The 144,179-nt window shown below is 36.8% G+C and overlaps 1 protein-coding gene across 1 annotated transcript; it reads left to right on the top strand.

Annotated features, from left to right (window-relative positions):
• The first annotated feature begins 38,207 nt into the window (after positions 1-38,207).
• On the top strand, positions 38,208-115,632 carry LOC131073551 (ubiquitin carboxyl-terminal hydrolase 5). The gene is made up of 13 exons (XM_058009998.2): positions 38,208-38,584; positions 42,906-43,160; positions 47,871-48,015; positions 48,563-48,622; positions 48,725-48,820; positions 67,220-67,633; positions 67,847-67,987; positions 68,203-68,373; positions 69,987-70,244; positions 70,370-70,518; positions 112,950-113,570; positions 113,743-114,016; positions 114,373-115,632. Exons 1-13 carry the CDS (start codon positions 38,436-38,438, stop codon positions 114,553-114,555), a joined length of 2,916 nt encoding a protein of 971 aa, XP_057865981.1. The 5' UTR covers positions 38,208-38,435; the 3' UTR covers positions 114,556-115,632.
• The last annotated feature ends 28,547 nt before the right edge of the window (positions 115,633-144,179 follow it).

Below are 144,179 nucleotides of genomic sequence, written 5' to 3' on the forward strand. Positions count from 1 at the left end.
TTTCAAGTTATTTTTGTGTCTTTGTATGAGATTCTTTACATCAACTTGCATATTTACATTAATTCTTTAGATCACTTTGCATCATTGATTTAGAGCATTTGCTTTGTCAATTACAAGCATTTAGGGTTTACTCTTTAGGGTTGCTCTAGATTGTTTGCATTCATTTTAGGATCTTGCATTCACACAAGGTTCTAGCATACACATTTTTAGTACATTATCGGCTATTTGTGGAGATGAAAATCACCAGCACGGGGGTTTGACTGAGGAAAAACCCTATATAGCCACCCAAACCTTTCCTTTTCAGTTGCAGGTGCATAAACATGTACCCGGAAGGATTTTCAGCCCAGGAAAAAGCATCAGAACCACCCAGAATCATCAGATTTGCCCTAATCTGCCTAGGACAGGGGTGTGGTGCCCTGGTCCTACCCAAGACAGTGGCATGGTGCCACGGTCCCTCCACTTTGCGGTGAAATTTGACAGGTTGCAACTTCAGGTCATCAGCTTTGTAGTCTCTCTGTTGCAGCCTCCTATCTACAGAAACATGACAATGGTGTGGCACCCTGGTCCCAGTCAGTTTGGCTTAGTTTGCAGCATAAAGTACACATCTAAAATCCTCCCCCTTTCATGCTTTCAATATCACAGTTTTAGATCTACAAGTTTGTGCAATTTCAAGTTCATTTATGCTTCATCTCCTAGTCTAGTTGATCAATCAAATCCTAGTTTTTCTCATCATTTGCAAAAAGAGGAATAGAAACCCTAAGAGATAATCCTTGGCTCTCTCATTCTCATAAGAAGTAGCTAAAGTGAGTTATCTCCCTATTCTCTTTTGTATTCCCAATGTGTTGGCAAAAGTGGGATTAGGTCCTAGTCACCCGATCTCGTTTTTCACCCCCTACACGAGGATACTGGGGGAAGGCATTAATGCACAGTGTCATTGGAGGGGATTTTCATCAGCCTCCACATTTGATTATAGTGGGTTGGTAAACTTGGCTAAAATTCATTCCCCTCTCACTGGCCTTATGGGCTTCTCGGGAGGGCATGCCTGCTAAAGGTTTTATCTTACTTGCATGAATTAAAAGAAAAATTGAAATAGTGAGTTTGGCTTTTTGGGCACCCAATTAAGGGGAGATCATATATCTATCACTTTAAAGACAAAGCAATCAATGGTTCATTTTAATCCTTCATAGCAATGGTTCTCTAACTTTTATTTGGAGATGTTGCTCCAACAAGCATGATGTTCATTCTAGTCCCCCATAGCAATTTGTTTTTGACTTGAAAATAAACCTGGTCAACAAAAGAAATCGCGAAAATGATAACAACGATTTATCTTGAAAGTGAAACTCCTAACTTTGTTGTGGATTGTTCTTTGTTACCTTTGCAAAAATTTAAAGATGGCTTGTTCTTTTTATGCTTTGGAAACAAAGAAAATTGTTTTGTTCTTTTTATGAGCACCATAATAAGTGTGATCTACTTTGCAAAAGAGAAGGAAAGATTTTGTTTATTGTTCTTTTTACCTTTTGCAAAAATGGAAATGAAGTTCTTTTTAAAGCACCAAATGATCAATGAATTTCTCTTTAGGGAGCATCAAAGAAAATTGATGTTTTTTTTAAGAATTTGCAAGAAATGAAGTGTGAGTTCCTTTTAAACCTTTGTAAAAAAAAACTTGAAACAAAAGTAAAATAAAAACTAATCTTAGAACTCCTTGGAAATTTGCAAGAAAAGTTAGAACCTACAAAACCCTCAAAATGTTAATCCAATATTGTGGGCTCACAAGCCTAAAATTTTCATTTGTGTTACAAAATTGGGCTCTTTATTTGTGTGGATAAATCTACATAAAAAATAGTGTAAAAAACCTGTGGAAAAACCAACATGAAAAACTTGCAAAAAAACTTGCGTGAAAAACCTACATAAAAACTTGCATGAAAAACCTGCATGAAAAAACTGCGGAAAAACCAACGTGAAAAACCAGCATGAAAAACCTACAGAAAACCTTGTGGAAAAACCTGTGGCTAAACCTATGAAAAAACCTACAAAAAAACTTGTGAAAAAAACCTGCAGAAAAACTTGTGAAAAAACCCTAAAGAAAAACCTGTGAAAAAACGTGCGGCTAAACCTGTGAAAATGTTAAAATTGTGGGAAGAGCCCCACGGTGAGCGCCAAAAATGTATACCTGAAATGAGGGATTAGCCAATAAACAACATAGACAAGCAAGTGTACCAATGAAACGTAACAAAATAAAGATCTAAATGACAAAGAAAGCTAAATCATCCATCTCTTAAGATTGTTCCATTATTCTCTATCTCTAAGGATCCTTCAAATCAAGGTGGTTCTCAGCTTGGATGAGCACTTGATCTCTGGGATGACTACCGAAAGAATGAGGGGTGTGTGATCAAAGATCTAAATGCAAAGCAACTAAGATCTTAGCATGATATTGATATAAAATTAGCTATGATATGGTGCAAGATGATGAGATTAGTATGATATTTAAGCTAGCATGGAAATGAAACTAACATGATATATTACTAACATGATATGCAAAACATGATAAATCTAGGCTATGATGCTACTAAAATGATCTACTTCCTATAATCAAAGAGAAGCTAAAATGTTTGATGAAATGAGACTATAAATTAGATGCATGAAGACTTGGACTTTTGATAATGAAGGAAATGAAGCCTATTTATAGAAGAAATGGGCAATTGGAGGGTTAAGATTGAGTAATCTTAACAAGTGTTAGGATTGAATGATCTTAAATCCTTGTGATATTTTCAACCCAATCCTAGGTTGGCAAGTGTCACCCTGAGGAGGCTTGAAAGGAGATGTAAGAGACATTAAATGCCTGAGAAGACATGGTGGTTACCTTAGGAGGTAAGGTTAGTGTTGAGTTATTGGATAATCCTTTTGCCCAAAGGATAAATTCTTGTGCAAGGGTTAATGGGATAACCATGGTCAAATCAATGAGTGCTTGAAGAGACACATGGGTTAGATAAGGGTTAAGTTAGAGAGAAAATCTCTAACCAAGGGTTGAAGTTGAGTTAACCATTAATGGTTATTGAAGACTTTGGAGGTTAACTTGTTGGAGACATAAAGGCTTTAATGCATTTCAAAGACTTTTGGGGATTTTCGAGAAGTGACATTCTCTTAAGGATTGTGCAAATGATTGTGAGGGGGATTAGGCTTAATTAGAATGGTTTAGAAGAATCTAGAAGGGGGATTAATCATGCAAGTGGATATGTTAGGAGAATGCAAGTGGGGAGATATTTTTGGATTTTAATTAAAATAAAATGTTTTATTTCAACTAAAAATGGATGCAACTTGCATTTGTAGGAAAATGCAAGTGGGGGTGGGTTTATAAATAAATATTGATTTATTTATATGCAATAAAGGATTTTAATTAAATATAAAGTTAATTAAATGTAGAAAGAGGATTTAATCAAATAAATCAAATTTATTCAATTAATAGAAGAAAGAGGAATTAATCAAATGTTGAATTTGATTAATGGTTGGATAAAGGAAAGGGGATATTAATTAAACCTTAATTTAATTAATAGGTGGATAAATGATAATTAAACAAATAAAATTCATTTAATTAAGTGGACAGAAATAGATGTCTACAGAAGGTATTTTTATCCATTTACTTATTTTTTGAATATCTCGAAATTTATTTTCCGTATCCACTATGGTGGTTGCACATGACTTCAATTTGTAGGTTTAGTTATTACAATTTTTTGTCTAGTTTTATTGTTGTTATTTAAAAATTAAGAAAAATAAGTCACGACTATGACAAAAAATTTAAGGATTCTTGAAACATGAATTTTATTGGAAAAGAATGATGTTGTTCATATTTGGATCAAAAGGGTATTATTTAATTTTATGAAATCTTCTTAATTAAAAAAGTGGTAAATTTTTAGGTTCATCAATGGTGGACTTAATTTTCTTGTTTTGCATTGATTTTTTTTTATAAAATTTCAAACTGGGAATGAATACGAATAGATTGGAATGGAAGAAGATATAGATTAATATTTTTTCATTTATAATTTTTTTTTAAAAGGGGGTAATAAATCATTTAGCTCAAAGGAAGACTACATAGCAATAAGAGCAATAGGCCCACCAAATAACAACTTACAAATAGCTGAAATAATCCCAAAGAGAAAACCCAAAGAAGAAACTAGCTACACATACATCCTCCATAAATAAATCTTTCAAAGCTTGAGAACACTTAGAAGACAAGAGTTCCCAATCACCAACATTCCACCTCTCAATAAGCTCAGTCACTCATTTAGCCTAGTAGTCTACCACTCTATTCCACTCTCTAGGAATATGATAAAAGGAAATAGAATCCAAGGAGCAACTTGGACTCAGAATATATTGAACCACCAAAGCCAATTACAAATTAACTCCATCCAACTTTTGTTCATTCAACATATCCATCACAACCTATGAATCAGATTCACAAATCACCTTTTTCCATCCAAGGGCACAACTTCTTTCCACTGCATAAGGAATAGTTAACACATCCATGAGGTTATAATATGTTGTCCTTTATAGATAAAAAAGGAAAAACTTAACATCTCTAGAACTATCTTTGTCGATGCCACCTATCTTGCATGCCCAAGATGCCCCTTGGAAGAACCATCAATATTTACCTTTAAAACTCCTTAAGGAGGATCCCCCTCTTGGCCTGGCAAGATCTCCTTCCCACTGAAGAGCTGATACTAGTGTAAAAAATAATCAGATTCCTTGTAATAGCTAAATTACTAGGGTCCATTGTAACAAAAGGATCACATTTTGCAAAAACACTCTCCTGAAGCTTGTTGATAATCTTCTACCACAATTGGCCCACTGCCATTTTTGTATCCTAGAAGAGATCACAATTATTTTCTAACCAAAGATGCCAAATAATAAAAGTAGGTCCAATAGCCCAAGCCACCTATAGAAAATAATTCTTACCTACCCAGACTTTCTCAGAGCTCGACCAAAGATGTGTCATGAATATAAGCATGATTCCATGCTCCCCACCAGAGGTTCTAAATCTCCCTAGAGTAAGGACACTTAAAGAAAACATGAGGAAAATATTCTTCACCATTCTTGCAAAGAACACATATAAAAAGACCCTAGAATCCTCTCTTTCATAGATTCTCCCGAGTATGGCACCTATTTTGCACCACCAACCATAAAAAAAATAAAAAAAATAATTACATTTGGGACAAGAAAATTTGTTCCATACTTGTTTCCACCAGGGCACACCGACCCTCCCATACATTGCCAATCCAACTTCAAGTAACCCGAGGCAACTGAGAATTTATCATTTAGATCGGGACCTTAAGCCAAAGTATTTTTCTCTTTTAGGGAATTACACATTCTTCTATAAATAATCTCAGCTAGCTCTTTTGTTGAGCCTCCTTTGTACTTCTAAGTCACCACTCTTGAGGATTCTTCTATCGAAGCACCTCCACTTGACCCAAATTCTAAGCAATTTAAATTTCTTCGACATTGCTCCAACCAACTTCAAAAAAAATTGTAGAGGGGTTGTAAATTTAGGAACATTGATATGCCAAGAGAATAATCGTCCCAAGAATCATACCAAAAAAGAGCTTCAAATCCCTTATTACTAATCCAAAAGATGTCATATTTTATAGTATTAGGTCCTCTTTTAAGAGTTGTGAATTGTAACCCTTTACAATTTTACACTACTTTTTGTGTCCTTGCCTTAGTGTGTTTTCTCTTAGCTCTTTCTCAAGTGTATTTCTAGGATTTATGCCACAAAATTGATGTCATATATTTACTTGGTGATTTGAACCTTTGTCTTGGAACTGATTGCACCAAATTCACGGGTGATTCACCCTATTATGGGTGAACAAGGGCTTTTGGATTTCCCTTGTCTTAGATAGGGGCATTTTGGGTGCCCTTGTCCATCTAGTTTAGGCCCAATTTGAATATGTTAATGCTTGGTTCCTCGCAGTTGATTCCCAATCTTGTGTCTCAATATGACCGTTGGAGTTTGGCCTAACTTACGAAATACCTTGAGAACCCTATATAAGAGCATTATTTCATTCATTTTCATCATCCACTATCACGATCATTCTATCATACCACGTCCACCTAGAAGTATTCAAGGCGACATTTCATCCCAACATATCCTTCAAGCATTCCTTAGATCTAAGTATTATGGAGCAACAAGTTGCAGCAATCTTCATACAATCATGTTTTCATAATTGATTCCTTTATGTCTTGTCATGCAATGTTATTGAATCAACACTTGTGATTACATTCAAAGAGAATTGCATCATCAACCATCATTAGTTACAACAATTTTGAGGTATAATATTCAACATTCTACTTCAAAGTTTTTCTTTCAAATTCAATTCAATATAGGGTTAATTCCAAACTCGAGGTTTTACCTAAGAAAACCCCTATCAATAACACCATTTTCCTCTTTTGTATGTGCAGGTGACAAGATCTAGAGACAACAAATATAGATTCAAAAAGAGTAGACTAAGACACATAGAATTAGCTTAGTTACAAAGGCAAAAGAGAAAGGACGACGTCACTTGAAAAACCATTGTCTAACACTTTTCTGACAAAACTTCAAGTAAATACTTAGAACAACATCATGATCCCAAAAGTATCTTTGTTCTTCACATTCGAGGTCATGGAAAAAGTTCACCCCAAGCACCATTGTCTGACATTTCTAAGCCCATATTTCAAACACGGGTTCCTATCTACTTCATATTTCTAGATCTGTACTTTATGTCTGCATGTCTGATTTGAGACTATTTGTGCATGTTGAGTATTGTCAATTTCACAGATTTAGCCCTAGATCTCACATTCAATTTACATTTCCGTAGTTTATTTTCAACTCAAGCAAAGAAGAAATAAAATTTAATCAACATTTAACCCTTTTCATAGAATTGAGGTTGAATGCATTGATTTCTTTCTTCTTTAATGTAATACATGGGAAGTGAGTTAATTCCTTGTTTACATAGCTAAACTAGTGAATACCTCATTTTCCCACCATTACATTTTGGTGAACCCGACACTTTTAACATTTTGAATATTTTTTATTGCATGTTTTTAGATCTGATTTTTCATAATGGAATTTACAAATTTTGATTACATTACTTATTAGCTATATTTACCGAAATCATGTGTTGGATAATAGCTCCTTTCACTTCATGTTGCTTGTGTTCATTCATACAACTTTAATGTATTGCACTATGAGGGTTTCAAATATTTTTCCTACACATAATTCATTTCTCAAAGCTTTCATACATATTCAATGTCGCTATATGATATATTTTTAAAGAAGTTAATGTAATGCTTGGATCTTGTAAAAGCTTTGGTAGATGTTTCGAATGATACCCTTGTCAATCTCAGTGTTGATATTAAAATGAATCATATGTTTACCTATCCTAGAGTATCTTTTATTTATGAGGAAAGAATTGATGCTCCTATTAATAATCTCTCCAATGGAGATGCAAAATTGAAGAGTAATGATGAATCCTCTTCTCACAAAGGTACTTTGGTGCAAGATGGATAAGGTAAGGATGTTAATTTTATTTCATCTATCACTCTAGATCCTCTTTATTCTCAAAGAGATTATCTTAATAATCAACATGTTTTGAGACAAGATGATGTTATCCATTTAATTCATGATTTATCTCCTAACATAACATTGAGTAAAGATGAAACTTTAGATGATGATAATACTTCTTCCCAACCTAACAAAATGGGCATGACTAATGATGATAGGAATAATAATCTCCCTACAAAGGATCTTCCTTCTTCATCTATTCATCCCTTTAGACCTTCAACATTCACTTACATGACAAATTTCAATGAAGTCCATAATGAAAGTCCTTCTCTTTCATAACTAAAAACCCATTATGAAGTTGGCTATGATATGATTTCTAAACAAAGCTACAGTGGACAAGGTCTTGGAAATTAAGAATAAGGAATCAAGGTACCTCTAGGTCCTCCTTCACAATTCACTAGAGAAGGTGTAGGACTTCCTCCCCCTTCGTTATCAACCCTTTTACCAAAACCTAGTCCTCCTATCCTTCAAGAGAGAAGACCTATCCATGTTGACAATCATGAAAAGCTAGCAACAATAATCCTTTAATGACTCAAATATGATAAAAACATTTACTTTCCTTTTGTAAGCTATATCAATAATTATAAAAACAAAGATGACCTAATGTGTTTTACCTCTTTTATCACAACCATTCTCATTTAATTGATGATTGCAGAGCTTTTAAATAATTTGTTCAAGATTAATGTGATGGAGCTCATATTCATATCACACCTGATCTCATGCTTTTTCTTGATACAAATTTGAAAGTATTGCATTAGCACTTCCCTTTGCCTATTATGTTGATCCTCACTGTGTGACATTAGTAGCTCACCTAGGTTTGGGGGCTCTTTGTTTTTCATGGTGGTACAATTTCATGTGCAGTCATACTTGGCTACCAACATAATATCCCTAGTATTCTTGGCTCCATGCTCGAAAGGCAAGCATAGGGTTTCAATCTTCTCTCTTTTCAAGGATTCACTTTTCCTTTAGTGAGTTACATATTTTATAAAGATCCCCTTTCTTCCATATAATTGTTTGTCCTTTATATGGACTTTACCCTTTCTTAGGGTTGTGTATCCTTGGCTAATACCTCTTCCTTGCTTGAAAGTATCTTTATAAATAATCTCTCCCAAGTATCGAAAGTGCATCTTTCTCTCTCTTTCCCCTCTCATTGATCAAACATGTTATTTTTTTCAAAGATCTCATCTTAGAGGTAGATGTATTTGAGCAAATATCCCTTCCTCCTTTCATCATGCATCCCTCAAAAGGATCCCTTTACACTTGTTGCAAGATATGTCTTTTACAACTATCTCTTCCTTGCTTCAAAAGAGTTATGCCCTCTTGTTAGCTTGGAATGTATGTACATTGTTGCCTAAAGGATACCTAATTGGCAATGCAGATGTTTATCCTCATGTCTTCTTTCTACATCATGACATCAACATAAGGTTATATTCAAATCTTAAGGCGAGGCATATGTGTGGCCTCCTTTTTCCTTGAATTTTAATTTTATTTTATGGATCTCCTTACAAACAATGCTTTGTTTGGATTATCCTAGTGTGGTTTCCCAATAACACCTTTCAATTTTATGGATTTCCTTACATAGAATCCTTTTTTTGGATTATCCTATTGCACTGTCCTGGTAACAATTTTCAATTTTCTGGATTTCCTTATATACAATGCTTTGTTTGGATTATCCATGTTGTCGTGTCCTAGTATCACCTTTCGATTCTTTTCAAATTTTCTTGTAGACAATACTTTGTTTGGTTATCCTTCTTGAGGTGTCCAGTAACACCTTTTCCATGGTTCTTTACCTTGTAAAAAGAAAGCTTTGCTTAGAAAAAACCTTCCTTGAATTGCAAGATGAGTTGAATAACATAACACAACTTGCTAGATCTTTTGACTCTTCCTTTATTTTTTTCACATGGATCACACAACATAACGTAACTTGTTGTCCCATAGAATTCATGCTTTCATGGACCGCCTAGCATAGAATAGCTTGTTAGCCCATGGAATCCATGTTCCTTCCCACTCTCTTTTCATAGATCACCTAGCATAACACAACTTGCTAGCACATGGAATCCATGCTTTCTTTCTCCTTCTCCCATGAACCCATAGCATTATATACCCTTCTAGTCATTGGATCATGGTTTCTTGTCTCATCACTTGATGATGCTCTTGATTTTTTCATGTGACCACTCGTGCTCTTGAAATAACATTCAAAGAATGATATTAGTAGTTGATACATTTTGATTATCGAGGTCTCTTCAACTAGTTAACTTGGAGTCTTTTTTTTAAGTACTAACCCATTTTTGTATCTTTTGTATTTTTTGTCTTTTTACCTGTATTGTTGTTTTGGCTTTATTTTGTGTGTCCTTGTATGTGATTGTGTGAGTTAAGATCCTAAGCTTGGGGATTGTTCCCTTGAATTTAGTGATGTCCTCTCTCTCTCTCTCTCTCTCTCTCTCTCTCTCTCTCTCTCTCTCTCTCTCTCTCTCTCTCTCTCTTTACCATGAGTATACATGTAGACTCATACTCCCCTAAAGTGGGGGATAAATTTAACATTGTAAATTATAACCCTTTACAATTCTACACCACTTTTTATGTCCTTACCTTAGTGTGTTTTCTTCTATCTATTTCTAAAGTGTGTTTTTGGGATTTATATTGCCAAATTGATGTCATATGTTTACATGATGATATGAACCTCTATCCTGGGACTAAATGCACCTAATTCATACTTGATACATCTTGTTTTGGGTTGAAAAGGGTATTTGGGGTGTTCTTGTCCCGGATAAGGGCATTTTTGGGCACCCTTGTCCCTCCAATTTGGGCTCAATTTTGAATATGTTGATGCCCAATTCCCACCAGTTGGTTCCTAATCTCGATGTCTCAATATGATTATTAAAGGTTGGGCTAATTTATGAAATACCTTAAGAACACTATATAAGAGAATTCTTTCATTTATTTTCATCATCCACCATCACAAGTATTCTAACATACCAAATCCATCTACAAGTATCAAGGTGACATTTCATCCCATCATATCCTTCAAGCATTCTCCAATTCTGAGCATTATGGGGCAACAAGTTGCAACAATCTTCATGCAAACATGTTTTCATAATTGATTCATTTATGTCTTTTCATGTCATGTTATTGCATCAACACTTGTGATCACATTCAAAGAGCATTGCATAATCAACCATCATCAATTACAACAATCTCGAGGTATAATATTCAACATTTTACTATAAAAAATTTCTTTCAAATTCAATCCAATTATAGGGTTAATTACAAACCCAATGTTGAACTAGGAAAACCCCTATCAACAACACCATTTTCCTCCTTTGTATGTATCAGTGACAGGATCTAGAGGCAACAAATATAGATTTGAAAAAAGAAGATTGAGACACACAAAATCAACTTTCGCAAAGACAAAAAAGTGAGGAAAAGGTTGCCCCAAGCACCATTTTTCGGCACTTTTTCAATGAAAATTTAGGGAAATACTCAGAACAACATCCTAGTCTTGAAATCATCTGAGTTGTCCACATTTCAGGTCATAGACAAGGTTGACCCAAGCACCATTGTTTAACATTTTCAAGTCTAGATTTCAAACACAGGTTCCCCTTTGCTTCCTATTTCTAGATCTATACTTTATGTTTGCATGTCTAATCTAAGATTGTTTGTACATATTGATTATTGTTGAATTCATATATTTAGCCCTAGATATTGCATTCAATTTAAATTTCCATAGTTAATTAATAAATCAAACAAAGAAGGAATAGAATTCAATTAGCATTGAACCTTTTTCATAGAATTGAGGGTGAATCTAATGAATTAATTCTTCTTTAATGTAATACATGGGAAATCAATTAATTTCTTGTTTACGTAACTAAACTAGTGAACATCTCATTTTCCCATCATTACAATAGTATTCCATATCATAAAACCCTTCCCCACATACTGCACCAAGGCACATAAGAATTTTTCACCTCCACAAATATTAATGGGTAAAGCCCAATATTGATCATGGCTTGTACACCATCACAAAAATAATTTGGCAGCTAAACTTGACTACTCAAACCCACAACCCTGAGAGCAAGGCCTCCCTCCTACTTCGACTTGCAAACATACTCCCACTTAACTAGGCTTCACTTAGATGAAAGAAAATTTCCCGCCCATAATAATTGACAAGAGAGGACATCAAACTCCTTAAAAAAGATTGAAGGAGCCACCTGTACAAATCACATTTAGATAAGGAGAGTTTGAACCACTAACTTCAGAAGAGTCACTCTCCTAGTAAACAAGACCCATTTGTAGGTCCAATGGTTAACTATCTTGGAAAATTTATCCAAAAAATCCTACCAAAACTCTCTAAGCTAAGTGCCCACAACAATAGGAAACCCAAGATAAACAAGATGAACATAACCATTCTAAAATTTAAGGATTTAGGTAATCTTGCTCTAAATAAGCCAAGGAGTATTAAAGAAGAAAAAAAGGACTTGCACTCATTAATATTTTATTCAAAAGAAACTAAGTATCCAAATTCCTCTTTAATTAATTCCTTCACTGATCTAGTGGCACCCATTAGGGTTGTATCATCAACAAATTGAAAGCTATTGCTCCAACTCCATCCCTAAATCAAACCTTCTTTAACACGAGACTTGAAAAATATTCCCCGAACTTCAACCATAATAATGCAAATAAGGAGAAAGAGGATCCCCTTGACAAAGACCCTAAGAAGCTTCAAGTAACTCAAGTGACTCATCATTGATTAAAATAGAGGAGGTATAATTGACACGACTCGTGATCCGATTAACCCATTCATTGCCAAATTTAAGAGTTGAAAGAACTTTTTGTAAAAATGCTCATTTGAATTGATCATAATCCTTTTTCATTCCCAGTGTAATGAGAATAGCCTTTTCCTTACAAGTTTCCATAGAATGAATAACCTAAGTAGCAATCACAATCACATCTTCTTCTTTTTTACCAATAACAAATCCACCCTATTGCTTAGAAATCAAAGTGTTGAGCTAAGGTTGAAGCCTTTTTGCAACCAACTTAGTAATAATTTTATAAATAACATTATAGAGAGAAATGGGCCTAAAATGGTCCAAACATGTAGCTCCCCTTTTGGGAATAGGAATAAGAAACACATAGTTCATGGTTCTTAGCATCTATTTATTTCTTTGTGACTCCTACACAACCTCAAAAACATCTAATTTGATAATCTCCCAGAATTCTTGGAAGAATTCTATCAAAAAAACATCTAAACCAAGGGCCTTTCTCATGTTTCCTCTGAAACACAACCTCAAAAACATCTAATTTGATAATCTCCCAGAATTCTTGGAAGAATTCTATCAAAAAAACATCTAAACCAAGGGCCTTTCTCATGTTTCCTCTGAAACACAACCTCTTCAAATTCTTTCAAAGACATAGGCCAAAAAAGAGCTTCATTCATCTCATTAGAAATGAGAGAAGGAATACGGTTCAAAATAGAACATTCTTCATTTCTATCAAGGGGAGAATCCTTGGTAAACAAAGTTAAGAACACATGAGAAGCCTCCTGAGAAATCTCCCTCAAGGAGGAAAATTGTGTCCCATTTGTGGACACAAGAGAAGTAATGAGATTTTCATTCCTTCTAGCTATAGCTGAGTTGTAAAAAAGTAGCGTTTTTATCTCCTTTCAGAAGCTAATCCATATGTGACTTTTGCTTCCATTAAAATCTCCTCTTACAACTCGTATTCCTCCAAATCATTTATAGTTTTCATCTCCATTATACTTAACTCCTCAATAAGACCCTAATCTCAAATTTGGTAGGCGATAGAATCCAATCAAGATTGAACTATCATTTTATTAAAACAGAGGTTGCCAAAGAACTGTCTATTCCACTTTTTAATCTTCCATTTCACAAACTACAATCTTTTAGAAAAGAAATACATTTTCATGCCATAAGAAAGCCTATTTTTCGCATCACCACTCAAGCATCAAGTCCTAACAAGAAGGGTCATGAAGTCACATTAGTTGAAACTTTAAAGAGGGTTTTCTTGAAGTTCTGAAAGAAACCACCAAAAATTTGATTGGTCGGTGATCAAATGCTCTCCAATCTAAAATCTCAAAACTTGTAGTCCATCTATCTCCAAACCAAAAGCATGATACAAGAAATATATCAAGTCTCTTATATATAACATTTTCCCCACTTCCTCTATTGTTCTAAGTGAAGATGTCATTATTCAGCTTCACATTAATCAAATTAAAAAAATCGATGTTATCATGGAGAAGGTTTACAGAAGGCTCAATTCCAACAATGCCTCCTCTATTTTCCTCCAAATTGGAAATGGCATTAAAGTATCTTGCAATAGTCCAAGGAAGAAGAGGGGGAAGGAGACTAGACATACCTAACATTGGACCACAATAGGGTTTTCCCAATAAGATTAATAGAAGCATAAAAAATATTGAAAAAAAGAGTTTCAGTAGAATCCAAACTCATGTAGCCATAGAAACAGAACAACTTGGGGTCCACAAAAGTGGACTTACCTTTCTTGGGACCTAGATGTAGGCCACACCCCCTAAACTAGCATGAGCCCAACACATTAGCATTGTCCATGTGTCCAAATTATAGGAGCTCTATTCAACATACCATCCATTGACAATTCAGTTTCCTAAATAAAGACAATATCTAGATAATGAGTGCCAATCAACTCTCAAATAACCTTTTGTCTAATGATGTTATTCACACCCCTTACATTCCATGATATAATAATCATTTTTTAGATTAGGAGAAATGGAGTTAATTATTTTCATTGACCTATATTCCACTAACATCTCACCAATTAATTTAACTTTCTTGATTCTTCTTGTGACTGACTTTAGAGGATCTCTCTAGAAGAGCCTCTTTAAGGGGCTTATGCGACAAACCTAAATCAAGTGTAACCCCACTACCTTTTCCAAGATTAGAGACCTCTTTTCCCTAAGGAGGAACTTGGACAAACAAGGCTAAATCTTGACTCAAAACTTTAGCCCCGCTTGGCTCTGATACATCAAATACTCAAAGGGGTATGTTTATATCCATTGGAGCTTCCTATAAATCAACCAAAGACAAATTTTGATTACCAAGGATCCAACACTGAAAATGCCACCTCTAAGGATCCAACAGCGAAAGGAATACTTGAAGGTTTTACCATTTGGAGATATAAGAAATATTCCAGCACTAGATCCATCCTCAGAGCACGCCCCATCAAAATACATACTCGATAATCCTTGTTGATCATTTTGCAACTCAATACCAATAGAATCTATATTTTTTAAGAATACCTGTGGTTGATCAACTTTGAAATTATCAATATCAACATCACAATAGCATATGAGTTCATTGGGAAGCACTCCTATAACCATTGAAGATCTAGGTTCCCTGAAAATTTTGACATCCTTACCATTTATAGGTATTGTAGAAAATGAAAGATCCAATTGCATGTGTCCACCTATGACTACACCCCATTGTCTTGATAACAACATGCCATACTGAGGATGAATGTTAGCCACTGTAACATCCATCCTATAAATTCCCTTAGGGTATGTTGCAAATCTTAATTCTAGATCTTTTATAACCCCCAAAACTGGTATTGCTCTATTATCCATAGCATAACACTTTCCATAAGCAGTATCAACCCATAATCCTAGTTATTTCATTATTCCTAGGGGTATGATATTAATAGTAGCTCCTGAATCCAACATGCAGTTTTTTACCACTTTATTATTAATCACGGGTACTATATAAAAAGGGTCTACTTAAGAAGGCCAACTATTAGTAGTTGTCCCTAATTAAACCTCAAGGGTTTTCATATTTCCAACTTGGGTCCCATGTGTTTGACTTATCCTTTGTATAGATATGTGCCCCTCACTATCTGTATCAACCATATTTGATGACCACAAAGTATTGGTGATCGCAGACAAGGAAACATTTCTATGATCTTGTATCTTCATTAATTCAAGAAAAGGCACTAAAATCTTTACCTAATTCAATGCTTGGGCCATATTAAAACTTGGCAAATTGGTCAAACTAGAGGATGGAGAAAACTTGCATATCTTTGATTTTGATGTCTTTTCCCTTTCTTTAGAGAATGGTGGTGTTATAATATCTAGAACTAGATTAGCTTTATGCACTCTTTCATCTTTTTGAGCATCATTTGGAAGGTCGAATTGAACCTTCCTCTAGTTTTAGCTATCAGTCTTTTTAGTAGTCCTAGAAATTCTGCCCAGGTTGATGTGTTGACTTTACAAATAAGCTTCCTGGCTTCTCTTGATATGCACTTGTCATTATATTACTCAAATTATAAATACTTTTGGATTGTTGAATTGCAACAACAATAAGAGATCCAGTCTCATCATTAGAAGGCCTTCTTAATTAACATCTCTATCTACATGGGGAGGGAAACATCCTGATAACTTGTCTTTGTTGAACCTTCATCATGAGAAAAAACTTGTTGGTGATAAGCATTACTCCTATACCTTTGTATGTTCATATCAACTCTATCTCCCTCTTCCTCAGAGGATTTATCACTACCTTTGCCAAAATGCATAGAGGCAACCATTTTTATGGTATGTACATCTTGAGAAAATCCATTAGTTATATCCTCCTCCGTCATATCCGATTCTTGAAAGGATTTGGCTATTGCACATCCATTTGAGGAATGAGGCAATTTACAAACAAGGCACCAAGGAGTATCTTTGGTGAAGTACACATTTGAAAATTTTAATGGATCAAGAGTTTCCTTATTTATTGACTCCCTTGGGATATTAGGTAAGGGATTACCATCCTTCCAATTAGTATTATATGGAATACTATGGAGAGTAGGTCTTTCATGTCTATGATAATTAGTCCTATCTTGTGCAATTCCATTTTCATTCCTTGCAATCTTGTAATCAATGTCCTTTTATTTATTCATTACCTTGTCAAGCCTGTCATCATATTTTTGTTGTCTCACTTGAGGGTGTTTAGGATTTTGTAAGATTTTAACTTCATCTCTTTTCCCAGCTATACCCAAAGCTTTTCTATTATTCTCTATATTCGGGCTTGTCTTAAAAGCTTCTATCGATTCAAAAGGGTTTTTATTCCATAACTCATATCAAGTTTTAGGATCATATTCATTTATATACAAGGTTAAACATATAGGATCAGATGGATTTAAATTATGTGGAATCCTATTAAATATCTTGAGAAACCTTGTGTTGAAGCATGCAATTGATTCATTACCACCCTTATGAATACTTGTGAATTAATTTAAAGCAAACTTGGGGTCAAAGTGATCTCCATATTAATCTTTAAACATGTGTTTGAATTCCCTCCATGAGTCAATAGAATCATTAGGCAATCTTTTATACCAATCCCTAGCATCATCTACAAGGGACTGCATAAATAACTTCATTATAACATCATTTTCTATCTCATAATTATCAACAAAATTCTCAAATATTCTCAAATGATCTTCTCCTAATAATGCATTGTTTGCTGAAAACTTGGAAACTTGAAGTCTAACCTCATTACTAATTTGATTAGGTAATCCTAGAATTTCATTGAAGTTCACTCGCCTATATCTATCTACGTGTATGGGAGCTCTTACAAATGGATTTATCCTTTGTTGACCATGGTGAGGGCCCTAAATTTGTGAATTTTTCTACTGACCTTTTTGTTGTTGAAATTGTTGACCTACTCAAGCTTGGGGTATTTGTTGTTGCATTTGAGGCTATGAGACATGAATTTGTTGCCAATTTTGGTAATGTAAATTATGTTGATCAACAAACAAATTATAGCCTACATTTTGATGATCTAAAGTAGACATACCCACACTTTGGGATGTTTGGGCCAGAAGAAGAGTTATAGAATGAAAAGGCACATAAAAGGCTTAAGTATGAAATGATGCAACACTAACAGTACTCTAGGTAGCTCCAAAATCTTGTGTGGATGTGGAACCTTGGTTTGAGTATGTAAAATTATTGAATATTGGTCATTTTTTAGCAGTACTACTAATAAGAGTAGATGCAATTGATGAAGCAAGAACTAATGCGGTAGAAGGTTTAGCATGTGTGGTTCCCACAAAAGCCACGTTTTGAGTCAAAGGACTAGTTTTATTGGTAAAGGACTGCATATTAGTTCCAAGACTTACTCGAGAATTTAAAACAAGCAACTATTGGGATAAATCTTCCCTTTCTTTTTCCAACTTAACTCTTTCTACTTGAGCTTTCAATTATTAAATCTACGTTCTAAGTTCATCATCTATTAGCTTAGGGGCTGAAGTAGAGCAAGTATTAGCATAAGTGTATTGTGGGACAATGGGAGAAGTGGCTAATAGAATTTGATTCCCAACCATGCTTTGAACTTGGAGTAATTACTAGTTTAGAACATTTGGATCTAGTTGGGAAAATACTTGTTGGGAGATCCTATATTCATATTGCCTTTGAGCTATATAAAGAGGGTCCTTAGATTGTTGCAACCATCTGGTCAACTCAAAAAACTTTGTGATGTTAGGAATAATACTATCAGAGGTCATGGGGTGAATACTCATACCTTCTCATGGACCAGAATTAACATCAATGCCTTCTACAATTGTTCCCATGGGAGACTTTTGTAACATCTTGTCATACATGTTGCCAATTGGTCTCTTCTCTATACTGGGAGTAGAAATTTGTTCTTGACTTGAAGGACTTAGAGTATTTGAAGGGGTGGACATATTTGGCTACCTTGGCACCCAAGCTTGTCTTGGCTTTTCCTGATTCACTCTTTTCTTATTGTATTTGGAATCTATTTATCCCATTCCCTAATGAGGAGAAAATACAATTCTTAAGGACCTTGAACTGGGTAGTTCAGAGATATAATGAGTCGCCACCCTTAAGGCCAAGGATGAGGGTAAAATGAGATTCTTTTGGGCTAATAAAAAGTCTATAACCCTTGAAATTTTTTTTATCAACTCCTTGTTTTGGAACTTCAGGAAACTATGTTCTTATGAAATTCTGTTGAATATTAACCCAACAATATGTTGAGGGTGAAGCATCCTTTGAATAGAAAAAATAAGTTATTGTGCTTGTTGTTCTTCATCAACTATGACTACATTAACTCTAATGTAATCTGTAAGATTTCTTCTATTATCCCAGGCTATAGTACTAAGATGAGAAACCAAATCTATGAGCTCAACCTGCCTCCAATCATCTACTGGTTAGACTATTGGGAAATCATTGTTATATGGTAGTATCATTGCCCCGATTCTTCATGAAACCAATGTATGTTTTCTAAAGTCCCTAGCAAAGTCACCATTTCATTGGTGTTTAGAAATTATGTACCCAACTATCCTTTATGAATAGCCAACTTCAATTTTTAAGGGCTTGGATCAAAGGCCAACTAACAAGATAGTGACTAGGGGTAAGGGGCTAGTCATTATCCTTTGCACTTTAGGCTCTGATAAACCAAGATGGGTAAACCTTTCAACAATACTTTATAATCCTAATTCATTTTCCTAAGTACTACAATAAATGTGTTCTCAATATTTAGGATTATCTAAGAAATATTTAACTCAAGTAGATATGGCTTTATCCTTGATTAAGACACTATGAAATACCTCGAGAATAGCTATCTTTAATACTGAAACTTGAAAACTTTAAATGAAAACATAGAAAAAGGACAATTTCTTTGATTTTGAAAACATATCGAGGTTAATAACACAAAAAACTCGATCAATGACTGTCCATTGGGCTAGATGAACTATTATTATAATATAACATGTGGAGTGATTGCCACATCCCTAATTAGAGACACATTCCATTGTATCATCAATTCCTAATATTAACCACAATATAAAATGAATCAACAAGCTATGCCTTTAATCCAATAATATCTCTATAGAACCTTTGTGATTGATTCAATCATTTTAATCTTCTACTTTAGAAGAAGCAAAAATCATGCACATATTAGCAATACGACACAAAGACAAAATAAAAAAGATCCTTGATCATTGGTTTTATAATATTTTGGAGCATACATATTGGAGACAACCTGAGAATCATTGAGCTTGATTCTAAGATGTTTCTGAAATTGCATAGACTTCACATGTCAATTGTATTCATAAGGAAAATTGAAAAAGGATATGAAAATTGAACAAGTACTGAATTACATACCTATGAACATGGTATGCAAATTCACCTGGGTAAAATGCTTTCTAAACTTACAAGACTCAAAAATCTCTAAAAGCATACAATCTAGAGAGTCAAAATAAGGCCTCAATTATCCTTCTATGTGAATAAGGATGCAGCAAGCTTCGAGCCTTTTACAATTTTTTAGAAGGTAGTAGTGTTAGGACCCGGAGGCAACTGAGGGGGGGGGGGGGGGGGGGGGGGGTGAATCAATTGTCTATTAATTTCAACCCAACTATAACATAATCAAACTTAATGCATAATACCGGTAAACCAAACTTAATGTCAGTTGATAGTTTAATAGTTAATAATAGTGCTAGTAAAGTTTAATGCATGAAACATAAAGACAAATAACATCCACAACACATAACGCATATATTTGTACGTGGAAACCCTATAAGGGGAAAAACCATACTGGGAAACCTTACCCACAATCAGATGATACTACTGCAGATAGTATGTGTGTACAAATGGGGTCTGCACATGCAGAAAGCCAACTGCCTAGAGCTCATTGCTCAATCACAAGATAGGAGTCACACTGACTACAATTGGATGGTTAAATCCAATGATAATGTACTACTCAAAATAGCATCTTCATATGTTGTATTCAGTACCGGTTAAGCTCGGATTGTCTTCTTCATACCTTCCTTGAATCTTCAAACAATGTCTGCGTGTATAGCTCTGCTTATATTTGCATATACCGAATATCACAACCTTGTAATACCTTATTACCTTCCCTATATCAATCTCACAAATGAGATCTTACATGTATACCAAAACCTAAGACCAAATGTGTAGGTCTGCTTACTAAGAATATTACAATTAAATCAATTACAAATGAATCAATATGCGATGCATCATGTCGACTCAATGCATTTACAATAATAACCAATAAACAAATCATCTCCATAACGTGTCGTGCTGATTTGGAATAGATAACGCTTGCCGGTCCATAACCTAGACCAATTTGTTGGTAACAACAAATATGCAAACTTGATTAGACCAATAACCAAATCACCAAAACCAAGTGTCCAAACCATGTCTTCGACGTAACCAAGTAATCTCTAGATGATAACAGATCATCCTCAGTGTCGGTGAACAATATAACTTGTCGGTGAACCAAATACCAATGATTGTGCATAAGTCATTGAACATGTCGGTGAATATAACCAAAGATCTCTAGTGTTGACAAGTGTTGACATCAATGACAAAACCAATGCAACACATCCATAATACCAACAAGTAGATGACCACTTGACATAGAAAAGGACAAAAAACTTTTTGGATATCCTGGAAAAGACAAGCATTCTCTTCTTCTCCCCTCAAGTGGTAGTTGTTGTAGATGATTTGGAATCCTCCTTTTTTCGCACAAGCTCACTAATCAAGCTGGAAGATTTGATAACCATGCAGACCTATTAAATCCACCATGACAGAGAGAAGCAAAATGCATCTTTTAAAATATTTACATCAAATAAACAAATCTCTAAACCAAAATTCTCTCTACATGATCATCAACTAACCATCTAACAAGATCAAATCCCTTTTTACATCTAAATCTGCCGAAAGGGAAAGAAAATAATAAAGAATAAAAAAGTGCAAGAAACAACAGTTAGTTCTTGATTCAAAAATTCAAAAACTGAGAAGAGAGAAAAGGAGAATTAAAAAACCCCTAGTCCATTTTATTTGATTTGTTGGATCACCCTGATGTGTTTCTATTAGTCTTCATCATCAATGATTGTCCTTGCAACTTCTATCCTTGTCATTCCATTATCAAGCTTTGATAAGCATCGAAGTAGATTCCCAACTTCTTCATGGTTTGTGTCTCATCAACAAATATGTCTATCAACATTGGCTCCAAAATTGTCTTAATTTATGAGTTCCATTCTGACTTTAGCCTCAAGACTTTCTTTCCTTTTGAATCCCTCCTCTCTCCATCAAACAAAACAGACATATGGCAAGTCACCAAACACTAAAAACCAAACAACTCTGACTTAATCCTTTGTGTGTACATCTAATGTGTGATGAAGATCTAAATTAACACATTTAACATTGACCTCATGTCAAATATCAACTCATATAGATACAATGGTAGAGGTCCATCAAAAGTGACCTCAAGTGCAATAACCTTCTTTTGCAAGAATGAGATAGAACAAGAAATTTCTACCACTTGAGATGATTTTGGTGAAACCCCAATCACTCCCTATGCTCATCCCAAGAAGCATCAATATGGTCCATTATAGCATCAAATTTGGATTCCAATAAGGATTTTGTCATCTCAGTGACAACCCTCTTTTCTATCCTCGTTGTACCCAACCTCAATTGATCCATTTTATTTCTCATTCTTGAAATTTCAATTCTAGCCTGAGCTAGATCATTTCACAATCTCATGCTCTCTTCAAAAGAATATTGTTGTAGGGTTGGAGGCTTATTGGTTGGTCTTGAGTATAGTTGACCCTCAAGTTGTTTCACTTTACCCCTTAATAACTTGAGCTCCTAATCTGTCCTCAATGCCACCTTGTTAGAAAACTTGACAACATTTACAAACATATCGGTTGTCTCAATGGTAGATGTGTTTTCCACCCTCTTGGTAAGTAGACCTCCATAAATTCTATCTGATTCTTGGGTCATTGATGGCCTTCATGTCACAAGATGTAAACATCGTATAGCTAACAGGTCCAAGTGATCATCAAAAATTGTCCCAAAAAGCAATTTTTGTGTTTGCTCTAGATTCAAATTTCCCAGATCAATATCATGTCTCCTTCTTAAATTATCAAATGTGATAGCAAAAGAGATATCCCATCCTTCCAAGAGTAGTATTCCACTCTTCTTAACTATTTGTCTCTCCATCTTAGGGGTCATGCCTGCCAATTTCTCCTTTGCACTCTTCAAGATTCCATCTTTCACTCTCAACCTCTCCCCTTCATCAAGGTGGTCAAGTTGTATTTCCTTCCTTCTCTGCATTTATTCCCTTGTATGGATGAAATTTTCATCACTTATAGATTCTTCAAAGGCAGTAAGCATTACATCTTCAGTGATACCTCCTCCCACCCTAAAAGCATCGAGAGCCCATTCTTGAGAAGGATTCTCTATCCTCACACCAAGACTTCTATCAAATCTATGTGGGGGAATAGGTGGTTCTCCTTGGAAATCAAATCCCTCATATGATTCAAAGGGTATATCCCTACCAAGAGATAAGGTATATAGGGGTGTTACTGCTTTGGGACTTTCAGGAACTAGAAGGGGTTTCCCACTTGGGGAGGATGAAGCAATCATTGGATTCTTCAAAGCTACTGCAACAAGTAATCTTGGTGGTGGGAGAGGTTCTTGAGAGGGGGGTTGTGATGTTTTGGTAGAAGGAGGAGAAACTAATGATCCCTCATACCCAGGTGGAGGTGACGATGGAGGTCTATGTGGTGGGGAGGTTGGTCCAATGGGAGAACCAATGGATTGAGGTGAGCTGGGTTCATCTTCAACTTGTGGCACCTTTGGCTCCACATCTCTAGGTCTTTTATGGGGTAATGGCATCCGATCAACATCAATATAAGCACTGAAGATTGCCTTCATTTTCACCTCAGGTATCAGAATTTGGTCTTACGAAGGAGCATAAGAACTATCAACTCTCCTCTTCAAATTATTTGAGCATTGTATCTTGTACCGCCTCTCCTTTTGCTTGAGACCCTTTTTGGAATCTTAATTATTTCTAATGAGGTCCTCTTCCTCATGCCACTCATGCTTAGGGGTTTTGGCCTTTCCTAGGCTTTGCACAAACCACTCTAAATCATAAAACCTATACTTAGCCTAGGGAAGATTATATTTATTCAATATATTGTCCAAGAGGTCATAGGCCCTTCTATCAGTATAATGATACATTCTCGCTCTCACCTGAGAAGGAAGGAGAGAACCCCTCTTGTGGATTCCCCAAATGAGGGACCTTTTTGCCTTGAGATAACTAGTGCATTATCTCCAAAAAGGAAACCTTCTTAGGTATAGTTATAGGGAGAAGCCTTAGGGTTATAGGGCTACCAAAAACTCTTATATGGTATGGTCCTTAAAATAGAACCATGACCCCAAAATATGATCAATCCCCAACTTAGGCATGAGGTCCTTAGGTATCAAGAATTTCATTGCTCCTTTACTCAAACCCCATGGTACCTACCCTCGAAGAATACTCATTAGCTTTCTAACAAAATTATTTTCAAACAAAATGTAATTGGATTGCCTCAAATGCATGTTCCACAAATATGTCCATTCTTAGATAGGGATACCCTCACCCTTAACTACCAACCCTACTCTCAAGTCTGGATGACAAAATCTAAGACCCTTATTTAGTAAAATATGCATGAGGATTGAATAATACCTGAAGTGCAGAGAGGTTCCTGTCTTTAAATCACAAAAAGCCTTGTGTAAATTCTCTACCAACAAGCTTGCCTAGTTGAAGGGCCTATTAAGGTCCTTGTTCCGGATGTCTATACGCAGTACCATCCAATCGGGGATGAAGTGTTGAGCATCAACTTCAAAGACTTGACACAAGGAATGATATGTGTCCTTAAAATATCCAACAAATAATTCAAGATTGTATGGTGCTTGGTCCCTTGGGGTAAGAGCAGTTTCATCCCTTGACAAATGTGTGGGCTTGAAGGCTAGAATTCTACTTCTACAAAGCCCTTCACGTGACTTGTACTATTTCTCCAATTCCTCTTCAATCAAAGACCAATCTGTGTTCTCATTTAACATGAGAACGTCTTCAATTACTTGCTTTGTTATAGCTACCAACCTTCCTCCATCCTTGGCCACAATTTCTCTTACATCTAGCCTATAGTTGTTAGCAATTGCAACAACTAGGCCAATGTTTACAAAGGTATTAGGAATAGCTAGTCTTCCCAAATTTAAATTCCAAATATTGCACACTGGAACAAGTTCTTTCTTTTTGTTGTAGCATCTCCTCTAGAGGTTGAAACCCCAAGGCTCAATTATAGGGTCCCTACACATAGTTGTATAGTCGATGAGAAATTCATCTAATCTAGCACCAGGCTTGGCCCTCTTGTAAGTGTCAGTCAATCTAGGAAGCTAAGAGATGATTTCTTATGAGAACTTCCTCTTGCTCTGGCTAGATGATTCAACCATTTTTCACTCCTTGGGTTTGAACAAAGGAGAATCAACTGATTGTTAATAGGGTTTCCAATTTCACTTTGCTAAGAAGACCCTTAAGAATACTTGACCATACAAAATAAGTGAAATTCAAAGTATAGCAGACAGAACAAGGACTAAGAGTAGGTAAGACTTCCTACCAACAAAACCTAGAGTAAAACCCCAATGCTCAAGAATTTGAATTACAAAAATAACATAGATCACAAGAAAGTATTGAGAATGCTTATTAGAATCAAAGTGGAAACATTTCATCAAGAACCTGGCTTTAAATGGTAGATTTGAATCATTAATTGCAAATACATAATTGTTAGGTTGGTGCGAACTAGCCATTGTTTTTCATATTTGAATGTTATGAAAACAACAACTATTTCCCTCTTTCACGTGGCGAATAATGAGGAGAGGACACGTCAACATGTTTTTTCCTTTACGCGATTGCGAACTTATCTCAACTAATAACCTTTATTGAGTTGCGCAACAACACAACAATCATGATCATAGATCTCCTCTCGTCACATCCTCGCATTAAACCCCACCATTTAATCAACTTCGGAGTTGTGCACTTAACCTTGAAAAGCAACTTCTATTAGTTGTGCAACTGCGTAATCTATGGCCCCTTTTATTCAAATGACTTACACGGACTCATGGGACCCACTGTTCCATAGTGTAAAAGCTTGAAGTACTTGATAGAATCCAATTGGTCCACATGCGATGACCTATCTTTAGTGGGGCTACCGTGCCACATATGCAAGGCAAGGTTTCCAACTTAGCCTTAGTGAGCATCTCCATCTAATTGTGCAACTGCGCATAAATTTGGACCTATGGATCCGAGGAGACACGCATGGCCATTACAACGAAGGCAAGGTTAAGGTGTCTGGAAGGCTATCACATGGGGTTGGTCACGACAACATTGTAAAGGACATAAGTTATAACTTAAGCGACCGGCAACTGCCTACAAGGGGTCAACATAAAAATATAACATGGCAAAAAGAAAGGCTTTGAACATAGGCTTTAGGATTTAGGGTTTAAGATTCAAGGGTAGTAAACATGACCTTCTTAAATTTCCTTAAACCCAAAATAATACCCATTCCTTCAAGTAGAATTTTAACATCGTAACAATACCTAATAATAGAAATGGAGGTATTGTGTGGTTAGGTGAAACCCTAGCTTGCATAATGAAGAAAACGACCATTGCTCATGCCTATATTCTCTATACACATCATATTTAATATTTTCATTTATAATATTTTGAGACTATTTCCAAATTTTTATTTTATTTTATAGTATTTATTTTTATGCTATGTGAAAATAGTGATTTGGCATGATCAACCTAAAATTTGACGGATAGGGTGTAGGGAAGGAGTGACTCTCAACATTTTTTGAGATCCAAAGTGATATTTGGGTATAAAACAAGTAGAGATATATTAATTAAGTGCTAACTAAATTTTATTGGGTAAATAAAATGAACCAAATGTAAATTATGCGGTATTCTCGAAGTACTTGTAAAGGATCAAGGTGATTGTGAAGGGCATGATACACTACAAGAGTTATTGGGTAGGGCATGATACACTACAAGAGTTATTGGGTAACATATTGGTTAGGTACTCTTACCTTGCAAATGTGATTCATACTCAATCTTTGCTTAGCCATCACTTCAAGCTACTATGATGACACTCCTTGCCTTGCCTCTAGGATCCTCTGTTGGCATTTCAGTAGAAAGAAAGATTGTTGGCATTTCAATATCAGGAGATTGTTGATATTCATTAAGGATATTGAGAAGGTTGTTGGAGATTATTGATATAACTGAAAAAGGATGATAACTATCTTTATAACATTATTTTGTCATTGATGTCAAGAAATTGATTATCTGATTCAGTATGATGTTGCCATATCTTGAGAAGATTGATTTGAAGAGAATTAAGATGTCGGTAAAAGACACAGAAAGAATGTGATGAATAAGGGGAGAAATAAGATATTCAATGGGCAACTATTACTGAGTTAGACAATGATGAGATCATGATGTTTAGATTGTTTTGATATCCTACACATGTTGTTGATTGTAAGGTTAATACAATACTATGTCACCGAGCAAAGAACCTAGTCAGTAAACCCTAAGGTTATCGATATCGGTTAATGAAGGCAGAATGTCTACCGAGTAAAGTTTAGTATTTACCGAGTTGCAACTGAGTTATGACAAATCGCATTGGATGGATAAAAGCATTATTTAATGAAGGACAATGATTAGTTGGAGATGTATAAATGATTGGTATGTTGTGCATGAAGTTTGTTAAGGATCTATGGCAAAGGAAAATCGACAGGAAGATCTACAACGCAGATTGAACCGCAATAACCTTGTGCAAGTTCCAAGAAAGGAATGCAAGTCCCTAGGCGAGGTAAAACATTTTCAGATTGAAGGATACATTGAACCTGGTCAAGTTTGAAGATCTGGTGGCTATGATTGATCATGGGAAATGTGATCAAGGAGATTAAGCGGTTAGCAATTGTTTATAAATAAGGAATTGTTGATAAACAATGCATGTGGGCAAGTGTAAGCACATGGATGCTACATAGTGATTTTCGAGCACAGAAGCTTGAAGACCTGTTTGAATAATAGAGTAAGGAGCCCATCAGAGGGACAAGATAAGTCCTATGACTAGATTGTTTTGAGCAAATAAGAATCTGCTTTAGCATTTTAGATGTAAAGTTGTAGATATATTTTATTACTATTATTTTGTAAGTGATAGAAAATCTCTTAACCGAGTGGACTTAATAGTCTATTTGTAAACCCTCTAGCAAGGTGACATTCTAAATGAGTGTTTGAAATCCTTTGACAAGGTCACTTCTAACAAAGTGAAGATCCTAACAGATCTAAGGGAAATCCCTTAACCGGGTCACATCTAGCAATGTGTTTGTAATTTTTAACAGGATTTGCTTTTAACCGAGCATACTCTAGAAGAGTATATTTCTTAGTGGGTCCGAAATCCCACAGTGGTTTTTCCCTATTTGGGTTTCCACGTTAAATTTGGTGTTATGAGTGTTATGATGATTATGTGTTATGAGTTAGCATGTTTAACAATTTTGGTTATATTGCTGAAGTATATGTTACCGAGGTTGAATCTGTTGATTTTAAGGAAGATTAAGTTTGTATGATTCACACCCCCCCGCTCTCATCTTGTTAGCTATTGGAATCTGTACTTTACATTTAGTATCAGAACTTACAATTGGTATCAGAGCCTTGGACTCCGGAAGAAAAAGTTTAAATGGTACAAGGCAAGAGTTGAAAATGAAATAGGAAGACAACTGAAATGTCTTAGATTTGATAGAGGAGGAGAGTTCACTTCTGATGAATTTAAATTATTCTGCAATGATCATGGTATAAAAAGGCAAGTATCTGCATTGAGAACACCTCAACAAAATGGGATAGCCGAGAGAAGAAACAGATCAATTGTAGATTGTGTCAGAACCCTGATGATAGAAAAGAGGGTACCTCAAACATTTTGGAGAGAAGCAATCAGCACTGTAGTTTACACCCTGAATCGAGTTCAACTGAAGAAAGGAACTATGAAGACACCTTATGAGATTTGGTATGACAAGAAACCTAATGTAAGTTATTTTAAAATCTTTGGAAGTAGATGCTATGCTCACAAAGATGACAAAAATGGAAAGTTTGATCAGAAAAGTGAAGAAGGAACATTTCTTGGTTATTCTTCTAGAAGTAAAGCATTTAAATGTCTGATCAAATCATCTAACAAAATAGTGGAAAGTGCAAATGTGAAAATTGATGAATTTGTAGAAAGAAATGATGAAGGAAATTCCAAAGAACCAGAAGATTATGAAGAATTTGTTTATGTTCAACCAAGAAGTCCTACCGAGAAAGCTGCTAAAGAAAATGAAGATAATATCTAGTTACCAAGTGATGAAGAAGATCATACAGAACCTACTGAGCCTATATTATCCAAATATGTCAGAAGACATCATACATCAAGTCAAATTATAGGAGATAAGGATGATCCAGTGATGAAAATGAATAAATAAAGACAGAACACATGTCTGATATCTGAATTTGAATCGAGAATAGTAAAAGAGGCATTTAACAGTGAAGATTGGGTAAATTCTATGACATAAGAGATTGATTAAATCAAGAAGAATGACACATGGACACTGATCCCAAGACTGAAGGACAAAAATGTAATCGGTACAAAGTGGATTTTCAGAAACAAGCTAAATGAAAAAGGTGAGGTCATTCACAACAAAGCAAGACTAGTTTGCAAAGGTTATGCTCAAGAAGAAGGAATAGATATGGTGAGACTTTTGCACCTGTGGCTAGACTTGAGGGAGTAAGAACATTGTTGGCATATGCTGCTTTCAAAAATTTCAAGGTATATCAAATGGATGTTAAATCTGCATTTTTGAACGATATACTAGAAGAAGAAGTTTATATTGAATAACCTGAAGGATTTGTTGAAGACAGGAGTAAAGATCGGGTATGCAAACTAAACAAAGCTTTATATGGTCTGAAACAAGCACCTAGAGCATGGTATGAAAGATTGCATTCTTACATGATCAAGATTGGTTTTATAAGGACAAGTGAAAACAACAATATGTACATGAAGAATGATGAGAATAATGAAATACTGATCTCAGCCATATTTGTTGATGACATTATATTTTGTGGAAATGACTCCTTATGCAAGAACTTTGGTAATGAAATGTGCAAAGAATTTGAGATGTCAGTAATCGGTGAGATAAAGTATTTTATAGGTTTACAAATACTGCAAATGAAAGATGAGATTTTCATTACTCAATCCAAGTACATAAAGGAAATCTTGAAGAAATTTGGAATGTAGGATTCTAAACCTGTAAGTACTCCTATGACTACTAACTGTAAACTATCAAAGAATGATGAATCTGCATCCGTTGATGAGACACTTTATCAATCTATGATTGGAAAGTTGCAATATGTTGTGCACAGTAGACCGAATATAGCACATGCAGTAGGTATTGTTGCAAGATTTTCTGTAGATCCCAAGGAAACCCATATGATAGCAATTAAGAGAATTTTCAGATACCTGAGAGGCACTGAGGATTATGGCTTAGTATATGAAAAGAGAAATGATTTTGATTTAAAAGTTTATACTGATGCTGATTGGGCAGGCAACATTGATGACGGGAAAAGCACAAGTGGTGGAGTTTTCTTTTTAGGAGAAAGACTAGTAAGTTGGCTTAGCAAGAAACAAGGATGTATCTCACAATCAACAACAGAAGCTGAATATGTTGCTGCAGCATTGAATTGTACCAATATAGCATGGATCAAACAACTGTTGGAAGGTATAAATGAGAAAGTTACCGAGCCAGTAACTATATTCCGTGATAATACTAGTGCCATTAACATTTCAAAGAATCCAGTAATGCACTCTAAGACAAAGCATATATCTATAAAGTATCATTATCCCAGAGAAGAAGTTCAAGAGAAGAAAGTTGTGCTGGAATATATCAGTTCAAAGGAGCAATTAGCAGACATCTTCACAAAGCCATTGCCAAGGGACACTTTTGAGTATCTCAGAAGCAAGTTAGGGGTCCTACCCCTATCTTCTACTCACTGTCAGAGTTCGGTGAAAGCATCAATTCGATGAATCTACAGAATATTATGTGTGGATTGATGCTGATTTACGCACTTTAGAAGGTTTTCTAAAGTTGTGCAGGAAATAGTAAATAGAGACAAGTTGCTCTGATCGAGATTGAGATGATACACAACAAGGCAAATCACTTCATAGAGGAAGAAATCGTGATTTAGTTCTTTTACTTTTTGGCATTGTTGTCAAAGGGGGAGAAGACTAAATGGTTGACTGAATGGTAAAGCCCTGAATGATGAAGATAATAGAAGACTAATGACAGGGGGAGAAGATTGCAAAAATGGAGAAGACTGAATGCAAGACAACATCTCAGAAGCCTAATGAAAAAGGGAGAAGACTTCAGAAGATTTTAATAGCTCAAGGATAACAAGAGAAGTCTAACAGCAATCTGAATCCGAATCAATTTGAATATCTTGTTGGTATTACCATTTAAAAGTTGGTTTTGCAATGAATGCCAAAGGGGGAGATTGTTGGCATTTCAGTAGAAAGAAAGATTGTTGGCATTTCAATATCAGGAGATTGTTGATATTCATTAAGGATATTGAGAAGGTTGTTGGACATTATTGATATAACTGAAAAAGGATGATAACTATCTTTATAACATTATTTTGTCATTGATGTCAAGAAATTGATTATCTGATTCAGTATGATGTTGCCATATCTTGAGAAGATTGATTTGAAGAGAATTAAGATGTTGGTAAAAGACATAAAAAGAATGTGATGAATAAGGGGAGAAATAAGATATTCAATGGGCAACTATTACCGAGTTAGACAATGATGAGATCATGATGTTTAGATTGTTTTGATATCCTACACATGTTGTTGATTGTAAGGTTAATACTATACTATGTCACCGAGCAAAGAATCTAGTCGGTAAACCCTAAGGTTATTGATATCAGTTAATGAAGGTGGAATGCCTACCGAGTAAAGTTTAGTATTTACCGAGTTGCAACTGAGTTATGACAGATCACATTGGATGGATAAAATCATTATTTAATGAAGGACAATGATTAGCTGGAGATGTATAAATGATTGGTATGTCGTGCATGAAGTTTGTTAAGGATCTACGACAAAGGAAAATTGGCAGGAAGATCTACAATGCAAATTGAACTGCAATAACCTTGTGCAAGTTCCAAGAAAGAAATGCAAGTCCCTAGGCGAGGTAAAACGTTTTCAGATTGAAGGATACATTGAACTTGGTCAAGTTTGAAGATCCGATGGCTAAGATTGATCATGGGAAATGTGATCAAGGAGATTAAGCGGTTAGCAATTGTTTATAAATAAGGAATTGTTGATAAACAATGCATGTGGGCAAGTGTAAGCACATGGATGCTACATAGTGATTATCGAGCACAGAAGCTTGAAGACCTGTTTGAATAATAGAGTAAGGAGCCCATCAGAGGGACAAGATAAGTCCTATGACTAGATTGTTTTGAGCAAATAAGAATCTGCTTTAGCATTTTAGATGTAAAGTTGTAGATATATTTTATTACTATTATTTTGTAAGTGATAGAAAATCTCTTAACCGAGTGGACTTAATAGTCTATTTGTAAACCCTCTAGCAAGGTGACATTCTAAATGAGTGTTTGAAATCCTTTGACAAGGTCACTTCTAACAAAGTGAAGATCCTAACAGATCTGAGGGAAATCCCTTAACCGAGTCACATCTAGCAATGTGTTTGTAATCTTTAACATGATTTGCCTTTAACCGAGCATACTGTAGAAGAGTATATTTCTTAGTGGGTTCGAAATCCCACAGTGGTTTTTCCCTATTTGGGTTTCCACGTTAAATCTGGTGTTATGAGTGTTATGATGATTATGTGTTATGAGTTAGCATGTTTAGCAGTTTTTGGTTATATTGCTGAAGTATATGTTACCGAGGTTGAATCTGTTGATTTTATGGAAGATTAAGTTTGTATGATTAACCCCCCCCCTCTCATCTTGTTAGCTATTGGCATCTGTACTTTACATATAGTATCAAAACTTACATCTTCATCTTTCTTGCCACTGGATTTAGTATTTAATGTGGGACCTAACTCTTGCCATGTGTGTGAGATTGTGATTGGTTGACATCTAGCTTCATACATGTGATGTATTCTTAATGGTTGATATCAATATTTTATATGATATGGTTTATCTATTGTTCCTATTTTTTGGTAATGTTTCTCCTTGGACATTTCTATGATATAATGGTCTACCAAACTTGTTTGGCATGTGCATACTATGTTGATTGCTCATATTTATTGGCATGTGTATGTTATGACAATGATTTATAATATTTGACATGTGTGTGAACCACATCTCCCATGTTTCTACATAAGTGTGTGCTCGTACCTATATACATCTATGCATTTTCATCTTGTCATGTCATTCACCTTCTCACCAAGTCTTCTATCCTTTATTAATTGAATAATTTTTAATTATTAAATTAAGCTATTTTTCATCCAATAATTAAATAACTTTGATTATTTAATTATTTTATTAGCCTTTTCTATCCACAATTAATTAATTTTACCATTTTTATCCCAATATTAATTAAATAATTTTATAATTTAATTAATTTCCCTCTCATAATTAAATAATTTTAAAAACTATTTAGTTACCTAAAACATCTCTTTCAAATTAAATAATTTTAATAATTTGTCTAATTTTCCCACCTTAAATAAATCAACTTAATATTTTATTAAAGAAAAAGAGAAAAATATCGTTGTTGTGGCTACCTTATGTGTCTAGGGTTGCTTCAAAGGCATATTGATGTAGGGATGTCTAACAACAAGGGCTACTAGTAGGCTTCAAATGTGTTTGGGCAACCTGAAGCTTCCTTTGCATTTGGTGGTAGGGTTGGATTTGGTGGTGGTGGAAAAGGTATGGAACCCTCACGTTATAGTGTGTGGAATGACAAAATAGACAAGGGTGGGAAGGACTAGTAGACTACATGGTTGAAGTAGGCGAACAAGAAACATGGGTTTGGGCAATGTGTAGAGGATGGATGGAGGATGGGCAAGAATAGTGATGTTATGGGCAAAAAATGGGTTGAACCATTAGCAAAGAGGCCAATGATATGTTTGGATGATGAGATTGGAAAAGAGGTGATAGAAAATGAGAAGTACTTTTCTAAGATGGGCTTGATAAGGAGATTTAAGGGTTTTTGGGCAAGCCTCAATGAACTGTACAAGTGGATATCAAAGTTTTGCAGTCCCATTCTAGAGGAGGATGTTTAGATTTATCTTGGGCCCCAAGGATTTTTTGTGGTGGTTTTTGATAATGAACAAGATAGGAAGAAAACTTTGTGTGAGTATCAATGGAGCTAGGAGGATAAGCACTTGTTGTTGTTGAAACCTTGGTACCTGACCTAGAACCCTACCACTGAATTCTTTGACAAGATACTAATATAGGTAAGACTTCCAAATTTTTCATTGCAGTACTGGTTTGAATCTTGTTTTGAAGTTGTTGGTAATACTTTGGGTAGGTTTTTGGGGGTGGATGAGGGTTCTTTAGATTTTCTTTATACTATCTACGCTCACATTCTTGTCGAGATGGATATGACAAAAGCTCCTCCAATGGATTTATATCTAAAATTTGCAAATGTCAGTTAGCTACAACCTATAGATTATGAATGAATCTCTTTCAAATGTAAAAGATGTTTTCAAATAGGGCATGTGGTTGCAAATTGTGCCAAGAGGAAATTGTACAAATAGGAAACTTGGTGGAGGGAGGTATCCCACCATCATTATTTGGTGGAAAAAGATGTTGAAACACCAAAGGCCATAAAAGGGAAAGGAAGTTGTTGGGGAACAATAGGGTATGGATCTTGAAATTGCAGAGTCTTTGGGAGGGGTAGATACAATGATTAAAGATAGTGTTAATGTCACATGTTTCTCTATTGCAGAGAAAGACAATAAATAAGTTTTTTTATAGAGCATGGATATGTGGAGAGGTTTTCTTTAGGCGAATCTATGGAAGAGTGTAGGGAGAAAAAGGACATGAGAAAGGCTAGAAAGTTGTGATGAGGAAGAGGGACAAGAGAGTTAAGGATGAAGGAACTTTCAATATGCCTCTTTGTTCATATGACAGGCAAAATTAAATTGAAGAATTGATTTGTTGGCCTACTAATGGGTCTTTGCACTTTGGTGCTTTATCTTTTTTGGGAGGTGGCTCCCGGTTGTAGCCTCACCTAGTTCGGGCTAGGTTTGAATCTTGATATATTAATATGAATAAATAATATTTTATTGATAAAAAAATATATTATTTATTTTCTATATGCATTTAAACCTCACCATATCCTTCAACCTCATTAATCCATGTGCATTATAGGTCTCATCATCTCTCAAATTTTCTCAACTGTCGATTTTGCAATTTAGTCCCTACCATTGATCAAATGTAATGTAAGGCATATAAATAAGACCTTCATTCACTCATTTTCCTCCTAACACTTTTGAACACCTATAGTATAGTCAAATGATAACTCACATCTATCAATCAGTCTCAATTGAGAGCTAGCATATATCAAACTATTATCAAACATCTATGATCCATCATCTTATCATTGTGCAATCATGGCTATGCTATTTTGAAGAAAAAGCCACATAGCTAAGCATTTAAACAAATCTCAAGCAGCAATGGAGTCTCCTAATTTTTTTGTGTTGGTAGTATGGTTTATCACTTGATTTGATCATAGATCTTAGACTTCATTTTTTAATTGTGTGGATTGTGAGTTTGAATCTTGCGTTGCGTTTGTTTCATTATTGTGATTCACATTTTTATCCGTTCATAATAGTAAATGACTATCTACTAGCATGATGGAGTGGACCTATGGACACCACATGATTGGGTGGTACTAACCACCATTGAGGATTGGCAGACTTGGAGGATTCTTCTTGGAGATTGTATTGGGCCCTTATGGCACCTTTGTGATTATTTATCTCTTGTTATCAATAAATATAAACAATGCAAAATGGGTGGACTTGAGAATTGTAATAATGATTATGATAATATTTATTATTAATTCATGATGTGGTTTATGATCCATCCATGTTTAGGATGAGACCATTGGAATATACTAATCTATTAATGTCATAAGTTATTTTCAAGTTAATTAATGCTTTAAATGATTTTCATGGGTATTTTAGACTTGGATTGTATTCTTTTCATATATGTAGCAAGAAATTTGTTATTAATTCTAGCATGCATGTCAATGTTAGTGTTGAATGAACATATCATTTTGTAATATTTTCACCATATCTATGTGGATGTTGGTAAAATAAAACTAGAACACCTTTGATTTGGGGATAAATGAACTTAATATGCTAAAAAATGTTCAATTTCTATGTCATTGAGATGTTGGATAGATCTCGTCACATTTTGTGTTTGTGAACCCATTGTAGGGTGGCATTTTTCATTTTATTTGTATTATTGTTTCGGCCTGAGACATTAGATACATTTCTACCTAGTTGATTTTTATACAAGGAAGATATTGTGGTACTAAGGAGCACCAATTGGAGTTTGCTATACAATTGTTGAAGTGTAAGACTTCCTTAATTCTTAGTCAAGTTAATAGTAGTAAGAAGAGATACACATTGAAAATAAATTCTTGATGTGAGTGGTGATAATGAATGTGGTTGAGTTGATCACTAATGTGCTAAAGTCCAATGCAATCAAACACATATTTATGTTCGATAGATGTTTTTGTGGTGAACTTTAATTGTGAAGTTAATGAATGAACGTTGGTAGTTAATTATTGATTTTTAGTTTGGTAGATGCTTTTGTGGTGACTTTAATTGTGAAGTTAGTGAACAAATGTTGGTAGATAATTATTGATTTTTTGTTGATATATATATATAAACAATCATCAATTATCATTACTATATATACATATATGTATATATGTATGTCGATATGTATATATATACATATACATATATACATATACATATATACACACACATATATATATACATGTACATATACATACATATATATACATACATGTACACACAAAGAGATATGCACACACACACACACACACACACACACACACACACACACACACACACACACACACACATATATATATACACACACACATATATACATGTACACATACATACATATATATACATACATACATACACATATATACATGTACACACACAGATATATATATATATATATATATATATGTATATATATATATGTATATGTATATATGTATATGTATATATGTATATGTATATATATATATGTATATGTATATATGTATATCTATATATATATATGTATATATATATATATATATGTATATATATATGTATATATATATATATATATATATATATATACATATACATATATACATATACATATAGATATATACATATACATATATACATATACATATATATATATATACATATATATATATATATGTATATATATATATACATATATATATATATATGTATATATATATATACATATATATATATATATGTATATATATATATACATATATATATATATATGTATATATATATATACATATATATATATATATGTATATATATATATACATATATATATATATATGTATATATATATATACATATATATATATATATGTATATATATATATACATATATATATATATATATATATATATATATATATATATATATATATATATAGTAGATGATAATTGATGATTGTTTATTGACAATAATGAAATCTCTTAAATTTTCTTGACACTTCACAATTTTAAAATTTTTGTGCCCACATCGCTTGTTAATAGTTTAATCCTATGATTGTTTGTTTAGAAATCAAGACTCCGAGTTTTGGTAAGCAAAATTTGAACTAAGAAATATTACATTTGAAAGTGTGGGTTGAAGCTTGGAGCTAATGAACATGCCTAAACAACTAAATTTTGCACTAAAACCCTACATCAAAGACATCTACACAAAACAACATCAAATAAATAAAAAAGTAAGATACACACAATTCTCTTCTAAAATGGCTTCAAGTATATTTACAATTCTTTATATTAAGAAATGTTTTGGTTTCAAGTATATTTACAATTCTTTATATTAAGAAATGTTTTGGTTTCAAGTATATTTACAATTCTTTATATTAAGAAATGTTTTGAAATGATAACGAGACAAAAAGAAGTATCATATCATGATCGTGTAAATAAAGATAAAATCCTACCTATATTAACAAAAAATATAAAATAACTATTAAATAAATAAAAAATATTTTTTAATTTTAAAAATATTTTAAAATAAAGTAATTCTTAAATATATATAATAGCTATAAAATAATTTATAAATAATAAAACAAAATAAAATGACTCTTAACTAATCAAGACAATAAAATATCTCTTAATTAATTAAAAATAAAATATAATTCTTAAATAAATGTACATGAAATAATGAATACAAATAGAATAAAATTATTCCTAAATAATTATAAAATAAAATATAAAATAACTCTTGACTAAATGGAAAGAAGTATGATTTAAAGGTAAAAAGTGCGCGTCTAACAAAGAAAATGTATGAGACCTTAACAATCCATTTGAACAAAGTAAGTTTAACTATAGAGTTATTTTCTGTTTCTTTCTTTAGATATGACAAGTAAAAATAAACTTTCAAAAATCTCACGAAAATAAATGTTTAATTATTTATTTAATAAATAAAAAAATTATTGTCATTATATTTTCTTGCGGAACACAGCAGTGTCAGAGTTCGATTCAGTGAAATGGAGATCGCTCGATAAATTATACAGAAATCTGGCTAATGACTGGATTCGATAACAGTAACGTATTCACCATATATTCAAAACCCATTGATTGTGGTCAACAATTACCCCCAAAAATCTGATCACTAGGGTTTGAAATTACAGAATTCATCCTGTATGTATGACAATTCCTCGTTTAAATTATCAGAGAATGGAGACTTTGAGCTCCGTATTGACCCCCGAGGAAGAAAAAGGAGCGATCAGAGACATTACAGAAACTGCAGAAGCTCACATAAGGGAGGGAGACACATATTATCTTCTAAATTTCAGGTATTTATTTAAACTTGCAGGACATCTTTTTTATTTAAAAAAGAAAAAGGATAACTGGGATTGAAGAGGCATTGCCAGCATGAGAGATTCAATTTATTGTGAATCTCCTGCCGGCACTTGAGAGCATAGATTTTTGAGGATTTGATTTTCTTGTTTGGAATAAATTTCTTTGTTATTTTTTTTTTCGGCTTGGTTAACGTTTGGGAGGTTTGTAGGCTGGTTTGGGAGTTTGTTTGGGGCACATTTTAAATAATTTCTATATATGAACCACTTTTTTATGATTTGTAAACATGAGCCACACAAGAAAGCATTGCATAATTGTTAGACTACAAGGGCATTCCCATTGGAGTGAAAAACCTTGTTATTGCAATGAGGGGGGATTTGAACCCGGGGTACACTCTTACAAGTATATCCTGTTCGTATTATACCACAAGTCTTTGGGGATTGGATTGAATTTATTTTTTCTGTGGTGATTGCTGAAATTGGTTTATTAATTTTTACAATCTTTTCTTTTCTTGACAAGAGTATTTGTATGTTTGACAGCCTTTTCAACTATACATTTTGTCATTAAGCTTCGTCTGGCGCGTGCTTTGGAATATTTTAATATTTGTTAAGCACACTATAGTACTTGAAAGTTAAAACTATTGAAAAGCATGGACCAGCTAAAAATTGTACCTATGAGCTCTAAGCTGCATCATGAGTTATTGAGTTTTACCTAGTACTCTTTGACCTTCCTTTTGCTTGCTCAAGTTATTTTCTATTGGTTATTCTTCTAGCGCCATTGGCTCATTTTGGTTCACCTGTGGACATTATTTCTCTTTATCACCAACTTACCAGCCCTTAACACGCTGGCAATGGACAGATTCATTTTTTTGTGTATTGAAACTTCCAACAGAAATTGGCCTTGACATTTCACAAATTCAATGCTTCCATAAGATAGGAAATAAATATCAAAGCAACTTCCCAGAAGGCCAAAACCAGATTGATTGGAAAACTACATCCATCTGATCACAGTTTGCTAAGAAACCTACAATAATTTGTGATTAAAGTTGCTGTTCCTCTCAAGTTTGTCTATGGTGTAGGTGGACTGCCAAGGCTTTGATTTGCTCTTAAGCCTGGTCATATGCTCTGGAGGTGTGCTGGTAAGATGGGATCTAAAATGACCTCAAACTTTTTCTTATATGTCCTTGTTTGCTTTGCTTATCTTAGGTGAGGTCATGGGCTGCTTTCATTGAGGTGCAGGTTAATCTAGCACCACATTCGGATTGCATTTGAATTTTTCCTATTTTATTATGCCACAATCTTGACCCATTCTGAAGCCATAGGCCCTTTCACTGTAGTTAGTGGGACTTGAAAATGGGTCACAATTTTATGAGCGTCAGGCATTACCATTTGCATGCAATTACATCCCTCTTTTTAACTGCTGGAAAAGGCAGGCAAGCTAACCAACCCTCCCTCCTTCCTTGGGGTAGCACTAGCCATGGGGGCCAGCCACTTGGCGATGGGTTGATTTTCTTAAGAGAGTGATCTGCATGTCCTTGGCACTTGCGTCCACTTTCTTTTCTGGCCTATTTGTGGGTATGCCATTAAAAATTCATCGTAATTACCATATAATAAGATCCTTATCATTTATGCCCTAACCTGTTTTTTTGGGTGTTGGAAAAATGCTCAAGGGCATTGGAGCATATATTTTACCCTGGCAAGGTGGCTTAAACTTGTCAACTTTGGTTACGAAATACTTTCCAGCAATCATTAGATCAATCTCTTTTCAAAAGAATTGTATGGATGTGTTACTTCAGGACTTTCTGAATAATGTCTCAAAACATGCAAGGTTTTGATAGGCTTCTACCAGCTGTCTTCCACCCGTATGCTTTTTGCAATTGTTATTGTTTGCAGGTTATGGTTCTATGGGTTTGTGCTTGTGGCCCTGAGATGAAGAGGTCAATAAAGATCATGTTGAAAAGTAAGTTGATAAGACTCATTCTAATGTCCTCTACCAGGAGGTTGCCAGTTTACCAATAATTAACATATATCATTAAATATTATTATGCCTTAACTTAAGCGTTTGAGATTAGACAACAACTAATTCTTCATAATACAATCCTTAACCAATTATATTTATGGTTTATCCTTATTACTTCCCTAACCCTAATGGAGGATGGGGAATTACTGTGCTAGGGCTCTTGGAAACCAATCTACAAGCAGGCTCCCTCAAGGTTTCAAGAACACAGGTCCTTACCCCATCTTGGAACTTCTCCCTCAAGGTTTCCGGAACACCTGTCCATAACCCATCTTGGGACTTACCTGTCTTGTGAGGAATTACTCCGCCTCTCTCTACACAAACCAACCTATCCTCACGAAGGCATTAGCGAAGGATCAAAGACTAGACTGTTTAATATATTAGTCTTTCATGTACTATGAATGTATATGAAAATAAGTATGACTGTCACACATATTGCAGTCTATATTAATATTACTATTAAATTCTGCATAAGGACATTATTAGGCTTCATATATTAAGCATGCATATTAAGCACATCCCCATGCAGACTACCAAGAACAAGGATGTTACTGCCTGTATTTTAATAACAGTTCTGATCTGATCTAATCGATGGTGATGTCACTGGATGCTTTTGGTTCCTTTCCTTTATATCTCTCAATGTGAGGAAGAGGTCACACCTCTTCATCATGTATGCCCTTTGGCAAGAGACACACCCTTTCACCATTAGCACCTTTTGAAAGAGTGCAACTCTTCATTATTTTTTCCCTTTGAAAAGGACACAACCTTTCACAATCAGATCTGCACTTCTTATTTAAATTAGATTTGCACTTCTGATTCCCAAATTATTCCCCCTTCAAATGATTTCTCTTCTCCCTCTTATACCTCATATTTGGGGGAGTCACAACTTATCATTTCATGCCTTTTGACCATTCATTAACTTTAATCAAATTTTAATTATATTAATTTAATTTTTATTTTTTATTCTTTTGTATTTTAATTTTATTATTATTATTTATTATTAAATTATATGACAAAGTGGGGACATTACACTCATATAGCGAAGAACAAGAAAAGGTTTTTGATGGAAGTGGAACTAGAGTATGTGGTTGATGCTTTGATTGTAGCCTTGGAAGCAGAAAATGGGATTAAAACCTCAAAAGTAAAATTTCAAATTCAGTTAGGGGAGGTGGTGGGGTTGGAGGGTAAAAAAAAGGTAAAAGAAGACCCTTGGGACCTATAGAGCTAGTTAATAAAAAATGCAAAGCGTCACCCATCTGTGCAAATCGTCACTCTTCTTTTTAGTTAACCTATTTGACAACGCAGAAATTATCCCAGTAACAAAAGTCAACATAATAATCATTTGATTAGAAAAGAAAAAGAAGAGTTGTGATTCAGAGCTTTTAATTTGTGTTTGATTGTGGTAAAATTTTCCAAATTTTGAAGCGTAATGTGGAATTCAAATCCTTAAATATGCTATGTACTGTACTGCAAATGGTATTTTGAGAAGACATTAATCTTATCTTAACTTTCATTTACATAAGTTTTATTTCTCAGAGCTTTTTTTAAATACACAAGTTTTCTCTTAGTTCTATTTTTCAACACAATATTTGCTTGCCTTTCTCTATCATAATCTCTTTCTACTAATACCTTTTCTTTGTTTGGTTTCTTTAATACAGTTTGATGTCTTGTTTAATTCCGAGTTTCATCGTTGATTAGATTTCCCCTTTATATAAGTTGTACATCTTGTTCTCTTCTTGTTAGTGCACTTACCATTTTGATTGATTTTGTTTCCAGCTCATGTCATAAATGTTTTCCTTGTATACATGCAATTGAGTATATCTTTATTTTGTCCTTAAGTATGAAATAAAACTGTATGATATGCATATCTTCTACTTGTTCCTGTACATGCGTGGATTTTATTATCTTAATAGATCTGTTTAGTTTAGACTATCATTCCCTCTAATTTTGCTAATCCGTTCTGCCAGTCTACTAGTGTAAATTGTCTCTTTAGTTCTTCAAAATTTTCATTGTCTTTTGTCATGTTTTGTTATGCTTCAGAACATCTATTATGCTTTGACTTATATTCTCTAAACTTCACTGTTTAAAAGAACCTTGTACACTTAAATATGATTAAATTGTTCAAGATTTAGTTTCATAGTTAATTTATATTAGAGCTTCATGATTTGCATTAACACTCAATCGTCTCATGTAAAATTCTTAGCATACTTATAACTTTCTTAATACTTCTGATTGGTAATTTTCTGTTTTTCATCCATAAATCCATTGTATCATGTGAAATTTGTCTTGTTTTGTCTCCAGATGGTGGAAAGATTGGGTAGATTATGTTGGCCAGGATGTGACCAGTACAAATAAAGACCTCATGTTGCACTGTTCTAAGTCATATGAACATCCTTCTAATATATCAAAGAGGCCTCCCAGCATTGACAACTCAGATCTAGTTGCAAATGTCAAGTGTGAAGACCCTAATATAGAACCTGAGCTCCACAATGCACTTATGGAAGGCCGTGATTATGTTTTGTTGCCACAGAATGTGTGGAGACAGATTCTTAAATGGTGAGATTGAGATCTTGTTTTTAAAAAATCTTTTTTTTATCATATAAATATTATGTGGAATTCTTGATTGTGTGGAAAAGCAGATCTCAAAACTTTGAGTAGCATATCAAACTTGGGTTTGCTTGTTCTTCTTGAGAACTGTGGGCTTGTCATAAAGAGAACACACTCAGATGTGCTTCCTCTTTGCATTAATATCTATTTTTAATGAGAGACTGATCTGAAAACATTTTCTGCATTAAGACATTGAATTGTCTTTTCTAGAATGCTGGTAATTAATGAGACTGATGTATCGTGTAGATTGTTTTCTCTAGGCTTTAGCCATTTTGGCTCCAACCATTGGTTTGTTAGAATCTTTTGTTGTTGTATTCCTTACTTATAGCTTTAGCCTCTTTTTTCTTTTAGGCACAAGAGCTCATTTTCGATTTCTCGCTACTGCTAGTGTTTATTTAAATGTAACCTATAAAAGAATAATATCAATTTTCATATAGGCAAAGGCTCTTTTGTAGGTTTACCTATCATTCATTGATTAAATGCACACAAGCAAGCCTCATGTGTGTTGTATTTCTTAAATAATTGACAAACCTTAAAGGATGACAGTGATGGAAAGAACTTTATGGATACTGGTCAATCTTATTTTCTAGCAATTGATAATCATCTTGGTAGCTGTAGCCTCTAGGTTCTCTAATAAGGATCTTTGTGCAAAATTGGAAACCCATTGAAGAAAATAGGCTAAGCACCTTTGAGAAGGATGGTGGAAGAAAGGGGATATGGAGCTGCTCAATTTCTATACAGATAGTAATGCACAATCTGGATATCCTAACAATTGGTGATCATCCTAGTAGTCCTAGGGTCTCTGGTAAGGATCTATGGGTAAAAGTGGCAACCTATTGAAGAAAATAGGCCATGCACCTTTGAGAATGATGGTGGAAGAAAGTGGATACAGAACCAGTCAAGTTTCTATATAGATAGTAGTCTATTCTACAAATCTCATGGTAAGTAAGACACTTGAAAATCAGGTGCCCTTCATTCTCCATGTCATTCCCTCGCCATAAGATTGCTGCCTTCACATAACAGATTATAGCATTAATGGTAATTAAACCTGGGTGATAATAACAATTTACTAAAGGGGCCGACCAAGGTAAAATGGGATATAATTATCAGTGATTAATTAAAGGAATAATAAGCTGTGCTTTATGAAAGGATGCATCCCTTGCAAAGTGAAGGGGGTATGCCTCCTCATTAGAAGATATAAAAGAGAGGATAGTTCATATGTAAAGGGGAGGAAGAAACAATGGAGCATACGAATCAAAGAAGGATTAAAAGAAAGGAATTGGAAGAAAATAAAGACGTGACCATTTGAAAGGGTAGAAATTATGAAAGGTTGTACTCTTTCAAAGGGTGGTAGTTATAAAAGGTTGTGACTCTTGTAAAGGGCAGACATGATGAAGAGGTGTGACTTCTCACTCACATTGGAAGATATAAAGGGAAGAAGGTTTTATTTGAGGAGGACATGCAAGGGAGATCAATTTGGAAAATAATTATTATTCTCAAAAGGTAGCAATAGAGGGTGGTGACTTATTTTTTATGAAAGATGGTGACCCTTTCACCAATAGAGTGTAAAGGAGAAATCATTCCAAGATTTCAAGGATCACTTATCAATCATCATGCACCAAGACTTCAAATAGCTTCTATTCAATCATCAATCCTAAACCCATCGAAAGCAATCATTAATTATCAAATCAAGCAAATGATCAATCAATAAATTATCATCATAAATGATCAATTCATTCAATCAATCAAACATACAAACATCCATCATTCCAACATTAACTATTCAAGCGTCAACCTTTCTAGTATCAAATCATTCGAATATCAATTACTAAGACATCAACCATTCAAGCATCAATCCCATTCAAACATTAACTTGTCAATCCATCAAGAAAATCAATCAGCATTGATCTAGCAAATTCATCAAACAGTCAGTTTGAATTTTAGGAAGCGTCTTGTAGGAGTTGGAAGGACGCAATCCTTTCATTCTCCGGGCAAGTTAATTCCCAAAGAATTCATGATTTGATTAATTTTGAGGATTGTGCAACGATTGGTTGATCTGATTATTTTCTTGAATGTCTGATGTTTGATAAAGTTATTAACATTTTGAAGTAAGAATTATTGTTTAAGGTAAAGAAATCAGGAATATCCCAAAAAAGGGAGATTACAATTAGTATCAGAGTTTTGATCTTGCTAGCCTGCAGGATAAAAATAAAACGTACTCTACGCTAAGCATTTTAATGTGATCGGGTTTGACTACAAAGTTTTCCATCAATATTCTCTCTTACAAGTTTGATGGGACGAAACTCAGCCATATCTCTATCTTCTCTTCACTATGAATATGATTAACCACGATCTTTATACAAGGATCAACAAGAGCTAAACCGTTGTTTTCACCACTTAATTATCCAAATGGCTGTCATGAGATGAAGAGTTACATACCACAGCCATCTATACCTTATATCAAGATCAACACTGTCTTCATACACATTATATATGGGAGCTTGCCAAGCAAGGAGTCACATTCTTGATCTTCAAATTGAACACGTACTTGCACATCGTCAGTATCATCATCATCATCGTCACAAATGAACCCATCAGGTTGCATGCAATTGCTGATATGATCATCACTATCTGCACAGCTGTCACAAAGTGTGATTCATTCTTTTCATTTTCCTTGGACATATATATCAACATGGTCACTAGGAACATCACCCATACAAACCATCATGCAGATCCTTTGAAACTGCAGAGCTTGTAATTTAAATAAGGTCTTAAAAGGTGTCAAAGAATCCTATCCAAGGATTATGATATGTTGCTGCAGTTTTTGAGATTTTTGAGTCATTGATGTGCTTGTTCAAAGTCTCACAAACCCTAGACTTTGTTATCAAGATGGCACAGTAAATGGGCATGAGGTGAATAGCAGTCCTAGAAAGTTTTAAACAAACCACAGGGCAGTCAATTACAAGTAAAAGAGAGGATACAGTCACATGACTGTTAAAAAGGGGAAGGAATGAAATTTAGAGGCCCCCATGAAGAAGACAAGCCTAAAGAGAAATGATAGTTAGGGGCAACAATGGACAATGAAGTGGTTCATGAGTTTTATGGAGAGCAAGAATGACAAAAATCTACCCAAAGGAAATGACAGTGAGCAAGGATAAATAACAGAGGTTGTTGGCTGTCAACACAAATGATGGATGACAAGAATTAAAGGATAGTCATAAGGATGTTCTAAGTAGTCACGACAGTGTTGTAAATGCTAAGTTAACAGTGGATGCGTGAAACGAATTCAGAAGACACACAAAACATCAGAGAACATATAGAGGGAGGTTCTCAAGAGTGAAACGCAAACTAAAACAATCATGAAGACAAGACTGTGCTAGGTATAGGAAAGGTTGCAAAGTCAAGTGTACAAAAAACAGAGGTTAAATGAACAGGAGGACAGTTGGATAGAGATCCCTGCCTTACTCATTTTTGAAGGACGAGTTTATTTTTGTGTGTGACAATGATCCCAAGGAAAGATAGCAGCCTGTTATGAGTACAAAGACAGTCATGTCCTAAATTATGAAAAGTCAAGGCCATATAATGTATGGAAGAAACAAGTGTTGCGGAGTCCAAGAATAAAAAATTGTTGCTGCATCTGCACTTTCAGGGTATCAAGAAGCTATTCAATGCAGTGATTAATATATTTGTCTAAGGTTGTTGAAGAAGCATATACTAGGAAGATTTCTTCAAATGAAAATGCATTCACAAACAAAATGATAAACATTAGCTCTTCTGGTATCCATTTTTGCTACACAAAAACAAGAATGTAGACAGAAGGGCATCATTGGTTAGAAGCAAGGAGTAAATTATAAAACACACAACCACTAATGAAGGTTGACCGTTGAGGACTTGTTGATGGAAAGCAAACATGTGATCTAATCTTATCAGTGGTTGTCAAAGTTTTATTGCAATGTTGGCTGGGAGACTTGTTCTGGATTGAGGTTAATTCAACGTTTAACTACTTTGCTTCCAGCTGTGGTCAATTTCGATAGTGCTCACTACACTCTGGTAGGCCGGGGATGAAATACATTGAACTGTTCAAACTTATTTTTTTGTTAAACAATGTCTTCAATGTGTCTATCAGATTGGACAGAATTAAATTCACCAACATCATAATTGCATTACTTTCAGACTGACATTTTATGGGCTCATGTTATATTTTAGTAGATAATTTATATATCCATGCTTTTAAAATTTCCATTTCACTTAGTTTTTCTAAGTTAAAAAACTCAAATACTAATTCTTATATATTATTTTAATAGCCGCCCCACTGCCATCCCTGGAACCCACCCTCTTGGTCCCTGAAATTTGGAGAAACACTTATACTGTTTATTAGACCATAAATAGATGCTATACAGCCAACCAAGGGCAACCGCAAATAATGTACTAATTGTGTTATCTTTTACTTGCTTGCAGTTTTTTCCATTTTCATATAGGGAAGGAAGATGCATCTCCATTTATAATTTTTACTTATGTCCTTGCACTCACTTATTATAAATAAAGAGCACTTTTTAGTAGTTGTCCTTTGTGTATTTGTTATGGTTCTTTTTTGGTATTGAGTATGTTTATGATTCTCTGGATTTGTTGGCTTTTCACAAATTAGATCTTCCATTGCAGGTATGGAGGGGGACCAACTATAGCAAGAAAAGTAATTACATCAGGTTCTTCCCAAGAGGATTTAACAGTAGAGGTTTATCCTTTACGTCTTCGATTGATTGTGATCCCAAAAGGAAACCAAGTAACTGTTCAAATAAGCAAAAAGGTTTTTCCTTTGCCTTTATTTAATTTAACTTTAGATTATTTTTTCATTGGTGTTTTCAATAAACCAATGATTTATTTTTTATTATTCAAGTTATTTTTACAAAGTAAATGTTTTTGGCTGTAAGATAATTCTATTACTATATAATAATTTTGGCAGTGTTTTAGTTAACATTTTGGGTACTTTTGCATTAAATCTTTTTTCAATATGAAAAGAAAACACCACCTAGTCTTAAGATATGCTTAGTCTTTTGAAGTGCAACTATCAAAGAAGCATTGTAAAACGTTGCATTAGATTGGTAATTTGGATTTTGTATGTAACTTGATGGGCAAAATTTTGACTCATTGTCAGCCCGATGATTCTGCCTTTTTGAATTTTAATAAGTGTTCGCTCTTTAAGAAATATGGTTGTTGGTTGCTTCTGTTTTTTCTTTTGCATTTTTAGTATGATATATTGATACGTGATTGTATTGTATGCAACAAAATTTGTTAATAAGAGTTGGGTTTTTGTGTCATATTATTCCTTAATTGCTATTCCGAATCTCATTCAGGATACCATAAGAGAGCTTTGTAGGAGGGCATGTGAGCTCTTCAACCTTGCCCCAGAGCAAGTAAGCATTTAAGCATTAATTTTTCTTTTCAGTGTGGATTGAATTGTTTATCTCAATATGATTTCTTGGGCTTATATCAATATGTATTTTATTGTAAAACAGGTTAGCATTTGGGATTATTTTGGACAGACAAAACATGCTTTGATGAATGACCTGAACAAGACGCTTCAGGATTCTCAAATTCAGATGGACCAGGATGTGAGCTTATACTGTCTAGATTCTTTTATTGGACACTTTACTGGACTTATCATGGACAAGATTCTCTTGAATTTTTTTTCTGACAATAGGTTTTCACAGAAAACCATATTTTAAATTAAGTTATAACCCAATATATCATTCTTGGAAATTCTATCATGAATGATCATGGAATGAATTTAATTCTCAAGAACTAGAAGTCATTAAGTTCTGCATTAGTAATCAATAAAGCTTATAAGACATTTTATATGTGTTACATTAAAGCTTAGAAGATTCATAATTCATGAAAGAATGCCATATTAGCCTACATGTGGGCTATATAGTATATTATTACCAGGTCTCAACCACTGCACAATGTCTTGGAATCACCCTATCCACCTTTGATAGTTTTGATGGCACTTAGATGACTGAACAAGTCAACCTATCCACATGTAAAATAAAATGATTGCCATAGTTGGATTGATGCAGGAACATCTCAGGAAAGGCAATATTACCTGCATTAACATCAAAGAGATTTTGTGTTAAATGCTTTGATTCTTGTGATCTCATCATATTTATCATAGAAGATGGTGGCTTAAAATCTCTGAAATCAACTGCTTAAGTACAGCTGTCTGATTAGATGGATCAACAACATGAGGGGACTTTCAGACCTTTAAAATGATGTATCAAGCTTTGCCTCCATTGGATTGTGAAGGGCGAGGAGAACTGTTGGATCGGACTTGGATCCAATGGCAAAGGAAGGCTTTTGTGCCTTAAAGGATGAATTAAGCTTTGGATTCCTTTTGGCTTTGAAAAGGATTGAGAACTGTTCACCTTAAATTTAAAACAGATCAATGTCTATTGGATGTTTTTTGGACATTTTAATAGTGCATAAAATATTGGGCTTTTCTGAGCTGGAAGAAGCCTGAGAGTTGTTTGATCAAACTTGATCAACAACATTGTGGGTACTCAAGGGCATAGTTCATAAACTCAGACTTGGCAAACACTTGACAGCTCTAAAATTTGACATGAGCTTGAGACTTGGCTAACACTCAATGTTGAAGATTGGCAGCGTCGGTTATCACTTCCAGTCTGAGGAAGATGAAGTGTTGATCAGATTCCTACAGGCTGACATAGATAACCTAAAGGTTGTGATAATTATTGCGATGTAATAATTATATTGATAGGCATTATAATTATTATATTGGGATAATATTTGTGATAATATAATTATTATGACATAATAATTATATTAATATTATTATTATTATTGAGATTATATAATATAATATAATATAACTATCTTATATTATTGAAGATTATATTATATTATATTATTATGATACAATAATATTATAATAATACAATTATGTTATATAATAACATAATATAATTATTAGGCCAAAAGTGGTGACCCTTAGTGAAGGGACACCACCAACATATATATAATTGAAGTAATGAACACATACAACGTATGAATAGACAATATGTAGGTGAGCACCCAATAAACATATCTGATTGCTTACATCTCTGATCATCAAATTCAATATGGTATCAGACCTAGGTTGCGAAATTTGATCAGATTTGTTGAAGCAATCTAGACATCTCCTCATCTAAGTCGGAGCTTCTGTGGTGTCAGTTTCTTTCATCAAGTGGGAATCATGGATGTTTGGGAGTCATGGATGATACTCTAATTGTATCTTGGACCTTGCATCAAACCTACATTCCATCATCCATGCGAAGGGTTTTGAAGGGCGGATTGGCATCCATCCATGACCCTCCCACCTGTGCCCTTGGTGATTGACAGACGGTGCTGTGCATCCACGCTGCGCATCTAACTGCTACTGTGCGCATTCACCCTCGACCCTCACCTTCGTCTTTGCCATCGCTCATCCTCTAGGCGAGGTCTGCATCTTAGCCGGCGGCTCTACACGACAACGCGTCACACCTCCTCCATGTGGGCTGAACAGAGAGGCAAAGGGGGTCTATGGGGGCTTCTCTGCATGGCCTTTGCAGAGCGGCAATGAGCGGGGGTCTACAACACTCAGGAGACACCCCTTGGCACGCATAGCCACCCTGCAGAAAGCAAAAAAAAAAAAAAAAATTTCTCTCGGCCCGCCACATAGGCAACGTGACACCTAGGGCTCCACGACGGTAATGGGTCATCCACATCATGACACCCCTCAGCAGGGATAGAGATCGGACAGAGCTAGCAGCGGGGCGATCTGCACAAAGCAACGAACTCTCTTCCCTAGAAATCCGACGGCAAATTCGAACCGTCTAAATCAGATAAATTACTCGGGCTCCAATATATCAAGACAACAAATCCTTTGTGTTAGCAGCTTGCCATATGCTGGCCGCGTGGAATAATGTTGGTGTGGACCGAGATATGGAGAGCTTCAGAGAGTTCTTTGAGAATCCTTCTTTCAAGGCTGATGGCCTTAAGGTTTATCCTCTTTAGTGAAAACTGAGCAAACTCTACGTGGATGGTCACAAAATATTTCAGTCTGCTGTTTTGACAACTCTTAGCGATCCCTATATGTTGTCGTTGAGCTGAAGATAGATGATGAGGGATGGCGAGGGCCAAAGGCCACACAACCATCAGATCTTCGCTAGATGTTTTGGTATGGATGGAAATTCCATTGCTGAGAAAAATTATAAAAGGACGAATCAAAGATTGCATTTCTTCGCAGAGGAAGAATCAACATTCAGAGGGAGTTTGACATATCGTCACAAGTAACCTTGGACAAAGAGGTCAGAAGAGGGAGCCTGACTTTTCCAGCTTCAGAGGGAGTTATTGAGAAGATATGCTTCGATTGATATTTGAGGATCTCTATCATTTTGATTCAGAGGGAGTAATCCATGTCAAGATGGTTTCTCTAATGATCAATATTCAGAGGACTATGATTCATGGGATGGAGTCCCATGTATGTAGGCTGGAAAGCCTTTATGTTGACTCCTAGTTCATGATATTCCTGGTTAGATGGATACTTGGTGAGCTTGGAATACATCAAGAGTGATGCAGACTCCAACCTTGTATTTCATGAAAGGTCAAAGCATGTGGAGATCAAGTATCACTGTGTTAGAGACATGGTGGAAAGGTATGCTATTCACTAATGTATTCTTCTTTTCAAAAGATGTTTTAAAGTGTAAACTCTAGTGATTGCATTTCTCTTTGAGAGAGACTTAAGGAGAAAGCCCTTATCTACACCCTCTGATATGGTTCATGGTGGATGTCATGTGTGTGACTCCATGACAATTTTGGTTCAGTGCTTGATGAGCCCTTGTGAACATTATTGTGAGGTGACGATCTCTCAATAGTGAACACTTGTACATCTGATCATTATCGTAAGGTCACGATCTTACGATATTGATTGATTATACCATTATAATGGATATCATGGGACGTGATATCTATGGATATGTCATAATGGTTTATATCTCTAGTAGTAATATCCGTGGATATGCCATAATGGTGGATATCATGTGAAGTGATATCCGTGGACAAGCCATAATGGTGGATATTACATAAAGAGATATTCATGGTGGATTTCATGTGAGATGACATCCATGGACATGCCATTAAGTAATATCTTTAGATATACCATAATGGTAGATATCATGTGAAGTGATATCCGTGGACAAGCCATAATGGTGGATATTACATAAGGAGATACCTATGGTGGATGTCACGTGAGGTGATATCCTTGGATAAGCCATAATGGTTGATATCACATGAGGTGATGTCTATGGATGAGTCATGATGGTTGATATCACAGTAAGGTAATATCTTTCCTTTCCACATATGGATGTAGCCATTGTGGTCAACATCACTTTGAGGTGATATGTTTATCCTCCCTAGCTGAGAGGGAGTGTTGAAGATTGGCAACGTCGGTTATCACTTCCAGTTTGAGGAAGTTGAAGTGTTGATCAGATTCCTACAGGCTGATATAGATAATCTAAAGGTTGTGATAATTATTGTGATATAATAATTATATTGATAGGCATTATAATTATTATATTGGGATAATATTTGTGATAATATAATTATTATGACATATTAATTATATTAATATTATTATTATTATTATTTTTGTATTAAGTATCATAGACCACGTTACAATCTTATTACAAATACCAGCTCCTTTCGAGCAAACATATTACAAATACTAGCTCCTTTCGAGCACCAAACTAGAAACAACAATTGGAAGACCAAGGGTCACAACTTAGAAATCCACTTTAAACAATGTGACAAATACAATTAATGGAAGACCAAGAGTCACAACTTAGAAATCCACAAAGATGTCCCTCATGGGAGCTGAACTTGGGTCTCCACATTGAGAACTCAATGCTTTAACCAACTAAGCTCAACCCCCTGGACTTATTATTATTATTATTGAGAATATATAATATAATTATCTTATATTATTGAAGATTATATTATATTGTTATGATACAATAATATAATAATATAATTATGTTATATAATAACATAATATAATTATTAGGCCAAAAGTGGTGACCCTTAGTGAAGGGACACCACCAACATATATATAATTGAAGTAATGAACACATACAACGTATGAATAGACAATATGTAGGTGACCACCCAATTAACATATCTGATTGCTTACATCTCTGATCATCAAATTCAACACTCAACAAATTTTCCATAACATTAAAAACACAGAAATTTGTAAAATAATCTTCAAAACATGCATAAAACTGAATTAAGAGAAGTCATGAGCAGTTTTCCTTCATTTATAGATAAAAAATAAGTTCAATACATGCCATAGTGTCATGTGTCATAATATCATATGATACATCAAGTTTCATAACCTACAAATTTCTTCTACAACTAAAGCTTGTATGTGGCTGTATTGATGTCCACAAATTGGATGGTAATGCTTTGAGGAACAATGTCATCCTTTATATGAGCCGCAGGCATTTGATGTGCCTTTGTTGAAACCCCTATTTGATGCCTCACCTTCTACCTCATTTGCTGCTACATCTGTTGCCCATTCTGCTTCCCTTTCCAATTGGCAATATCATTTGCAGAAAACATAGGCTTCACATCCTCACCAATCTAATCTGAATATTGATCACTGTCATTAAGGTCAATTGCTTCATGTGCCTCCAATCCCTTCAACTTCTTGGCACACAACTAAAGGTTTATCGAGGTCATTGAAACATTTTTTTTGTCAACCTATTGCATCTCTTTTTTTGAATGAGCTAAAAAAAACTCAATTGTGTTCACCCTCAAAAGCATAACAAGGCTAGGACAAAATGTGGATGACGAGTTTTTGAAAATTAGGTGTTTTTGCACCAAAAATTTTCTTGCACAAGTTTTCAAGGTAAACATTAGAACTTTGTAAGTAACTTAGTAAACATAAAGCTAAATTAAAATTAAATGTGAAACTTAATTCTTGATTAAACTTAACAAACACACTCATGCATGCGTGCCCACATATAAATGTATTTATTAAGTTATGGAGTCATTCTCAAATGCATGGAGGTAAAGAAAACAATCCTCCCTCTCCCCCTCCTCCCCTTTGCTCCTTTACAAATGTACAAGTTGTTATGAATGATGTCTCCATGTTTTTTATTTGGGACCATCCTCACATGCATGTTTTGAGGCCATCCATAACCTCTTCAGCTGCCTTGAGTGAATTGGAGAAGGAAAACTTTGGGTTCAAGTGGTAGGTGTTGAGACATGGACCAGCTAGGACTCGAACCTAGGACCTTCCATACGTTGCTGGAGTGCTCTACCACTAAGCTATTGGTCCCTCTTGGACCAGTCCATTGTCGGTCCGGGTGTGGCTTATTTCCAACACCAACACCCCCCCTTAAGCCACTCCTCTCGTGTGCTTGGGGCTCCTAGCCAGAACCTGGCTCTGATACCATGCTTGATACCTGAGAAGGCTTCTTCAGGAGTCATATTTTGTAATTTCCGATGAGGACATCTATTCTGAACATACACTGTTGTTAGGCTTCTGCCCATAGAAAAATCTGAAGGTCTTGATCATGAATCATAGCTTTTGCAGCTTCAACTATAGATCTGTTCTTTCTTTCAGTAACCCCATTTTGTTGAGGGTTGTAAGGAACACAAAACTCTCCTCTATGAATTGAAGAAGAACATTTTCTTCAAGTGCAATGAGCACTCTAAACTTCCATGAGGTGAAGTTAGATGCGCCTTCAAGCCTATCTTCGACTTTAAGACCGTTCACCATTTTCGAGACTGAGAGATACTGCTCGACGAAGAGAGAGGAGAGAATACTTAGAGGTTGTATAGAATCTGATCACGATCTTCTTTCACCGTGGCTCTGATACCATGTTGAGACATGGACCAGCTAGGACTCGAACCTAGGACCTTCCATATGCTGTTGGAGTGCTCTACACTGAGCTACTGGTCCCTCTTGGACCAGTCCATCGTCGGTTTGGGTGTGGCTTATTTCCAACACCAACAGTAGGCAGCATCATGAATGTGTTTGTGGAGTCGATGGTTGCACATCCAATCAATTATACACCAAATGGGTTCATATTTATTTTTGTTTGATCCATACAAATGTGAGATGGCCTCTTTGGTTTTTTCCATGGTTTTAATACACATAATCCATGGGGGTTTTCTTGCCATCCACCTTTTTTAGAACCCCAAACCAATGGTTTTGACCACAGTTTGCAAACTTGAACTCAGAGAGTATTCACAAGCCCAAAATTTTCAACTCAACAAAAAATTGTAAAAAATCTTGACAAAGACTCGACAAAAACCAAGGTTTGTTGAAGGGGAAAATTCAGGGTTTTAAACTTTTATAGATAAATCCTTGTGAAATATGCATTTTAACCCTCGTTTTAACCCATATTGGCACTTTTCAATCCCACATTGCTATTTTGTACCTCAGAATCGTGTGAAATCCAATGAGTTTTCATCTTAAATCCCATGATTTTTCCTTTGCAACTTGTCTGTAGGGATTCACGAGTTAAACTTGAGAGTATTCTCCCAGTTGGAAAATCCATGAGTACTTTGCAACTCAACGAGTATTTGCAGAGTTTTCTATGGTTCTTACATCTAAAACAAGAGAGCATAGAAAATTTTATAAAATAAAAAAAACACAAAACCAAAAAATACAATAAAAATTAAAGAAATAGCAAAGTAAAATATTAGAAAATAAAATGATAAAGAATCGTCAAATTGTAACATCATAATTAAAAACAAATCAGATTTTTTCAATGTAAACTTACCTTGATGTTTTCCTCCATGTGTTGGCAAACAAATAACAATAAATGGTATTCATGATCTTCTACCTTTTGACCTTCCTCGAGTAAGGATTGTCCAACATCTACTGTTCACAAACATGCGTCCAAGAGTTGGCAATGCGGGTACAAATGTGATGCAATTGGTTGCAAACGATGTGACTCTTGACTGCATAAGCTCCTTATTGTTATTGTGCTTTCTTATAAGATTAAGGGCACATGGGTGGTTGTAGATATATATTGTAACATTTCACTTTTCTTCCACCATAATATTGTTTCATTCAAGTTTTCCTATATCCCCATGGAGAAGGTCAACACATGGGGTGACATAAAGAGTCCAAAAATGTTCTAGAGTGCCTTGCCTCAAGAAGCTAAGTTACCGGTACGGGTATGGGCAAGTTTTTTTGCCATTGGGTATGTGGTTTTGGTACATCATGTGTAGGTATCTCATCATCATCACCCATAGTTACTCTAGCAAGATTATCAATAGTTGCATCCAAGTTGGTACACTTAGGGGTTACATCCCAATGCTTCGTTGACCCATCCTTGTAGTGGTGTTCCTTATGTGATAGAAGACGGAAATTGGAATGAACATAAACTAAGTCTTCTGCCTTTTTTGCGGCAAATTGGTTATGCTTCATTGAGTGGACAAAGGAGTATGTACTCCAATATTATTTAGTGGAAGAACTTGCAACCTGTTGAAATTGGAGAGAAAACCAACAAAACTTAAAACTAAAAAATGCAAAATAAATTAAAGAATGTTAAGTACTAAAGTCTACAATACAGATGTTAAAAATAAAAAGTTAAAAAAAACTTGTGTAGAATCTTGATTGCAAGAGGTTGGAGGAACAAATAATCTTGACCATGGAGGTACCAACATGTATAGGCATCCATTTAGGATTGGTTATTAATAGCACAAGGACTATGATATGCTCTTGAGAAGAACATGCCAAACTTTCTCCTAATATTTTCCACCACTTCCAGATCTGAGAAGAGTGTAGCGAATGTTCGCTCATACTCGGTAGCAACTTTAGTATCTCTATATGGTGGAGTTCTCCTTGGCAAAGCAAGTATCGTAGAGCCATAGTACTTGGGAGATAATGCATATGCAAGGAGGTGCTATGGTGTGGTCATCTTGTTTCGACGATGAAGAATGATTTTTTCCACCCTTTTGAAAAATATTTCTTTGGGCTCATTCTCTTTTTGTGCTATTATGACTTCCATTTTTTCTATCATGGTGTCCATGTCATCATAGACTCTCCCCAAACATGGTGTATCTATATTAGTAAACTTGATCATACTCATGATAGGCTCCGTGAAATCCAAGACATTCCACACGAGCCTATCAATTGTCATCTAGGGTCAATGACTTGACCTTCTGGGCCCTCTCTCAATTTGACTGCTTCCAAACGCCCCATTGGTTATTGATAACCGTGACACTCAATGCCTCTTGCACCTTCAAAAGTTGTCTCATCATGATTGTATGTGATGCAAATTGGGTCTCAATAATCTAGGGTCATGTAAAAAATATGTTAATAACACATTAAATAATATTATATACATATTTAACATGGCATAAATAAAATTAAATAAATAAATTAAATTTACCTTCAACAATTCCAACCTTGAGAAACTCCTAAAAATGCCTTGTGACATATGGTGGTTTGTCACAAACATTTGGATCTCCTCACCCGCTTGGTGTATTTCTTTCACCCACTCTATTTGAGTGCCAATTGCTTGCATCAGTAAGTTAAGGGAGTGTACGATGCATGGTGTCCAAAAAATGTGCTCATACGTATGCTCAACCAAAGCACTTGTCGCCTGTAAACCTTTGCATTGTCTGTAACGATTTGGGCAACATTTTCATGACCCAACATCTCTATGGACTCAATGAGGATTTTGGAACTGAACTCTGCATCTTTGATTTGCCCCTCACAATCAATTACCCTCAAAAACATTGCCCCTTTGGGGGACATTGCAATGACATTTATTAATGGGCAATTGTTGCAATCTTTCCATCCATTAGAAACAATAGAAACTCTTGATTCAACCCAAGAATCTCTAATCGGTTTGAGTGATGTTTGTACAAAATTCTTCTCTCTTCCCAATAAGGTGGTGTGCACCTTTTCATACCCAGGACTTGTAAAACCAGGAGGTACGCTATTGATTGCCGCCACCATTTCTTGCCAATATGGTGATCTCACCAAGTTGAAAGGAAGACCATTGGCAGAGATGCAATGTGCAATTTTTTGCTCTAAAATATCTTTTGCTTCTATTTTAAATGCCTTGTCCAATGGGCCTCTTTTGTGGGAAATTGCGGGATTTTCTACTTTAGCTTGCATAGAGGGAATCTCCAAGAAAAGATGTTGGGAGGCCATTATTGGTTGGCAATCTATAGGTAGTCATTGTTTTTTTCTTTGCAAAAGGATGAGATCTTAGTTTTGCTCTTTCTAACATAACATCTTCCTGTTCTTTAATGAGTGCTTCTATTTGTGTGGTAGACAACCCCTTCTTATCTGGCTCTTCACGCATTTTAATCCCTTTCCCAAGAGGGCCACAAGTGAAGTTTCACTCGGTAGTACGAGCTCCTATGATTGGTTTTTACAATTCTAAAGATATCCCTCACATTCTGGAAGTTGTTTAAGCATTGTAGTACGTCTCCATAAAGGAGATCCTTTATCAATTTTAAATCTTTGGTTTGGACCCCTACCCACTGAACTAGAACTAGTTGCCATTCTTGCAATCTAATTTTGCCATTGTAAGAGATTACACAATTTTAAATTAGAAAATAAATAAATAAATGCAAGCTTACATTATGTACAAGCTAACGAAAGTTCAAACCGAAGATAAAAAGACATTAAAACAAATAGTGAAACTTGTTTCTCTTTTCCTAATTTATAAAAAAAAAAAAAACTTGGAAAAATTCATCAAAAGCTTGAAAAAATTCATCAAAATTTCGAAAAATTTCATCAAAAGACTAGAGGAAAGGGTGAAATGCTTACCTTTGATAATTAAATCTCCTTTGTGGGAGCTATCTTCCTTCCTCGAGCACTCCACGATCGACCCCCTTCAAAAATATCCAACTGCCCTTCAAAATGCCAAAATGACAAAAAGAGAGTGGAGTCGCAAAATGAGCATGATGCGTTATTCGTTCGATTAGGGTTTAACAGAAAAAGTTATTTTTTTAAAGTCACTTTTTCGAAGTGACGGGCACTCTTAACCCAAGTTTGTCCTAGGTTCGCCCTGTGTACACCCGGGTGCGGCCAGGGTACACCCTAGGTGCGTTGCGGGTACGTGGGCACATACCCACAACGCACCTGGGGTGCCTGGGGCATACCCTTGGCTCACCCCCAGGTGAACCCGGTGCGGGTGCGTGCACCAGAACTTGTGAACTTTGCAACATAGTCAAGAAGTCTGTTAGGTACCACATACACAACTACATTGTTCATAACTATCTGCATAACATTCTTCACATCAACTTCTATCACTATCTCATTCAACATGTTTTGCCATTTTTTGCTTTCTTGGAGGCATCAATTGACCTCAAGAACCCCCAACTGCCCACCTGAAGACATGAGGAAGTTGATTAGTTTGAGGTTCCTAGCATATGTCCACATGTTAGATAAAATAGTGCAGCCCTTCTTTTGCTAAATTTCCTTTTGTTCTTTAACTAGAACATTAGTGTTTTTGACAACATCCTCCAACAATGGCCCACTCAACTCACAAGGGCTTGGTACTTTGAATCCCTTTCTCACTATGGTCAATGCATTCATTAATGCCTCCTAGTAAGAGCTCTTCGTAACATTAAATGGTATGCTGTTATGTTATCAAAAAATGGCCCATACCAACTTGGCCTTGTGATGTTTTTCCTGATTCTTTGGAGGACTTGCCATCAAAGTTTGCACACTAACGATGTTACAAGGAATGAGAAATCCATTTGTCTGAGATTGTGATTGTGAATATGGCTAGCTACACTATGAGATCCTTTTATTTGTGGGCCAATTCAAGATTTAGGGCTCCCTAAATCTGCATCTGAGCTTGTACAACTCATGACAGCTACCATTGCCTCAGCTGTTCTCTTTTTCATTGTTTTCTTCTCCTCATAATCCTCAAAGGAGAGCTTTAATCTCTTGCTCTGCCTCAAGGTCTGTTGCATTTCATATCTGAACATCTCAACCAGGGATCTGTGCAATGTGAATTTTGAGGCAATTGATGCCTCTTTTCATGCACAGCATGCAATAATTGCATATCAACATTCCTGGTTCTGTACCCAAGTGTCATGTTTTTGCATGGGGTGCCTAAGCTTGCCATCACTTTTGTTTGTTGCAGATGCTATTTTTCTTGTCAGAAAACAAAATCAAAACCTAGCATAGAAGGAAAAACCAAAAATTTACACATAAACCCTAGCAGCTAGAAGAAAATAACACAAAATAAAAAATGTAAACCCTAGCAGCTAGAATGAAAGCAACACAAAACAAAATGGAGAAAACTGTTACATGCCTGTCAAATGCAGCTGAAAAAACTCACTAAAATCAATCAAATACTCCCTCAGAATTGCACAATATTGACTGGAATCAAATGCAATCTGCACAATAGGTCTAAATTGAAAGCTCAAATGGATGTATTGCGAAAAATGACAGAATTTGAGTGTTTTAGTTGACAACTCTTCTTTTTCTTTCTGCTTGGCAAGGTTTATCCTTGGACTTGAAGTTTTTGCTAACCACTCGCTAATAATTCCCTAGCAAGTAACTGACCAGCCCCATTTGATTCGCCACTATTAGTAAGTTACTTGCAGAGTTTTTACTCTATACTCAAGTCTGCAAAAGGGCTTTGGTTAGCCATTGGATCTATTGTGATCCAATGGTAGAAGAAGGATTTCAAGTGTTCAATTATGTACTAAGTTTTGTGGTCCCTTTTACCAAGGGACATGTAGAATGTTGGATTTGATATTCGCTCTACAGTGAAGATTACTTTAAGATTAGAGCAAACATGTGGAAGCAAATCAATATTGGATTTGAAGATAGTTGGATGACCTGGAAATCCTTTTGAGATCTTTTGATAAGCTTTTGGAGTAGGGACTTTAACAGATTGAAAAGTTATTTTGGATCGTCAGATTTTTCTGGATCAGTGACAGAGGAAAGTGTGATGTGGATGGGTTTTCACAAAGGCTTTTAAACTCCGTAAAAAGAAAGAAATGGCATTCTCATAATTTTTTGAACAAGTCATGATAATTTTTTCCAAATGCACTTGGAAGGTTTAAAGCCTAACGAAATCTTCAAGAATTTAAAGGTCTTGAAGAGGCTTGTTATTTATCGTTCGAGTTTTGACTAAACGATTGAGTTTACAATTTGAGGCTTGAAAGTAAATTAATGGTTTGTAGATTTCAATGGTCTTTAAACATTTTTAAGCCATCTGATAAGATCCCAGGTAGAGGATAAGATGGAGGGAAGCAAGAGCAGAAAATTCACATTTACATGAGCTTCACAGCAGTTTGTAGATGGCTTCTAAACTCAATGATGAATGTGCAACCAAATAACATTCAAAAATGAACTGCCTTCCTTTTGTAATTGCTTAAGTTGAGTCATTTCATCTTCTTCATCTGTTTTCTTTCCTCTTTTAATGGACAAGAATGAACGAAGATAAATATGCAGTCCAAATGGAATAACTCAGAGAGATAGATGGTGGCAAGTGAGAGAAACTTGCAAGGAAGTGAGTGACTGCAGCTTGGAACTAAATTGCTAGAAAAGCTCATAACTTGAGCCAGACGTAGAGTGAGTGTTGGATTTTATAGTTGAGAGTAAAGAATCAACTATCAACCACTTAAGATTAGAGCAAACATGTGTAAGCAAATCAATATTGGATTTGAAGATAGTTGGATGACCTGGAAATCCTTTTGAGATCTTTTGATAAGCTTCTGGAGTAGGGGCTTTAATAGATTGGAAAATTCTTTTGGATCATCAGATCTTTCTGGATCAATGGCAGAGGAAAGTGTAAAATTCCTTATTCTTAAGATCAGCATGTTCAATGTCCTTCATTGTACTTTTATCCAAATTCTTGTTGACTTCTTTGTGCAATTCATGTATGTAATCAGCAAAATTTCTATAACTCCACTATTTCTACCTAAATCAACAATGTCCCTCAAAGTGTCTACCCCTCTTGGGCTGTGCCAATACACAATTTAGAAAGGGTTTTGGTTGTGCTTCTATTTATTGAACTATTATAAGAAAATTCAGCTTGTGCTAAAGCCAAATCAGTTTTCAGTGGAAGCTGTATTAGTGCTGGTGTAGAAATCCTCATACACTATGTTACCCTGAGTTTCTGGGATGGATTTTTTTTTGCCATTTTGGGGGACAGAGGGGACGGCTATATAAAAAATGGGGAAAATTTAAAATATATAGGGAAATTTCAAATTTTAAATGTATTAATAGGATAAAATTGATAAATAAGAGTTGAAATTCATAAATTCATATTCATGATGTAACTTATTACTATGTACAAGAATGAAAACACTTCATTTTTCATAGTATTCTAACTGGAAGAATCAAGTATCTAGTCCTCTCAATTAAAGAAAACAAGTGTCACAGAACCGCACATCAAAAGATCAGATAAATGAAACATAAATTTACGTGGTAAATGATGCTAACCACCCTGTCCAAGAAAGTCCTAGTTGCAACTATTAAAGTTTTCTGGATTTGATGTTACCTGATGGTGCAAAGTATATGGCTAGGTGATTCAGTTCAAAGCTATATGAGGATAGACTCTACTATATAAACTTTAATAAAATTGAGGTCTGTAACGTATTACCTAACACATTGATATAATAATGAATATTATATATTTATAATTGATGTGCAAAAATTGGGTATAGAGAAGGATATCAAGTGCGACATCCCTTCGATGGGAAACTGACATTAGTAATTCCAATAATGTGGCATTTATATCGTATTTTAGTTGTAAAACAAAATATTAATATTCATAAATCACATTGAAAAGTGGTGGGACAGTCGAGGGCTTGTAAGATGTCCCCGGCCGTCCTTTGGATGGATGGCCGTTGCCCCATGTTTCCGGTGCTGTCCCCACTCTTCGGATAGGTTTCTGCCAATTTTCTGCAAACTGGAAATGCTGAGGAAATGTTTCCCGGCATCCTCCCATCCTCGGGCAAGTACCCGTCCCTGAAACGGGTCTGTTTCACCCAGAAATGTGTCCCTGGGTATCCTTGCTCATATAAGGTATGAATGGCAAAGGTTTTGCAGTCTGAAGCAGATCGCAGCATTAACCTTTTGTAATCAATCTCCAAACACTGAAATTAAATCTTCACTTGTATGACAAATTCCATGCAGGCATTATTCAGACCTGGACAACAATAAAAAATTCAGTGATCTGCTGTGAATCCTTATGAAATACCCAATATGGCCAGCTTCCAGCTCACATTCTTTCAATAATTATTATCAGTATGGCTAGAATGGATGAAGATGTATGACAAACATAGAGTTTTTTGACTATTAAAACCTACAGCAATCTCCTTCAATGAAATAGTCACAGAAAAAGACAAAACAATGGATAAGTTTGATTTCGAAACAAGAGTGAAGAATAGGAAAGTCTTCCCATTCAATTTGTATGGCCTGATAATTGGTACGGAACTGTCTCTCTAGATTGTATGGCCAGCACTAAGCCTTAACCCTGCAGCAATTTTTTTTTTTTTCCGCATTATAGACCCTGCAAGAATAGTATGGCCAGGAAACTAGCACATCCAGCAATAAAATATCCACAAACGGTTATGGCCTGCAAGGTTTAGCTCATAAAAAATAACTTTGATAAAATCAAGAATAAATTATCAATCTCCACATTGGAAACTCTGAAAAACTGCTCATCCAAAACTGAAATCTCAAACCTCAATAACGCCAAAATCAATACCTGGAGCTGAAAACTATTAATCTTTATTTGATGTAGCACATTGACAATACTTGAGTAGAACTGCAATAAAAGGCTAGAATAGTTTTTGTCTACAAAAAACAGTAGTCTTGCTTCCTCAATTGTTCCCTAGCTGTTTCAGCAACTCTTAATTCATAATATGTGGCCATTGTGTGTTAATATCAAGTTCGGTTCTATTTAAATTAAGGCTGCCTTTCAGGGAGTGTATCATCAAGCCTGCTTCTTGTCTTGCTTCTAAGCAGCTTTACACAATTTAGCTTGAAAAATAGTTCCAACACTAGGCTCGAGAACCTCAACATATTCCTTGAATTGATCATTTAATCCATCCACAATCATGTCGGATTGTTTGGAAGTTGGAATGCCCTGAAGTAGCACTCAAAATATTCTAAACTATCACTATATCATCAACAGAATTTTGCATCTTTTTCTGTAAGTTATTTAATTCTATGTGGTCAGTTTCTTTCACTTGCTGAGCTAAAGCCCTCCAGGGGCCATATGCAGCAGAACACCCCCCATACCACCACTAGGAATGGTGATATGCAGCAGAAAACACCTCCTACCATCACCAGGAATTATGTATCTTATAATATTATTAATGCCTATTTTTCCTCTGTCCCTTAACCATACAACTGTTCACAAGCCCAGTGGAGTAGACAATTCCTCATAAGAGGCTTAAAATCAAAATGCAAGCTCTTCCAAGCTGCAAAGAGGTACAGTTCAGTATATATTTTGTCTGATAAGAGCCATCAACAATCTGGAAGGGTTCCCCTGACACTATGGGAGCAAGATGGGGACTCTGATGCTCAGATTTGTGCTATAGGGGCATGTATTGTGATTTTGTGAAACTTACAAATAATGTTGAAAAACAGGATGACAGCATTTGTCAACTGGTGCAGAATCATGAATATCAACAACATTGTTTTCATACCTTTGAACAGGTTCTGTTTTATGATATAATTAAGATTTGGGTAGTTGAACTTATGAAAGAAGGGGCTGAACATCATAGATGGCAAAAAGGAAGGCTGCTGGGCATGAAGCTCAAGTACCACTTACTGTCAGGCCACAGATTGTCACATTCCTGTGCACTGACCCAAGCCCAAATCAGCAACATCTGGCCATTGGCCCCTACCAGAATCAATGCTGGAAGCCAAGGACACGGTCCAGTGCAGCAGATACCACATGATGGGGTTAACTGGACAGTGGAGGTTTGTGGGGGCAAATGAGAATAGTTTTGTCTATCAGAAATCTCAAAGCTTTTGTTCAAGATTTTTTTAGAGGACAAAAACAATGCTGACAATGCCCGAAAACAGAGATTTTGGAGTGTTTAGCAAATGAATATCGACCAAGGAAGGAAGTTCGCTATAGAAATGGGTTGATGTTTGCAGTTTAATGAACCATAGAGCTGGCAGTAGGGCAATAAGAATCAGCAACTGCATCGGATGTCATACATTAGAGAAGAAGTGCTGTATGATATGATTTACTCTTATAGGCTGTACTGTGAGGAAAATTTTCCGTTGTACAATGGAAGAATTATGCTGTATTGAGCACCAACGTACACTTATAGAGTGTTGTGGTGAAGGCCGTACAAAGCCAGAAGATGTTTGCCGTACGTGAGAAACAAAACTCAAGGGTTGTACATCCAAAGAAAAAGATAGGGGTTGCCATATAGTGGTATAGAGTGGAAGCCATACACTAAATGCAAGAAGCTATTGTATGATGTAGACAGAGTCTGGATGTCATACCCTCCTTTTTGGTTGTACGATGAAGTACAAATTAAGCCGTATGGTAATAGTTTGAAACTGCGGTACTCTGTGCTGAAGTCATACGCCAAGAATTGGAAAACTCTGTCGTGCTTCTCCACTGAGAGTTCGTACTCTACTTTTAATCCGATGCCTCCTTTTTGGTCATACGATGAAGTACAAATTAAGCCGTACGGTAATAGCTTGTAACTGCTGTACCCTGGGCTGAAGTGGTATGCCAAGAATTGGAAAACTCTGTCGTGCTCTTCCTCTGAGAGTTTGTACTCCACTTTTAACCCGATGCCATATGCTGGGAATTGATGTTAACTGTATGGAAGATGGTGGCTTTCGTGCCAATAGTGGCAGTATGGTTAAAGTTTTTGTAGAGATGAGATATGATTGCTGTTCCCTCTAAGTAGAATGCCTTAATGACCATACAACAATAAGTCCTGAATTTTCGGCTTCATAACATCTTGTCGATTCTTGCTTTATAAAGTTCACTTTGTAATGTTATACCGTAGTTTTCCGTACTGTATGCTTTTTAAAGGGCAAATTTTTAATAGTTGCCACCTTTATTATCTCCATAATCCTCATGTTTGTGTCGTCTGTTTCACATCCCTGCTCATATTGTCCATATTCTGATCCAGAGGCTGGAAACTGTTTTTGGTGACCTATTTCGGGGCCTTTTTCATATCTTCCTTGCTGTGAATCTATTCTTGGTATGTGATTATAGCACCACAGTCCTGCATAACCACAGCTCTGGTACCAATGAAATAAACCAAACCAAAATCTGGAAATTCTCGAAACAAAATTGCCTGTAAAATCTGCAAACCAAAAAATGGAATCAAGAAGAATGACAAAATTCTGATCAGGTACATCCAGTACAGAACAACCAAAGCCCTTATATGAGCCACCCCCAAACAAAAAAATGAACCAATCTTAATTGTATCAAAATCTTTCCAGCTAAGTCATACAATTTGCATATTAATCTCATCACAATTTTCTTCTTGTTTTAATAGTAGGTTTAATCTTGCATGCTAGATTAAACCTCCCCAGCCATTAAAAAAAATCAAAATTGCAGCAATTTTTTTAAATGCAGGATTCATGTGCTACAGTAATTCTTTATCCAAAATGAATATAATAACTTATGGTATCCTATGAAAAAGCTAGTATTTACTATTCAATATTGGTCATGGTCATTGGCGGTTAAACTATCATAATGGTGTAGCCTTATAAAATGCACAAGGCATAACATAAACATTGAGACATTAGTATGGGAGCTCATGTTGGTATCATCTTAGTAGGTTTTAATAATCCCCTCAATTCTTGTGTCTACTTAATTTGCTTATGCTCTGGTACATTTCTTATATTTTGCTTTGAGATTATAATTTTTGAAGATTTTTAAACCTACATTTCACAATGTAGCTATCTTTACTCTTGAACAATTTTTGTTGAGGGTTTATTCAAGATTGTTTATCTGATAAGTTACATCTGTTGTCAGATTCTTTTGGAGGTACAATGGGATGGATCTCGACTTGATGGATGTCAAAGCTCTGTACATGAGAATGGTTCAACAAGAAAAGAAATTACTTTTGTTCCTGTAGAACCTTCTAGGTCAGGCATATCAATTGCAGGGGGACCATCTATAAGCAAGGGTGTTTCAAGAAGCTGTAGCCCAGAATTATCCCAATGTCAACTTCTGAACTCACCATTGAGAGAATTGGATAATGGCCATGGGATTATCAGCAGCAGTGCCAGAGGAGGTTCAGCAGGTTTAACTGGACTGCAAAACCTAGGGAACACTTGTTTCATGAACAGTGCTATTCAGTGTCTAGTTCATACACCTGAACTGGTGAGATACTTTCGGGAAGATTATAGCCAGGAAATAAATTGGCAGAATCCTTTGGGTATGGTTGTAAGTATCTGAAACCAATTTGATCTTATCTTAGTGAATTGATGTTTTCCCTTGTCAAACCACAGACAAAAATTGCAGATGTTTAGCTATTCATTAAAGGAACGTGGAAAAATAAGTGCATTGCACGGTTACATTGTTTTGTTTTGGAATGCATTTTTGCTACATATTTTTCCCTCCTAATTTGTATCAATTTCTGTTTGCTTCCTCATGTAGGGTGAACTTGCTTTAGCTTTTGGGGAGCTCTTACGGAAGCTATGGGCTCCTGGAAGGACACCAGTTGCACCTCGTCCATTCAAGGGAAAACTTGCCCGTTTTGCACCTCAGTTCAGTGGCTATAATCAACATGATTCACAAGTTAGTATATCCATGCAAGCTGAGAAATAAATTAACAAAGTTTACACTTCTGGTTCTATTATTAAGAAAAATACTGCAAATATCTTCATTTAGGAATTTACCTTTTAACGACTATATAGATTAATCTGGTTCTGAATTAAGAATTTTTTTTTGGTTTGATTTATAAGCTAATTCAGTATAGTGGGATTTGTTTGCAATGCACATGTATTTGCCAGGAGCTTCTAGCATTTTTATTGGATGGACTCCATGAGGATTTAAATCGCGTGAAACACAAGCCATACATTAAGTCTAGGGATGCAGATGGACGACCAGATGAGGAAGTAGCAGATGAATACTGGGCAAACCATATTGCACGCAATGATTCTATAATTGTGGATGTCTGCCAAGTGAGTGCAGATGTACTGTTTTGTTCTTATATCTTTTGTTTTCAAGTGGCTACAACTGTGGTTAGTCTAAAATTAGTGGGACCATCTTTTTTGAGAGTGCCAGATATTTGATGCAGACTTGTGATTTATGATATAATGAATCTAAAAATCTGAATTTCTCTGGTCTCTGATTCTCTTTGGTACAGCAAAGAAAAGTATAAGATCTTTTTATGCTTCTATCCAGCTTTTTTATCCTTTTTGATGTTGCCATCATGGATTGGATGGTGTTTGGGTTGCTTTGTCTTGGCAAGGAAGCTTGAAAGTGGTGCTTGGCTGATATCCTTTCTGGATGATGCAATAACATAAAGACAAACACAGACCTTAGAATCGCTCACATTATTTGGAGGGTATGCATTTTGGCTAGGCCCAGTTCACACCTGAGCTTTTTTCACAAGCTAAAAGTTAAGATAATTTGGTGGGACATGCAACTGAAAATTTAGTTTTCAGCTCGCATGTCAGGTCCCTCTTCCATGATATGTTTTAGCTTTATGAAGATTTCTTGGCAAAGATTGACAAGCTCAATTCCTCAGCACCATAAGCTCAATTCCTCACCATGATCATTTCATTTGCTTCCTCATCTCAATTCTTCTGAACCTGGTCTTAATGTTTGAATTTTTACATCCTTGAATTTCCAGAACAACCTTCTCTTGGGCTGCTATAGTTTCTTTCAGGCCAAGGATTTGGCCCTTCATGGAGGAAAGGTTATCTTCCATACTCCAGATTTTATCCAGCATAATACAACAAAACAGAATTTCGTGAATTAGTTAGTGTTTACTGTTTTATAGGTTTCACTTTTGACTCTTTTTTCTTCATCTGAAAGAATGTGTTTTATCTTTTACTGTGGGCACATGGGGTATATTCCAATGTTTGAGCAAGGTACAGCCCTGATCTATTGGTCCACCTCAGTTATTTAGATATTCATAATTTCATATGATGAATAAAACACATGATGATAATAAAATGGTGGTAATGTACATATGTCTTCATTTGATTTTTTGAGTTATTTTAAAAAACGTTGGCTACATGTGGATGGTCGCACTTGTTCCCAACTGGCATACCTATGGTTCCCATGATGACAAAGAGAGCTATCCGTAGCATTGTGTAACCCATCATAAAATTACATGGGAAAAATCTCCGGTTAACTGTGGCCTGAAGCTGGAGCCATGCTCCAGTTTTAATTAGATACATGGTTCTTTCTCCAATCCAGTTTTTATGGGAAATAGTGGTGGCTTAGTCAATAATCCACAAGTAACCTGTAGGTTTTTTGTTTTTTGTATTAAGTATCATAGAATCACAAAGCTCATTTTTGCTCATTCGAGCATCCACATTACAAACTTATTACAAATACTAGCTCCTTTCGAGCACCAAACTAGAAACAACAATTGGAAGACCTAATGGTTTTTGATAAGCACTGGAGTTGATTAACCTAATGGTTCTCGAGGTTTTCTTAATAAGCTTGCTGCCTTTGCCTTTAAACATTAGGTTTTTCATTTGCACCTTATTTTTCATTAAAGCTTTGGTTTTAAAACTTGATTGAGAATTTGAGCTTGAAAAATTGGTTTATGTTTTGGCAGGGCCAATACAAGTCAACTTTGGTATGCCCAGTGTGCAACAAAATCTCTGTAACATTTGATCCATTTATGTATCTATCATTGCCTCTTCCCTCTGCCACGAGTCGGACAATGACAATTACAGTATTTAGCAGTGATGGCAGTGCACTGCCTACACCCTACACAGTTACAGTACCTAAGCAGGGCAAGTGTAAGGATCTTGTACATGCATTAAACACTGCATGCTCTTTACGTAATGGAGAAAGGCTTTTGCTTGCAGAGGTTTGTGGAAGCTGATGTATTGCTTATCTAATAGATTCTGTTTCAGCAGTTATTGGTTCAATTTCATCCTTAAGATATTTTGTCTCATTATAACTAAATAAACTAAACCTTGGTGACATTCACAGATCTATAATCATCGGATATTTCGATATTTGGAGGATTCAGTTGATTTGTTATCTAGTATTAGGGATGATGACCACCTTGCGGCATACAAGGTTCCTAAGTTCTCAGATAAAACACTCTTGCTGCAATTGATGCATCGGCGCAAGGAAGAGTAAGCTCTTTTGGGAGTAGATCCACTGGATTTTGATTTCATGCATGCTTGTTTCTATTCCTTCTGAAAGGTGTTTAAGTTTTATGCTGTCTGCAATTGTCAAACGCAAAACATTCAAATGATGCTCCCATGCCTTATTTCTCTTTGGTCTGAATCCTTTTTGTTGTTGTATATTGGTGTAATTGGTGCTAATCTAACATCAGATAGATATAGTAGATTGGGCAGATGAACTATTATATATTTCTTTTGCAAATAATAAACATGTTCTATATAATGTGGGAGACCGTTTGTTAGACAGTTATAGTAGAATGGACAGATGAGCTATTATATATTTCTTTTGCAAATAATAAACATGCTCAATATAATATGGGAGACTGTTTACAGTAAATGTGCTTCATTGAAAGTGGTTTAGAAGTCCCTATTGGCTATGTTTTGGAATGATATCATTCAGTTGAGCAAGGAAAATATATATATTCCAAACAATTCTATCTCACTTTTGTTTGTTTTGAAACTGGGATTTTGTTTTTCATAAGTGATTTACTTATTGGCTATTGCATAATAATGGCAATAGTTTTTCTTTAATGAGAAAATGTTGTAGCCACTTCTACAATAAAGACTGAATATGAAACAAAAAACTCACTACATAGGAATAGGAAAACTATCCAAAAGAAAATATCTACAATCATCATATACATCAATAAACACACCATAATATGTAGAAAGTAGGGTTCTCTTCATTCATATTCTGTCATGCCCTCGATCATAATAATAATATTCACTACCTCATCCGGTATAAATAAATGAATTCAGAAATGTGTCTTACTCCGTAAGAGAATTCAGAAAATTGTCTTACTCTGTAAGACTTACAATTTTCTGTAACCCAGATCAGACAAGTCAAACGGTGAAAAGAAGTAGTAATCTGGTCCAGCATCGATACCTAGGTCAATATATTCTCAGTGGTCTCTATAGACTAAGATAAGGCGCATCTACATGGCTGAGGAACAATTTTAATAAGATAGCGACCTCCTGTAATTATAATAGCTAATTGCTATGGTTAAGGAGCGATCCCATTAAGACAGCTATCTAATGTCTTGACAGCTGTGATTAAGATCAGTGATTAATTAAGTGCGGTAAAAAATTAGTTGAAGGGAAGCCACCCTTAGGGGGTTTACAACCTGTGGGAAGAGACATAACCTTTATTGCCAATTGAAGGATATAAAAAGGAGAACTCTAATCAAAGTAAGGGACACCAGAGAAAGAGATGAGACATTCAATCAAGAAGAAACTTTGAGTTTCATAATCAATAAATTAGGCTGCAGACTTATAATTGTTCCACTCATTAATATGATGCATAGTGCATTCTGATCTGGCTGATTTATTATCTTGCCTTCCATTTGACAGGAAATAGGAATGATATGTAGATTATCTATTGCTTCTAATATATATATACATATATGCATAATTAATGATGATGAAGATTCCTCTAAAGCTTCAGCCAATCTGCCATCCTATTATAGAGGGGAGAATGTACATACAAGGAGTACAAGTAGCATAAAGGTCCATTCGAGTAGTGGTAACCCTGAGTGGGGTTGGGAAGCTTGAATGGCGATTGTCATTCTGTGCTCCTGGGCTTGATGGATAGGCTCAGTGCACCTTGTATGATCTCCCATGGTGCTTCATAATGTGGATAGCTTGTGGGGAAAAGCCTTGAGGGAATCCACATGCATGGTAGAATTTGACCTAAAACAAGGATTTTGCTCTTGACCCTTCCAAAGGGTCCAGAGCAAAAATCCCAAAACTCGTCCTATCCTCCAAAATTTGTGCCAAGCCAAGCCTAGACCAAGGTGAGAGAAGCCCTTAGGATTGCCCTTGAATGAATTTTGGCCACCAAAAATGTAGATTTTAGGCTAGGACAAGGATTTCGCTCCTGACCCTTCCAAAGGGTCCAGAGCGAAATCCTGGATAGGTCCTGTCCTTGGCCATGATTTTGAGCGAATTTTCCCTTTCAGGCCTTTTGGGGATCAAACAAATGTTGGCAGGTTGAGAAATGGATCCAAATGAGGGAGTCAAGGGGAAACAAAGTGAGAAGAATGGAGCTAAGTAAGAGAAGACAAGCAAGGAATGAATTTCGCTCCTGACCCTTCCAAAGGGTCCAGAGCGAAATTCTTCAATTCAACTATTTTCTCCTTATATGAGGCCAAGACTTTGATTCCTAGGGCATGGTTGAGGATGGAATGATGCTATTTTGCCTTGCAAGATGAATTGAAGTTTGAGGAAATGAAGGATCAAGCCTAAAACTTGAATTTCGCTCCTGACCCTTCCAAAGGGTCCAGAGCAAAATTCACAAAATATAATGTTTCCTTCAAGTTTTGTGTTAAGCCATGACAGTGATCAAGGTGGATTAGACTTGAAGCTTGCCACAAGCTTGCATTTGAGTAAGTTTTGAGTTCAAGAAGTATGAATTTTGAGCTAAGGGATGAATTTCGCTCTTGACCCTTCCAAAGGGTCCAGAGTGAAATTCTCATGATCACCTAATTCACCCATGATGGAAACTAAAAAATGAATCCCTAGGCTTATGAAGAGCTAAAACTAGCGTATGCTTACCTTGAAGAGCAATTTAGAGTGAAGGAGTGATGCAATTGAGACCTATTCATGGAAATCGCTCCTGACCCTTCCAAAGGGTCCAGGGCGAAATCCTTTGAAATGCCTACTTCTCACCTTGTTTGAGCTAGGCAAAGGCAAGCTGCAAGGTCATGATGACAAGAGCATGAAGTAGTGAAAAATCAAGATTGTGAAGGTATGGAAAGATGAAGTTTCTCACATCATGAACATTCTATTGATTATGAAGACTAAGTGTGCCTTCATCAAATTTTGAAGAAACTCTAGCATCTTCTAGGCTTACCTATACCCTCTCGAGAAATTCGCAAATTAAACCATATTCAAGACACAATTTCCCTCTCATTAATTGCTAATCAAACCTCATTTGTGTGAGTAATACAAATCCGCCTGAATTAGACACCTATCAAAATGGGTAAATTGATTTTTAAGCCTTAAAATAAAAAATTTATCCTTTGGCGTCCAAGAACATTTTTTTTAGCTTTATTGCTAAGTCGGCCAGCCTGAAGGAAATTTTATTTTATTTTATTTGTGCATTTAAGAAGTCAGCCTATTGATAAAAAGGAGAAATCGCCATATAAAGGGGAAGAGATTTGTGAAGTTTAAGCATTCATTCATTTGTGTCTTTCCTAAAGCAAATTTTAGGAGCAGAAATAGCAGAGCAGACTGCAAAAAGGAAGGCAAATTTCTGATTTATGAGGACTGATTAAAGGCTAAGTAAAGGCTAAATCATCAAGGGCGAACCTGAAGTGCAGATCAAAGACCTTTCGTCCAGCACAAATCTTCATTTTTTTTTATCCATCTTTTCAAGTTGATAGCTAGAAATCAAGGAGAAGGTATGTACAATCAGATTTTTGAAAGTATATCGAAGATCTGATTCAAATTTCTATATCAATCCTTTTTGAGGTTAAGTCTCCAATAATCTGGTTTGATTCATAAGTAATATCAATTTGAAAATTCATAATTTTAAGGGTTTATCATTCTATTTTCAAATGGTAGTCTAATCATTTCTTTAAAAGTCTCAAATCTCCTATCTTGGGTACTATAATTAAACCTAACTTAAGCCTCTTTTTGTAGGTATCAAATGACGACCCCCAAGGCTAGTGGATCCACTTACCTCCGAGCAGGCCATGGAAGAAGCAACTGATTCAGTGAGAGCACTTAATGACAAACTCAAAGAAGAAATGGAAAAGAATAAGAAGCTAGAAAGGGAGGTTAGTGCTTGGAGGAATTATTTTAGCCACCTCAATCAACCATTAAGGCGACAGGATCCAGCAATATCACCTTTGCATGCACTTACTCCTGAATCAATAAATGAGGCAGAAAGGATGAAGAACTTAGCCCAACTCATGAGTTCATGGATTGATGAATCTTACAAGGTAGCCATGGAATTTGTAACAAGAATTATGAAGACAGCCCACAGGGCTATCCAAGTCCTTGAAATCATTCATAATCTATTGATAACCGTGGATGCATTCACTCACACTAAAGACACAGTCATCCCGGTCTTACAAGTGATAAGAAGGACGCCCATGCAGATTTTAGCACAAGAAAAGATAATGGAGGGAGGAACCCATAACCTTCTGCAAAAGGAAGTTCTTTTCGAAGACATCAATAACAGATGCAACCGTGTTGAAGGCACTATCCACCCTATTCAGGATAAGGTGTTTGATGTATTGTGTACAATCCTTGACAGAAGAATAGAGATAGAGACAAATGTAGATGTCCAAGAATTGGAAGATAGGATCAAGATTATTTTTTGTAAAGAGGAGAACATGGTCACAAAAAAGCAGTGAGGTCAGATGTATGTTACCATGTTCCTGATCGAAAAGACAAAAGAGCTAGAGCCTAGATAGGAGATGGCTCTTCTCGCAGCTTTTGATCAAGTCCTTCACCTGGAAGAGCGAATGAAGAACCTGCATGAGATTCCCATTGCTGAGATTGAGGGGATTATGTCCAAATTCATTGAATATGCCAGAAAAGGGCATAGAAAAGGGAACACAATTCTAGATGAGAAGTTGTTGTAAGATGATGTGGCAACTTTATTCCCATTGGGCTATGTTTCCTCGTTATTTGTGCCAATTTCTATTGGCTATGGATTGATAATGTTTATCTAAATGGGGTTCTTTTTGTAACAAACCCTAATTAGGGTTTAAGTGTCAAAATCTCAGCCTTTGATCTTCTTTAGATCCAGGCCGTTCATTGTATTTGAGGGTGCTATATAAGCCCTCACTCAATTCATTTTAAAGAGTTAGAGTCAGAGAAAAGAGAAATAAGATTAAAATTGTTAGCAACAGAGAAACAAGTAGTGAAGAGAGAAAGTTAAACAATTGTTGTTTTATTTTGCTATGAGATCAATAAAATATTGAAGTTATGGTGTTTTATTGCAATCCTTGTGGCTATCTTCATGGTTGTTTATCTTCTTGAATCACTCTTAATAGAGATAGTACTTAAGTTTTAGAATTAGATTGAAGGACGAATGTTGTGTTTGATCTTTGATAAAACTCATAGTCCAAACCACTAGCTCCTTACTGATTGTAAATACGCCTTGTGTGGTCAACTGGAGATATTAAGATTGTTTAAGAGTTCAATCATTATTGGAGATATTGATATGTATCTTAGTGATGGTATCTGTCCCATTGATGATTCGAAAAATCATTGAATCCCTTTAGAAGATCGCACCAATTCTAGTAGATTTGTAATCTTTTGGCAATACTGAAATTGGTACAGTCTTATCAAGACCAGTCCTCATTGAGTCATTCTTAGGATTAGTTTAGTATCATCTCCTTAAAACCATTATCTTTTGCCATTTTTTTGAAACATCAGTTAGTACTAGGAGAATTCAGTTCCTCATTGAAAAGCAGTTGCAAGAACAAGCTTTTCTAGAAAGTACGTAAGGCCCCTTGTAAAACAGCAAACACAACGACCACTGGTGCTTATCCACAAGTAGAGAACCTACATAACAGAACCTTGGAGTTTCTCCGATTGATCCTTCTGCGATATCTTCAGCATTCGGGGGGCTTTATTCAAGAGAGGATAAGATACCTCTGGGTATTTTATTCTGTGTTTGGTCGTGTACAAAAGACACATCAACAAGTACCTGCACCTTGCTTTATTAACAATAGCAAATTCAGAACTGTAAGTATTCCATCAAGTTGGCAGAGGTGGTTTTAGTCAATTGCCACAAAATTACCTTGACAATTTTTCATACTGAGAAATCCTTTTATTCTTCTCCCTGTCCAAAAGTCAACTTACCACCTTGATCAGTCATACTATTTAGTTACTATCATATCTGTGTTTTTCGTCATCATCAATAGCAATTTTTTGGTTGTGCTTGTTTCTATACTTTTGTTTTACCTTTGAGAATTTCTGTCGACTTGATACAGCAGTTCTGGGCTCTCTGTCATTGTATCTTTACCACAATAATAGAAAAGCAGCTCTTTTTTTGCTGACCTTTTATTTTTCCTTTCTTATTAGTTGCTTTGTCAAAAAATGCAGCTATCTGTGGTTCACCTCCATGCAATCTTGTTTTTTCTCCAAAAAAATTGAATTTATTGGTTCCAATGATTGTGGAGGAAATTGACATTGTTATGATAAGGGAGGAAGCTGTTTAACAAAACAGCTCTAGCATCTTTGTCTTGATATTAAAGTTAACTTTCTTAATACTGTATTGGACATCCTATTTGTTTGATATGACTTGATGTCCTTGTATTCCTGGCCATTTGAAGTTTGAATTTTTTTTTGTTTCTACAGAAATTTGGCATTGTTACTTGCAGCCTGTACAGTTTATTAAATCCATTACAAATTTGTTTGACATCCTTAATATATCATGAGGATGTAATTATGGACCTGATATGCCTAATCTTATAATAGCATTTTCTTTATAATCCCTTTATTATCATTTTTTCAATTTGTTTTGATCTGTTGGTGGTTGTATATTCCATCAACAATGCTGCAAGCATTTTATGTGCTTCAACTGGAATGTTTTAATTTTCTATGTGTGAATTGTTGCCATTAGAGTTTTCTATTATGATGCTCACCTTGCCAAAATTTACTTACTTGGTTTTTGTTTATGCAGATGTTAATGATAATTTTAGAAACCATACCCTTCTAAAGAATCACAGCTGAATCCTAAATGATAAAAACTATTTTTTGGTAAGAAAAGATTCAAAAATATTTGATAAAAAATTATTATAAACAACTGCTATCCATGAAACTGTTACTGAGCATAGTCCTGTGAAGATACAGAAACAAAGCAATGACTAACCAATTCCATCTGATCCTAACTAAACTGAAACATAGATAGATCTACAATGTACATGATATGATGAACAACTGTGAAATCTATGACAAAGTTTTTGATGATCCCTATGTTTTATAGCCATCAAAAATTGTGTTTTCCCCAAGTTTCTATCACTTGGACATCTCTTGGGCTAGAATTGCACTTTTGTGAATAGAAGCACTGAGCTCCTTGATCTCTGGAATGAACTTTATGACTATACTTGATTCTTTAGAACCTGTTATTTGTACCGCAATTGGTGTGAATTAAGAAAAAGGAGGTGTAGGGGTGTAATGAGTTCTCATGCAGAGCTGGTTGCTAGGTCTGGCCGGGAAATGATTAGGAAGACCTTTTTCAATCAGCACATTATTGATGCTGGTTTCATGAGCTGCATGGGATACTCTTTCCATGTCCAAGTGGTCGTTGAACAATGAGATAATATTGACTATGGTAATGTTTGTGGATACAGCTTGCTGAATTAGGTGTTTAGAGTGGGAAATAGGTGTCACACAGAGAAGTGGAGAAACCCTTGGCAAGTTGATCTACGAAATTACAGTTCTAGTATGGGGTTTGGGTATGCTGGTATGGCGATTTTTTCCCCTTAGGGTACAGATAAAGGCAGCATGGAATTGGTTGGAAGCTTCATGCCACTTCTCTTTCCACTGAAAGATAAATTTTTGCTTCACAGCCCTGTTTGGTCAAGGCTTCAAGCCTTGCTATCCCTAGAACAAAATGACATTGCTAGATTCACGAAGAACAAAAAGTGGAAGGGGTATGTTGAAAGCCAAAATAATAAATGCCCTATAGAACTGTAATGATAGGGCTACATGCAATTTAAAAAAGTTCTATTTATTTTTTAATATTAACTTTTAATAATTAAAATATTTTATTCAAAATATATATTTATTTATATACTGAATCTGTTTTTCAATATATATTAATGTAAGTTATAATTATAGTCACATTAATATTAAAATATATTATATTTTTTAAATTTATATTAATGTATCATTATATTTCTTATATATATACAATCATATTACTATATACTTTTTTTCACTCATATTTATATTAACGGACTTTAGATTCATTTTTATTTTAATATATTTATTTATTATCTATTAAAGAAAATCCTTATATATGTAATAGTTCTATATGCTTTTGTGTGCATGAACCCAAAATGAACCCACCCTCCAAATGTTTTTGATCAAACCTGCAAACCCAAACCCAAACCAGTACTAGGATCAGTAACTTAGATTAAATATTTAAATTCCTCATAATTTGCATAATAGAAAAGATTCATAAATTCACAATTTAGTGACTTGTTAAATGTCTTTAGACAATGAAAATTACAATCAATATTCAATAATCTTCACGTTGCTCTTCATTGAGAGCATCAAAATCAACATTTGTTTCAATTTCAGTTAAAACAAATTGAGTTACAATGCCACTTCCACTAGCCATGTCATATGTAGAATCTACCTCATCTAAAGAGATTTTTGTCAAGTTGTGTGATGGTAATGTCAAAGTCAGTAGTTAGATCCCAATTTCTTGTCACCCCCTCATTGTAATTAAGTTTATTATGTGACAAATGATCCCAATAATTAGTGGGGTCTAGGAGACCTTAATGAGGTTGAGGGGCAGTGGCTCTCATGGGTCTTTGGCCCAGCATCCTTGGTGTGTTCCCTGTTGCAATATAGGGAGGGGTTGAGGGACAGAGCTCTCACCACCTTCCCCAAAATTAAGGCCTTTGAAACACACAAACCTTCATGGGGCGCACCATTTTTGCAATTTTATTGCTTAAGGGCGAAATTAGGTATATGCAAACCTTTTGTCTATACTTTATAAAAAATGTTTCAAAAGAAAAAAATCTCTTTGCTTTTTCTTGGAGCAGTCCTTGGTTCCCTTTGGGTTTACTCAGGGGTGGTCTAGGTTTTCCCAAGGTATCATTCACGCTCCCCAGGGCCTGTTTTGGTGCTTGGGTGAGACCCTAGGTGAATTTGGGCCACTCTCGTCCTCGGATCTGTGTGAAGGACTCATAGGGAACCTGAGGTGCCTAGGTGGGATCTTGGGGGAACTTGGGTCACTCTTATCATACTTCTGGTACCCAGACCAGTTTGATAAAGAATTGACACCCTAGATGAGCCTCTATGGGTGCCTGGTTGAGACCCTAGTTGAACTTGGGCTGTTCTCATCTTGGGACCGGTGTGATGGACTCATAGGGAACCCAAGGTGCTCAAGTGGGACCTTGGGGCGCTTTTATTTCAGAACCAGTACTTGGATCAGTTTGGTATGGAACTGACACCTTGGGGGTGTGTACTTGGTAACATAGCTATTTACTAAACAGCACATATTACGTACTAGAAACTGGTAGCTGCTGTTTGCAAAATCATTGGTACGAAATCTGAGAATTACTACTGTACAATTGTTAGCCCAAATTTCATCTGAAGAACATTTCCCTCAATTGGAAATTCAAATCTTGCATAATTTCAAGATTCTAGAGTTTAATTTAACCAGTATCTTGTTTCACAACATGATATAAATATCTCTATGGAGGGTTTCACTCAACCGTTCCTTTAAAAGAGAAAATGCTTCTTTAACTCAATAGGGTACAATGAAGCATGAATTATTCCTGATTAAGACATTTGGCTTATAAATTAGCAAAGTATTAATTAAAAGATCACAGTGACATTTACAAGTTCTCTAGCATTGATTGGTTTTATAAATGCTTCCAATCAGATGTGAACCAAACTTTTGAGCAACCTTCAACAGAATTCGTAAAATCATTAATTGCAGGCTGAGTAAAGCAGCATCTGGAAATATGGCTCTTGAGAATTTATGGTAGCATCTGATAATACCTTATTTATTTCACAAAAGTGTCTGAGAAAGGATTGTCAGTTTACTGAAATCTGGCCTTCCAAATCTGCAAAAAGGCTTTGACATTTTGAACTTAAAAACGTTGTGTTATAGTCCTAATTTCCTAACTATTATCTTTGTTTTTTTCATCTTCGACATGGAAAGCCTTACCAGGCTTTGATATCACCCTCGAACATCAGCATCACAGTTTTGAAACAGGAGGAGACAGCCTAAAGAAAGAGTTAAGACTTAAAGAGTCTTGAGTGGATTAAAATTCTACTTGAATTGCTATCATAATGCAACTTATTGGGCTTATAATCGTCTGGGTTGGTTACAGGATATATTGCAGATTTGTAAGTGGCTCACATTGCTGTTCCCAATATTTGGGAATGTGTTTCTGGCTGGAGGGGTTGTTTATAGGCCTCTCTCCATGGTTCCTGTGCTAGAAACACATTTCCAAGATACTTTAGAGATGGCTACACTTTGTGCAGGTGATTTTGAGCCTTTCTAGGTCATATGAAGCTGTTTTTGAATTTTTCTAAAGCTGTTTCCAGATTATTTTTGAGCTGTGTATGTCATTTCACGATCTATGATATATATACACAAGGAATTATTTTACTATTTATAAGTATGCCCTATATACAACAAACCACAGTGGTATCAAATTTAAAAACTCAGCTAAATAAATAATAGAACAATTTGAACTAAATTTTTTCTTTTAATATACATAAACCAATTATTTTGATTCTGCTGAACAGTAAATTATTTTTGTCTTTTCAAGCTGTTGACCTGTTCAAACTTCAAACATACAGGTGGGCATGAAAAAGCATACCAACCATTGATCTAATCATAGATCAACAATTTATGTACTGCTTTGGTTGTGCAAGGGCCTTAAGCTTAACTGCATCTTTATAAGAATGAAGAGCCATCCGCTGATTTCTATGATTCAGCGATGTAGGATCTAGTGTGTTGAGACTCATGTATCCAAGGCTGAGTCCATTTCAGTGATTTTGTAGCTTAGACTTGTAGGTGTTTGCCCTCTCGAGTAAACGGTTAAATGCGGAAAGTAAATGCACAGAACATAATGGAAATATATTAAATAACCAGCCTCTGTATTAATTCCACAGTCCATGTACAATAAGTGCTTATAACATTACATCTGACACAACTAACATGATCCTTTCGAAGAAAAGTTACACAATATATAATACCCGAAGGGGTGCGACACAACCGTCGCGACTCCAACTACCTACCCGTCGGCTAACTAACTGACCGCCGTAACTCATTATTACCGACGACAACATAAACATAATATAACAACATAACATAATGATTATTCCCGGCAACATCATCCCCCCCAAGAAAAGAAGTCGACTCCGACGACTTAATACAAAATAGAGATGAACGGCAGGAACTACTAACGCCAGTCGGGCCCGGATCTTATGCACTTGCTGCGTCCTCGCCTGAAAACCCTTTTCTGCTACCATCCAATGCTCAAGTGCTGATTTCACCAATATTGCTTCCTTTGCCATCACAGTCCTCCTATGCTTAACCCAAACTTGTCTGCAAAACACGTTTTTCAGTCTCAGCTTCCACCAACTGCTACTCAATTGATACTATCTCCCTAGCCAATTTGTCCTCGATAGCCACCCGTGCTGCTCTCTCGGCATCCAACTCCTGGGTACGCTGAATTAAGTCTCACGCGACTATTGCCTCCAACCTGGTGGTCAGCTCCTCCCGAGCCCTCTGTGCATCCACCAAGGCAACCTCACGTCCAGCCGAGACATACTCCGAGTTCCTCAAAGCGTACCAGTCATGCCTGGAGGTGGCCACAATCCGCTGGCACAAATGCTAGGAGACACCTCAAATCCTCCATCACACTCCCCAAAGGCCAAAAACTGAACTGAATAATTCCCTGGTGTCATACAACTGCGCGGACTTGCAATGCCTTCCCTCAAACTCTGTTTGTTCCCAACCTCGAAATCCGTCACCCTCTACAGCTTATGGCTTCCCCACCAATGCTTAGCTGCAGGCTTCTTTCGCACAATACGGACAACCACAACACTTCCCGTGGTCTTCTGTAGCTCAAAATAAACTAGGGGTCTTGGGGCAACACCCCCAGCGGGGTCCTGGGGCAGCGCCCTAGGTGCGCCGCCAACACCAATTTACAACCCTCAGAACCATACGAAAGTCCATGGCGCGCATCATTTCTGTGATATTTTATGATGTCAAAACCCTTCTTCTACACTCCAATATTTTCAGTGTCCAGGCTCCAGATGTCATCGAATCATTTTTCAATTCGTTGTCGTTTTTTTGGTTGGCATTGTAATGTCCCCGATGGCACCCCGGCCATACAACCTCCTTGTACAGTCAACAACAGCATTGGCACCTCTGATCGTGCGGCCACCCGTGCGGCCTACACCCCTCCACCGTACGACGGACCATGACAACTGCGCGACTGTTCGGCGCGTGAGTGTGCGGCTACGGGCTGCGTGCTGTGCGGCTTTGTAGTTGTGGGTGCCACCGTCGGTGTCCACCGTACGGTGTTACCATCGCCGATGGTCCATCGCACGGTGGTCACCGTCGGTGTTACCACCGCCGGTGGCCCACCGCACGGTGGTCACCGTTGGTGTTACCACCGCACGGTGGTCGCCGTCGGTGTTACCACCGCCGGTGGTCACCGTTGGTGTTACCACTGCACGGTGGTCCCACTGTAGGTCCATCCCTTCCTCTTTTTTTTTTTTCCAACCGTACGGTCATCTGCCGTACAGCCTTGTACGGTGGTGTTTTTTTTTTTCACAAATTTTTTTTTTCCTGCCGTGCAGTTAACTATCTCGTACGGTTTTTTTTAAAAAGTTGTCTAGAGAGTCTTCGGCTCGGGTCCCCTGTCTCTGGGATCGCCCTTCATCCTTCTCGGTTTTCCTCGCCCGAGAGTCGCCTGCTGTGGTCCTATGCCTCTTGAGTCGCCTGCCTGGCCTCTCGAGTCCTCCATCCTCTCGGGTCCCCCTCCGGGCTCTCATGTGTCTGTCCGGCCTCTCGGGTCCCCTGCGCGCTTCGCGTGGTAGGGTTTCAATTTGTACCCGTTAGTGGCCAATCTATTTTCAATGGCCATCGGAAGACTTGGAACCACAAATTCTACAGGGACCACGACCTCCTTCCCGTACATAAGAAGAAGAAGAATAATAAAGATTTTGAAGACTGCGGTCTTCCACACAGGGTTCCAATCGTTGCCAACACTTCGTATTATCTACGTCGCCAGGGTTTGGGGCGTCTCCCTTCCAATATTCTTTGTATTCCGATAGGTACACCTCTGTTGGTTGCTCTGGTTCCTCTACTTCGAGCCTGTAGCTTTGGAACATTTCATAATCCTCCATTTGCCAGTGGAAGAGCCCGTTAAGTGAGCATACCTCATCTTCAGAACATCCCTCCAATTCGAGCACCCCTTCACTGTTCGGCTCCATCGCGTTCTTGCCCTTGCTTTCATCAGGACCCCCTTCCCCTTTATTAAAGTCCGTTGAGTCTGAGTCGGAAGAGGCGAGCTCTTCACCAACATCTTGGGTGTGTAGGTCAATGGTATATTTCCGCCCTCCCTTCTCCATGGAAAGTGTATTTTTCTTCCAGTTGTGGTTTACCCTCGTGTTGATCAACCACGCTCTCCCCAGGATGGCGTCATAGCCTTTCTTCTTCGAGGGAATAACCACAAAATCTAACAAGAATGGTTGCGTACCAATCGTCACTTGCTGGGCCATCAATAGGTCGAGTGGCTTAATGTCGTGTTGGTCCGCTCCCACCAGGTTGAATGTGGGTGGCCACAGGGTGGGCTTCCCCAGTCGCTTCCATGTTTCTTCTGGTAGTACATTCACCCCAGATCCTCCGTCCACAATGGTGTCCTTCAAAATGGTCCCACGGATACCCATTTCTACCACAGCTGGGTGTCTACCACTGCTCAAGGCTAGTAACATCGGGTCAGTCGAAGGGCTGACGGAAACCTCCACCTGTGGTGCACTCGACGATGCGGTGGCGGGAACCCCTACCTGTGGTGTACTCGATAATGAGGTGCTTTGCACATTGGTGAGGATGGCAGTCCTCAATTGTGGCATAGAGTCTAGAAGGTCTTTTACCTTTATCGGCACCTCTATCTGCAAGATTTGCCCAATGATGTTATTTTCTGCTTCCGTACGGGATGATGTACTCGCCACCTCGTTGTCCCGTCGTTCGGTCATCATCTCACGTTCAATATTGGCCTTTGCCTCTCGTAATCTCTCCTTCTCCGTACGGGGGTCGGGATAAGTGGCTTTTTTCGTCTGGGCGCGGGTGATCACCAATACTTCTTTCTCACCAGTCTTCTCAGTCTTCCCAATGTTGAGGAGATTAACCCCTGCCTGCGGGCAATTTGCGTCCTCATGGTCGCCTGGCCCACACCAACGGCAGAGGTGCTGAGGGGTGGCTTCCTTCATGCAATCACGGGCGAAGTGCCCCCACTGATTACAGGCCCTACATTGGATAATTGGCCGGCCCTTGGCATCATACTGGATACGGCTTCCGTTATTGTTATTGTTGCTATTCCTTCCGCCGCTGCGTCTGTTGTCCCTGTATCCTCCAGATGATGCCGTTGTGTTAGTATGTTGGCCGGTACCCGCTGGTGCGGATGTTGTGGCCTGCTCCGTGAACAACACCTGGTTCATTTGCGTACTTCGGGTTTTCATGTTGTATGGGCACTCCTTGGTGGAGTGTCCCATCACTTGGCAAATCTCGCAGAATGCGTTCTTTTGGCAAGTACCCTTTGTGTGCCCTTCCTCTTTGCACTCAGTGCACCATATGTCCCCTTCGTTCCGACCAGTGCTTCTCATTATTTTGAATTCTTTTCTCATTCGCTCCATGTCTTTCTGGAGCGCTTGCACCCGTTTGCGAGCCTCGTCATCGCTGCTGCTTTCCTGTGAAGAGTCATCATCCTCGGATGAGGATTTATTACTTTTCTTCTTCTTTGATGTTTTGTGTTCGCTCTCCAGGTCCATCGCCCTATTATAAGCGTCGTCATATGACGTCAGGGGTACAATTTTCATCTTCCTCCATAGGGAGGATTTCAACCCTTCAACGAACCATCGTTTCTTCAATCCATCTACGGGTTGGCTTTCCATTTTACCCAAGAGTTCTTTCAGCCTCCGACTGTATGCCCGTACTGTCTCCCTGGTACCTTGTTTGGTACTGTATATCTCCGTTACAATTTCATTGTCATCACGGAGCAACCAAAACTCCCCCGTGAATTCCTTCTGTAGATTGGCCCACGTGGCCACTTTTTGCTTGTCCACATCGGAGTACCAATCTATGGCAACTCCTCGTAACGTGGCTGGGAACTGCTGTACCCAGTCATTCTGGTCTGTTACTCCGTTGGCCGACCAAATGGTTTCACATGTACGGCAGTGCCGTAAGGGGTCTTCCTTGCCCTCCCCTGTGAACTTTGGCAATTTTTGTTTACTCGCCATCCCACCGCTGGGTCTCGCTCCTCTAATTCCTTGTGTGCTTGTACCTGGCGATCCTCCGCCTCCTGCAACTGAACCTCCACTCGTGGGTCCTCTGGAAAAAGTTGCTGACACCGAACCAAACGAATTGCCTCCCGTACGGTACCCTTGTGCTCCCTCGGCACCTTCGGTCGTGCCGTCACCTTCCGGTGTCTCCCTCCGGTTGGTTGTCTGAAATGGACAAATTCTTTAGCAAGTCTCTGGTAGCGTCGATCAGGTTTAGACTTCGCCTTGTTTGTTCCACCAACTCTTTGCGGCTTCTTACCCTACGGTGGTATTCTGGCGAACTGTAGAGTTCTCCTTCGACACCCTCCATGACTCCTTCTGGCAGCCCTACAACAGTGTAGACAGTGTAGTTTTTTCCGTCTATCTCTACCTCCGCAACCTCCGTGACACCTTCTGGGTTCCCTTCGGGCAACCCCTCGGCCGGTCGTCCCTCGGCAAGCTGCTTTAGCCTACGCCTTCGTTCTATCTGCTGTCTGAGATTCAACGCGGTTTGTGCCACTTCCCATTCGTCACTCTGTATCTTTTTATTTTTGTCCTTATTTAGTCTATTGGGCATAAGTCACTTCCATACACAGCAACCACACGCCATGTACAAAAAAAACTTTTATTATTTTTATTTTTATTTTGCCTTTCGGCCACAATTTATAGCAGCAGTGTGTCGGGATTATTACAAGGTTCAATTTCCTCCTGGCCTGGCACCATCTCGTTCCGTTTCCCGTCGGCTGTTCTCTTCGTAGTGTTGCAGGATTTGTTGTCGTCGCTCTTCCTGGGCAATCTCCTCCAAGCGGGCCTGTTGTGCCAGCGATGCCTGTGCAAGCAACTGGGGGAGGTGGTACTTCAACCGGTTTACTGCCGGGCTAACCTCCAGCGCTGTCCACACGGCACTTGGTGGGATTTCTACCTCCGCCGCTTCTCGTCGAAAGTATGTCTGAATGGCTACCTGGAGCAAAATTGAAAATTCTCGCGTTGCCGTGTCTTCTCCTGTATAAAGTTCTGCCCGCGCGTCGTTGGCCTCCGGGTTTACTTCACCAACGGGGAGGCCCATTGTGTCTGTGCGCCATCCGTGTCTTCCGTTCCCGAATACGTCTAGGCAGCGGCGCCAAATATTTGCCCTCTCGGGTAAACGATTAAATGCAGAAAGTAAATGCACAGAACATAATGGAAATATATTAAATAACCAGCCTCTGTATTAATTCCACAGTCCATGTACAATAAGTTCTTATAACATTACAGCTGACACGACTAACATGATCCTTTCGAAGAAAAGCTACACAATATATAATACCCAAAGGGGTGCGACACAACCGTCGCGACTCCAACTACCTACCTGTTGGCTAACTAACTGACCGCCGTAACTCATTATTACCGACGACAACATAAACATAATATAACAACATAACATAATGATTATTCCCGGCAACAGTAGGCTTTGCTGAGTCTTGAAATCCAAAACTCTTGATTCTGCTGAGATCTGCTAGTTTGAGGGGACTCATGAGTCGTGGCTGACAGACTTGATAGAGATTGCAACAAAAAAAGAAAAATAGAAAATCAATTCAAACATTAAAAAAAAAAACATTAAATTTAGAACTCACAACTGATTCCCATCTGGTCTTGGCATGATGTCCCATACATTGTTTGTCATGATAGAGGTGTAGTACACCATGGCATCCTGACAAACCTGCTGATCTACAAATTCTTGGAAGCTGAAGGCTCTAAATCATTGATGTTCCTCATCGTACTAGAACTAATTCACCTTGTAACCTATAAAGAATTCCTTCCCTAACCCGGATCATCTATGCAATATCTAGGCTAGATATCTTTGGTTTGATAAGAACTTGCTGATCCTTGAATTTAACTGCATAACTCTTATACTTCATCATCAGAAACTGAAAGAAAATTCTTTTCAAGACTAGGAAGAAACAAAACCTCATCAAAATCTACTTTTCTTTCATATCAGATTTATCTTCATTCAGCTATTTTGATCTTTGATCATTTTTTGCTTGGTGTTGCATGCGATCTATGACCGACATCAGATCAGTTCTCGCTTCTTGTAGAATCTAACACTATCCACATATTAAGCATTCCTCAAAACACAAGAGACCATCGAGAACTCTTTCTCAAATTTGGTAACAAACTCAATCATTGAAGTTTTTGCAGAGGCTACTACCTCATTTTGTTATTTTTCTTGGTTCTTCTTCTTGTCTAGACATTGTGATGCATGATGAGCAAAGATATGATTATTGATGCACTTGATTTTAGTTAAGTTTTTCCGTGACAATGAGGATTCTTCCTCAACCTTTCCCTTATCCTTGATGTTTGACTTCATTCTTCTCTCAAAATGCTAGGTTACATCTTGTAAACCCTACTTTGTCAAACCCTAGTTAACACTCCAAAGTCCTAGCTATTAGTTCAAACCCTAGCAAATCCCTTGTTGGTTCCTTGAGGTCCCTAGTCATAGTTTCAAGCTGCCATTTCTAGTTTTTCAAAAATTGGCTTAAAAAGCCCTAGTTTGTTGTTCTAGCAAATCTTAGCTACTAGTTTTGAATCCTTCAAAAGCCCTAGTTTAAATACTTGCAACTGACTAGACCAATTCTGGGCTGCCACTTTGTGTCCTATCTGTGATATGATAAACCTTGGATGTGGGTTAATGCCCTAACTGTCGCCTAAAATGTAATGTCCCCAAATTTGGTCGAAATTAATTATTTTAAAGTTGTCCCAAATGAATTAAATATTAAAAAGGATGACTTTATTTTAATTAATTTAATTAAAAACGACATTTTGAGGTGATAATTAGATATTGGGGCAAAAAGCTATGGTTGAACTCAATTAGTTACTATATCTTTATAATGGGGCCCTTTAAGTTATGACTAACTTCTCTTAGAGCGATTACCATGGTGGCCACTTTAATGATGTAAGGGGGATGATTAACCATTTAGGCGATTTATTTTATCAAGCCTAAGTTTAAATTATTTTCTTGGGCGACTTATGTTATTTGGGTGACTTGATATAAGTTAAAATATTATCAATATAAAGTGCCGATGGAGGAAATAAATATTAATATGGGCGATGAATGTTTGAAAAGAATTAATATTTATTAAAAGTGTGAAGTCGGTGAAAGGAAATAAAGCATAAATATAAGGAGTTATCGGGGATTCATTCTTCATGGATGATTATTGTTTTGGTTTAATGTTTTCTGCCGCATATTGTATTCGCTGAGATCTGGACGAAACCCTAGAGCTGTTCTGGACGCAAAACCAGAGTACGTGGGTAGCAATCTCCATCTCCAAATTCACCAAATCAACCTTCCTTTTCCAGTATCCAGGTTGATGCTAGATTGGTGTATAGAGACTTCGATGTTTTGCAGATATAAGCCGTGGCATTAATTATTGGGCCAATGCTATGGTTATCAGTGAACTACACCTATGGGTTCATCCATATTTCTGAAGATTAATATGTGTATGAGTTCAAGTAAGGAGTGTTTTGCTTGCAGCAAATTCCTATATATATTTCATTGTGAAGCGAACATGAGTATTGCTGAGGTCGCATTATGTGGCGTGGTGGCGTGAGTATTTCCTAAGTTCATCACAGCTATAATTGTGGCTGCTGTAACAACCTATCCTGGCAGATTTTTCACAATATTTACTTCCATTCGATGATTGGTAGTGGTCTGAAGTTGTAAAATTCCCTAACTAGGATTTGATTGCAGATCGTTGTATAACCAGGATATAACAGAAGCTTATTTGTACAACACAACCAATGGTGTATTCTTGGAATACAAACGAACATCTTTATACAGTATTTTTATTTGTAGTCTTCCCTATTTGTTCAATGCACAATGACTCTAATTCTATTTTCATAATTACTGATAAACATAGGAAACTTGAACAATCATTACTCAAGGACGTAGATATCAGTTTATTAAATATTCCATCAAGAAATGGGTAAGAGAGTTTCTTTTCATGGTGCACCTGATAGGTAAGCTGTGACTGCCGTTTATAAACTTCACGTTGATGCCAAACTTGTTGTAGAATGCTACCCAAGGGTCTTCATATACTCTTCAATGGAAAGGACAGAAGGAGACACCCCCGGTTGCAGACATTTTACCCAGAGCTTTGTACCACTGGAAAAATCATTGTATACGACAAATCTGAAACACAGAATTTTCACGGTATGCGAAATGTTGGGAAGCACTTCCAACTCCTCCACGCGATGACTACAACCTCCACACCACACCGCGGCATTATCAATCCACTTCTCTACGCGATGACTGCAGGCTCCACACCACACCGCGGCAATGACAATCCTCACGCTACAAACCCGATATCGAGTTATAGAGGCACGGGGAGATGGTTTGCGTTGACGCCGTGTCTCATTCACCACACCTTCGACGGTCGTATTCTCAGTCTTGCGTGTAAGAACACACACACACCCGCATCATACACAAAGGAATCTTTCCGTAAAAGACTTCACGCTGCTTCAGTCAATAATGATTCTACTCCAGAATCATACGACCAATAGGCCAGTCTAACAATTGGCGAAAGGCAATTAATTCTAAACGTGTATCCTCACATACAGGTATCACAATCTTTCATTCCTCCTCTCCCATTCCCAGATCTCTTCCTCCTTAAATCAGTCCCGCAGTTAGTTTCCGAACTGAATCGAACCAACTCCCATTATTTAGAACTAATGATAAACTAACCAATAGTTTAGGCACTTATTAATTAATTTATATTAACAAATGGGTGATAATATAAAATAATTAATATTACAAAGATCATTTATTAATTAATTTATATTAGTGAATTGAAAACTAATATAAAAGAATTAATATGCTAGTCTAGTCAAGACTTAGACTTAGAATTTATTAGGGGATATTACAGACTCCCCTGCCTCTTGTTGCTTGCCCACAAGCAACTGTAAATTAGAACGTTGGAGGATACTCTCATTTTCTCATGTAGCATCATCTAAGGGCAAATTCTTCCATTTAATTAGATATTCTCGGATAGTCTTGTTCTGCAATTGCCTGTCCCAGGACTCTAAGATCACTTCAGGAATTATTTCCAATTTCCCTTCATCATTCATGGGGGTAGTTCCTCTAACACGGTCATTTGCTGTCCCAAAGCCTTTTTGAGACAAGATACATGAAACACATTGTGTATCTTGCTAGCTGTTGGTAAATCAAGTTCATAAGCTACTGTGCCAACTTTCCGAACAACCGGATATGGTCCATAAAACCGAGGCTTTAATTTTTCAGCACCACTATGCTTAAGAGATGATTGCCGGTAGGGCTATAACCTTAGAAATACCAAGTCACCAAGTTCAAAATGTCGCTCGACTCGCTTTTTATCAGCATAATTTTTTTGTTGATTTTGTGCACATTGCAAATTCTCCTTAAGTGCTTTCAAAATATCTTGGCAATCCTGAAGCAAATCACGAGATTTGGGAACATTACTCTGATCAAAAGCAAGATTAAGGAAGGAGAGTGCATCATATCCATATAATGCCCTGAAAGGAGTCATACCAATTGACATATGAAATGTAGTATTATAGCAATATTCACCCAAATACAACCAACGAACCCAAGCTTTTTGATGTCCTGCTACGTAGTTACGAAGGTAACCTTCTATCCACTTGTTCACTATTTTTGTTTGTCCGTTAGTTTGTGGATGATAACTAGTAATGTGATTCAATTCGGTACCTGTCAACCTGAAAAGTTCTTCCCAAAATATACTAAAAAATCTGCTATCTCGATCACTGATTATACTCTTCGGTAATCCATGTAAACGGAATATGTCTCTAAAGAATAGGTCTGCGATTTGAACATCTGTAAATCCGGTAGTGATAGAAAAGAAGTGTGCAAATTTAGTTAATCTATCAACCACCACAAAAATACAATCTTTACCTTGGGACCTTAGTAAACCTGTAATGAAATCCATAGATATACTTTCCCATTTCTGTTCAAGTATTGGCAGCGGCTGTAATAAACCTGCAGGGTAAGTATGCTCTGCTTTATTTTGTTGGAAAGTGGTGCATTCCTTGACATAACGAATAGATATCATTTTTTAATCCTTTCCATGTGAACCTTTCTCTTATCTGTCGATAAGTTTTGAAGTATCTGGGATGCCCTGCTAAAGGAATATCATGCACTCATTGGAGGATTTTCTCTTTCAGCTTTGAACCGGGAACTAAGTAAATTCTGTCCTTGTAATAGATAACATCATTTACAACCTTATATTTGTCATCCTGCACATTTCCATCTAGCAAATCACATGCAAAAGAATCCTTAGAGTATTCAACCAGAAATAGATATTTCCAATCCGCTGTTACTACAGATAATGCATTTATTTCATGCTTCCTAGACAAGGCATCTACAACAACATTGTTTTTACCCTTCACATATTCAATTTCAAAATCATAAGCTTGGATCTTACTGATCCATTTCTGCTGCTTGTCATTTGAATCTTTTTGCCCCAAGAAATATCTCAAACTGTTATGGTCAGTTCTTACTACAAATTTGCCACCAACCAAATATTGTCTAAATTTTGTCACTGCATGCATGATTGCCAACATTTCCTTGTTATAAATGGAATATAATCTCTCAAGGTTACTAAGTTTCCTGCTTTTAGAAGCTATAGGATGTTTATTTTGCATTAAAACTGCTCCTATTCCCTCCCTGGAAGCATCACATTCCAAAACAAAAGGTTGATTAAAATCAGGGAGTGCAAGTACTGGGCAAGAACTCATTACCTCTTTAAGTTTCTCAAAAACTAATTGTGCTTCTTCAGTCCATCAGAATGCCCCCTTTTTGGTAAGGTCTGTCAACGGTGCCCCAAGCTGTGAAAAGCCTTTGACAAATCGCCTGTAATAACTGCATAAACCAAAGAATCCTCTTAACTCGGTAAGATTCCGTGGCGGTGGCCAATCCAAAATGGCTCTTATCTTTTCCTGATGAACCTGTACACTTGTAGCACTGATCATAAGCCCTAAATACAAAATTTCTGTCATTCCAAATTCACATTTGGAAGCCTTTGCATAAAGCGATTGAGATTCCATAATACCAATAACTATATCAATGTGTTTTAAGTGATCTTCCCAGGTTTTACTGTAAATCAATATATCATCAAAGAAAACTAGCAAAAATTTCCTCAACTGTTTGCTAAAGATATGATTCATACAAGACTGAAATGTTGCCGGAGCATTTGTTAAACCAAACGACATAACCAAGAATTCATAATGACCATAATGACAGCGAAAAGCTGTTTTATGAATATCTTGATCTCTTAACTTAATCTGATGATATCCTGACCTCAAATCGATTTTAGAAAAATAAACAGCACCATGTAATTCATCTAACAACTCATCAATACGAGGAATTGGATACCTGTTTTTGATTGTCTTCTTGTTAAGAGCCCGGTCTAATCAAGACTTAGACTTAGAATTTATTAGGGGATATTACAGAAGTCATGCAGCCTGCCATGGGGTGTATTGGTCATAATGGTTGCTGAATGCGTGGAGTTCAAGGCATCTCAGGAAATCGAAGCTTTCACTTGCTACTGTAACTGCTATTTGTGCCTCAATCTAGTGACAAAATAGTCTCTAATATGTGAACACTGCTTGTATACTGGTTCTGAAACAGTACCAATCATTAAGTTGTGTACTGTGCAACACTCTGCTTAGCTGGCAACTAGCATCACAAGAATTCGAGTGAAGATTGAAGTCAATGGCATCTTGGATATCGTTTCACGACGTTTGGACCCGACCCTTCCATAATATGTTTATGACTCAAGTTCTGGGTATGCAAAGGAATGATTATGCTTAATATTGATGCATGATGGGCACTCTTTTATATTAAGTTTTAGTCTGAAACTAAGTGTAACAGTCCTAATTTAGTGAACAGTGAGTTCTGATTTTATGCTTCTTATGGTGCAATTTCCCTAAGTTACTATTGTCTAAATGATCTGCAAGTGTGGGTTCTATTTCCATGCATTGTTATGTGGTTTGGCATCAAATATAAATCCTCAAACTCAAACAGCAAACAAGAAACCAGAAAACCAGTCAATTCATGCAAAGTGTTTGACGAAATGTCACATCCAACAAACTAAGATTTCTAGGGCAGAACAAGAACGGGTTATTTCATAAAATCTGCCAAAAACCAAACCTTGGCCGTTTGCAATTGTGACCTAACCATTTGCTTTGATATTGCAAACAAAAAAACTTTCTAGTCACATTTTATTTCCTTCTGCCATGGATTTTATTCTTCCAAAATAGACATGATTTTACTTCATAAAAAGTTAAAGCCATGTGCTTTTTACCTAAACAATGTGTTGTACTTGTGATGTATTCACACATTTCCCCATTGCAAACAGGGACCCCTACTTTCTACTTTCTAGGGTTTGCCTTTTAGGTCTTTTAGGTTCTTGTCTATTGACCTTTTGCATTTGAAGGGTTGCCAGGGGGCTCATTAGGATAGCAGGTTCTGCTTGAGTCAGGTGGATCTCCTCAAGAGGTCAGGTCAATTGAGTGATTGGGGTAATTTAGATCATTCCTAGGGTGTTTTTTGTGTACTATCTGGTCACACTTCAAGTTTCTAAATCAAACCTTGGTTGAATGCATAATGTCCTCCTAGGTCCCATCCCTTACATCAAGGGCAGAGCGAATTCGCCTTGAGAAGTCTGGAATGTCATCTTGATCCTTAAATGCCCTGAAATTTGGCTAAGTCTGGAATGCCATCCTGATCTTGAAATTTGACTGTCTGGAAAATTGAAGAATCCTCCAAAAACTAGATTTTGCATTATAACTCCTGTAGGGCCGAAACCATTCTCCAACATCCTAACAGTATATATGGATTATAACTTAAAGTATAAGAAAGAAAATGTTATATTCCATATATGAATCCTGATAGAGAGGCTAAAATGTCAAATTTCACTCTTGATCCTTCCAAAGGGTCAAGAGCGAAATTTCACTAAGGGCTTAAATCCTTCACCTAAATCATTGAATGGTTGAGCAGATTTGCAAGGATATGGAAGGAAACGGATCTAGGATCAAGTCTAAGACAAAGTCAAGTGAGTTTGAAGGTGAATTGAGCCTACAATAGGAATTTCGCTCCTGACCCTTCCAAAGGGTTGAGAACGAATTCCTCTATAAGACACTCTACATTGCCCAAAGCCATGAGCTAGTCTATGTCCCAGGTATTATTGAAGGCAATTCACTTGTTTAAATGAAGAAATGTGGGAAATGGAGTCAGAAATCAACCCAAAATGCAAATTTCGCTCCTGACCCTTCCAAAGGGTCTAGGGCGAAATTCTTGTAAGACCCTATTTCTTCACAAAATCTTGAACTAGATGCCAACTTGAGGAGCAAATTCACTTGATCATGATGGAAGGAGGCCTAAGAAGTTATATCCAAGCCAAAGGAGGGAGGAAAAAGGTGAGAAATGAGCCCAAGTAAGAACTTCGCTCCTGACCCTACCAAAGGGTCCAGAGCGAAATTCACATAACCTTCATTTTCTTCCTTGTCATGGCTAAGTTTTGGACTTCTAAGGCATGTTTGGAGTGACCTTGAGGTGTTCTAGCCTTTGAAAGAAGGTTTGAGGTGATGAAATGGTGAAAATCAACCTAGAATGGAAATTTTGCTCTTGACCCTTCCAAAGGGTCCAGAGCGAAATTCTCCATAAACCTCATTTTCTTCCTTGTTTAGACTAAAAGCCTTGTTCCTTGGACATAGTGGGGGTAAATGGACATGTTCTTGCCTTAGGAAGAATGAAAGCATTGAAAAGTGAGGATTTTGTCCAAGATTGGGAATTTCGCTCCTGACCCTTCCAAAGGGTCCATAGCGAAATTCACACAGCCTTCATTTTCTTCCTTGTTTGGACCAACATCTTAGTTCCTTGCGCATATTTGGAAGTGGATTGACATGTTTTTTTGCCTTAGGAAGTGATTAGAAGTGAAGGAGTGAAGGATTTTGTCCTAAATCATGAATTTCGCTCCTAACCCTTCCAAAGGTTCCAGAGCAAAATTCTTGAAAACACCTATTTTCCCTTTGGAGGAGGTCAAATCCTTGGTTTTTATGGCATGGATGGAAGTTTTCAAGAATTTCGCTCCTGACCCTTCCAAAGGTTCCTAAGCAAAATTCTTGAAAACACCTATTTTCCCTTTGGAGGAGGTCAAATCCTTGGTTTCTATGGCGTGGATGGAAGTGAAGTGACATGTCCTTGCATTTTGAGGTGGATTGGAGTTGAAAAAATGAAGAAATGAGCTCAAGACATGAATTTCACTCCTGACCCTTCCGAAAGGTCTAGAGCAAAATTCCCCAAATCTCCTTTTTCTCTCAATTTTGTGTCAAGCCAAGTGTGGATCGGGGTGAATTAAGATTGAAGATGTCCTTAAGCATACCTTTGAATAGCTTGTGGCCACCAATGATGAAGATTTTGAGCTAAAACTAGAATTTCGCTCCTGACCCTTCCAAAGGGTCCAGAGCAAAATCCTAAATAGATCCTGTCCTGGCCATGGTCTTTAGCGAAATTCTCCTTTCAGGCCTTTTTGAGGTCAAACAAGTGTTGTCTTCGTGAAAGGGGGATCCAAAAGGGAGAGTCAAAGGAAAGTAAGGTATGAAGAATGAAACTAGGAGAAGGAAAACAAGCAAATCAAGAATTTCGCTCCTGACCCTTCCAAAGGGTTCAGAGCGAAATTCCCCAAATCACCTAGTTTGCCCATGATTGAGATTAAGAGATGGATTCCTAGGCCTTGGTGGAGAGAGGGCTAGCATGTGCTTGTCTTGGGAGGCATTTTAGAGTAGAGAAATGATAGAATTTGAGCCTAAGGAAGAATTTCGCTCCTAACCCTTCCAAAAGGTCTAGAGCGAAATCCTTAAAACCTCTATTTTGCTCCAATTTTGCATCAAACCTAGTGTTGATTGAGATTAAAGGCATCCTTAGACATGCATTTGAGCAAGTTGTGGTCACAAAATGTGAAGATTTGTCCTAAAATGTTAATTTCGCTCCTGACCCTTCCAAAGGGTCCAGAGCGAAATTCCTTATAGGTCCTGTCCTTGGGCAAGGTCCAAAGCAAAATCCTCTTTTTTGGTCTTTTTGGAGGTCAAATCAATGATGTCTTCAAGAGAAAGCGATTCAAAGGTCAAGAGAAGTTCAAGGCAAGGATATGAGGTCTAAATTGAGCAAAATAGCAAATTTCGCTCTTGACCCTTCCAAAGGGTCTAGAGCAAAATTCTTATAAGGCCTGTCCCTGGGGAGTATCTTGAGCGAATTTCATTCTAATGCCTTTTTGTTGATGATTTAAGGTAGAAAATGCTATGTGAGATAAATATGTCATGTCTACTTAATCATCTTTTGGTTTGTTTTGTGGGTGGAAGAAAATCAGGCTAGGACAAGGATGACCTATTCTAAGCCCATCACCATCAAGGACATCCCAAATGCATAAAAGAGGACTCAAGGTGTTTTGAAGCTTTGGAAGACTTCAAGTGTTCGAGGAGTTGCAAGCTAGCTGTAATGGACACCCTAGAATGCCCAAAAAGTAACCCCACTGCTGATAGGAATTTAGTCAAACAGTTTGCAGCCAACTCCTTATTCCTCCGTTTAATGTTTCAATGTTTTTTTTTTTTTTTTTTAGTCTTTGCATAGGTATGAAACCACATAACATGAACTAAAAAGAATTTACAATAATAGGCAAGCTGGAAATTGAACTACTGCTGTTATAATATTATTTCCAGAATTAACAAAAATCAAATACATAGCAGGTTATTTTCAACTCACTAAATACTCCAGCATTTTGACATAATGTTCCAACCAAAGTTTCTAATTCTGCTGCTACAGTAACATGAATAGTGCCAGGTGAATAGTGCCGCGTGAATAGTGCCAGGTGAATAGTACCCGCGTGAATAGTACCCGCGTGAATAGTGTCGCGGCCTGTAGTTGGAAATGCAACCAAATAATGCTGCTGCTTGTAACTGGAAAAGCACCCAATCTGCCTGTAAATGAAGCTGATAGCAAAGGATTCCAAAGGCCAAACCCCAAGGGAATGACGTCTAGAATGTCACAAGAGAGGATAGACGTCCTCTAATGCCAAGAACGGATCTGCAACTCACACACCAAATTCTTCTCATATTCCACCTACCCAATGAAGCCACAAAAGCTCCCTTTTATTCTTTCTCCAAGGGGCGACCCAACTCACCCAAGCAATGTGGGATAAAACATGTTCAATATAAAACATATTAAAATATTCACTTATGTCTCCCTTGGTTGCCCCTTTGATTTACACATATCTCCATAAAATAAATATTAAAGTAGCACTTTAATATTTTACAATTAAATTAAATGTTACTTTAATAAAACTTCAGGCATTAAAATATATAAGCAATCGGACTTCGAATAGCGTGAGTAATAGCTCGTCGGAAAGCTCTCGCCAAGGAGTATCAAATCCAATCACCAAAACTAGCCCCCGTTGTGTCCTGCTGACTTACTAAAAATAGTAAGTATGCCTGAAACTAAGTAAATCAACTTCGTTTTGGCCCAAACTGAAAATGACTAGGCCAAAACACTCCAGGATCCCTTTAAACCCTTCGTTAGCCCTCGGGACCATGTAGAGCTAGGCTAACGCACATATACTTGGTCAATCTGCTAGAGTGGGGACATTATAGTCCGCCCCCCTTGAAATTGCTTGTCCTCAAGCAATCTCAGTCCAGCCTGCTGTATCACCTGCTCATTCTCCCATGTAACATCTTCCGCCGGCAGGTCTCGCCATCTGACCAAATACTCCTTCACTATCCTGTTTCTGAGTTTCCTCTCTCTGGTGTCCAGAATAGCCTCAGGTACTAACACGAGCTTCCCCTCCTCATCCAAAGGAGGTAAATCTGCAGAAGGTACTACACTCTGACCAATAGCTTTCTTAAGCCTAGACACATGAAATACATTGTTCACCCGACTGCCCTCTGGAAGCTCAAGCTCATAGGCGACTTCGCCCACTCTGCGAATCACCCTGTAGGGACCATAAAATCTAGGCTTCAACTTTTCAGCTCCGCTCTTCTTGAGTGATGACTGTCTATATGGTTGTAGCCTCAATTAAACCATATCCCCTACCTCGAAACTGCGCTCTATTCGGTGCTGATCAGCGTACAATTTCTGTTGATTCTGGGCCTGCTGTATATTCTCCTTGAGCACTTTCAGGATGTCCTGACTATCCTGCAATAAGTTTTTGGCTTTGGGCACTCTGCTGGCCCCCAAAACTAAATCCATGAAGCTAGGTGCATCATAACCATAGAGTGCCATGAAAGGAGTCATCCTGATGGACATATGATAAGTGGTGTTATAACAATACTCTCCCATATGCAATCATCTGACCCAAGCTTTTTGTTGTGCAGTTACATAGTTCCTCAAGTATCCCTCCACCCATTTATTCACAATCTTTGTTTGCCCATCTGTCTACGGATGATAACTAGTGCTAGGTGTAAGATCTGTACCACACAACCTAAACAACTCCTGCCAAAAAACACTCATAAACTTACTATCCCGATCACTGACAATGAATCTGGGCAACCCATGTAACCTGAATATCTCTCTAAAGAAAAGATCTGCCACCTGTGCTGCTGTGTAAATGGACGGAATAGCAAAGAAGTGAGCGAACTTCGTCAAGCGGTCCACCACCACATAGATGCAATCCCTTTGCTGCACTCGTGGTAACCCATTGATGAAGTCCATCGAAATACTTTCCCATTTCCTATCAGGAATGGGCAAGGGCTGTAATAAACCTGCAGGAAATGTGTGCTCTCCCTTATTCTGTTGACAAACCGCACACTCCCTGACATACCTCTGAACATCATCCTTGAGCCCTCTCCATGAGAACCGCTCTCGGATCTGCCTGTAGGTCTTGAAGATCCCCGGATGCCCAGCTGTGGGTGCATCATGAAATGCCTTTAGTATCACCTCTCTCAAATGTGATGACGGAATCAAATAAACCCTATCCTGAACTCTGATCAATCCATCTATCACCTCATAGCGATCATCCTGTATAGTACCTGAAATCAATTCAGAAGCCCAAGCATCTCCGACATACTCTGCTATAATCTGATCTCTCCAATCTCCTGAAATCTCTGCCAGAGCACATAAGTGAGGTCTCCGAGATAAGGCATCAGCCACCACGTTTTTCTTACCTTTGACAAACTCTATGTCAAAGTCATAAGCCTGCAATTTAGTAACCCATTTCTGTTGCCGGTCATTAAGATCACGCTGGCTCATGAAATATTTTATGCTATTGTGATCAGTTTTGATCACAAACCGTCCACCTACTAAGTATGATCGGAATTTGGCCAATGCATGCATTATGGCCAACATCTCCCTGTCATAGATAGAATAGCTCCTCTCAACACCTCAGAGCTTCCTACTCTCGAATGCAATGGGATGTTTCTCCTGCATCAATACTGCCCCTATCCCATCACCTGAAGCATCACACTGAAGTTCAAATGGCTTCGTGAAATCTGGTAGAGCTAAAACCGGACAAGATGACATCACTTGTTTGAAGTGGTCAAAACATCGCTGCGCTGCTTCTGTCCATACGAAGGCTCCCTTTTTAGTGAGGTCTGTCAAAGGTGCTGCAGTCTGTGAAAACCCCTTAACAAACCTCCTGTAAAACCCGCATAAACCAAAGAACCCCTTAAGTTGTGTGAGGTTCGTGGGAGTAGGCCAATCTACTATAGCTCTAATCTTTTCAGGGTCTACTCGAACTCCATCTGCACTAATAATATGCCCAAGGTATAGTAATTCTATCATACCAAACTCACACTTAGACTCCTTGGCATATAAAGACTCTCTCTCTAGGATAGATAATACCTCCTCCAAATGCTGTGAATGTTCCTCCCAGGTCTTACTGAAGACCAAGATGTCATCAAAGAAGATCAAGACAAATCTCCTCAACTGCTCCCTGAATACCTGGTTCATACAACTCTGAAATGTAGCGGGTGCATTGGTTAGTCCAAATGGCATAACCATAAACTCAAAGTGGCCATAGTGACATCGGAAGGCTGTTTTCTTCCTCTGCTCTCATCCTGATTTGATGGTATCCGGATCGCAAATCAATTTTGGTGAAGAAGCATGCCCCATGCAACTCATCAATCAACTCATCAATCCTAGGAATGGGATACCTGTTTTTAATTGTTTTCTTATTCAGTGCCCTGTAATTGATGCACATGTGCATTGTCCCATCCTTCTTCTTTACCAAAACTACAGCTGAAGCAAAGGGGCTTTTGCTAGGCCTGATGTGCCCCATTTCCAACAACTCCTTAATTGCCTTCTCTATCTCATCTTTATGTTTCTTAGGATGACGATAGGGAGTGATCATCACTGGTTTGGCTCCCTCCTCGAGCTCAATAACATGATCTGCACCCCTGTCAGGAGGAACCCCGTGAGGAATATCACTGAATACCTTGGCATGCCTGTCAAGAATCTCCTGTATGGATGACTCTTCACCCGAGGCTCCGGTGAAGTTGGCATAACTAAGCACTCTGTTGCCCACTCTATGTCATTATGTCGAAAAAGTCTCTCCATTCTCTTCAAAGAGACTACCCTGCAACTCCCATCTGAAAGTCCCCTGAGAACAACAGTCCTACCCTCATGCTGAAACCTCATTTCCAACTTCGCTAGGTTGAAAGTGAACTCAACCAGCGATGCCATCCATGTCATACCGAGGATGACGTCGTAATCTCCCATGTCCACAACGTAAAAATCATCCTCCAACTCATAGCCATCTCCAAATCTAATGTGAAGATTTGAAACCTTCTGAGTACATAATAGCTTTTGGCCATTAGCCACCATGACCCTAAAACCATCATGCTCCTCTGTCTGTAAACCTCTCCTGGCTACCAACTGTGTATCTATAAAGTTATGTGTAGCCCCATTGTCAATGAGAGATATCACTTTCTGTCCCTGGATAGTACCCCTGACCTTAAATGTGATTGCCTTTTGGGCCCCTGTCAAGCGTGCCAACGATCTATCATCCTTAGGAATGTTGCTCTCCTCTATCGTGTTACCCTCATCTGAATCGGAGTGCTGATCCTCCCCCTCTGACTCTGACTCCTCTGCTGAAAAATACTCCATTTGATTTGCCTTAGCCTTGAGAGGGCATTTATGAGATAAGTCCCAAGGCTCTCTACACTGGAAGCACAGTTTCTTCTTTCGAAGTTCATTCAAGGTTTCACTGTCTAGTCCTTTTGATCCTTCTTTGGGTTTGTTATACTCTTTCTGAAATGGTTTTTTGTCTTTGTCCTTGCGGTAGGAAGAATCTGTTGAATGGTATTTTCCTTTGTATAGCGAAGGGGTTAAATCTCGTGCCTTTTTAGTTGCTTCTGCTAAGGTGAGTGGATCATGTCCCTTCACCCAACCACGTAATGGATCAGCAAGCCCATCACAAAATAACACCACCAATCTCCTAGGGGAGATATCAGTAACAAGTACAGACAAACGCTGAAACTCGGCGATGTAAACATCCACTGAACCTGACTGTTTTAACTGTGCTAGCTCCTTGAAATGTAACTCGGGATCCCTAGTGTCAAATCTCTCAATCAATCTTTCTGTGAATTCCTCATAGGATGTAATCTAATTATGCCCCAGAGTCACCATGCCATGATGCCACCATTCATGCGCAACGCCGTCCAAATGCATAGCCGCATACTTGATAGCCTCATCCTCAGGCATAGGATTTAGCTGCAAGTATGTATCTACCTTCTGCACCCAAGCTCGTGCAGTCATCTTCCCTGAAGCATCATAATAAGGCAAGGAAAGTTTTCCAACTTTCTTCCTCAGCTCAAAATTCTGATTCCTCCCTCCTGCTCTAGGCATATGTCTCATCCTCAAGTCCATATAATCTCTGAGGGAAATATCTGCCTGAAACTCGGGTCCACTGGCCTCCCAGTCCCTCCTGAACTGACCCTGTAACTCAGTAATCTGCGGTTCGTTCACTGGTTGAACCGGATCCCTAGGTGGAAAGGTGGGTAGAAGAGGTCTCGAGCTCGCTGTTCGAGCTGGGTGTGCAATGTGTCTAAAGTTATCCGCCTCAATCCCATTGTTGCCATGTCCATTATTACCATTAATGTTATTCTCAGGGCCATTGTTGTTGCCTCGGCCTCCATTATTATCATTGCCCCTATTGTTATCGTTTCCCCCATTGTTATTGTTTCCATTGTTGGCCTCACCTGGATTAATATTAACGTCCATCTATCTAGCCATAAGCTGCAACATCATGTCCATTCGCCTATTCTGCTCCTGCTGCATACGCTGCCCTTGCTCTAACGTACCCAGCAACTGTCTGAACATTACCTCCCCCTGATCTGGAACGATATTCCTCTCATCTCGGTCACCCATACTGCTGTCCTGATCGAAGAATATTTCCTCTATGTCTGTATGACTGGATTCTATGTCCACCTGCACGGATGAACTAGACTGCTCACTCTGACTATCCGGATTTCTATTTTGTCTGGCCCTGATATTGCGAAAATTATAATGCCCCTGTCGCATGCTCAATCATACATTCTGGACCTGTTTTATTTCTGCAATATGTTTTGGTGAAAGTTTCCCACAAGATGGCAGAATCTTCTGCTCTGATACCACTGTAATGGACACCCTAGAATGCCCAAAAACTAACCCCACTGCTGATAGGAATTTAGTCAAACAGTTTGCAGCCAACTCCTTATTCCTCCGTTTAATGTTTCAATGTTTTTTTTTTTGTTCTTTAGTCTTTGCACAGGTATGAAACCACATAACATGAACTAAAAAGAATTTACAATAATAGGCAAGCTGGAAATTGAACTACTGCTGTTATAATATTATTTCCAGAATTAACAAAAATCAAATACATAGCAGGTTATTTTCAACTCACTAAATACTCCAGCATTTTGACATAATGTTCCAACCAAAGTTTTCTAATTCTGCTGCTACAGTAACATGAATAGTGCTGCATGAATAGTGCCAGGTGAATAGTGCCAAGGGAATAGTACCCGCGTGAATAGTGCCGCGTGAATAGTACCCGTGTGAATAGTGTTGCGTGAATAGTACCCACGTGAATAGTGTCGCATGAATAGTACCTGCGTGAATAGTGTCGCGGCCTGTAGCTGGAAATGCAACCAAATAATGCTGCTGCTTGTAACTGGAAAAACACCCAATCTGCCTGTAAATGAAGTTGATAGCAAAGGATTCCAAAGGCCAAACCCCAAGGGAATGACGTCTAGAATGTCACAAGAGAGGATAGACGTCCTCTAATGCCAAGAACGGATCTGCAACTCACACACCAAATTCTTCTCATATTCCACCTACCCAATGAAGCCACAAAAACTCCCTTTTATTCTTTCTCCAAGGGGCGACCCAACTCACCCAAGCAATGTGGGATAAAACATGTTCAATATAAAACATATTAAAATATTCACTTATGTCTCCCTTGGTTGCCCCTTTGATTTACACATATCTCCATAAAATAAATATTAAAGTAACACTTTAATATTTTACAATTAAGTTAAATGTTACTTTAATAAAACTTCAGGCATTAAAATATATTAGCAATCGGACTCCGAATAGCGTGAGTGATAGCTCGTCGGAAAGCTCTCGCCAAGGAGTATCAAATCCAATCACCAAAACTAGCCCCCGTTGTGTCCTGCTGACTTACTAAAAATAGTAAGTATGCCTGAAACTAAGTAAATCAACTTCGTTTTGGCCCAAACTGGAAATGACTAGGCCAAAACACTCCAGGATCCCTTTAAACCCTTCGTTAGCCCTCGGGACCATGTAGAGCTAGGCTAACGCACATATACTTGGTCAATCTGCTAGAGTGGGGACATTACACTAGCCTCAAGGCCTCATTCTACCACATGAAGAAACCACATGATGACAGGGAAGAATGAAACTTCAAGGCGAGATATGCTACCAGAGAAAGAACACTTGACAATGAGGAAGCCTCATCAAGCATATGGGAGTCAAGGAGGTACATCATTCATCGCGTCAAAAGACAGAAAAGAGATCCACCAAGACACAGACGTCAGACAAGGTGGCATCCCAGTCATTTTTCCTCCAGTTGGATTGGTCCACTTCAGCATGTCTAGATTCAATGTACCCGACTCATCGGGGATGACACAACCTTCGGTGTACCTACCCCTGCTTCCTAATGGTCCTCACTCCTGGAATGTAATTTTCTTATTGGCTAAGGAAGTTTGTTATTACAAACCCTAATTATGGTTTCTATCCTTTAATCCTATCCATTGATTCTAAGTCAGTTAGAGCTGTCAATTTGTAAAGGGCTCTCTATATAAAGCCTTGGCTCCTCATTTGTAAGGGTTAATAGTCAGAGAATAGTTAGGAGTTAGCAAAAGAGAGATAGTCAATAATTAGTAGCTCAATAGTAGATAGCATTTTAGAGTAGAGTAGAAAGAGAAGGCAAAGATTGTTGCCAAGAGATTGTTGCAAAAGACATGTAAACTTCATTGAAGGAATGGTGAATTCTACAATTTGCATGGTCTCTATATACTTCTCAAATTTAATTTCATGTTATTAGATGAATGGACGAAATTTGTATGATCAATGGTGAAATTTGTATATCTATACTACTAGCGGTTTGTTGATTGCAAACTTGCCTTGCGTAGTCAATTGGAATCATTCAGCTTAAGCTTAACTTCAGTTATCGCTTCTTCATTGAAATGCATCAACCTGACGGTGTCTATGGTTGTAGCGGTGATCTGAACATCATAAAGCTTTCCTTAGAAGATTACACTAACCTTGTGGAGATGATCCTAGCATGTCAAAGCAAGACTTAGTTAAAGTTTCATCAAAGGTCATCCATTGCTCCTACATTCTTAGTGTTAGAATTGGATTCCTCTCCAACCCTTATCCTTTTTTCCCTTTAAAAAAAAATCAAGGATCAGTAAAGACCCATGTTCCAGTGATATCCAAAGTAAATCAGACACTCAGGTCATCAAATGTAACTCCTCTTGTGATTCCAGCAAAATCACATCATACCGCAAAAGCTTATCCACAAGTAGAGAACCTACATACAAGAACCTTGGAGTTGCCTCGATTGATCCTTAGGCGAAATCTTTAGCATTTGGGGAAACTTTGTTCAAGAGAGGATAAGATACTTTGGTATTTTATTCTGTGTTCGCATGTGCATGAAAAACACATCAACACAATGCCACAATTTTCATAAAAAATTAGTTGTGATTTTTCTTGTTCTCAGGCCTGCAAGTTTTCACAAACATATTGCACGTTTTCCCTTTGAAAAGGTGTGATTTTCAACAAATAAATTCCTCAAAATTCCTTTTTTGGGCTGCATGATTTCTGTTATAATAATTGAGAGTTTGATATTTACAAAGGAGACGAAAGACTCCTTAAATAGAGAATATAAGATGATCTTTCCATAACAGAAACGATCGATAATAGAAAGATGAAAGACAAAAACAAAAGTTTCTAAATAACAAACTAAACGAATAAGATGATCCGTATAGAAACATGACTATTATTTTAATACCCTCCGTTAATGGTCATGGTTCTAACTACCTGACAGAAGACATGACAAAATTTGTAGGTCTTTTGGTCACGAATGCATAGAAGGCCACCCCCTTCTCTTTAGAACACTCTGCAACATGAGTCTATTGTTGAGACCCTCCCTGGTTCTATAGAACTTTTGGAGACGACCAAGATAACCACAATCCTTCCAACCTAATGTTGGGTAACAAAGCTGCCTAGGGCCCTTTATCCAAAGACACGAAGATCAGGTTCTCAAAAAGCATTGATTTTTGTTGACAAAAAATTGCAAAACGGAAACCACAATTTTGTGGTAAAAATGCCAAACCCTTTGTTGCGTCTGAAAGACAGCAATAGCCATGATTTTGTCAAATAACTGTCAAACTTTTGTAGACGAGCACTACGACCCAAAACAGACTGCAAGAAACCACGATTTTGTGGAAAAATTGACAAACCCTTCGTTTAGTGAAATGGTAAAACTAACGACCATGATTTTTAGGAAACTCATGCAAAAACCTTCTTGATTTTTATGGAATTTTTTTTTTTCCCTTCCAGCAAAGAAAGAACCCACGATTTTTGTGAGAGAATCGTGCAAAACTCTCCATGATTTTTTTGTGGAAAAAAAATCAGAAAACCCTAGCAGAGATTTAGAAAACCACGACCAAACCTTTCACAAGTTTCATCAGAACCATCGTGATTTTCACCAGACCTGTCTGCAGAAAAATTAATCTAGAAAACAAAGCCCTCCTGTTGTGCCAACTTGCAGAGAAAAAACAAGGGCTAACTTGCAGAGGAAGAAATGTATAGAAGAGGAACCATTGCATGCAGATCTTTGAATCTGAAAACCCGTCGCAGGAAACACCTTTGAGTCTGGCAGCACAAAAAGAACAGGCACGGAAAACTCTAGATCACGCTGATTTTGCAAAGAACAAGTTCATTCACAGGTAGGATCCAGGTTGAATGAATTGGGAACCTCCAAGCAGATCATGAAGGTAAACAAAAACCTTCCGTTACGAATGCAGATCCCTTCCACCAGATGCAATAGTCTTGTCGCGGATTGATTTAGTCGTTGTGCGGAAAAAATAACTAGACATTGCCATAGCCACGAACTAGGCTCCATCGAGGCAGAAAATACAGACAAAAAAGATGTGCAGGAAAAAATGCATATGTTGTGTATAGACTGAAACAAAAAAATCCTCGCACGAAGAAGGCGGCTCCAGTTTGTGCGATGTATTGTAGCAGACAGAAACACGTCACTTGAACAAATCCTCACAACCAGAGAAAAAAGAAAAATCTTGTGAAAAACATGATTTATTGTCTGGAAAAATCGACGGGATTTGCAGGAGAGGTTGCAATTCTTTGAAAATACACACCAAAACCCTCGATTCTGCACACAGAGAAACCCTTCTGCGATTTCTCAACAAAAAAACCCTTTGAAAAAATGCACCCATCAATAAAATTTTTTTAAGGAAAAATATATCCAACATACCCTCATAACCTTGGTTCTCCCGTGAGGGAGTTAGACCCAGACCCACTTTGATACCATTTTTTAATAATTGAGAGTTCGATATTTACAAAGGAGAGGAAAGACTCCTTAAATAGAGAATACAAGATGATCTTTCCATGATGGAAACGATCGATAATAGAAAAACGAAAGACATAAACAGAAGTTTCAAACTAAACGACTAAGATGACCATTTTAGAAATATTACATAATTACGTGATCCCTTTGAAAATTAGTCGTGTTTTTTCTTGTTCTCAGGCCTGCAAATTTTGACAAACATATTGCACATTTTCCCTTTGAAAAGATGCAATTTTCAACAAAGAAATTCCTCAAAATTCCTTTCTTTGGCTGCATGATTTCTTCCTTTGTTAGCAAGGTCTGATACTATGAATTTTTTTTTCAAAATACTAGGTGACTAATATCCAATGTTAGAAACATTGAATCAATCACACAATAATGAAATCTTTAAAAAATGGAAGCATACATAGATAATTATACTTTATAACATGTTTTCCATTCTTTCAAAAAACATGGGAACCTCCACAACTTATATAGCTTCCAGTTGTATGGAAACCGACTTGTACTATGTTGTTTTGGTATGTTAGATTTAGTTTTTTAGTCCTTCAGAAAACTTAGTCTTTTAGTTCTTTGGAAGACAATCTGAATGATTTGCTTACAATCTTCTACCTTGCACCTATCTTTATACTAATTCAGCTAATTATCTTCCAAAAAGTAGCTTTAGTTACAAAAGCATCCTTATCACTAAATATTTATCTACACTTTATTTAGTCTTATTTAGCCAAATAAAAGACTTTTACTTTAATCACTAAAGTGAAATGCAAAATAGACTAATTCAAACCACTTGAGATTTTCCCTGCATCTTCACATTGTTACTATGTAGAAGTAATTATCTAAGCTAAAAAACTGAACACAATTTGAGCACAAAAAAAAGAAGAAAATAATTCATATAAAGTGCATTTTGAATGAAATTTAATAGCAATAGCATAAAATAGTTTAACCAAAACAATACCTTTTTGTTTCTAAACCATAAACCTTATGCACAAAGAAAAAAACTAGTGATTTTGTTCATAAAAAATAATGTAAATCAACAATAGAAGTTTTGGATATTGAATTCTATGTATGTAAAATTGAAAATCATGTTTGGTGTTCTATTAGCAATATTTTAGAAAGAATTTTTGCTTGGGAAAACCGGTAAAAAAAGAATCTACTCGAAACTAAGTCAAATTTTCTCAAGGAATGCTACAATGTTAAGCGAGGAAGAGCTGTGGGCATGCAGACTTAATTAGAAGAGAAATCAGCATTTTTCTAGCACTAATCCCATGTCAAACCTTTGTTTCCGTGTTAAACACATTTCCACATCTTGCTTCTGTTTTGATGAGTCCAATTATTTGGCTCTCCTAAGTACTAACAGTAACTTCGACAATCAGCCTTGTGAGTTTTTATTTTCTGAGACTGAGTTTTTCATTTATTTAAATTAGCGAGTTTTTATTTTTCTAGATTTGTGAGTTACTACTTGAGCAACTCAGCCCCACATTTTTTTGCAAGTACTTGTGAACTTGTCAAGTATTTAGACTATACATGCCATCATCTATTTCTCTCAAACATGGCCCATCTGTATTAACAAACTTTAATCATACTCGTGATGGGCTTAGTGAAATCCAAGATCTAATCCACACAAGCCGACCAATCATCATCCAGGATAAATAATTGGAACTTTTGGGCTTTCTGTGATCTCCTTGCCTCCACTTACTCCAATGGTTGCAAATGACAGTGGCATTAAATGTTTCTTACATGTTCACAAGCCATCTCAAGATGATTTTCTGTGATGCAAATCGAGTCTCAATAACCTAATGTATTATAAAAAATAACAAATTGGAATTAAAAAAGGTAGATAGTCATATAAATGTATGATTAAAGTTCTATTGCAAACATAGGATAATTTAAAATAAATTTAAATATTGAAATTCTATAAACTTACATTCAACAACCCCAAATTGGATAAGCTCTTGAAAATGTCTTGCAATATATGATGGTTTGTCATGGACATCTAAATCTCCTCACCCTAAGTGTATGTTTCTTTCACCCACTCTATCTTTGTACTATTATTTTTTATCATCAAGTTGATAGGAGTGAATGGTACTTCATGTCCAAAATATGTGCATGTATCTTTCGTCAATCAATAAACCTGTTGTCTTACAATTTTGGCATTGTTTATTGTGGCTTGGACAATATTAGCAGCACTTACAATCTCTATCAACTTAATGAGGATTCTGGAAATAAAGTTTGCATCCTTCACTTGCTCCTCATAATCAATTGCCTTGGAAAACATTGCCTCTTTAGGGGACCTTACAATGACATAAATTGAAGGTTGGTTTTTACAAAGTTATCATCCACTAAAAATGATGCACATAAATTGAAGGTTGGCTTTTACAAATTTTTCTTCCATCAGAAATGATGAACACTCGTTTTTCAACCCATGAATCCTTAATTGGTTTAAGTGGTCTCTACAAAACATTTTCTTTTGCCAATAAGGTGGTGCACACTTTCTCATACTTGGGACTTGTGTAACTTGAAGATGTTTGATTGATTTTTGTTATCGTTTCTTGTCAATATGGTGATCTCACTAGGTTCAAAGGAATCCCATTGGTATAAATACAAAGTGTAATGCCATAATGTCCCTATCGAGATTTTTTTAGCAACTTGTACATTTTTCAACCTTTAACTCTCAAGCATTTCGTCAAACAGTTTGAAAATCATAAAATCAAAGAATAAATCTAATTTGAAGGGTTTAGACAGCTGCAACTATCAATATGGATCATAGGGATAATCACAAAGAGTTGCCATAAACGAAGATCGTCATTGACATTTTTACATTATGCAAATACACAGCTGAAAGGTAAATTTTGCTAAACTTCAATTCTTAAAACTCACATATACATTAGAAATTTGATAAATCAGCCACCTTTTGCCTCATATATGGTTGTAGAAATGAATTGCCTTGTCTGATATATGCATACAGAGATGTCCAAACCTTAATTATTCTGTCTTTATAACTTACAAACCGCTTTATAGCTGATTATGGTGAATATTCCTTGTAATATTGACTGGCGAAAATCTGTGACTGCCTTTCCACCTCATTATACTTCTATAAATTCCAACACCATCTCTATACAAGTTGCGGATGGCTGTAATACACACCAAACTGTAACAAATAATATTCAATCCAATGCAACACTTTATCAAACTTTAACAAATAATATTCAATGCAACACTTCATCACTTATGAAATCTTCATTCAGACAACAACTAGCATTGGATGAATAGGAGTGAATTATAGAATGATTGGCACAATAAAAAATAAATTAAATAATCATTCTTTGCAAATTTATTTTGAAATTTATAAACTACAAACCTGGCAAAATCTGGGAATAAAATCACAAAACCCAAAACATTGTAGCATTCAATGCCACAGCCATTCATCAAAACAGTAATTTTCCCATGAATCCACACAATTTGTTACGTTTTGTTTAATCCGATCTTTTCCCAATTTTTTCCCCAAGTGATTTTGCTGCTATGGTCATAACAGGTAGGTGGGTTTTCACTTGACTAAAGAAGCAATCTGGCAGTGACTACAAATGACGCTGTTTGATGTAACATATTGTTACAGAGGTGATGATTAATCAAATTTGAATGACCATTTTGTCCCTGGGCCCACTAAACTTGAACTGGCAGCCATTCTGTGTGGATTCCTATTTAAGGAAAATAAAAAGTAAAAAAATATAAGCTTGGGGTATGTTAACTTATCCACATTTAGGGTGTCAAATCATGTTTTAGGTTTACTTTATGAGAAAATAGAGGTAATAGTCTTTTAAAAAAGATATTTTAAAAACATTCTGCGCATTCTTTTTCTATTTGCCTGTTGGTTCTCTTGGGTACAGCTAGGTCCTGCCTGGGTTTGCCTGGACCTGTGCCCCAACCTGGACCCCATCCTTTCTGGTCCAGTGATGTCTTCCAAAACAGAAAGGCTGTGTAACTTAGCACTTTTTATTGGAAAGAGAGAATTTAATTTGCCATGATTCAATAGCTATCTTGGTGCTTGCTCAGAGATTTCTGAAACATAATTTTACTGGCATTACATCCCTGAAAATTATGTGGCCAGTATCAGAGTATCGTCAATGAATTGCAAATGTGTGTGTTTCTATATGAAAGCATTTCATAAATGTATCTATTGCCAGTTGATTGCCTGCAAAGATTTTTCTAGTCCTTTAGCTGTAAGTATAAATGTGTGGGTTATCAGGGATCCCCTTGTTTAACTTCTGGTTGTGTGAAATGGCATTGCTGGAAATTTGTTTACCAAAATTCTGGAGGTGGCTGTGGCAATGGAACAATCAATCCATTGTGTCCATTGACTTCGAAGCCCAAATCTTTCTAATATTGAGAGTTTGACTTGCTACCACTGATGGCCTTGGACATGTCTACTATCATACCTAATCTGTTCTCCTTGCTTGCTGAATACAGAATGAGCATGACAGTGAACAAGCACAAAACAGTTGTTCCTTAAGTAATTTTCTTCATATTATCCATCAGCTCTTATATATTCTAAAACGGCATCAATGAAGAAAGCTTTGGTCACTTTTTGATAGTAGGCAATGTGTGTCTGTTAACGTTCTCATTCTGGCAAAGTATTAGAATAAAACCTGAAACAACTAATGTCTTTAGTTTTTGGAACCTAAAATGAACAGTATCAGATAGTAGGAAGTCCAAAGAACAGACAGGTTTGTCTCATGAAAAAATTTAAAAAAACATGCTTTTACATTTCGATGGACTGATTTTATTTCTATACCCTTGCTATATGTTTGGAATAAAGTTTCTCATGCTAATTTAAGACATGAAAAGGTGCTGCATATTTTGGTACCAAGTCATTGCTCAATCTTATATGGTAAAGGTTAAGAAATTGAATCCTGTTTAGTTAGTCTTCTCATGAAAAATAGATGAGTGACATTTGTTTATTGATTAAATATATTTTATTTTATGTCTTATAGCTCCCATATTAGGTGCCTCAACTTGCAGTGATACAGACACCACCTTAATATTTTTTATGGCTCATTAATAATGACTTCAAATCAGGTATTCTTATTCTACCAACTATAATGGGATGTGGAAAGCTTATGGAACACCATTGGTAGCAAGCTTAAGGGATGATATACGCACTGGAGCTGATATTCATTCAATTGTTCAAACTTTGCTTGCCCCCATGTTGAGGAGTAAAAGCTTCATGTCATCAGATCATCTTAAGTCAACAAAGGCATTTGCGGGCAAGTTGGAAGGGGATACAAATATGCAGAAAGAAGTTGCTACAACGTTAATTCCAAAAAATGAGCCCTTAGATGCTACCATGGGTAGCTCCTCAAATCATGCTGACCATATTAAAGATAATGGCCATTGTAATGTATTGAAGTGCAGTTCATCATTTCGGCTGTGCTTGGTAGATGAAAAGAGTGTAACTAGAGAGATTGCTATAGTAGAAGATGAACCAGTTTCAATATCAAGTACATGTAAAATAATTCAAGTCTTTGTGGACTGGACAGAGAAAGAACTAGAGAGATATGATACACGTTATCTTGAAATTTTACCTGAAGTATTTAAACTTGGCTTGGCATCAAAGAAAGCAAGGCTAGATTCTATCTCATTGTATGCATGTTTGGAGGCTTTTTTAAGTGAAGAGCCTTTGGCACCTGAACACATGTGGTTAGTAATTTCTTTCTTGTCCTGAAACTTCATTGCTTCTTAAAACGAGCTATGCATGGAAAAATATTAACTAATTTCGAGGATTTTCAAAATAATTGTTGTGTTTGTTGAATATGATGTGTGCATGACAATTCTTCCATGATCGTTTTTTAATCCAAGAGGTTGAATTCAGGTATTGCCCCTGCTGTAAGGAACGGCGACAAGCTAGCAAAAAGTTAGATTTATGGAGGCTACCTAAAGTTCTAGTTGTTCATTTGAAGAGATTTTCATATAGTCGGTCAATGAAAAACAAATTGGAAACACTTGTAAACTTTCCTATTCATGACCTTGACCTGACAAAGTATGTTGCAAGAAGACATGGGCTGCAGAGGCATCTTTACCAGCTGTATGCTGTCAGTAATCATTATGGTAGCATGGGAAGCGGTCACTATACTGCTCACGTTAAGGTAAATACTCAAAACTGAAGAATCACATCCTCACATCCAATGTGTTTCCTGTGTACGTTTTTCTTGAAGATCTCTTTTCTCTTAAAATTGACAAGGTTTTGGTCTGTTTAAATTTGCACCTACCAGATAGAGTCACATTCATTAAGGAATATGAATACTCTCCCATGTCAATCTTGTCACTCAAGTTTCATGACTTTAAAGTCTTTAAAAAGGGCAAAAAGAAATTGGCATGAAGGGTTCCTTTTCCTTCTGGTGTTTTGAAAAGTCCATTGGTTGACTGTAGTTTGTGGTTATTGATTTGTATACTATTAAATTTTGATTTTTAACAAAATATTGTTCTCATTTTCTGTATGCAGCTTCTAGATGAAAACAGGTGGTATAATTTTGATGATAGTCATGTCTCTCCAATTAGTGAGGATGAAATAAGAACACCAGCAGCTTATTTACTTTTTTACAGAAGAATTAAATTTGAAGATGGCTCAATGAACAATGGAGCTCACTCATATGCAAATCGTGACAGTTTTGGGTTCAGAAAATAATTGGGTCAAAGAATATGTTCAGTCAAATTTGTAGACAGCCTTTATTCTCACTGCATTCTGCTTTAGTAGTGGAATGAAGTGCTAGATGGGCACATTCTTGCATATCTTGGTTCAAAATTTATCCATCAGGTATGCAGATGCAATGAAGGAGTTCTCAGTCATCACATTCAGCATTCTGAACTTGAAGAGCGTGGAAACCTTTTTAAAATGTTTCTTTCAGCTGGATAATGAAATGATTTTGCCCCTCTATTCAATATTGCTATCTGAAAATAGAGAACCACCCTGGCAAGGACAGCATATGGAAGGAAGTTGCCTCTATCAATGCCTAGAATGACTTTTACGTCTTCCAAAGCCAACTCTTATCTGCATGGATAACGATGAAATTGGTACACACCTTTTGGTAGCTGGTTGTTTCTTTGATTGTCGTCATGGTGTAAATTTTAAAAAGAAACAGTTGAGTTCACCTTCAAATTAAATCCATTTGCAAATTTTTGTGTGGATGCCTGCTAATGGTTCACCATTCATGATATATATATTTTTCTTTAACCTATATGTTGAAATGAATGCCTTTTGAGGACTACCCAACCTTGCAGTATCAGCTCTAAGTGTTCTTCAGATCCTGAATGATTATGGTGGAAGCTGCATCTGAGCTTCATGTCTTAATAACTGGATGCACACTAATTATCAATTGAATAGTTGCAGATTACAATGATTCAGTTATTTCTAGCTAATTATTATTTGTACCCATCCAAAATGGGGCACACCAGCATTAATGTGAATAATGGTGGGTGTTGCTGAGAGGCAAGGTTGTAGTTTCTAATTTAAAGATCACTTCAAAATTGTGATCTTTACTTGTATTATAAATTTAACAATTATTTCACTAGTAGGATTCATTTTGGCTGGATTTGAATTTTTGTACAACTTGATCTTATCAGTGAAATATTAGATGTTCCAACAGTGAGCATGATTTAATGGCAGGACTCAGGGGCAACGGTTGATTTGGGAAACTGTTTTCTCACTTGGTGGTTGTGTAGCTGAAGATCTGTATTACTTAGTATTAACAAAGATCTTTTTTCACTTTTTTTCTATTAATGGTGGGAAGTTAATTTTGCTTTGATAGTATGTTACAGGTTTGCTAGAGCATTTACTAAGTAGTTTGGCAGTAAGCTTTATTATTGCACAATTCAGCTATCTCAAAAATAGGCATCTTTCATGCTATCCAAAGATTTAAAAAAGTTAAAAAGAAGCAAAGCATATGAATCATTCGTTTCAATGAATGAGGGATCTACATGTCTGAAGTTCGAAGTCTTTTCTTTAATTATGTGTACGTTACATTAATGTCCAAATTCGCATCACACTGCAGTGGTCCACATCTTGAAGCTCAACTTCAATAATTTAAAGATCACTTTTAAAATTGTGATCTTGAAAAGTGATCTTTTATAAAAAATTTAACAATTATTCACTAGTAGGGTTCAGCCTGGCTGGAATTGAACTTTTGTATAACTTCACATTAGCAGTGAAAATATTAGATTTTCCAACGATGAGAAATATTATTGAAGTGACAGGATGCAGGACTGATGGATGGTGTTGGGAAACTGTTCTTTGTATGTGGTGATTGTGTAGCGAATGGTCTGTATTAACAAAAGATCTATTTTCACAATTTGTCTGCTTGTGGGGAGTTGTATTTCACTTCGATAGTGAGTATGTTATAGATCTGCAAGAATATTTAGTCAACAAATAAGCTTTTATAATTGCACAATTAAGCTACTCAAAAACAGGAATGCTCACACAGCCTGAGACCAAATTAAAAACGTACAGGAAAGTTAGTTTTACAAATCATTTGTTTTGGCGATTGTGGGTCTACATATTTGAAGGTTGAATTCCTAAGTTCCTTAATTATGTATACAGCACATTAATATCGAAATTGACATCACACTGCAATGGTCCATATCATAAGCTTAATTTAACTTTAATGATGATAGCTAGTCATTATTTTCTCAATATTTGATTCAACAAACTAGATTTGTATTTTTATTTTGATAAGAAATTCCAGGAATATATGATATTGTAAAAAAATACAGAATGTATGTTCTACTATTCCTGCAACTGCATCGTATAAACTCAAAACACTAAATCTCAAACCAAAAAAACAGAATGATGTATATAGGCTGCTTATGTTCTAGAATATTATAAAATTTAAACAATCTCATCTTGCAGACATGATTTAACTGATATAAAAGACAGCTAATCATTGATTTCCCAATCTTTTTTCCTATCATCAAATATTTCTAGTCAATATATTATTTGTACAAAATTGCAGAATCCATGTTCTTATAAGAAAATATGGGCAGAAACAAATCGAGGCTACAATATGGGTAGAAACAAATCGAAGCTATGATGATATTGCACAAGATAGTATGTGCTTCACTTCAACTTTTCATTCAATACATTTTACATATTTATAGGATTTTCAAATCCTATTATTTTGAAAACAACATAAATGACATCCCTAAATATATTGAGTTGTTTTAACAGCTCAATTACAAACAAACATTCCTGTCACTAATATAATAACTTATAAACAAACTCTAACAAAAATCACACCTATAGTAGATATATGAATTGTGTTAACAACTCATATTATGTGAACACTAACAAATATTTCCCAACAGTTCTGCTATTATTATAATTTTAAAAACATGCTAAGATCACTAAATACAAACCAAAAAGACAAGACTGTTATCTCTACGCCTAGATAATCATAAACTATTTGTCCAAAACAATGAAGGTAACTCCAGACACTATGAATACATTTCAATCTACAGCCTTGATGCATATTGATTTTTTATTTGTTTATTCATCAATAGAATTGGCAGATAATTTTTGGAATGGAATTTTATATAGCCCAATGAAATCATTAAAAGTACAAATCTCAAAATATATAGATGCAATCGTGGATGAAGTGTCCAATTAAAGATTGACCAACCATGTAATGAAAAGAAACAATTGAGAATTACACAATGGAAAATGCAATGATAAAGAAAATAATGATATGATTCTAATTGATTCACAATCAAGAATGAACCACAATATGTTGCAATGGCTTCCAACATGTTAGGTCTCAGTCATTTGATTATAAAACATTTAATTATATTTAACTCCCTTTATTGTCTTCACACTCTACTCTTGTGCTATTTCTTTTCTCTTCCAAATGATCGTGAATTGTGATTAAATATCAATCTCAAGTCTTGTGAATGATTTTAGTTGGTCACAAGGTGGTACAAATCCTTGATGAAAGTGTGTAGTCAACCAAATATGTAGGTAGGTCTTGAATACGGTGACATAAAAATTGGCGTGGTCAATACCAACAACACTTGTGGGTCCAATTTATCATATGATGTTTTTTTTATTGGATAAAGAAGAAAGAAATTACAAGATAATAACAAAGATACTTGCTGGTTAGTAGCTAAACATCAAACTACAATAAATAGTAATCACTAGAATTGGAGGTCACCTACCATTTCGAATCCTTTGAGAATATGTCATGGTAGGGGATGTATGTCAAACAAAAAAACTTAGGGGTCACTAGTTGGATTTTTAGAAGAGGATTTTTGTCAGAAGAGGACAACTTGAATTGTGATTAGAGCTGCTACCAAGACATCCAATTAAAATTAATAGGATCCTACATGTCATTAAAACTCGAATTTATTTTTTAAACAAATGCTTCTTCTTGAGGTTTTTAACCATACTAAGAGGTTTTCCATCTTGCCGGACTAAGCGATTCCACCAGATGGAAGAGGTAGCAAACTTAAGCCACGACTCAAGCTTTGATCAAACTAAGGCAACTTGCTAGAAGTTATTTTCCAAGCAGACCAAATAGAATTAAAAGGGGCAAACACATGGGTTTTAAAATAGGGAGCAAGAAGTAGTTTATCCTTCCAATTAACCACAGTCCAAGATTGTCCGACACTAGTAGATTGGATGTAGTGATGAACTAAGCATTTCCAAGGAGCTTCTCCATCTAATGCTCTGACAATCCATTTTGGACTGTCATATGCCTTGGGTATATGGTCAATAATGCTTAGGCCACCTCTATCTTTTGGTTGGATGCAATGATTCCATGAAGTTGTGGGAAGGCCCTTTTTGTTGCCCAATTTGGCCCACATGAAATTCCTAATTAGTTGAGGCAACTGATTATAACAATTCTTAGAAGGAAGCCAACAATAAGAGGTGTAGACATGGCTAGCAAGGAGGATTTTGTTTGCCACTTGTATTTGTCCAGCCATGGATAAAAATCAATTTGTCCAATTCATGAACTTTTCTTGATTTTACTCATGAACCACATCCACATATCCTTGAGGGAGATTCCAATGCCAAAGTGAATCCCTAGATATCTAGTGATAGAGCCATGCTTAATTTTATGCCAAATCATTGGGAATTCAAGAAGGTTGAGGGATAGGACAAGTCATTATTAACCCAGTCTTATGCATGGCCAACTTAGAACAAAAAATAGTACAAAAGAGTTCTAGAATGTCTAATGTGCGAGTCACCTCCTTAGCCGAGTTCTGGATAAAGAGCGTGCTATCATCAACAAAGTGAGAGTTGAGGACTTTGACATTAACCGGAAGAGAGATTCCATGAATAAATTTATTTGATAGAGCATGTTGAAAAAGATAGCCAAGAGCATCAGTTGCAAGGACAAACCAAAATGGGGCAAGAGGACTGATAACTCAATGATGAACAGTGAGTACCAAACCGATACTGAGAGGGGGTTGGGGGGGGGGGGGTGAATCAGTACAGACACAAAAACATTTCCTGAACCGGTTTGACTGCAAACAATGCACTTGACAAACAAACACTAATACCGATCTAAACCAAATTACTACCGGTTAAACATAATGAGACTGTGAAAGACATAAACCGAAAACACTTAGCTTTCCATACAATCTACTCCCTCATTTCCACTTTATCCTTATGCATAAATAGATAATCTATCATCAGAGATACAATAATTTACTAGAACAACATGATTCACCACTAACCAGGAAATAACAAAACATCACATGAAAGAGGCATCACACATGACACACATTTTTTTCACGTGGAAACCCAACTGGGAAAAACCACGGTGGGGATGAATACCCACAAGCTGTTTTTGAACTCTTTAGAAGTCCGCTTTGTTAGGAGCTTAGTTTGGTTAAAGACTGTTACAACAGGTTCTGTTAGGAACCGATCCTGTTAGGGATCACCCAGTTAAGGGATGGCTAGAATACCCGGTTAAGGGTTAAACCCTGTTAAAGCTTACCTTGTTAGAGGATTTTATGAACTCAATGGCTTTGAGTCACCCTGTTAAAGGATTTACAACAAGCTGGTTAAAGCTACCCTGTTAAGGGATTTTCCAACTGTTGAAGTGATTAGAGATCAACAGGTATTACAATGATCTGGTAATAGCACTCAATGCCAATGCAGATCCGTTTTAGTTCCTTCCTTCTGCACACACACTTTGCAGGTATCAATTCTCTTATTTGGTTTGGCAAGCATCACGTATCTTTGCACTTAGATACACACACAACATTTTCCAACAATCTCAACATGAAACACAACATCGACCTTATAGGAAACAGATAGGTCGGTAGCATAAACCCTAAAACCTAAACATTTAGGTTGAGCAATTCAGTCAGTTCAATCCTGACCATTGAACACTTTGCATTTGCATACAACGGTCTTGAACAAATCTCAAGACATTCTCCATCGTTCGTTCTTCAACGCTTCTTGGAGGCGATAACCCATCACGCATTCTTCATTGTTTGCAAGGACTTCACACATTCTCGAGGTAGATAGGATCAATTCCCTTCATGCAAGATCCTTCACGCACACAAGGCTGATGTGGCAACACGATCTGATCTCCATTACAATGCTAACTCATCACATAATGCCATCGGTTGAATCACACAGGCTCGAAATAGTTCAACCGAAAACCTTGAGGCTGGGACTACCAATCGATAGTCAAACCATATTAAACCTTGATAGAAAACATTCCATATACCGGTTCACTTGGACAAACGTACCGCTTCACCTTTTGCACATATACCGGTTCACAACATTATACCGGTTCACTTTGCCAGTTGCTTAACTTCAATAAACCGGTTCACTCTTCAACATATTACCAGTTCACTCTTCAACATATTTCCAGTTCTCTCTTCAGCATATTGACATCAATGACAACACAATATCATCATGTCAACATACTCTGCACATAAGCCAACAATCTCCACCTTTGGCATTGATGACAATATACAAAGATATCTCTCTTTCTACATTGCATCTTCTCCTTAATACTGTAGCTATCTTCTCCGCTTCACATCTTCTCCCCCTTGGACAACAATGCCAAAGTGGAGGCACGAGCTTCCATATTCTACTATGCTGCTCCCCCTAAGGAGTAGCATCCTTCAGCACATCAATCCCGAAAAGATATAGCAAAGTAAGATCTGACTGATGTGGAACACAAACCTTTAGTTTACCTCTTGAAGGGGCAACACCCCTAATTCACCTCTCAGATAGGTAAAAGTAGCCTTCGGTAGAGGCTTGGTGAATATGTTTGCTAACTGCTCCTTACTGGAAACATGTTCCAATACCACCTCTTTGTTCTGAACCTTTTCCCTCAAGAAATGATACTTGAGTTCAAAGTGCTTGGTTCTAGCATGTAAAACCGGATTCTTGGAGATGTTAATTGCACTTGTATTGTCACAAAATATACTTACCAGTTTAGATACAAGAACTTTGAAGCCATTCAATACATGCTTCATCCAAATAGTCTGGGTGTAGTTCATAAAAGCTGCAACATACTCTGCTTCTGCTATAGACTGAGAGATACAACTCTGCTTTTTACTCATCCATGAGACTAGTCTACCATCGAGAAAGAATGCACCATCGGTTGTGCTCTTTCGGTCATCCACATTACTAGCCCAATCAGCATCTGTGAACACTTTCAGGTTGAAATCATCATTGTATGGATACCATAATCCATAGTCAATAGTTCCCTTCAGATATCTAAGAATCTGCTTGACTGTTACCAAGTGGGATTCTCTTGGGCTTTTCTGAAACCGAGCGGTAATACGCATTGCATGTGCAATGTCCGGTCTGCTATGCACTACATAATGCAACTTACCAATCATTGATCGGTATTCCTTCTCATTTACCAATGCCGAGTCATCCTCTTTTGATAGTTTACAACCGGTTTGCTATCTTCCATGCCAAAGGTCTTCAACACCTCTTTGACATACTTGGACTGAGTAATAAAGATTCCATCTTTCATTTGCTGAATCTGCAGTCCAATGAAGAACTTAATCTCCCCTATGAGTGACATCTCAAATTCCTTCTTCATCTCATTTGCAAAGTCATGACTCATCTTGTCATCTCCACCAAAGATTATGTCATCAACAAATACTTCACAAATCAAAATCTGATCTCCTTCTGATTTCAAGTAGATATTACTATCTTCACTTGTTCTTTCAAATCCAATCTTCACAAGATGAGAGTGCAAGCGTTCATACCATGCTCTAGGTGCCTGCTTCAGTCCATACAAGGCTTTATGTAGCCTACACACCATGTCACTGTCTTCTAATAGGGCGAACCCATCTGGTTGCTCTATGTACACCTCCTCTTCAAGTATTCCATTTAGAAATGCAAATTTTACATCCATTTGGTATACCTTGAATCCTTTAAAAGATGCATATGCAAGAAGCATACAAACTCCTTCTAATCTTGCTACTGGAGCAAAGGTTTCTCCATAGTCTTCTCCTTCTTCTTGGGCATATCCTTTACATACTAGTCTAGCTTTGTTCCTTACCACTATGCCATCCTCATTTAGTTTATTTCTGAAGACCCATTTGGTTCCAATGACATTTTTATGCTCTAGTCTAGGTACCAAAGACCATGTACCATTCTTTTCTATCCGATCAAGTTCCTCTTCCATTGCCTTGATCTAGTCTTCACCTTTATGTGCCTCTTTGAATGATTTAGGCTCAAATTCAGAGATCATACATGAGTTTTCTCTGACCTTTCTTCTTGTAAGAATTCCTGCATCTTTGTCTCCTATGATCTGCTTTGGATCATGATTGAGTTTTACATACCTAGGTATATTCTTAACAGATTCCTCTTGCTTTTCTTTTTCATCCTTATCTTCATCAGGATCAACATCCACCAGTGTAGGAGCACAATTACTGGTACTGGGCTGATTTGCAACCGGTTCCCAGAAGGTTACTACTGGTTCATCTCCTACATGCTCTCTGCCAGTTTCCTCAGGTTTCTCAGAGTTTTCATCAACCCTAACATTGATGCTTTCAACAATTCTCTGAGTCCTATTGTTGAAACATTTGAGAGCTTTACTCTTGGTGGAATATCCTAAGAATATTCCCTCATCACATTTTGCATCGAATTTGCTTTGATGTTCACTCCTCTTGATATAAAATTTGCTACCAAACACTCTGAAGTAGCTTACTACTGGTGTCTTACCGGTCCAGTACTCATAAGGAGTCTTATCCTTTCCTTTATTGATGAGTACCCGGTTCATTGTGTAGACTGTAGTGCTCACCGCTTCTCTCCAAAAGGTGTGAGCAACCTTTCCTTGGATCAACATAGTTCTAGCCACTTCAACCACAGTCCGGTTGTTTCTTTCTGCTAGGCCATTCTGCTGTGGAGTCTTGGGGGCAGACAATTGCCTCTTGATGCCATTCTCTTCATAGTATTTGTTGAATTCACTGGAAGTGAATTCTCCTCCTTGATCGGTTCTTAAGCACTTAATCCTCTTACTGCTTTCTTTTTCTATAAGTGCTCTGAAGGCTTTGAACTTTCCAAAAGCTTCAGATTTGTCCTTCAAGAATGTGACCCACATCATTCTTGAGAAATCATCAGTAAGAATCATAAAATATCTAGCTCCCTGCACACTCCTAGTTTTCATAGGACTACACAAATCAATATGCACAAGATCAAGTAAATTGTCTGCAGTGAAAGGTTTACCTTTGAAGGTTGAGGAAGCACAAAGGATTTTCCGGTTTGCTGAACATAGGCAATCCTCTAACTGCCTTGATTTTATTGGCCTTCACAATATTGTCAAAGTTTACATGGTAGAGTCTCCTATGCCATATTCAACTGTCCTCAAACTTAGCCATAAGACATGTACTAACATTAGCATTTAGCTAAAATAGGTTACCTTTGGTCTGCATACCGGTAGCCATCAGTTCACCACTCTTTCCTTTGATTTTGCACACTCCATTTTTGAATTCCAGAGTGAGTCCATTATTATTCAGTTGAGAAACACTTAAAAGGTTGTGCCTTAGACCTTCCACCCAATACACATTGTCAGCATTGCTTCTTCCATTCAGAGAGATGGACCCTCTGCCTTTTACCATACATGGTGCATCATTACCAAAACGAACCACACCACCATCATACTCTTCCAGAGATAGAAACTTACTCCGTCACCAGTCATATGGTGAGAACATCCACTGTCAATAATCCACTGATTGGAATTATCAAAGCGGGAGACAAGAGCCTTCTTGTCTGACACATCTTCATTGACTGCTACAAACACAATATCTTCATTTTCTTCATCTTATGATTCCTCATCAGTGACACCTTCATCAACTGCTACAAAATAATTTCTTCGGTTTCCTCCTTTGAACTTCTTGAACTTTTCCGGTTTGTCCTTGCTATCACCATTAGGACAGTTTACAACAACGTGTCCTATCCGGTTACAAGAAAAGCATTTCAAAGGGAGCTTACCTCCTTATTTACTGGTTCCCTTAGGAAGTCTCTTGGCAAGAAGAGCTTCAAATTCCATCAAGATCTCCTCATCATCCATTTCTCTATTCTGTCTTGGTTCACCACTGGTACTAGCTTCTTTGCCTTTTCTGGATGGTGCAGCAGATGCTCTGAAGGCTGATCCAGTCTTCTAAATACTGCCATCATAATTATTTAGCTCATAAGTTGTTAGCTTTGCAATGATGGAGTCCAGGGATACCTTTGTCTTGTCTACAGACCTCAACTCCTAAATAGCTGCAACCCTTATTGCATAGACCGGTAATAAGAATCTCAAAACTTTGCTAATAATAGTGGAATCTTCCATTTTACCACCTGCACTCTTGATATCTCCAACAACAGTTTTGATTCTTATTCCATATTGTTGAATGGTCTCTCCTTCAACCATCTGCATGTCTTCAAACTTTCCCCTAAGGCTTTCTTCTTTCTTCCTTAGCTTGTTTCACATGCTCATCACCACCATAGATATTCTCAAGGGCATCCCATACGTCTTTGTGATTCTCTTTGTCCTGAACATCAATAAACTCAATGTCAAATGAACTACTAATTAGGGCTTCCATGCCTTGCCCATTCTCCTGAATCTCTCTCTTTTGGTCATCAGTGAGAGTACCGGTAGGGATAACATAAGTATTCTCAACATAGCTCCAATGTTGAGCACCCATGCTTTTGATGTATATCTTCATTCCATCCTTCCATATTTTAAAGTTATCTCTGTTGAACTTTGGACCTTCCCTCTTCATCATTACAATAGGATCTTTCCCTCAAGCGGTTAAGCTTACAACAAAAAGGACCTGGAGGATGCTCTGATACCAATTGATAACTCAATGATGAATAGTGAGTACCAAACCAGTATTGAGAGGGTGGGGGGTGAATCAGTACAGACACAAAAACTTTTCCTGAACCGGTTTGACTGCAAATAGTGCACTTGGCAGACAAACACTAATACTGGTCTAAACCAGATTACTACCGGTTAAACATAAAGAGACTGTGAAAGACATAAACCGACAACACTTAGCTTTCCATACAATCTACTCCCTCATTTCCACTTTATCCTTATGCATAAACAAATAATCTATCATCAGAGATATAATAATTTACTAGAACAACATGATTCATCACTAAACAGGAAATAACAAAACATCACATGAAATAGGCATCACACATGCCACACACATTTTTCACATGGAAACCCAAGTGGGAAAAACCATGGTGGGGATGAATACCCACAAGCTGTTTTTTAACTCTTTAGAAGTCTACTCTATTAGGAGCCTAGTCCGATTAAAGACTGTTACAACAAGTTCTGTTAGGAACCTATCCTATTAGGGATCACCTGGTTAAGGGATGGCTAGAATACCTGGTTAAGGGTTAAACCCTGTTAAAGGTTACCTTGTTAGAGGATTTTATGAACTCAATGGCTTTGAGTCACACTGTTAAAGGATTTACAACAAGCTGGTTAAAGCTACCCTATTAAGGGATTTTTCAACTGTTGAAGTGATTAGAGATCAACATGTATTACAATGATCTGGTAATAACACTCAATGCCAATGCAGATCTGTTTTAGTTCCTTCCTTCTACACACACACTTTGCAGGTATCAATTCTCTTATTTGGTCTAGCAAGAATCACATATCTCTACACTTAGATAAACACACAACATTTGCCAACAATCTCAACACGAAACACAACATCAACCTTATAGGAAACAGATAGGTCGGTAGCATAAACCCTAAACCCTAAACATTTAGGTTGAGAAATTCAGTCGGTTCAATCTTGACCATTGAACACTTTGCATTTGAGTACAATGGTCTTGAACAGATCTCAAGATAATCTCCATCATTCATTCTTCACCGCTTCTTGGAGGTGATAACCCATCACATGTTCTTCACCGTTTGCAGGGATTTCGCACATTCCTGAGGTAGATAGGATCAATCCCCTTCATGCAAGATCCTTCACGTGCACGAGGCTAACATGACTACACAATCTGATCTCCATTACAATGCTAACTCATCACACAATGCCATCGGTTGAATCACACAAACTCGAAACACTTCAACCAAAAACCCTGAGGCTGGGACTACCAATCGGTAGTCATGTACCATATTAAACCTTGATAGAAAACATTCCATATACTGGTTCACTTGGATGAACATACCGCTTCACCTTTTGCACATATACCAGTTCACAACATTATACTGGTTCACTTTGCCAATTGCTTAACTTCAATAAACCGGTTCACTCTTCAACATATTACCAGTTCACTCTTTAGCATGTTACCGGTTCTCTCTTCAACATATTGACATCAATGACAACACAATATCATCATGTCAACATACTCTGCACATAAGCCAACAAGGATAGCCTTGACAAATGGACTTTTGCAAAGGGAATTGAGGGGAGAGGATTCTATTAACAACCACTTTTGCATTAGCATCAACAAATAACATGTTAACTTGCTCACAAAACTTTGGACCAAAGCCAAGCCATTTTAGCATTTTGAGGATGAATGTCCAGTGAATATGATCATAGGCTTTATCAAAATCAAGTTTAATAATATGAGCATCCTGGGTAGTTTGTTGTGCCCATTCAACAATTTCCCAAGCAAGAACCAAGTTATCAAGGATGAATCTCCCTCCCAAGAAGCTAGTTTGTTCAGGGTGAACAATGTCTTGAGTAATTTATTTAATTCTCTAAGCAAGTGCTTTAGCTATAATTTTGTACGAAGTGTTAAGGAGGATTATAGGTCGCTATCTATTAATGGTATATTCATCCTTACTTTTGGGAATGAGTTTGATCAAGCCTTGATTAATAATAGGGCCCAAAGTTCTAGTTTCAATTCTTTCAAGATACGCATAATAAAATTCCTCATGAATATATAGCCAAAGAGCTTGATAAAAATTAATTGGTAGGCCATCATTTCTAGGGCTTTTTTTCCTTTGATATGCTGGTCATCAATATCTTCTACGGAAAGAAGGTGATAAAGAATTTTGTTGTATTTAGGGTCTATTTTTCAAGGTATGCATCCAACCACACAATCCTCAAGGATGGGAAGAAGGTCATCACCAAAATTGTCATCTATGAAAACGTTTTTGAAGTGCTCATGGAAGGTTTTAAAATGACATCATGGTTGGTTTGGATGGATTCATCAATAGATTTAATTGAAGAGATAATTTTCTTTTTATGTTTGTGTTGAAGATATTGAAAGAAATTTTTTGATACACAATCCCCCTCTTTGATCCATTGGATTCGGGCATGAACTTGGGAACCTTTTCCTTTGTAAGCAAGCATTTTACAAAGAACATTCTTAGTACTGAAAACTGATTGTTGTACATGAATTTTTTGTGGGTTTGAAGGTAGGAGAGATCAGCCGTGTTCAAGCTGACCTTTGACGGATTTTTCAAGTTTGTGATGCCTAGCAGCAACCCATCTCCCATATTCATGAAGGAAGGAAGTGCATCTAGCAATGGATCTCTCCCACTAGGTCATCCACCTATCCTATTGGGGTTTTGGTTCGGAGTTCCAAGTAGCATTTAAACCATCAATGTAGTCTCGGTTCTTGAGATGAGACATTTAATTTAAAAGGTAGGTCATTAAAGAGTGGAGTGTGGTTGGAGAAATCAAGCGTGGTAAAAATGGTAAGATGGTTTGAAAGGGTGGTTGATAGGTCTAGATAAATAAGACAACCATCACAAGGTAGAATTGGACAATTGGGAGAAATATAGAAATGATCTAGTCTACTCATTTTTCTCAAGAACCCTTCATGACAATTTCTTCAAGTGTACCAATGAGTCATATGAATGTTGGCTCTACCTAGAAGGGGATCATGCACTCCCAGGGTATTACGTGTCAAGGTCTAGGCTTCAAATTCAGATTGGGATAAGCAAGAAGAGTTGTTCCAATTGCGATAAGATGGGTGTACAACCATGTTGAATTCACCCCCCAAGATCTAGTGAGCATTAGGGAGGTGTAGAATGTTGTAAAATCCAAAATTGAAATATTTCTAAATTTTTGCAAATGAATCTTCACTTACATGCTTTGATACCATTGTAATAACCCTTACTAGAAAACATTGTTTAAACTTGCAATTTTCACAATTTGTTTTTGTACATACATTTCATCAAATAGTTTGCATTTTGATTGTTTTAGATTTTGTATCAATTTTCTTTATAGAATTTTTATAACTAATCAACATAGCAACTTCATTTACACCAAATTTATTGCATAATATAATCCTATAAAATTTCTTCTATAATCCTTTATATTGCTGGTCTAGAATAATACATTCATAATTTACAAACATCAATAGTGATATTAATTAAATCCCAACATTTATGTGCCAAATTGTTGAGTTTCTTGAGTTGATTGATCTGTTTGACTTGCTTGAATTTCAATTAAAAATGGTTGGCAATTGAAATTTCAAGGAGTCCTATTTTCTTTAGAACTCTTCAAATAACTTTTCAAAAAATTAGCAATTCTTTCTCAAGCCCTTCAATACTCTCAAAAGGTTGTTCGATGATATGTATGAGCTTGTTGATGTTGAGAATGATTTATCTAAACAATTTTCAAAAGTATTAATCGTAGCTCCTAGTGACAGACAAAGTGACTCATCATTAGAACATGGTCACTTTTTGGAACTTGTAGTAGCTCCATCTACCATGCTTGGAGTTGCTCCTCTTGCATCTTGTCCACCTTTTCAAAATAATGTTCAACAAGATTGGGAGACAAATGATTTTCTTGATTAGCTTCATTCATGCCATATATTCTCTCTCCTTTCTTTCTTGTTCGTCATTTGTTTCCCCTGTGATGTGTTTTTTTGTTATGTTAGGTTCTCTTTGGATGACCCTTGTCACTTCGTCGGTGCAAGTTAATAAAGAGGTTGAATCTATTGTGACATTCTTCTATTTGTATCTCAATTCTTCTATTTTTTGTCCCTTGTGTTGTCTACTTGGGGATGATGTAAAGCATTGAGATCTCTTTTGGTCTCTTTTATGTTGACTCAAAAGACCATGTTCCCCTTTTCCATTGTGCTTGTGGTTCCACTACCTTTGGGGGATGAGGTCAATTCAATACAAGTATTTCATGATCTCATAAGAGCATACTAACCCCGAAGTTAGTGGATCCCTTATGTGTTTTATGTTTTGTGACCATTATCCTTTGATTCATCCTTTCTTGGGAGCATATCATTGTGGTAACATGCTTCTCTTTGGATGCATGATACCTTAAATAAATTTATCTTGATAAGGTGTATGCAATCACTTTAATGTGGGGGCATACACTACGTTCAATGTTTAACTTTATGCACACACTATCAAATGTCTCGATACCTGATTTACTTTGCAAATTGAGCCTTTTGCTTTGTAATTTGGTATTTTTCTTTTTTCATGACCCATAGTAAGTGACACTTACTAGGATAGTAGTCATAATTCTCTCTCTTTCTTCTTTCTTATGATGTCCCTTTATCTTGATGTTGAAGTAGTAGATCCTAAAGTCGTGTCCTATCTCTTTGATGTCTTGATGAAAGTTTTCAATGCAAACCTTTGTACTTTACCAAGATTATGCTTAGTCTCATACTCCCTCTAAAGTGGTTGCTAAATGTAGCATCCTAAATTGTACCCCCTTTCAATTGTCCTCCCTTGGGCCCTCACCTTGGCATTCGTCCCCTAAGGTCTAATTAAAGCCCTGATTCTACTCACACTATGCATTTTTACTCAAATTTTCATGTTCTCCATTTCCTTCCACAAGATCATGGACCTTTGATGTTTAGGACCAATGCACCCACACCTTGGTCCTCAAGGACCAGAGTGCCCAACACCCTAGTCCTCTTTAAAAGAGCCTATTTTGGGGTCTCTCAATGGTAACACGATTTGAGAGGGAAACTAGATCCCATGTTAACTCATGTCGAAAAATTAGTTTGTTTCTTGACTAGCATGTATAAAGGGCATCTACCCCTCTCATTTTGAACTCAATTTGAATTCATAAGCCACTCTTGAGATCCAAAAAATTCAAGTGATCAAGAAATCAATCTTCTTTTAAGCATTGTAGCAAAAGTAAAGTCAATATTCAAGCCTTGGAGATGACATTCATGTTCTATGCTTTATGAAGACTATCTACATAAAACTCTAATTCCTCGTGAAGACAAACAAAACTTCATAAAGATGTATATCATTAGTTTTTCAAACATTTTTAACATTTCCCTCAAAAGGAAATCATTTCCATTATAGTACTTCATTTACATTTCAATCCTATTTCATGGTTAGTTTCAAAATTAGGGTTTGACCTAAGGCAAACACCTATTCCCAACCATTTTCCCTTCTCTACTGTGTGTAGGAACATGTACTGAGCTACAATTTTCAGGATCAACATTATTTGTAGAGATGAACATGTTCCGTTTTGGACGACGAAAAGCTTGGAGGACCAAAGCAACAAGAATTTTGGTCCCAACAATTCAGGTTGACCTTTTGGGAACATATCCAAACATTCACATATTGCTGAGCTCCAGGTTCGTGACTTCGTTTGACAATTGTAGCTCATTGTTTATGCATAATTGCTTCAATTTACACACATTTAACCTAATTTCAACATTATTAATCAAATAAATTCAATTTAAAGGGAAATAAGAGGCACATCTAAAACCCCTAGAATCTAATCAAAATCTTGGTTGTTTGGGCTTAGATCTATCAAATTCCATCTTTCCCTAATGTGGAAGTCCCTAAGTAAAAATTAGTGGTTTTAGTACATCATTGGGTGAAACCCTATTTTTTCACCTCTTTACAAATACTATCGAAGATAAGTTGCATTTAATGTTTCAAGGATATCAAGAAGTGAATCGAAAACTATTGGTGTAAATAAATATTCATCATGGATATTATTACACTTTACTTAAGTTAACTTAGGATAATGCATCTCTTCATAGTTTGGATATGAGACACTTAGGGAAGTATGCACATAGGGATATGACTTGTAGGAGAAATTCCACCTTTTGTGGTCTTATCTTGCTATTACACTCCACATTCGGTGGGTCATCCACCTCTTGTGGAATATTATATTATTTCTCCTACCTACCCCTAGTATTTCTTACCTACCCTGGTTTCTCATTGAGCCACATGTCATGATTGTGTGCTCGTATATCCATACGACCTTTCCTCTATAAGCAGGCTCATATTCATTGTATTGGTGAATCCAGTTGATCATTGATATATTGATGAGAATACAATTTTGTTCTTGTCATTCTTTTGTCTCTCTTTATACTTTTCATTGTTCCCTTGATCTTGGCAAAATCTCACATGGTATTAGAGCCATTGGGGCTTCATTGATTGGTTTTGGGAGACATCTTGGAAGGCTTCTATTTTTGGATCTAAGGTACTGCACCTTTTGGAGGCAACCTAAAGCATTTTTGACCTCACCATTGCGTATGAGAGATCATTTCCATAAAAGTCGAGTATAAACTCGACCTATTTTGGCGAAAGTCGAATTTTGGGTGTTGGAGAAATTTTTTGCCCAATTCGGGCGGTACGGTTTTTCGGATTCTCTCAGCTGTCCCTGTCCAATCCTCAATTTTGCAACTTCAAAGGCTTTGTTTGAGCTCATACGACCTCCTTTTCAGGGGCTGTTTGTTTTGAAAGTAAATATTTTTTTTTGTCTACTTTCATAATCTATGATCAGTTTTCAAAGATTTTGAGTGGATATTGTACTTTCAGATATTGGTCTTTTTTGGCCTATTTGGTACTTGTAATTTTCTTGGATCTTAGTTTAGATCTCTTGCATTATCAGTTTGAGTTTCCTTTGGCCTCTTTGAGGGAGTTGTAAAGTTGAAATTAGAAGTCCACTTTGCCATTTTTTGCAAGTGGCCCATTGTACACGCACTAAGTATAAAGTGCCAAATCATCTTTTTTTTTTTTTTTGGGGGGGGGGGGGGGGGGCACGTTATTTGATTGAGTGAATTTGGGGTGGTGTCTTGTGTGATTGTGCCTCTCTTTCCTTGTTCTCTTTCATTTTTGTTGCAATGAGTCCTCATAAATTTCCACCTTTAACTCCGCATAATTATGTACCATGGAAAATTAAAGTATGGAGCAAATTAATGGAAAAAGGTCTCATACATTACATAGATGGAAAAATAGAAACACCACCTGATCCTAAGGCTGATCCTAATGCTCAGCTAGAATGGCTCACTAAGAATTGCATGGCTCTTGGAACTTTGCGTAAGTATGTATCAGATGACCTCATTTTTCAACTTGAGAAGTGTACGACAATCAAAGAAGCTTGGGATATGTTTCAGAAATTGTATGGTCAAGTTGATGAAACCAGAGGTTACAAGATTGACAATGAGATCACCAAATTGGATACCAAGAGTTTTGATACAATCCAAGATTATATCACCAAAGCAAATGAGCTAAGAGAAAAGCTTAAGGATTGTGGAATTGACAAAAAAGATGCTTAGTTGATATTCAACTTGTTGGACAAGCTTGCACCAGAATATGCAACATTTGTTTCAAGGTTCCAAACTCATCATTTGACAGTGGGGAGTTCCTACATTATGCCTTCATTTGATGCTTTCACATAAATGTTGATATTGGAATAATCTAAGTTGTTGAACATGGGGCTTCTCAAGTCTTCAAAGTCCAAGGCTTTGGTGGCTAATCAAGGAACTCAAGGGAGTCAAGGCAAAGATTCCAACAACAACAAGAAGTAATCTAAGTTAAAGCCACAACATGAAAAAGGGAAATCATCCTCTCCATCACAAGGTGATTTTTCATCCTCTTCCAAGAAGGGGACTCCACCTAATAAGGATAAACCAACTTGTGCTTATTGCAAGAAGTATGGTCATGATGAGCATTGATGCCACACCAAGCAAGTTGATGAGTTGACAAATCTTCTTAAGAAAAATAACATCAACTTGCCATCTGGCTACACAAAGAAGGATTAATCTCCTTCCTCTTCCTCACATTCTAAGGGAAAAGGGCAAGCATTTGTGGCTACAACAGGTTCTTCACAACAATGGATACTTGACTTGGGTGCCTCTTATCACATGGGTTCTACAAAGGAGCAATTTTCTTCATTGGAGCCATCTAAGGTACCTCACATTTACATAGGAAATGATACTCAAGTTGAGGTTGAAGGGAGAGGTTCAGTTGACATGGATGATGGAACATTTGAGAATGTTCTTTATGTTCCTAACTTGTTTACTAACCTTCTCTCTATCTACCAAATCACTCACTATGGGAATGGGAAAAAGGTTGAGTTTACACCTGATTTAGTTGTGGTAAAAGAACTTGATGATGATGCCTTGGTAGTAGTGGGACAAGTCAATGGCAACTCAAGGCTTTATTCATTCTCCCACTTTGTGCCAAGTTCTCCTTCTAGGGCCTTGCTTACTCATTCAAAAGACTTGAGGACTTTTGTACATTTGAGGGGATTGATCTTCAACATTCTGTTGCTTACACTCCACAGTAGAATGAAGTTATAGAACACAAGAATAGAACTCTCAAAGAAATGGCTAGCTGTATGATACATGCACGTTCTCTTGATCTTTCCTTTTGGGCAGAGGCTATCAGTTGTGACATACACATCTAGAATCAGGTTCCTCACAAATTTTTGCAAGGTATTACTCCTTTTGAGGCTTGGGCTAGTAGGAAACCGATTGTGAGAATTTCAAAGTCTTTGGGTGTTAAGCATGGGCTCACATTCCTCCGCAAAAATGCAAGGTATTGGAACCTCAAAGTAGGCCTTGCATTTTTGTTGGATATCCTGAGGGTGTTAAGGCATATCGATTGATGGATCCTGAGACACATGAGGTGTTCATTGAGAGGAGTGTTCATTTTGAGGAAAGCTCTCCTAGCTTAGCCTCTCTACCTCCTCCACCTTCCTCCATTGTGGATAGTGATGCTAGTGATTTAGATGATGAGACTCCTTCAACTCCGACTCCTAGGGTTACACCTCCGTAAGGTCCACTTGTAGTTGACGAGACTCGTTCTCCACCTCCACGTAGACCTTGTTGGGCTCGACAAATACTTGAGTCCGCGTGTTCTCTTGTTGGGGATCCTTCAGATACACAAAGGACTCGATCACAACATCAGGACCTTCCACATGCTTTCATTGCTACCGCTTATGATCCATAGACATTTCGAGAAGCATCAGGGGATCCTAAGTGGGACCGCACTATGGAGGAAGAGTATAGTTCCTTGATGAGGAACAAAACATGGGAGTTAGTCCCTCTTCCTAACGGGAGAAAGATGGTTCGATGTAAGTGGATCTATTGAACCAAGTTTGTAGCAGATGGTAGTGTGGACAAGTATAAGGCTCGACTTGTTGTGAAAGGTTTCTCTTAGGTTCCAAATGTTGACTATACTGAGACCTTTGCGTCCGTAGCCAAGATGAACTCCATTCGCTTGACACTTGGTATTGTTGCAACTCATGATTGGGCTGTACATTAGATGAATGTGAAGAGTGCTTTTCTTCATGGGGATCTTGATGAGGATATTTTTATAGAGCAGCCACAGGGTTTCATCCAAGATTATTCCTTGGTTTGCAGACTAAGGAAATCTCTTTATGGCCTCAAGCAGGCCCCCAAGGCATGGTATGCCAAGATGAATTCCTTTCTTCTCTCAACAGGGCTCACCAGGTGTCATTCCAATCTGAATGTCTTCATTTTGTGATAGGATGACTCTCACTTGATACTTGTGCTCTATGTTGATGATTTGATCATTATAGGGAGCACTACATCCATCATTAGCAAGGTCAAATCTGCTATGACTGACTTGGGTCCTTTGCACTACTTTCTCGGGATAGAGATTTCACAGTCACCTTCTGGGATTACACTATCACAACCCAAGTATGCTCTTGATCTTCTTACACGCTTTCATATGGCTGATTGTAAGCCTGCTCCGACTCCCTTTCTTTCAGGAGTCAAGTTTGAGGCTCAGTGCTCTTCTCCTCCAGTTGATGCCACATTGTATCGTCAACTTGTGGGTAGTCTCATTTACTTGACTCACACACACTCTGATATTTCATTTGTAGTTGGCATGGTTTCCCAACTCATGCGGGAACCACATGAGCTTCATTGGAAAGCTGCCAAACACATCCTTCATTACATCCAGGGTACACATCATTATGGGATTCACTATGTAGTAGGCACATGACTTTGCTTGGTTTTTTACACAGACTCCGATTGGGCTAATGATCTTGATGATTGTAAGTCTACTTCCAGTTACAACTTTCACCTTGGTTTGGGCCCCATTTGTTGGTAGAGCAAGATACAACATGCTATTTCTCTCTCTTCGACTGAGGCTGAGTATCAAGGAGCTGTTAATGCAGTGACTGAGACCATTTGACTTCAATAAATTCTCATAGAGTTTGGGTTCACCACTCCACTACCGACAATTCTACATTGCGACAATCAGAGTGCTATTGCAATCTCGAAGAACCCGGTCCAACACCAGTGGACCAAGCACATCAAGATCCATATGTACTATATCCGAGAGCTGATTTAGGATAAGGTCATTGATTTTCAAAAAATTGTCCTACAGCGGAGTAAGTTGCAGACATATTCACCAAACCTTTCACCGAGAGTAAGTTCTAGCAGTTGCGAGCTCTCTTGGGGGCGCGAGATGTCTCATTAGGGGGGGTCAGCTGAATTCTCCTTCCTCTCTTATGGGGGGGAATTTTTCCTCCTTGAGGTTTTGTCCTTCTTCTTTAAGAGTCTTTTGTACATTCATCTCCCTTTCTTTGTTTGTGAGAGATTGCGTTGCATAGTTTTTCTTGTATTTTCATATTGTACATGGGTACCTATCATGGCGTAGTAGCTAGGACCCATCTTGCATTGTTGACTTGAGTCTTCATTCGCCAAAGTTGCACTTAAGGGGGGTGTTGGTGTAAATAAATATTCATCATGGATATTATTACACTTTACTTAAGTTAACTTAGGATAATGCATCTCTTCTTAGTTTGGATATGAGACACTTAGGGAAGTGTGCACATAGGGATATAGGTTGTAGGAGAAATTCCACCTTTTGTGGTCCTATCTTGCTGTTACACTCCACATTTGGTGGCTCATCCACCTCTTGTGGAATATTATATTATTTCTCCTACCTACCCCTAGTATTTCTTACCTACCCTTGTTTCTCATTGAGCGACATGTCATGATTGTGTGCTTATATATCCATATGGCCTTGCCTATATAAGTAGGCTCATATTCATTATATTGGTGAATCCAGTTGATCATTTATATATTGATGAGAACACAATTTTGTTCTTGTAATTCTTTTGTCTCTCTTTATACCTTTCATTATGCCCTTGATCTTGGCAAAATCTCACAAAAACAAGTGAGAACTTGGACAAGATTGAAGCAAACTGTGTAAGAAGAATGAAGAGAGCAACTAGAAAGTACAAAGGTAAGTTGCCATTAAAGTGTTTTAATTGTGGAAGAATTGGCCATTATGGTTCCAAATGTATATACAAAGAAGATTATAGAAAATTTGATGATAATGAATAGAAAAGTAGATATAGAAGAAATGATTTAAAGAAAATTATAGATGATAGAGATAAAGGGAAAAAGAGTTTTTTCTCTATGGAGGTACATTAATCTGAAGAAGAAGATACTGAAGATTCAAATGAAGAATATTTATTTATGGCTATAGAGGAGAAGTATTAAGAAAGATCCAGAAGATCGAAAGAGAAGATTGCACTACATGCAAAAGTTGAACCAAGATCATGGATCATTAATTCTGGATGCTCGAATCACATGACAGGAGGCAAAGACAAGTTTATCACTTTGAAGAAGTATGATGGTGGATCAGTGAAATTCACAAGAGAGGAAGTTGCATCGATTTGTGGAGTAGGAAGTATCTTGATTGATGGTAAGCATAACATTGATGGTGTTTATTAAGTAGAAGGTTTGAGACATAGTCTATTGAGTGTTAGTCAGATGTGCAATAAAGGTTATGAAGTCATGTTCACAAAAAAATGGATGTATGATCAGAAAAGGTAGAATTGGAAAATTGGTAGCTGAAGGAATCAGGACAAGTGAATATGTTTATTACATAAAGGACATAAGTGGAAAAAAATGTTATTTGAGTTGGAGTAATGAATGTTGGATATGGAATAAAAGGATGGGACATGTTAACTTTGATAACATGATAAAGATTAGTAACTTTAAGGTAGTAAGAGATTTATCAAGGATTACCAAGCCTATTGACACTGTGTGTAGGGAATGTTAGTTGGGGAAACAAACAAGGAGAAGTTTCAAGAATAAGGAATATTCTACATCAAATCCGTTGGGAGATAATTCATACAAACTTGTGTGGCCCTACAAGGACAAGCAAACTGATAATAAAAGGTATTTTATGTTACTCATTGATGATTATTATAGAATGACATGGGCTACATTTTTGAGAGAAAAATATGAAGCTTTTGAAAGATTTAAAGTTTTCAAGTCAATGGTAGAGAATCAAGTTGATGCTAGAATCAAGTGTTTGAGATTTGATAGAGTTGGAGAATTTACTTCAAATGAATGACAATTTATATGAGAAATATGGTATTAGGAGACATATTTTTGCTCTGAGAACTCCTTAGCAGAATGGTGTGGTAGAAAGGAGGAATATAACTATTATTGAGATGGATAGGACTATGATGAAAGATGCTAACTTGGCTAATGTGTATTGGAAAGAAGCTGTACATATAGATGTTTACATTCTTAACAAGGTTTAGATAAGAATAAATTATACAAAGACACCTTATGAGTTGTGGTATGGAAGATCGCCTACCATGAAATATTTCAGAATCTTTAGGAGTAAGTGCTATATCAAAAGAAATGAGAATGACCTAACATTTTTTGATACTAGAGCTGATGAAGGAATATTCTTGGGATATGCTAGGAACAATAAATCTTATCATGGAGAGTACAAATGTGAAAATGTGCGAGGTATGGGATTAGATTGCCCCTAAACCTGTTCAACATATCGAATTTGAGATCATTCCTACTATTGTAGAAGAAAAGAACACTCCAGAAGGAAGCAATGAAGATAGACCAAATAAAGCAAAAGAAGAAGACAAAGAAGAACCAGGGAAAACTATGAAGACCCCAAAATATGTGCAGAGGAATCATTCAGAAGATCAGATAATGGGATACAAGAACAAATGAGTTTAGAAAAGAAACATGTTATAGAGGCAAATGAGAAAACTAATTGCTATTTTCTTTCACTCATTGAACCTAAATAATATGAAGATGCAAGAAAAGAAGAAAGTTGGGTTAAAGAAATAGAAGAATAATTGAATCAAATACAAAATATTCAAACTTGGGAGCTTGTACCTAGACCGGTGGATAAAGTGTGATAGGAACTAAGTGGGTGTTATGGAACAAATTGAATGAACAAGGACAATTCACAAGAAACAAGACAAGATTGAGTATGTAATTTCTACTCTTAGGTAGAAGGTATTGATTTTGAAGAAACTTTTGCCCCAATTGATAGGATGGAAGCTATTAGAATGTTTCTTGTGTTTTTTGCCTACAAAAACTTTAGAGTATATCAAATGGATGTTTTGAATGGAGAATTGGAAGAAGAAGTATACATTGAACAATTGGATGGATTCAAAATTCCAAATGATCCATACACAGTTGGCATATTAAAGAAGGTCTTGTATGGACTCAAACAAGCACCTAGAGCATGGTATGCAAGACTAGACAAATATTTGTTACAACAAAATTTCATGAAAGGTATTGTAGACAAAAATCTCTATTTCTAGGTTGAAGGTATTAAGTTGTTGATTGTTGTTATTTATGTTGATGACATTATCTTTGGAGGAAGTGATGGTTTGTGGAAAGAATTTGCAGAAGAGATGCAAAAAGAGTTTGAAATGTCTACATTTGGAGAGATGTAATTTTTCCTTAGTCTTCAAGTTACTTAGTTGGATGATGGAATCTTTATTTCTCAAGCTAAGTATGTTAAAGAGATGTTCAAGAAGTTCGATATGGAGAATTGTAAACCTGTTACTACCCCTTTAGTTGTTGGATGCAAATTAGGCAAATATGATACATATCCAGATGTTAACAAGAGAAGTATAGATCTATGATTGGAGGACTATTATATCTCACTGCTTCTAGACCAAATACTATGTAAGTTGTATGCTTGGTTGCAAGATTTCAAGCTAGTCCAAAGCAAACTCATGATCAAGCAGTGAAAAGGATTTTTAGATATTTGAAAAGAACTCAAGATTTTGACTTATGGTACAAAAAACATGGATATTTCATGTGGAAAGCATATATAGATGCTGATTGGGCTAGATGTGTTGATGATAGGAAAAGTACCACTGGTGGTGCATTCTTTTTGGGAGATAGATTGGTTTCATGTATGAGTAAGAAACAAGAATTAGTATCATTATCCATTGCAAAAGATAAATATATTGCTACAACATCTTGTTGTACTCAAGTTTTGTGGATGAAACAAACTCTTAAGGATATCAAAGTAGTGTATGATGAAGCTATTCCTATTATGTGTGATAATTTATCAGTGCCATAAATCTTTCAAAGAATCCGGCTATGCATTCAAGAACTAAACGTATTTTGATTCGTTATCATTTCTTGAGAGATAAGGTTGTAGAGAAATAAGTTAGACTGGAATACATTTCTACATCAGAGTAGATAATAGACATTTTTACTAAAGCTTTGGTAAAGGATACTTTTGAGTATCTCAGGTAGAAGTTAGGGGTTTTTGCTCGTCCCTTTTATAACTAGATGCATTTTCAATGGTGCATCTTTTCAAGGGAGACTTAGCACTTATCCTTGTCTCTTGCATTGATGTTATTGCTGCTCTCAGGGGGAGTAGTCGCGTGAGTTGTTCAGTATGGTTTTTTAGTGCCCTTTGTCATTGTTATCAAAGGGGAAGAGATAGTTGTTGTGAGATTGGAGAGAGAGTTGTTATGAGATTATTGTGGGAATAGAGAGTTATCCAGATGGATGTTGGTTCAGATATGCTTTGTCAGACCTTGGTTATCTAGATGGATGTTGGTCCGAATATTCTTTGGTATTGGTTGTGTCATCTTGTATTGGAGATGGTCCAAAATGCTTTTGGTGCCCTCCAGTATGTTACAAATTGTATTGCGGTTTAATGGATCATATTTTATGGTCTGGATATGTGTTAAAAGATGTGTTGAGATGTTAATTTGGGTCTCACCTTGGTGTGTAGAGATCCACATGGAGTATTTTGCATTGGAAGTGGTTATGTAGGTGACTGGTTGATTATGTCTACATGTTAGGCTTCATAACACCCTTTGGAGTATGTGTTAACGTGTGTGAATTGTTGGAACAATCATGGAAGGATGTATTGTGATATATTTTGGTTCCCTCTTTTTCTCGGAGTGGACCAAAGTGTTTTAGGTCCAGGTGGCTTATTTTGTGTAATATTGCTTATTCTATTTTGGTCGATCCTTAATTAGGTTTTCAATATTGTATCTCATATTTAAGGTGTGCAGATGAATGCATTGTATGTTGATGAGAAGTGAATTGTGTGAGAAGTGTGTGAGAATGATTTTCAAGCATATTTGAGTTTGTGGTGATGCGAAAGTCAGTTCGAGAAGATCTTTGAAGCTGATATATTTTGCAAGATAGTGTGTTGTGATAGTGAAGATCATCATAGATATTTTCCATAATGTTGGTTAGTTGATTTGGTTATTTGAGGATAATTTCATGATCAGAAGAATCCTTCTCAATTTAAATTCAACTATTTTGATCATTGTTGATTGACTATGAGTCCTTTGGTAATAGTTTGTATCTTATCTTGAATAAGTGTTCTCCAGTTGTGCAAGTCCTCTTTGTATCTTGCCAAAGGTTGTGCACCTTAGTTTGGAAAGTCATTTAGGTTTTGGTTCTCCTTGGTTGTATGCCTTAAATGTTGTAAACATTGTTATTCATATTGTGAGTTAGATTCTCACTATGGTTTTTCCCTATTTGGGTTTTCCACATAAATCTGGTGTTCATGTGTTAATGATTGATGTTTATGTGTTGATAGTTAATGTGCTATTACTAAATAAGTTGATTAATAATTATTTTTGAGGTTATTGACTAATTCACCTCTCCTCTCACTCCTGTTGGGTGTTCAACACACTTTGCCTATTCTACCAATTCCTTTTTTGATCTTGTCTCTCCATCGTTTTGGGGCTCTATTTAGAATTTTAAGTTGATCCCTAAGGTGAAAAGTTTCTTTTGGTTTATTGCTCAAAATAAGGTGCTTAGATTGGTTAATTTATGCAAGTGTGGTTTTGCCTTTTCTAATATATGTCCTCTTTGTGAGGTTGATTTGGAAAGAAACCCTCATTATTTATTGGGGTGTGACTTTGTGAAGGATGTTTTCGGTCTTGTTTTATCTTTGTGAGCTATGACGTGGGTGTTTTTAAATTCTATTTTTGATTTGTGGATCTAGTGGAGTGTCTTGTTTAATAACCATGGTATTGGTCTTATTTGGCCTCTTATTATTCCCCACATAGCTTGGGGAATTTGGAAAGAACATAATAACAAGATTTTTAGGGAGGTCTTTTTGAATCCTAATGAAGTTGTTCTTAAGATCTATTGGGCCATTAAGGAAAACTTCTTGGTTGGTGCCTCTTTTTTATAGAGGCCTGATTATAGAGTGCCTATTTGCAATTATGATGCCTAGGTTGTGAAGGATTGGAGCTTTCCCTTTGATTTCTCTATTCCTATCAAGAAATAGAAGGTTAGAGAGAATATTGCTTTTTTCCCTCATATGATGGGTTGGATAAAGATCAACTTTGATGGGGTGGCCAAGGGTATTTTGAGGCTTGCTAGTAGTAGGGGATTTTTAAGAGATTCATTTGGTACATTCATTTTAGTGGTGAAACCCACTTTAAGTATCTAGTCTAATCACCTTGATGAAGTCGCGATAGCCTATTATAGTTTGAAGTTAGCTTGGTCTAAATATTTTTTGAAAAAATTGGTTGGAAGGGGACTCCCTTAATATTATCAATTATCTCAATAAAATTAACCCCCCCAAGTTGGTATATTGAATCTCATCTCCTTGATTCATTAGAGATCCTTAACTCTTTGGATGATTTTTGTATCTCCAACATTTATAGGGAGGGGAATGATCTTGTTGACACCTTTGCCAATGCGTGTGTCTTAAGTGACTCAACTCAATTTTGACACAATTATGACTCCATTCCCCATGATATCAAGTCTATCATTAATTTCAATGGGAACAGAGTATTCCTTGGAACTATCATCTAAGGTCATGATGGCTTGGGTAATTCCAATTTAGATAATGTGTAGAGTTTTGGTTACCTTTCCTAGATTTGTGAGGCAGTGCCTTTAGTTTCTCCTCATTTTGTTGGTTGAGTTTTATTTATTTGCCATGGGTGGTGATTGGAGTAGAATTGATCACGTGTCTTGTGACAACTAAAAAAGGAAAGAAATGTTTTGGAGAAATTTGGACAAAGGGGGGGTTACTTCCTACATGCAGAAATGACAAGGTCATGAACCTGCAATGACCAAAATATTTGCAAAAGGATGGAAGGATTGAACCTTAGTGGTTTATGGAGAAGAGATGGCTATAATTTAAGAGTTGATTGTGAAGATTACATGCCTCTCAATCAATGAGAGGAAATATTTTAAAGATAGGAAGGCCTTTGATGAATCCTTGAAGGTGTTTTTCAAAGGTAAGGAAAGAAATGAACTTGTCAAATTTGCTTATGGGGGCTATGATAGGAAGTCCATTAAACCTATGTGGGCTAAAGTAGCTAAATTTTTAATTTGATATTTTATGTTGGATGGTCAATTCACTACTATGTATGAGATACATTTCGTCTTACTGAATCAATTCTGGCATAAGTTTTCTTCTTCTTTTCCTTTCTTCTTACTTGCTTCCCTATAGTTTTGGTTAAAAGATCACGTGAAGAGTAAAAATTTTGCATCCAACATGAGGGCTTAATTTTTTTGATAATGGAACACTTTAAAAATTATTTTCCTCCCCTTCCAAAAGACCCTTTGGAGGCCGTAAATTTAGGGTGAAGATTTCATCAAATTCTAGGACTAAGGAGGTTCAGTTAGATGATGATTCAGAGTGGAGAGATAATGAGGAGGAGGAGTCCCTTTCCATGCCCATCTTAGAGTAGGAAAAAGGAAAAAATGTCAAGACTACAAAGAAAAGAAATGGAATCCAAGTTTCATGGCTCAATGGTTCTCAAACTAGGGATGACGACCATGTTTGTCTTATAGGAGAAAGAAAAACAAGAGGAAATCTGGTGGTGATAAGGATGTTGAACAGTCTAAAGGTAAGGATAAGTTTGGTTTGATAGGGGATAGTAAGAACAAGGTGAAATTGAAGGGCAAGGAAAAATTGGATACAAATTTCAATGAGTTGCATAAGAGCGATGATAGTTGTAGACACATAAAAATGTCCTAATGATTATCATAATTTTTCTATCAATTAAATGGATATGATTATCTATCTTATTAATTCATCATTATTTTCCTCTATTTAACTCATTAAATCATTTAATTCACCTAATTTACCTAAACTCCTACATAAATTCAAAATGAATTCCTAATCTCCATATCATAAACTCATCCTCTATTTATCTCCTTCATCCTCTCTCAATCATATCCACTCAAAGAATGTGGGATAAACATTTATCTTTCCATCTCATCTAATAATCCCACATTCTCCCCAAACTTGGATCCACCCATGAGGATTCCTATAAATACATTGATCCATGTCCCTTCTAATCCTCTCATGCTTATTGAAATTTGGATGTCGTAATGTCCTTTTGAGGTCATTTTGCATACTTCACATTTTTCAATCATTTTCA

The sequence above is a fragment of the Cryptomeria japonica genome, chromosome 10 (genome assembly GCF_030272615.1).
Source record: "Cryptomeria japonica chromosome 10, Sugi_1.0, whole genome shotgun sequence".
In the NCBI taxonomy this organism is placed as follows: domain Eukaryota; kingdom Viridiplantae; phylum Streptophyta; class Pinopsida; order Cupressales; family Cupressaceae; genus Cryptomeria; species Cryptomeria japonica.

Bases quoted from the DNA above. Each gene is read 5' to 3' on its own strand.
- LOC131073551 (XM_058009998.2), top strand. From the start codon at position 38,436: ATGACAATTCCTCGTTTAAATTATCAGAGAATGGAGACTTTGAGCTCC. The intron at 48,016-48,562 runs GTTTTTCCTTTG...AATCTCATTCAG, and splicing joins CTGTTCAAATAAGCAAAAAG to GATACCATAAGAGAGCTTTG. The intron at 67,634-67,846 runs GTAAGTATCTGA...TTCCTCATGTAG, and splicing joins AGAATCCTTTGGGTATGGTT to GGTGAACTTGCTTTAGCTTT.